Source organism: Hemitrygon akajei, chromosome 7, assembly GCF_048418815.1.
Source record: "Hemitrygon akajei chromosome 7, sHemAka1.3, whole genome shotgun sequence".
NCBI lineage: Eukaryota > Metazoa > Chordata > Chondrichthyes > Myliobatiformes > Dasyatidae > Hemitrygon > Hemitrygon akajei.
The window spans coordinates 67,256,148-67,400,326 of NC_133130.1; the positions used below are offsets into that span (position 1 = coordinate 67,256,148).

A 144,179-nucleotide genomic window follows, 5' to 3' on the forward strand; every position below is an offset into this window, starting at 1 on the left:
GAAACGATAATGTTGGTAAAATATCCCCGGGGATAGGTGTTGAGTGGAAACTGAAAAAATGAAAAAAACTGTCTAATAATAGACTGTACCCACAGGCCAAAAGAAACGTGCCAAATATTTCCTGTGTCTTTATGTCTGATTCCAGAATCAACATTTCTTCACTCTTATATTTGACATTTGACATTTCATTTCAAATTCTGAAGTTTAAAAAATTTTTTTAATGAGCTTTTTAATAAATTTATATAAAAGAAAATGACTTCAACTATTAAAAATCCGATAAGAAAACAGGAAATGCTTGAAATTCTCAGAAGGTCAGAAGGATGTGTTCTCTGGGAGTTTTCAACAACGATATCTATGAAAAAATGCTACTGATCTACTGAGTACTCCAGCATTTTTGGTTTCTATTTCACCACCAGAAACATTATTGTGGTACTGTGTGAGTTGGGCACCCTACTCCCTTGCTTTGTTCATCCAAGCCTCCATCACTTGGAGCTTCTCTGCATCAAGCTAAAGTTATTTGTCAAAGTTCGATGTTGAAAGTAAATTTTATTATCAAAGGATATCATCACAAATGACCCTGCGATACATTTTCCTGCAGACAGACTCAGCAAATCTAGAGAATAGTAACCATATCAGGGTCAATGAAAGATCAAGTAGAGTGCAGATGACAACAAACTGTGCAAATGGAAATATAAATAAATAGCAATATATAACGAGACCATGAGATACCAAGATAAAGAGTTGTTAAAGTGAGATCATTGGTTATGGGAACGTCTCAATGGATGGGATACAGAGTGTAGTTATCCCCTTTTGTTCCAGAGCCTGATTGTTGAGGGGTAGTAATTGTTCTTGAACCTGGTGGTGTGAGCCCAGAGGCTCTTGTACCTTCTACCTGATGGCAACGGTAAGAAGAGAAGATAGTCGGTGTGGTGAGGATCTCTGATGATGGATGCTGCTTTCCTACGACAGTGTTTCATGTAGATGTGTTCCATGGTGGGGGGGGGGGGGCATTACACTTGATGTACTGGACTGAATCCACTACATTTTGTAGGATTTTCCATTCATAGGCATTGGTGTTTCCATACCAGGCCTTGATGCAGCCAGTCAATACACTCTCCACTACACATCAATAGAAGTTTGTCAAAGTTTTAGATGTCATGCTGAATCTCTGCCGACTCCTAAGGAAGTAGAGGCTGTGTTCCCTGTGTTTGCTGATCTTCATGGCTCATGCTTCCTCAGTGTTTCCATTTGATTGCATAGATCCCTGTGGCTACACATCTTTTTGGTTTTGCTGCTCTCTATATCTTATCTTTCTCCAGAATCTCCATCTCACTACGTATAGCCTCATGATCCCATCTATCCCTCCCTTTGCCTCATCTTTATATCCTGTGCTTTTACTGTCTCATTCATCGCATGGCTGTGGGATTTCCAGTTTAGAAACATAGAAATGTAGAAAACCTACAGCACAATACAGGCCCTCTGGCCCACAAAGCTGTGCCGAACCTGTCCTTACCTGAGAAATTACCCAGGGTTACCCCTCTACTTTTCTGAGCTCCATGTACCTCTCCAGGAGTCTCTTAAAAGACCCTATCATTACCGCCTCCACCGCCGTCGCCGGCAGCCCATTCCACGCACTCACCACTCTCTGACTAAAAAACTTATCCCTGACATCTCCTCTGTACCTACTTCCAAGCACCTTAAAACTGTGCCCTCTTGTGCTAGCCATTTCAGCCCTGGGAAAAAGCCTCTGACTATCTACACGATCAATGCTTCTCATCATCTTATATACTCCATCAGGTCACTTCTCATCTTCTGTCGCTCCAAGGAAAAAAAGGCCGAGTCATCTCAACCTATTCTCATATGGTATGCTCCCCAATCCAGGCAACATCTTTGTAAATCTCCTCTGCACCCTTTCTATGGTTTCCACATCCTTCCTATAGTGAGGCGACCAGAACTGAGCACAGTACTCCAAGTGGGGTCTGACCAGGGTCCTATATAGCTGCAACATTACCTCTCAGCTACTAAACTCAATCCCACGATTGATGAAGGCCAATGCATTGTATGCTTTCTTAACCACAGAGTCAACCTGCGCAGCAGCTTTGAGTGTCCGATGGACTCGGACCCCAAAATCCCTCTGATTCTCCACACTGCCCAGAGTCTTACCATTAATACCATATTCTGTCATCATATTTGATCTACCAAAATGAACCACCTCACATATATCTGGGTTGAACTCCATCTGCCACTTCTCAGCCCAGTTTTGCATTCTATCGATGTCCTGCTATAACCTCTGACAGACCTCCAACCTTTGTGTCATCAGCAAATTTACTAATCCATCCCTCCACTTCTTCATCCAGGTCATTTATAAAAATCTTGAAGAGCAAGGGTCCCAGAACAGATCCCTGAGGCACACCACTGGTCACCGACCTCCATGCAGAATATGACCTGCCTACAACCACTCTTTGCCTTCTGTGGGCAAGCCAGTTCTAGATCCACAAAGCAATGCCCCCTTAGATCTCATGCCTCCTTACTCTCTCAATATGCCTTGCATGGGGTACCTTAACAAATGCCTTGCTAAAATCTATATATTACTACATCTACAGCTCTACCTTCATCAATGTGTTTAGTCACATCCTCAAAAAATTCAATCAGGCTCATAAGGCATGACCTGGCCTTGACAAAGCCAAGATGACTATTCCTAATCATATTATGCCTCTCCAAATGTTCATAAATCCTGCCTCTCAGGATCTTCTCCATCAACTTACCAACCACTGAAGTAAGTCTCACTGGTCTATAATTGCCTGGGCTATCTCTACCCCCTTTCTTGGATAATGGAACAACATCTTCAACCCTTCAATCCTCCAGACCCTCTCCCATCCTCAAAAATGAAGTTAAGATCATCGCCAGAGGCTCAGCAATCTATTGATGGTGCAAAGATCATCGCCAGAGGCTCAGCATCTTTACCGCTTTTCCTTCCCAGGAAGGTAATTTGGCTAATAGGTCATTATTATCCAAATCATTGACATAAAACATGAAAAGAAGCATTCCCAAAATTACCCCCTACGGAATGCCACTAGTCACCAGCAGCCAACCAGAAAAGGCCTCCTTTATTTCCATTCTTTGTCTTCACCAGTCAGCCAATATTCTATCCATGCTAATATCTTTCCTGTAATACCATTGGTTCTTTTCTTGGTTAGCAGGCTTATATATATGAGATCAATCTTACCCTTGGCCATTAGGCTCTATAATGATCAATCTATAGTCGGAGAAGTGGTGACCCCCTCCTGTTAGACTGTTTGAGGTGACTTATCTTTTATTCTTTCTTACTTCTCTTCTAACCTTTGTATATCAGTACACTTGTAATGCTGCTGTGAAGCTGTAATTTCCTTTAGGATCAATAAACTATCTATCTATCCATCCGATCTATCTAACCTATCTCTCTACCTATCGTGCCTTGTTGAAGGCCTTCTGAAAATCCATGTAAACAACATTTGCTGTCTCTTCTTTGCTTATCCTGCCTGTTATTTCCTCAAAGAATTCCATCAGATTTGTCAGGAGAGATTTCCCCTGAAGGAAACTATACTGACTTCAGATTATTATATCATGTGCCTCCAAGCCCCTGAAAACTCATCCTTAATAATAGTCTGCAACATCAATGAAGTCAGGTTAACTGGATTATAATTTCCTTTCATCTCCCTCTGTTCCTTCTCAAAGAGAGGAGTGACTTCTGCAATTTTCCAGTCCTCAGAACCATTCCATAATCTAGTGAATCCTGAAAGATCATTTCTAATGCCTCCACAATATCTTCAATTATCTCTTTCAGAACTCTGAGGTGTTTTCTAACTGGACTTATCTACCTTCAGATCTTTCAGCTTACTAAGCACCTTCTCCTTGGTATTAACAACTACACTCATTTCTGTTCCCTGACTCTCTAAAGTTTCTGGCATACTGCTGGTGTCTTCCACGATGATGACCAATGCAAAATACTTACTAAGTTCATCCGCCATTTCATTTCTTCCACTATTACCTCTCTAGCATAATTTTCCAGTCATCTGATATCCACTCTCACCTCTCCTTTACTCTATATATACTGTATGTGTGTGTATATATATATATAATTACTTTTTAGTTGTCTTTGTTAGTTTTTAAAAGCTTCCCAATCCTCCAGTTATATTATAAGCCTTCTCTTTTGCTTTTATGCTGTTTTTAACTTCCCTTGTCAGTCATCGTTGTCCATTCTTCCCTTTAGAATATTTCTTCTTTGCGATGTATCTATCCTGCACCTTCCAAATTACTCCCAGAAACTCCAACCATTGTTCTTTTACCATCATCTCTGCTAGTAAACCCTTCCAACCAACTTTGGCCAGCTTCTCTCTCATGCCTCTGTAGTTCCCTTTACTCCACTATAATACTGATACATCTGATCTTAGCTTCTCCCTCTCAAACATTAGGGTTCTTTTTCTTTACGCTTCCAAATCAAAGAACTACTACACAGCTTTCCCAGTCGGTTGAAAGAATTTACTAGGAAAGAAATTAATGGGTGGCATTCTTGCTCCATTGCGAAAATTTCTGTGCAGATTCCCAATTGCTGATTTGCTTTGAATCACAGCAGTGAGACTGACCTCTGATTTACACTCCTGTTGGGGATACCATCAATGACATATCAATGCATCAGATGATAAATGAAGGGCTGAACAATATTAAAAAAACATGGGTCTGGCCACATAGAGAGCATTCAACAAATATTCTGAAGGAATTAACCAGTCTGATGCATGTGTCTGCAAATTTTGCCATTGCAAATGTAACTAACTTTTTTACTCAAAAGGAGGCAGATAAAACAGAAACTGCATGTGTAAAGAAATTTCCCCTCAAATCCCACTTAAAGCTCTTTCCTCTCACCTCTTTCCTTTCTTGTTTTTAATAGAAAAAAGATTCTCTCCACCTTATCTGTGCTTCTCACAATCTTATATTCCTCTGTCGGGTCACCCCTCAGCTTTAATTGCCAAGGGAAAAACAATGGCACCCTATCCAATCTCTTGGCTTAGCCAAAGCACTCCAGTCTAGGAGTGTATGGTCTGTACAGTACAACTGGAGCAACCACTTCCTTTCTATAGTGTGGTGACTAAAACTGCAATACCTCTAGTATGGCTAAATTACACTTTGTAAAGTCGGAACATAACATCCCAACACTTATATTCTGTGCTCTGACTTATGAAGGCAAGTGTGCCAGAATTCATAATTCAGAATCAGGTTTAATATCACTGGCATATGTTGTGAAATCCTGACGAAGGGTCTCGGCCCGAAACGTCGACAGCGCTTCTCCCTATAGATGCTGCCTGGCCTGCTGTGTTCCACCAGCATTTTGTGTGTGTTGTTGTTTGAATTTCCAGCATCTGCAGATTTCCTCGTGTTTGTTGTGAAATTTGTTGTCTTTGCAGCAGCAATACAATGCAATACATAATAGAGAGAAACAAGGTGAATTACAGTAAGCACATAAATATTAAATATTTTAATTAAATAAATAGAGCAAAAACAAAAATAAGACAAGTAGTGAGTTAGTGTTTAATATCCATTCAGAAATTAGATGGGAGAGGGGAAGAAGCTGTTCCTAAATCATTGAATGTGTGCCTTCAGGCTCCTGTACCTCCTTTCTGATGGTAGCAATGAGAAGAGGGCATGTCCTCGGTGATGGGGGTCCTTAACGATGAATGTCACCTTTTTTAAACATTGCTCCTTGACGATGTCCTGGATACTATGGGGACTAGTGTCCCTGATGGAACTAAATTTACAGCTCTCTGCAGCTTATTTGGATCTTGTGCAGTTGTGCCCCCACCCCGTACCAGACTGTGATGCAACCAGTTAGAATGCTCTGTACAGTACATCTGTAGAAACTTGTGAGTGTCCTTGGTGAAATATTGCTGCATCAATATGGTGGGTCCAGGTTACGTCCTCAGAATTTGACACACAGGAACTTGAAACAGCTCACTCTTTCCACTTCTGATCCCTCTATGAGGTCTGGTGAGTGTTTCTTTGCCTTACCCTTTCTGAAGTCCACAATCAGTTCTTGACAGTGAGTGCAAAGTTGTTGCTGCGACACCACTCAACTAGCTGATATATCTCACTCCTGTATGCCCTCTCGTCTCCATCTGAAACTCTGCCAACAATAATTGTTGACAGCTATGCCCTTTTCAGCACTTTCTAGCTTGATATCACTGACTTATGTCGTGAACCCAAGGTGTCTCTGTTCATCAACACTCCTTAAGGCTCTACTCGTTATTGTAAATGTGCTCACGTGCTTTGCTTCCCAAAATGCTTCACCTGAACTGCACTGCAGCAAACAGGAGGGCCCTATGATGGGTAGATAAAACTGCTCAACCCTACTGGAACTAATCTTCCTGCCATCCAGAACATATATACAGAAATATGCTGGATAAGGGCCAGCAATTTCATGAAGGGTCCCACCTGCCCTGCTTATGGACTGTTTGTCCCACTCCCATAAGGGAAGAGGTGACGCAGCATCCACGTTAGGACCATTAGATTCAAAAACAGTTCAGACTTCCAAGCTATCACGTTGATCAACACCTCCACCCATTAACCATCCCACTAATGCACCACAACTACATGCACATCACCTATTGTCACTTTACGTACATACAATCAGTCTATGTATTTAACTGTTACTTCCTTGGAGCTTTATAGGATTGCTTTTATATTTATATTTATTGTGTTTTTTTGTTTTTTATTTTGTCCTTTGTTCTTACTGTGTTTTTTTTATGCTGCATTAGAACTTTGTTAACAATCATTTCATTCTCCTTTACACTTATATAACCATATAACAATTACAGCACAGAAACAGGCCATCTCGGCCCTTCTAGTCTGTGCCAAACGCTTACTCTCACCTAGTCCCACTGACCTGCACTCAGCCCATAACCTGTCAGGTGTCAGTCCTTTCCTGTCAACACTTGTGTGCTGAAGAATGACAGTCTTTCATCTTGAATCTCACATTTGTAGGGATTAAACTCCATCTGCCAAAGCCTTTCCCAATTATTCATTTGAACCATCTCCTTTTGCTGTGTTAGACAGCTTTTTCTTGTTACCCAGTACATCACTGACCTAGCAGCATTACTTCCTACGTTCACATTCACCTCATCAAAGTGCTGCAAAGAGCCTTCGAGCAGGTATAAGGGTGCAAGTAGAAAGACAAACACTAGATGGAGGTCTTGTATTTTCTGATCTCTGCTCCATGTTCTGCTGCTTCAAGTTAATATTCATGTTCGCTTATCAAGCCCAATAATTAGAGTCACACAATAAAAACCATCTTTCTGATCACTTATAAAATTATTTTAACTTTCCCACTTGTTTTTAACACTGGTTCAAGCCTTTACTACTACTTTGATAATAAATTACCAAGTTTCAATTGTAAGTTACTGAACTGAAATGTTAATCGTTTTTCTCTCTCTAATCTGCTGAGGTTTTTAGTATTTTCTGTTCTTTTTTAATTAGATTTCACATATTCTCATCTTTTTCTGTTCCAGTTTATCTTCTGCCAGTTTGAACACAGGCCTCTGTTCCATATGAAAACTTCATTGAAAGAAACCCAGGGACAGAGGGTTATAGATACAGGTCATTCAGCTCGCCACCACTAATCCAGTATTGATCTAGAAGGAAATGCTTTAGCTTTATTCCTTCCACATCATCAACGATTTTAGATATTGCTAAGAGGACACCTCAGGTGATCGCAGGTGTTGGTCACATGATCTTAAAATCAGTGTTACTCCTCCACCATAGCTCAATGACACCTGACAGAAGTGAATGCTGAAAATGTAATCCAATCTCACTCAAGATATGTCGCTGCTTTGGAAAGTCTCATCTTGCTGCCAAGCCTTTTCACTCACAGCCATGGAAACTCTCTGGCTGTCACACAAGTCCTCTCTCACTGCCACATGAACATTCTCAGCACCAAGCAAGCTCCCTCTTTACCGTCATAACATGATCACTTCCATTAATTTATCTCATGGCTGTACAAACCAACCAATTCCACTGCCAACCAAGCACTCCCACTGACCAGTAAACTCTCCATCTAAATTCACTTGCTGCTGCCCAAATACTTCACTGCCATTCAATCTCTGACTCTGCCTTCCAAGCTCTCTCAACAACTTTCTCACAACTTTCTGAAATCTTACAATGCTACTCAAAATAATTCCCTCACTTTCACCACCATCCTAATTTTCTCATTGGCATCCACCTAACTCTCTTTCATTCAAACTCTCAACTCCATCCATACCCTCTCTCTGCCATCTCTGTGCCTCACAGATCCTCCCACTGCCAAGCAATCTCTCTCTCTCTTCTATACAAACAATTACACTGCAAACCAAACCCAGTCTCCACCATTCAAAGTCTACCCACAAACCCTCTTTACCATTCACCTCATTTAGACCATAAGACCATAAGACATAGGAGCAGAACTAGGCCATCTGGCCCATCGAGTCTGCTCCAGCATTCAATCATGGCTGATCCTTTTTCTCTATCTCCTCCTCAATCCCAGATCCCGGCCTTCTCTCTGTAACCTTTGATGCCATGTCCAATCAAGAATCTATCAATCTCTGCCTTAAATACACCCGGTGACCTGGCCTCCAAGGCTGCATGTGGCAACAAACTCCACAAATTCCACCACCCTCTGGCTAAGGAAATTTGTTCAGGTCTCTGCTTTGAAAGGACACCCCTCTATCCTGAGGGAGTGCCCTTTTGTCCTAGACTCTCCCACCATGGCACACCATTCTGCAAGTACTAAGCCTTTCAACATTCAAAATGTTTCAATGAGATCCCCTCATTCTTCTGAATTCCACTGAGTACAGACCCAGAACCATCAGATTTTCCTTGTATGATAACCCTTTCATTCCCGGAATCATTCTTGTGAACCTCCTCTGGACCCTCTGCAATGCCAGCACATCTTTTCTAAGATGAGGGGCCCAAAACTGTTCACAATACTCAAGGTGAGGCCCCACCAGTGCCTTATAAAGCCTCAGCATCACATCCTTGCTCTTGTATTCTAGACCTCCTGAAATTAATACTAACATGGCATTTGCCTTCCTCACCACCGACTCAACCTGCAAGTTAACCTTCAGGGTGTTCTGCACAAGGACTTCCAAGTCCCTCTGCATCTCAGATTCCTGGATTTTCTCTCCTTTTGGAAAATAGTCGGCACATGTATTTCTACTACCAAAGTGCATGACCATGCATTTTCCAACATTGTACTTCATCTGCCATTTTCTTACCCATTCTCCTAATCTGTCTAAGTCCTTCTGCAGCCTACCAATTTTCTCAACACTACCTGCCCTTCCACCAACCTTTGTATCATCTACAAACTTGGCAACAAAGTGTCACGTCATCCTTAACAATTAACTCTAACATCTTCCCAACCACTGAGGTCAGGCTAACTTTCTGCTGCCTTCCTCTTTTCTTAAAGAGTGGAATGACCTTTGCAATTTTCCAGTCCTCTGATATTTGAAGAGTCCAATGATTTTTGAAAGATCATTTCTAATGCCATTTTCTAATTTATTTTCATTAGATAGATAGATAGATACTTTATTCATCCCCATGGGGAAATTCAACTTTTTTCCAATGTCCCATACACTTGTTGTAGCAAAACTAATTACATACAATACTTAACTCAGTAAAAAAAATATGATATGCATCTAAATCACTATCTCAAAAAGCATTAATAATAGCTTTTAAAAAGTTCTTAAGTCCTGGCGGTAGAATTGTAAAGCCTAATGGCATTGGGGAGTATTGACCTCTTCATCCTGTCTGAGGAGCATTGCATCGATAGTAACCTGTCGCTGAAACTGCTTCTCTGTCTCAAGCTCTTTACTGCAGTAAGCTCTCTCACCACTGTCCAAACTATCTCTAATGCATGTAGAATATCTCATTATCATGCAATTTCCAACTTCACTCCACTCATCAACCTTTTCTACTGACTATCTCCCCTCTATCGAAAATATTAGCTCTCAATTTTCCTCCATAGATGTTGCCTGACTTGTGAGTTCTTCTTGTTTTATGATTCCAGATTCAAGCATCTGCAGTCTCTTGTGTCTCTAAACTACCCCATATTTGAAGTCTCTTGTATTACCATCTAAACTCTCTGTCTTTCAAAGTCTTCCGCTGCCAATCAAGCTTTCTCACTACTCTTTGATCTTGTCGCTTGAATTACTCCACTGGCACGCAGACTTTCTCATTATCGCCCAGCCTCTCAGTGTGCTCTCCAAGTTCTCTAGTTGCTTTTCAAATTCCTTCAAAACAATGGAAACATTTTTAACACCATGAGTAATCTCTCACTGCTACCTAAATTCAAATAATTTTCCTGCTACTCAAACTCTTTCAACACCTTTCGGGCATATTCATTGTGAATCAAACACGCACATTGTTCTCTAGAACAATGACATCTGCATGTTCTTACAGGCACCCAAATTCTCTCAATCCAGTGCAGATTCTCGCAGTGCTGTCCGGTCGCTCAGTCTGCCACCAGTACCATTTTACTCCCACCCAATCTCAAAGTCCACAGTAAATTCATTATCAAAGTAAATATATGTCACCATATACAACCCTGAGGTTCATTTTCTTGCAAGCTTACTCAATAAATCCACAATTGATTTTTATATATAAAAAAATCAATGAATACCCGCACCAACTTGGGCGTTCAACTAGTGTGCAAAAGACACAAACTGTAGAAATACAAAAAGAAATAATAATAATAATAATAATAATAATAATAATAATAATAATAATAATAATAATAATAATAGTAATAAAGCAACCGATATTCAGAATATGAGATGAAGAGTCCTTGAAGCTGAGTCCATTGGGTGTGGGAACATTTCAATGCTGGGGCAAGTGAAGTTGAGTGCAGTTATCCCCTTTGGTTCAAGAGCCTGATGGTTGCTGCTCCTGAACTTAGTGGTGTGAGTCCTGAGGCTCCTGTGTTTTCTTTCTGATGGCAGCAGCACGACAAGAGCATGTCCTGGGTGGTGGGGTCTGTGATGATAGATGTTGCTTTCCTGTGACAGCATTTTGTGCAATGTGCTAAATGGTTGGGTGGGCTTTAACCATGATGGACTGGGCTGTATCCAATAATTTTGTAGGGTTTCTGTTCAAGGGCATGGGTGTTTCCACATCAGGCTGTGATGTAGCCTATCAATACACTCTCCACTACATATTTATAGAAGTTTGTCAAAGTTTTAGATGTCACTTTGTTCATAATTTTGGAGATAGTGATCACAATTCTATCTCCTTTACCATAGTAATGGAGAGGGGTTGGAACAGACAAGTTAGGAAAGTGTTTAAGTGGAGTAAAGGGAAATATGAAGCTATCAGGCAGGAACTTGGAAGCATTAATTGGGAACAGATGTTCTCAGGGAAATGTACGGCAGAAATGTGTGTTCAGGGGATATTTGTGTGGCATTCTGCATAGGTATGTTCCACTGGGAAAGGATGGTAGGGGACAGGAACCGTGGTGTACAAAGGCTGTTGAAAATCTAGTCAATAAGAAAATAAAGCTTACGAAAGGTTCAAAAAACTAGGTAATGATGGAGATCTAGAAGATTATAAAGCTAGCAGGAAGGAATTTAGGAATGAAATTAGGAGAGCCAGAAGGGGCCATAAGAAGGCCTTGGCGAGCAGGATTAAGGAAAACCCCAAGGCATTCTACAAGTATGTGAAGAGCAAGAGGATCAGACGTGAGAGAATATGACCAATCAAGTGTGACAGTGGAAAAGTGTGTATGGAACCAGAGGAAATGGCAGAGGTACTTAATGAATACTTTGCTTCAGTATTAACTACAGAAAAGGATCTTGGCGATTGTAGGGATGACCTACAGTGGACTGAAAAGCTTGAACATGTAGATATTAAGAAAGAAGATGTGCTGAAGCTTTCGGAAAGCATCAAGTTGGATAAGTCGCCAGGACCAGATGAGATATACCCCAGGCTACTGTGGGAGGCGAGGGAGGAGATTGCTGAGCCTCTGGCAATGATCTTTGCATCATCAATGGGGACAGGAGAGGTTCTTGAGGATTAGAGGGTTGCAGATGTTGTTCCCTTATTCATGAAAGGGAGTAGAGATAGCCCAGGAAATTATAGGCCAGTTAGTCTTACTTTAGTGGTTGGTAAGTTGATGGAGAAGGTCCTGAGAGTCAGGATTTATGAACATTTGGAGAGGCTTGATATGATTAAGAATAGTCAGCATGGCTTTATCAAAGGCAAGTCGTGCCTTATGAGTCTGATGGAATTTTTTGAGGATATGGCTAAACACATTGATGAAAGTAGAGCAGTAGATGTAGTGTACTGTATATAGATTTCAGTGAGGATCATGATGTGAACTCCCCAGGTAAATAGTGTGGGTGGCATTTGAATGTTAGGTGTTTCAAGTCAGAGAAGCATGAATTTGACAAAACCACCACATTGGAGCACCACCAAGATTTTATCATGAAACACACACCTGCACCTTTTGCCTTTTCAAATCATCAGTTAGACCATTTGGTAAATCCAGAGCCTTGCAGTTTTACCACTGTATCTGGAGTGCTGAGAGAAAGCTACGTCTTGGTCACACATGGAATACAACAGGCTCTCATTTCCCTCCAATACAGCAATCTTGCCCTCAGGTCCACAATTTTATTCTCCAGTGACTGCATATTTGCCAACAAGATGGTGGTCAGAAGGGGCCTCATACCCCTGCATTTCAGCCTGGCTTGGACTCCACCACCCTCCTGCCCCGTTCCGACCATGGCATGAACCTTCATCCACTTAGAGGAGGTGTTCCACTAATTCCTCAGATGATCATGAAATCTGTAGGTCATTAAGTTGATTCAAAAGAACATTGTTTAAAGGGAAATTACATGCTGCAGATTGCAGAGAGAGTGATTCGAAAGAGGTATATTTGCAAGTATATTTAGAGCTATTGTCCGCAGCCCACAAAATGTTGCCAAGGATCACTGGCGGCATCTTGCTGGACATGCATCCTCACTGTTTTTTCAGAAGGTCTTTGACAAGGTGCTCCACATGAGGCTGCTTAACAAGCTATGAGCCCATGGTATTACAGGAAAGATTAACATGGATAAAGCAGTGGCTGATTGGCAGCAAATGAAGTGTGGGAATACAGTGAGCCTTTTCTGACTGCTGCCAGTGACTAGTGGTGTACCATAGGGGTCTATGTTGGGACAGATTCTTTTAATGTTATGTCTCAAAGACTTGGATGAAATTGATGGCTTTGTTGCAAAGTTTTCAAACGACATGAAGATAGGTGGAGGGACGGGTAGTTTTGATGAAGTCGAGAGGCTACAGAAGGACTTAGACAGATTAGGAGAATGAGCAAAGAAATAGCAGATGGAATACAGGGTTGGAAAGTGTACGGTCATGTACTTTGGTAGAAGAAGCGAAAACGTTGACTGTTTTCTAAATAGAAAGAAAATACTAAAAACTGAGATGCAAAGGGATTTGGGAGTCCTTGTACAGGATTCCCTAAAGATTAGTTTGCAGGTTGAGTCTGTGGTGAGGAAGGCAAATGCGATGTTAGCATTCATTCTAAGAGTACCAGAATATAAAGACAAGGATGTAATATTGAAACTTTGCAAAACGCTGGTGAGGCCTACATTGAAAAAAAAATTGAAAAGGCAAGCAATTTTTAGTATGTACTAATGTTACATTAAAATATTCCATTATAATTTATAGCAAGTTACACCAGTCTTTCAAGAAGGCGGTGCAATGCAGCTTGCAGTGGCCACTCCGGAGCTGATATGTTATTTGTTAAGTGGGGGTGCTGTGCGCAATCCTAATCTAATGAGAAATGGACGTGGGAACACGGAGCACAGAGGAACATCTGGAAATCTCCAGGAAGGCCCTCTTCGTTGCTGCTGCTGCTGTGAGGTCCCAGTTTCTGCTGAGAAGAACAGGCCCCCAGTCCCCGGGGTTGCGTTGCCGGTGGCCATTGTCAGGGGCACCTTAATACGCTCAGCAGAGGATGGTGCTCGGAGAAGCTGTTCCGGAGGGGATGGTCGGAGGCTCGGAGGTTCGACGGATTCGAAGTCTGCTGCGGTCAGGTCGCTTTCAGTGCGTGCTGTGTCTGCGAGGCTGGGTTCGACGGAGCTTTCATTGTGTGCTGCGTCTGCGAGACTGAGTCGGGCGGCGCCGTGGAAGTCCATAGTGGGGGTATTCCCTTCTGCCGCCGGCGTAAGATGACGAGTCAATCGGGACTCTGAGGACTTGTGGAAACTGTGTGGTGGTTTCTTTCAATATTATAGTCTTTTAACATCTTTGGAGTATTTTTACCGTACCCATGGTCTGTTTCTTTTTAATCAAATTATGGTATTGTTTGCACTGTTGTAACTATATGTTGTAACTATGTGGTTTTGTGCAGGTCTTGTAGCTTTAGTTTTTGATCTTGTTTGTCTGGTGGATTTGAAGCTCCTTTCCGGGGAACGCGCTAAGATGGTAGCACAATATTAATACGCAGCAGCCTCTCCGGACTCTGGATTGGGGATTGCCAAATGTTATGTGGATTTTCTGGTGTAGTCTATTTTGTCATCTGCTTTGTTGATATCATTCTGGAGGAATGTTGTTTCATTTTTTAACTGCATTGCATTTGTGGTTTTTAAATGACAATAAACTGAATCTGAATCTGAAGAAGAAAAGTTGCGTATTCCCGTTTTGTTATTTTGTCCATTATTTTTTCATTGGTGGCAATGTAGGTAAATAATTTCTATTTTCCCTACCTCCTTATCTCCAAAAAATAATAAATAGATCAGATGGATCTTTTGACGATAGGGCCTTTTAAGAGTCTTTTAGATAGGTACATGGAGCTTAGAAAAATAGAGGGCTGTGTGGTAGGGAAATTCTAGGCAGTTTCTAGAGTGGGTTACACGGTCGGCACAACATTGTGGGCCGAAGGGCCTGTAATGTGCTGTAGATTTCTTGTTCTATGTATTATGTTTTATATGGTGGATGGTTAGTACCATTGCTTCTCTGGCAAATGTATCCCCATTATTTCACTAATGATTCCTTCTTGGCCATATTTAGCAGATTTATTCAGTGAAACATGAAAAAAATGAATAACTCATCACTTACAAATACTAAGTGGCTCAGAAAAGTTGTCCATTCTGCTAATAGAGTCAACATAATGCTTAAAGTTTAGTTACCGTCATGAAGCTATCATCATTGTTTGTTTATGATACTGTTGCCACCCATGATTTCTTCATTTCTTCTTTGACATCAAAATGTGGATGAGCCAGATGTGGATTACCTAGAGCTAAGTCTAAGGAAACTGCAAGCAGATCTCTCTTAGCTCCTGCCAAAATTTCACAGTATAGACGTTCATCTTTTATTACATATGTGAAATTTAAAGTATAGTTCTTCATGTATTATAACTCTAATGTTAGGAAGATTGAATTTCAGGATGAGTTCATTGCATATACAGAGCAACACTGAGTGTAGGTGAACCAAGGACATATTTCTACTCCTATCTCTATTTTCCAAACACAATTTCTTTTTCAGAAACTTGCTGAAATTGAATACAGTGGTGCTTAACCCTGTTGTTTCTAACTCCATGCCTTATCCATTACAAGGGCAGTTGATTTCACATTTTCCATTTTAATCCATAGCTCCTTCCACGAGGGCTGAAAAATGGTTGTACTTACATTGATTTCAGGCTCATGATCTTTATTGTTATTCCCAGCAGCTCAGGTCAACAATATATCATCCAAAACACCACTGGCATTCTCTCCAGCATTATATTCTTCTATTATACCTGGATTTGCTTCCATTCATCCCCAGGTTTTGTATTGTATGAAATACAAAATTATTATCAATTACAAATCAGCCATTGGCCTATAAATCCAGTCAAAGTTTTTAGTGTTCTCTGTATTGAGCTTGCTATTTGTATTCTCTTTTGGTCTGAGGACACTGACTTCAGGTATCACAGCCTATTTCTCTGGAGTCCCAAATCCTTCTGATTGTTTTATCATTAAAAGCCCCCATAATAATTTTGCAAACTGCATTAGGGTATCTCTCAACTTCAGCACAGTTGCCTGCTACCCAATTTTCTTTATACAGGTGTTTAGGTGTTTTCTACTGTTAAATTTTAAAATGATTCGTGATGAAAGCTAAGCTGGTATGAAAAGCTTTTGAACTACTCTAAAATGTCAGTGTTGTTACACACACTTGATAAATGATCCAAGCTGGTTATGTGCCTAATAAATAGTTTTGGAACATAATACTGCCAGGACTCTATCTGCCCATTTCCTTTTTTAAAAATCTGGAATTGCTAGCAAGGCCATTTCAAACAACCCTTGAGAAATACTGGTAAACTATTTTCCTTGAATCTTTGCAGTCCTTCATGTGAAGGTACTTCCATAACTGTTATAGTAGGAGTTCCAAAAGGGAAGGAACAGCAGCACATCAGGATGGTGAGAGGAACTGCAGGGCGCTGATTTTTCCATCTGCATGAGTCCCTTCCCTCACAGTAGAGGTTGTAGGTTTTGGAGCTGCTAGTGGAGTGACTGCAAATAACTGCAGAACAGTTTATGGATCGCACACAGTGAAACCTTCATATGTTAGTGGAGGAGGACATTAATGTTCAGATGACAGATGCTGTACTTACCAAGTAGATTGCTGGGTGAGTAACATTTCTTCAATGTTGTTGGATATGTGGATATGTTGGCCCGAAACATCGTCACTACCTCCTCCCATAGATGCTGTCTGGCCTGCTGAGTTCTGCCAGCATTTTGTGTTTTTATTTTTGTCAGTGCTGTGGATTTGGTAATGTTGAGGGGAGATGATTAGTTAAACTTTCTCTTGTTGGAGTTGGTCATTGCCTGGCAATATTAGGGACATATGAATAAATTGTTAGAAAGGAGCCCACTTAGTCAGTGTCGGCCCCTAGTAAAGTAATCCTATTCCCCCAATTGTCCACTGCAACTTAATTGGTGCAATTCCCAATTGTTTCCATCACCATTTTAAAGACAGAAAGTTCACTGCCCAATGCATGAGTATTGTCATCTTGGTTACCACTGTCGAAGGTCTAGGGCTAGGTTTTGCTGCGTGCAAATATATGAACTGTTTTATTTGGTGAAGAGTGCGATCACAAGTCAGTTACATCATTTTAACCTTATTCTGGAAGGAAGGTCAGCTGAAGATGAACAGCACTACCCTAAAGAGGTCCTGAAGTGACGATTGACCTCCAACAATCAACCATCTGCCCTGTGTGATGTATGATTCCAATCATTGGAGTGTTTTTTCTTTGATGCCTATTGACTTCATTTTCAGCAAAGCCATACTTGGTTAAGTGCTGCCTCGCTATCGAGGCCTGTCACTCACACTTTGCCTCTTGAAAACATCCCTTTCATCAATAGCTCTGAAAAGATCTGGAGGCAATTAGTTGTGCTGAAATCCGTGCAGTTGAGAAAAGCCTAATTAGGTGATAATTATTGAAGTAGGTTTGTTCTATATTTTGTGACACCACTGCCGGCCCACCAACTGGAGAGTGTCGTGGTTATGGGTTGAAACACTCTGTGAAGGTTGGGAACCACCTGATGACACCTGCTCCTGGCAGAAGGCTATAGAAACCTCATAAGGTATCTGGAGAATGCACCCTAACATGTGTATGTAACAAATAATCTCTGGTTTTTACCAGTGGCTTACAGGAAAGACTGGATGGCAACCGAAGAAGGTCGGTGATGCTGGAGAGACAGCTGACCTTCAGGAAAGACTGGCATGGGCTCACAAGGCTAGCAAGCACATGGGCAGCACTCAAGCTACGATTGAACACGAAGAGCAATATCCCCAGAGTCTCCCAAGAGGCGGGGAGGGTGAGAGACTCAACTGGAAGAACATACCGGCAACGGCCAGGACATGAAACACGACTACGAGGAAGCTAAAGCAAACAACACTGACCGGAAAGGAATTCACGGTAAGGTGTCATTGCGGGAAAGTCTGCAAAAGCATCAGAGGGCTCAAGATGCACCAGAGCAGGTCTAGATGTGGATCAATGGTGACCCAAGTGCAGCGCATGGACTTGGTATCCAATGAGACAAAGGAGAATGTTGGCCAGGAAGCACCCCACAGAGCTGAAGATCTCTCCGCACTCGAGTCGCCTCAGCACCAAATAACAGACCAAGTGAGTTCCCCCTTTGGCTACCCCAATCCATTCGTCAAGGAAAGACAGGATCATATGGCCTAGATTGTCAGACAATGTCGCCTGGCTGCAGTTCGATAATGATCTAGACGGCATCCTGGAAATTGCCTTAGCAGGCCCAGTACACAGAAAGATCAACTCACTCACAACCATAACGTACAATCTAGCTAAAGAACGATTTGGCTCAATGGAGCGGAGAAGTCAGGCCGAATTACCGCGGCAACTGAATAGGAGGTAAAGGGAGGTTCGTCACTTGAGAGGTGAATTAAAGATGCTCAACAAGAGTTTTGAAACCAGCTGACTGGCCAAAAAAGAAGGTATCAAGGACCTAACCAGCATGCTGTGGGAACAGCTGTGTAAACTCTGGAGGGCGGAACATGTTCGACAGCAAAGAAGGAAGAAAGAGAAACGGCATACTATCCAGCTTGAAGCCAGAGGTAGAGGAGTTCCTGCGGGAGGCACACAGCGACCCACAGAACCAATCGGACTGTGCGTAGACCGGAAAAACCATCAATGGAGCTGAATGTGAAGGAGCCTACATGGCTGGAAATCCAGAACATCATCCGGAAAGCTAAAGCATCAGCTGCCCCAGGCCTTAGTGACATACCTTATAAGGTGTATAAGAAATGCCCAAAACTTCTTCAAAGGCTGTGGAAGGTCATGAGAAAGATCTGGGCCAAAAGTACTATTCCATCAAGTTGGAAATTGGCAGAGGGATGCTTTATTCCAAAGGAAGAGGATTCTTCCATAATCGCCCAGTTTAGGACGATTTCTCCCCTGGATGTGGAATGTAAGACTTTCTTTTCTGTGCTTTCAAGAAGGCTGACTTCTTACATGACGCAGAACCGCTAAATCAACACATCCATCCACAACAGGCAGCATTCCAGGCTTTTCGGAGTGACTGGAACACACCTCAATGATTAGCCATTTGATCTGTGAGGCCAAGCAGAAAAAAGATGACCTAATAGTTGTCCAGTTAGACCTCGCGAACGCCTATGGGTCTATTCCACATGACCTCATCCTAGAAGGACTTGACCACTACTACATCCCAGTGGCTATTCGAGAAATGATCACCAGCTTCCTAGGAGGATTTAAATTCAGATTTACATCAGTCCATTTCACAGCAAGTTTGCAGGACCTCCAGAAGGGGATTCCAACAGGGTGCACCATCTCCCCCACCCTATTTATTATGGGAATGAACCTCCTAATATCAGCAACAGAAGACGTGACCCGCTGCTCGACGCTGGAGTCGGGCATTGCCCAGCCGGCTCTACGAGGGTCATGGACGACATCACTATAACAACTGTGTCACATGTCCAATCAAGATGGGTATTGGAAACCCTGGACAATGTAGCCACTTGAGTGATGATGTCCTTCAAGGCCAAGAAGTCCAGGTGTATGGTGGTCAGAAAGGGCAAAGTAACTAGCAAGTTCATCCTCCATGTTCAGGGTGAGGTCATCCCTTCCATCAAAGATAACCCGATAAAATGCTTGGGGAAGTGGTTTAATGCGTCACTGACAGATGGGGCCAATGTCACCAATGCTGTGAAGCAGACAGACGAATGGCAGAAGAAGATCGACAAATCCGGACTTCCCGGTAAATTCAAGACCTGGCTGTACCAATACAGCCTTCTGCCCAGGCTTCTCTGGCTCTTCACACTTTATGAGTTCCCCATGACCGCCGTAGAGGGCATCGAGAGGAAAACCAACAAGCACCTGCGGAGATGGTTAGGAGTTCCCCCAAGCTTCTCTTCAGTGGGCCTCTATATTCGATCCGGGCAACTGCAGCTTCCCCTGTCATCTGTTGTGGAGGAATTCAAGGTGGCTAAATGCAGAGCCTTATTAAGCTTGAGATATTCCAATGACGACCTGGTAAAGCAAGCAGGCGTTACAACCGGATCTGGGCGCAAGTGGGCAGCCAAAGCAGCAGTAGAGCAGGTAGTGTGTTCTCTGAAGCTGCGAGATATCATCGGCAGCTCCAGCGTCGGGCAGCAAGGCCTCAGCTCAGCTCACTTCCAGCAGTGGGGAAACGCAAGCATAAGGCACAGGTGTGACATGGAGGAAGAGAAGCGGATGTCAAAGGCAGTGGAACAAGTGTCCCAGGGTGCCTGGACAAAATGGGATCTGCCCAAGCGCAAGATCTCATGGGCAGAGTTATGGAGACTGGAGCCCTTCCATATTTCCTTCCTCTTGTAATCCGTGTATGACACCCTTCCTTCACCATTACATCTGTACACATGGGGGATGAACGAGAACCCGAACTGTAAGCTCTGTGGTCAAAAGGGGACACTGGCTCGTATACTGTCCGGGTGTAAAACAGCTCTAATTCAAGGACGGTATAGGTGGCGCCATGATAAAGGTGCTGCTGGCTCTTGCTGACACACTAGAGCGAGAGAGATGCAAGAAGAGGACGGCTGGCTCAGATTTGAGGAAGGCCATCACCTTCATCAAAGAGGGAGCCAGGCCTTTCGTAACCAAACTACCAAAGCCAAATCTGCTGCTAATGGCCAGGTCCTGGGAGATGAGGGTCGATGTGGGAAGGAGGCTGCAGTTCCCCGAGGTGGTGCACACAACCCTCTGCCCGGACATTGTATTGTGGTCAACTGAAGACCGGAAAATAATTCTGGTTGAGCTGACGGTGCCGTGGGAGGAGGGATGGGAAGAGGCCCACGAGAGAAAGGCCTTGAAGTACCAGCCCTTAGTGCAGGAGTGCAAAGACAAGGGATGGTTGTTCCCTGTGGAGATCGGCTGCAGAGGTTTCCCAGCCAAATCAGCATGCTGATTGTTATCAGCTCTGGGCCTGGACAAAAGGAGCAAAAAACAAGCAGCTGATAGGACAGGGGAAGAGGCAGAACGAGCCTCTTGTTGGATTTGGAGTAGGAGAGAGGAGGGAAGCTGGAAGCCAGGAGCAGATGGGCAGTGATTTGGCCACCACTGCCAGCCCACCAACTGGAGAGTGTCGTGGTTAAGGGTCGAAACACTCTGTGAGGCTGGGAACCACCTGATGACATCTGCTCCTGGCTGAAGGCTATGGATGTCTGATAAGGTATCTGGAGAATGCACCCTAACATTTGTATATAACAAGACAACTTTATTATTGTCTGGCTTTTCGTGTACGGGCCAACTCTGGGATAAGAACACTCATCATGTAGACACTCCTACAGATGAACAAACTCCCTTAATGTGATTACATTCAAGAGTTCCATGTACGTTTATACTGTATATCTTTCCCTCACTCTCTCCACTTTCAATAATATTTATTATCTGTCTTGTATACGTTTGGCGCTATTCATTACAATACTAAAGGAGGTTATCATATCAAGCGATTTTTTTCTGTATTTTCTGACTTAAGGACAAACCAACTTATTGGTGGCTGTAAAAAATGTCTCGCTTGTTAACCTATTAATGTTCTCAGCCGTTTCTTAATATTATGTGGTGTGAATCAGACTGGCATCTGTGACAAAGTACATTCATGAGCGTCTGTTAGACCTTTCTTACTTTTGAGCTCCATCCATATGGCTTCAGTGGATAAGCCCTCCTGTATGTACCCTCTGAGTACAGCTGTGTCATTCTCTCTGATTAACATTGCAACTCCTGTACCTCTTTTACTTCCCTCCTGCCATTAACTGTATCGCAAACAGTTTTGGACCCCATATCTCAAAAAGGATGTGGTGGCATTGGAGAGGGTCCAGAGGAGATTTATGAGAATGATTCTGGGAGGGAAAGGGTTAATGTATGAGGAGCGTGTCATGCCTCTGAGCCTGTACTCACTGGAGTTTAGAAAAATTAGGAGGGTGGGGATCTCATTGAAACCCGCCAAATTTTGAAATGTCTAGATGGAGTAGACACGGAGAGGATGCTTCCATTTGTGGGAGAGTTTAGGACTGGAGGGCACAGCCTCAGAAAGGATGTCCCTTTACACAGAGATGAGGGGGAATTTCTTTATACAGAAGATGGTGTATCGATGGAATTTATTGCCACGGACAGCTGTGGAGACCAAGTCACTGGATATATTTAAAGGAATATATCCAATGACTTGATTATTAAGGGTGAAAAAAAGGTTACAGGGAGAAGGCAGGAAATTGAGTTAAGATGGAAGATAAGTCAGCCATAAGCAAAGGACAGAGAAGACTCAATGGGCTGAATGGCTTCATTCTGCTCCTATGTCCAATGGTTTTATGCCACTGATGTATCAGATTTCAGGCAGATGGTATGTGGTATTGAAGAATTGATTTCTTTGCTAGTGTTTGACCTAATGCCAAGAAATTTCATGAGACCTGGAGTAAATGCTGAGTGCTGACATAGCTACGTCCTTTCAATCATAGACCTCTGGTAGATCTGTCACGTTGATGGGATGGGACAAACCCAGTGATCATGACAGAGTCAACAGATATATATTTCAAATGTGTAGATTTGTAGCTTGAATAGTCAATAATTTAGCTTTCCCATCTGCATGACATGCCTATGACTTTAAACAAAGGCCCCAGCACCAATCCCTGCAGTGCACCATTCATTATAGATTTCCAGTCAAAAATAGACCTTACAACCACCAACCTCTATTGCCAAGTCAAGTTTGTAGGACCAGTTCACCAACATGTTTTGGATTTGTTGTGCCTTAACCTCTCAACAAACTAACCATGCAAGACCTTATAAAATCTTCACTAAAGTCTGTATAGATGCCATGTACCACCCTACCTTCATCAGGTCATTGGCTAACTCCTTAAGAACCTCAATGAGATTTATGTGATAGGATCGATCTTGCACAAATGTGCTCATTCCTACTCAGTTCCTACTTTGCAAGTAAACATAAATCCTGCCCTCAGAATGTTCTCCAACAATTTCTCTACCCCTGATATGAGGTTCACTGGCCTGTACATTTTCAGGCTTATCTCTGCCTCCATTTTTGGACACATGAGCAACATTAACCATTCTTCAGTCTTCCGGCTCCTTACCTGGCGTTAATGCAGATGCAAAAATCTCCATCAGAGCCACAGCAATTTCCTCCCTAACTTCTCCTAGCATACTGGGATAAATCTTCTCCTGACCTGGGGATTTATTCACCCTAATATGCTTCAGTATTTCTAGCACTCTTATTTCCTGAAATGCACCAGAAGACCAGTGCACGCTTCCCTTAATTCTCGAGCTTCCACATCCTTCACCATGATGAAGGCTGATGAGAAATTTGCATGTAAGATTTCACTCGTACACCCCCGGCTCTATACGTAGATGACCACTCTAGTCCCTGAGGTGACCTATTCCTTTCTTTGTATCAGAAAGGTGACATGCACCAGGATAGAATTATAAAGTTGTGGGCATTACAGAGACTTGGTTGTGAGACTGACATGACTGGCAGTTCGAAGTTCCTAGATTTTGATGTTTCAAACAAGATTGAGAGGAAAATAAAAGAGATGCAGGAGTTGCATTACTTATCATATAGAACGTCTAAGCTGCTCTCGGAGGGGGCATACAGGAGGGCTCATCTACTGATGGTCAGAGCTCAAAAATTAAAAAAAAAGGTTTGACGGGGTTATACTGTAAATCTCCCAGTGGCTGGTGGGAAAATAGAGGAACAGGTATGTAGACATATTATGGAAATATATCAAAACAACAATGGTCATAATAGTGACTTTAACTTCCCTAATACTGACTGGGATTTCCTATGTGCATGATCCTTAGATGAAATGGACTTTCCTGGTTTTGGAAATGAGCTTTTCGGTCAAATGGCATTTTAGGAATAGCGATCACAGCTTATTAAGATTTAAGACAGTTATGAGTATGGGTAAATCTGGGCCTCGTGGGAAAGTACTAAGTTGGGGGAGAGCAAATTGCAACATTATTAGACAGAAGCTACAGGGAGTTAACTGGGAGCAGCTGTTATCAGGTAAGTCCACATCTGACATAAGAGATGTTTAAAGACCGGAAGATCAGAGCTCAGGACTAGCATGTTCCAGAAAGAGGATGCTTTAAGCACTTCATGAATTCCTCTGTTTGTAAACCTGTTGCACTAAGGCAATCCCAGACTACATTAGGAAAGTTAGAATCCTCCATTTCTACATTCTTATTCATTTTGCACCCTGCTAAGAACTGCCTGCATAGCTATTCTTCTAATTCCCAGTGACTATTGGGAAGCCTATAGTCCAACATCATTAAGGTGACTGCTCCCTTTTTTCCGCTAAATTCTACTCATAAAGCCCTTATTGCTGAGGCTCTCTTGGACATCCTCCCTAAGTGCTGCTGTAGTGCAATCAATTAGCTTTGTATGCCAGGACATTAAACTGCCGGTCCTTCTGTTTCTCAAGCCACATTTCTGTGATTACAACAATATCTTAATCCCATTCGCTGATCCATGCTCTCAGTTTATCTGAGAAGCTGTTTGCATTAAAGTAAATGCAGGTAAGCCTCCCATCCCTTTCTGTCTCTGTCTCTTTGTCTCAGTGGACTTGCCTATTTTTGTTCTTGATATGAATTAGCCTCCCCACCGACTGCACAGTCGTTCTGGATCCCATCCATAGCCTCATTAGTTTAAACACAGTGACCAGGCCTCTGGCACTGAGTCTCGCTCTGTGCTCAGAAGGGGAGGGGGAGAAGAGGAGTGCAGTAGTAATAGGGCATTCCATAATTAGAGGAGCCAAAAGCAGTTTCTGCGGAGTTGAAGGAGACACATGGATGGTGCAAATGTATTTTGCCTCCCAGGTGCCAGGGTCAGGGATGTCTCAAATCATATCAACGACATTTTAAGGAGGGAGAGTGAACAGGCAGAAGTTGTGGTACATATTGGTACCAGTGACATAGGTAGGAAAAGGTAGAAGGTCTTGAAGAGAGAATATAGGGCGTTAGGCAGTAAGCTGAAGAGCAGGACCTCTAGTATAGTCATCTCTGGGTTGGGGCCTGTGCACATGCTAGTGAGGGTAAAAACAGGATAATTTTGCAAATGAACGTGTGGCTGAAGAATTGGTGCAGGGGGCAGGGTTTCAGATTTCTGGATCATTGGGATCTCTTCTGGGGAAGGTATGACCTGTACAAAAAGGACAGGATATACCTTATCCTGAGGGGGACCAATTTCCTTGTGGGCAGATTTGCTAGAGCTGTGGCGGAGGGGTTAAATTGATTTGGCAGGGGTGTTGGGAACCAGAGTGATAGGGTTAAGGATGGAGAAGTTGGTGTAGTGTGTAATGAGGCTGTGAGGAAGCACAGGTAGATGAGAGGGCAAAACTGCAGTTAGTGGGATGAGTTAAAACGTAGCTGGAGGCCAAAATCAAAAAAAGGTGATGAATACAGGGCTATGTTATATTTGAAATCACACAGTATACAGAATAAGTTAAGTGATCTTGTGGCTCATTTGGAGATCGGCAGGTATGACATTGTGGGCATCTTCGAGTCAAGGCTGAAAGAGGATCATAGTTGGGAGCTTAACATCCAAGGAAAGGATAGGCAGGTAGGCAGAGTATTGAACTGTATCAAAAGGACAGGTTGGTCGGCAGAGGGGTTGGGATGGCTGTATTGGTAAAAAATGGAATCAAATCCTTGGAAAGAAGTGACATAGGATCAGAAGGTGTAGAATCCTTGTGGTTAGAATTAAGAAACTGCAAGGGTAAAAAGACCCTGATGGGAGTGTTGACTGTTCGTCAATGGAACTAGATCAGGAAACTCACTTAATTAATTGAAGCTCGCACGTTATTGTCTCTGCACAAACAACATAAAATATGTTGACCCCAGGCCAACAACTTAAAAATTGAATTCTACTTTTCCCTCCATACCAATACTCACTCAGACCACTTTCCCAATTTATAACACTGAAATAGAGGTTCTCCGCTGGATAGACAATCGACCCTTTCTTCCCCCAGCTCAAGGCATGGGGGTTCTTCCTTGCAATGGTGGGTCTCTGAAGAGAGTTATTGCTGATAGCACAATCAAAGCATCCACTTTTATATTTATTCCTTACCAATTCAAATATTGCCTTTCAGTGTCATTGGATATTTGTCACCCGATTGACCTTTAACAACTTTTTATTGGCTCTGATACAGAAGTTACACATGTAATTTATGGCTCTTTGTTCTCTTCAATAACCAGCTTGAATCACACTAAGCAGGCATAGACACCAACATTCACAAACCTGTAGGTTATATTCTATCAAAGAAATCTCACAAATAACTTCTTATTTGGAAATGATCCTTGGTCTAACACATTACCTGAAGCACCATTGTGTCTACTTCAAAATATAGAAAACTAAACAACTACATCTTACAAAATGGAGGATGCAAATCAATTCAACAAAATGGTAGACCCCATCTACGAACACATGGCAAGAACAAAGACAATTGATCTATCTGCTTCCACTATCCTTGCACCATGTGAGTTCAACAATTTCTTCCATGCTTTAAATCTACCATGGCCAACAGGAGTTATATGCAGGCTCTTGAATAGTTGCCAGGATGTGGGTTATGGATTACTATGGGAGATGGAAAAGGCTTGTAAAAGGGGAAATGTTGCGATAATCATGGTGGATTTCAATATCCAGATATGTTGTGAAAATCCAGTTGGTACTGGATCCCAAGACAGGGAATTTTTAGAATGCTTACAAGATGGGATTTTTGAGCGGCTTGCAGTTGAGCTGACTAGGGGAATTGTAATTCTGCTTTGGGGCATTATCTAATGACCTAGATTTGATTAGGAAGCTTAAGGTAAAGGAACCCTTAGGAGGCAGTGATCATAATATGATAGAATTCACCCTGCAGTTTGAGAGGGAGAAGATAAAGTTAGATTAATTAGTATTACAGTGGAGTAAAGGGAATTACAGAGGCATGAAAGAACAACTGGTCAAAGTTGGTTGGAAGGAGACACTAGCACGGATGATGGCAGAAAAACAATGGCTGATGTTTATGGGGGGAAATTCAGAAAGTGCAGGAAAGATATGTCCCAAAAATGAAGAAGTCATCTAAAGGGAGGATGAGGCAACCGTGGCTGACAAGGGAAATCAAAAACAGCAGAATAGCAAAAGAGGGAGCATATAATACAGCAACAATTGATGGGATAGGGGATTTGGAATTTTTAAAAACCAACAACAAAACCATAAAGAGCGAAAAGATGAAATATGAAAGTAAGTGAGCCAATAGTATTAAAGAAGATACAAAAAGCTTTTTCCAGATATATAAAGAGTAAAAGAAAGACAGAAGTGGATATTGGACTGCTGGAAATTAACGCTGGAGAGGTAGTAATGGAGGAATAAAGAAACGGTATAGGAACTTCTTGATCACCAGTCTGGAATGCCTCTGATCTGGCCCTCAGCAGATTGTGGATTTCATGGTTCAGCCAGAGCTTCTGCTTGGAGAAGACTCTGAATGATTTTGGGAGAACACACTCGTCTACCACTGTTTTAGTAAAGTCCATGGGCACCACGGTGTACTCATTCAGATCCTCAGATGAGTACTTGAACTGACTTGAAGCTATCGGTAGCCATTGCCTTCTCTCCAATGACCACCTCTTTGTTGTCCTAATCTCTGGAGCTTTGTTTTTTAGTCTCTGCCTGTATGCAGGTAGGAGAAGGACAGCCAAGTGATCAGTTTTACTGATACGCTGTCTGGTAGGCATCCCTTATCTTAGTATAGCAGTGGTCTAGTGTGTTGGGACCTGTGATGCTATGCGTTATATGCTGATGGTAGTTGGGCAGAGTTTTTTTCAAACAAGCTTGGCTGAAGTCCCCAACTATGATTTGAAATGTGTCAGGATGGACTGTTTGTTGTTTGGAGATGGCATCATGCAGTATCTCGATTATAGTCAGCCGCTGATGGTATGTAAACTGCAGTCAGGATTATGGAGGAGAACTCCCTAGGTAAATAGAATGGATGGCATTTGACCATTGGGTGTTCAAGGTTGGGGGAACATGAATTCGACAATACCGCCACATCAGAGCACCACATAGAGTTTATCATGAAACACACACCTCCACCATTTGCCTTTTCTGAATCCACAGTTTGAGCTATTCTGTGAACTAAGAAGTCTTCTGGCCTGAGCACTGTATCATGCGTGCTGGGCAAAAGCCATGTTTTGCTCAGATATCAAACATACCCTCATTTCCCTCTGATACGGTGATCTTGCCCTCAGGTCCTCAGTTTTGTTTTCCAGTGACTGTACATTTGCTAATGAGATAGTGGGTGGAGGGGCCTCATTCCTTTGTGTTTTATTTGGAACTCTGCCCCCCCCCCCCCCACCCTGCCTCACTTCAGGGTGGCGTATCCACTTGGTTTGCTGATTCCTTCAGACAATCGTGAAATCTGTACATCATTGTTGATGTAAATGTACATTGCTTAGAGAAGAATTACATGCTGTAGATGGCAATGAGAGTAATTCGAATTCAGATTCAGATTCAGTTTATTGTCATTTAGAAACCACAAGTGCAATGCAGTTAAAAAATGAGACAACATTCCTCCAGAATGATATCACAAAAGCATATAACAAAACAGACTACACCAGAAATCCACATAATGTTTGGCAATCCCCAATCCAGAGTCCGGAGAGGCTGCTGCGTATTAATATCGCGCTACCATCTTAGCGCGTTCTCCAGAAAAGAGCTCCAAATCCACCAGACTAAACAAGACCAAAGACTAAAGCTACAAGACCTGCACAATACCACATAGTTACAACAGTGCAAACAATAGCATAATTGATAAAAAAAAAACAGACCATGGGCACAGTAAAAATAGTCCAAAGATGTTAAAAGACTATAAGTTCGAAAGAAACCACCACACAGATTCCACAAGTCCTCAAGGTCCCGATAGAATCGTCATCCCATGCCGGCAGCAGAAGGGAATAGGGTATATTTAAAAGAGTTGTACATAACCCTCAGGATGTCACCACGACTCACTGGCACCATTCGAAGCTGCCATCAACATTTTTCCACTGCCTCTCAAGCTATCACCTTCCCCTCTCCAAACCAGAGAAAATCTGCAGATACAGGAAATCCAAGCAACACACATAAAAATGCTGGAGGAACTCAGCAGGCCAGGCATCATCTATGGAAAAGATTGAACTGTCGGCCTTTTGGGGCAAAACCCTTCATCAGGACTGGAGAAAAAAGATGAGAAGTCAGAGTAAGAAGGTGGGGGAGGAAAGGAAAAAGTACAAGGTCGTAGGTGATGGGTGAAATCAGGAGAGAGGGAGGGGTGAAGTAAAGAGTTGGGAATTTGATTGGTGAAAGAGATAAAGGGCTGGAGAACGGGGAATCTGATAGGAGAGGACAGAAGGCCATGGAATCAGGGAAAAGGGAAGGAGCACCAGAGCGAGTGATGGGCAGGTAAGGAGATAAGATGAGAGAGGGGAATGAGAATGGGGAATGGTGAGGGCAAGGGGAAGGGGTCAATTACTGGAAGTTTGAGAAATTGATATTCTTGCCATCAGGTTGGAGGCTACCCAGACAGATTACAAAGTGATGCTCCTCCAGCTTGAATGTGGCCTCATCACAGCAGTAGAGGACTGACATGTTGGAATGGGAATGGGAAGTAGAGTTAAAATGGGTAGCCACCAGGAGACGTTGCTTTTCCCAGCGGATGAAGCACAGGATAGGTGATTGATGAAGTGGTCTCCCAATTTATGTCAGATCTCACCAATATACAGGAGGCCACACCGGGAGCAGCAGATACAGTATATGACCCCAACAAACTCACAGGTGCGGTGATGCCTCACCTGGAAGGACTGTTTGAAGCCCTGAATGATAGTGAGGGAGGAGGTGTAGGGGCAGGTGTGACACTTGTTCTCCTGAATGATAGTGAGGGAGGAACAAGTGCCACACCTGACCCTACTCCTCCTCCCTCACAACCATTCATTTGCATGTCACCCAGTAAATGAGATGGTGCAAACCAAAGCCATGCCCAGAGCAGCTCACCATTGTCCTTCACATCAAACACAGCCTTCTCCACTGCAAGGGAGCAATTGGCCAGGAGCTCAGCTGCAGAGGCTGGGAATCCATGAAAATCAAAGAGAATAGCAGGGCGGGTTCTCGGGGACGCGGGTTGGTGGGGGGGGGGGGGGGAGGTCGGTCACATTGTCATATCTAGTCAGCCTTTATCTCTATGTTGTTGATTTGCAGGTTAGCAGTACTTAAACCTGCAATTAAAGACATTCAGCTACATCATCCCATTGTGAAAGAGTGACTCAACAATAATTTTACACCTAGAAACGTAACCCCAACGAAGCATGTTACAGATGACCAATTTTCTGAATGTGTTGCTTTTAAAGTATGGGATGTCGTACGATGCCAAAGATCAAAATATCACCTGGCAACTAGAAGTAAGACGAAAGTATTTGTTTCACTGGTTAATCCAGACTAGTAAATTTTAATCAGTACCCAAGAAAATAGTATCTAATTTGTATACCTGGGCTCTGACAAACCTGTCAAAACCATGAATTTAAGAAGATTTGATATTAACAGTTCAGTCTCAGAGTCTCCTGGGTCTATATTTTACATATACATGAAATTCCGTTTTTTCTCAGTATTAAGTTTTTTCTCGGTACTTATGTAGATTTGGTATATTCACTGTGTGGGTTTCCTTCAGCTACTCCAGTTTCTTTTCAAAGACATGTTGCCTAATTGGTTAATTATCTACTATTTTGTTAATTTCCCATGATTATAATTTCCTACCAGTGTTTGTGTGAGGGATACAAACTGTGGGAGTTGATGTGAATGTGGAGAGAATAAAATATGGTTAATTGTAAATGGGCGGTTGGTGTTTGGGCTGGACTCAATGGTCTAAAGGGCCTGTTTCCATACTTCATGTTTCTCTGACTGTGTCACATTAGCACAAATTTCCATATTATATTTATCATGCCTATTACATTCAGATCCAAATCATTAAAGTGCATGACAAAAAAGTAAGAGCCCTATCACCGATCACCGTGGTACACCCCAAGTATCAGGCTTCCAGTCACAAAATTGACTCTATACCACTGTAACCCATCACCAAGACTATTTTGTGTCCCATGAGCTTTAACCTCATAGAATAATAGTGAAATTTTGCATGGCTGCCAAAGTCCTTATGAGATATTATCTTTTAATCTGCAGTGCGCTCAAGAACACATTATGTTAACTCTTCTAAAAATTAAATCAAATTAATTAGGCATACCTCTCCTTACAAGCCATGCCAACTAACTTTGATTAATCCTTGAATTTCCAAGTGTAAATTAATCCAGTCCCTCTTCCAATAACTTCCCCATCAGTGTCAGTAGACTCGGGACCTATAGTAACAGGCTGCATCCCTTTTTCAATAAAGGTACAACTTTTGCTGGCCTTCAGTCATCTAGCTCCTCACTTGTAGTCAGTGAAGGTTTAAAAATTTTTGTCGCGATCCCAGCGTTCTCCTCCCTAGTCTCCCATATCAGCCCAGGATACATCTCATCAAACTATTTGTGCCCACTAGGATACCTAATGTTTTCTCCAGATGAGAAGCGTTCATTTAAGAACTCACCTAAGACTCCACATACAGATTCCCATTTTTATTCTTGATTTTGTACTATTTTTTCCCCAGTTACCCTCTTGGTCTTTATATACAGTACACATAAATAGCTTTAGGATTTGCCAATGATGACTTCTCAATCTCTCCTGTCCAGCTTGTATTGATTCAATCTTCACCAGAAGCCACCTCAGTGGTCAAGAAATGTAGCGTTCTCCCATCCACAACTTATCAAAAGGAGGCCGGTCATACACCCTCCATAAAGTAATCACCTCCTTTTTCGTTCCTGAGCTCTGCCCAAGTGACCTCATTTGAGGAGCCTTTTGGGATATCCTCTCTCATTACTGTAGTGATGGACTCCTGAATCAATATTTCTGTGCCCCCTCCTCTTTTACATTTCCCTGGACACGTCCTGCTCCTGGAATGTTGAGCTGCCCTTCTTTCAACTATATCTTTAGTCATGGTAGCAACATCATATTCACGTACTGATTAATACTCTTTTCATATACCTCCCCAAGTGAATTACTTGCATCAAAAGAACACAATTCAGCCTTGCATTCTTCTTCTTTGTCCTTTCACGCCCCTGATTTTTTAAATGCCTACAATGACTTCAATATTTGACTGCACTGTCATCTCAATTTTAAATCCACTCAGTATTCCCATTCCTGTAGGCAAATTAATTTAACCTTTACTTTGGACTGTGGGAGGAAAATGGTTCACCTGGTGAAAACCCATGCATTCTGTACGGAGGATGTACAGTCCTTCCAGGGGACACCTGGATTGAACTCCAAGCTCTGATGCCCGGAGCTTTGCACTGAGCGTACGCCACTGTGGCGCTACAGTAACCTGCAAATTAATGGAAATTATAGCCTGCACACCTGTCATTCGTATAATTTTACTCCCTCCAGCATCGCCTACTAGTGAGATTTTGTAGATTCTACAAATAAATTTAGTAATTATACAAATACTGCATTTAAGTATTGAATCAGGATGTAGATTTAAGTCCTATTTGGTGAAACAAAATAACTTCAATATTGTTGGAAAGGAGAGGAGAGAGAGATACCGCTTCTACCTCTTCCAACAATTCTGAGTGAGGCACAGAGAGATCGGTATTTACTGACAATTACCTTTATTGTTCAAACTAACAAATATGTGAATTTATACACTAAATACCTTGTGCGCACAACTGCTAAGTACCCCTGACTCTCCTGGATAGTCAAAAAATAGCAAAGGTATTATCCGGGCGGAGGAATTTACGCTGGCTAGGCGCTCCTTGTTCCTCGTGGTCCCGACTCACTCTTCACGTGCTTCACGCAGGGTTTTTCTCGCTTGTGTCTGCGATGGTTATTCTTCGAAGTTACCGCCCCCGGTGCACACAAAGCATCCACTTTTATATCCATTGCTTATCAATTCAAATGTCGCATTCCCGTGTCTGGCCTTTAACACCTGGTCATTGGCTCTGGTCCAAGCAGCCTCCATCTATTGTCCTCTTCCCATCAAGGGACAGTTGCTGACTCATGGCTCTTTGTTCTCAGTCAGCAATGAGCTTGAATCACCTCAGGCATTCACAAGTCGGCATGTTATAGCCAATCAAAGAACACCTCACAAACAACTCCTTATTTGGAAATAACCTCCAGTCCAGCAGATTACCTGGTCTTGGTGTCTTCTTTAAAACACTAATCAAGTCCAGCATGTCAAGCTCACAAAATGGAGAATCGAGTGTCTTCACAAAATGGCAGCCTCCATCCCCCAAGCACACAGCAAGAACAAAGACTGTTTCCACTGTCCTTGATTCATTTGAATTCACTGATTTGAAGATTGTCATTCTTTCTGGCCAACAATATGATAACACATTAATACTCTAAGAAATCCCTTCGCAATTCATAGGAGTATAGAGAAGATGATATTGACCAACTGAAAAAGCATGTAGAGAATACAGGGGTTTAGTGAGGGAATCACATGGGTAAAGTTAAGAAGAGTAAACGCCTAAAAGGTTTATGTAAAGTGATTGATGGATCTACAAAAATGCAAAATTTGAGAAATTTGACACTAAAAGAATTTACAGTCTTACAGTGAAGGAAGCTACAGAAGATTTAATTATGAAAATGGAACTAAAATATGACTCCAAGCACAGAATGAGGGGTAATCATAGTATGATAGGTCTTAGACTATGCAGTAAAACTTTTGACAAACTAATGTTTAATATATGTATAAACACAAGGCCACTGTCCTGCAGACCAAAGTTCAAAGTTCAATTTCAACACTGTACCCAACCTTAGCCTCCCTACCCTGCCCAAGATCCACAAACAAGAAGGTTATGGTGGGCTCATTGTTCATGCCTGCTCTTGCCCAACTAAATTTATTTCCTCATACCTCAACTCTCTCCTCTCTCCCCTTGTTTAGACCCTTTCTACCAACATTTGGGATAATTTACAAGGCTTCCACCATTTAGACAGATTTCAACTCCATGGTTGCAACTAACTCATCTTCACCATGAACATCCAGTTTCTCTACACCTCCATTCCCCATTTGGAAGCTTTTACAGGTCTCCATTTCTTTCTGGAACAAATATCTCTGATCTCTGTCAAGATCTCTGAGGATCTAACCTGGTCCCAACATATTGATGCAGTTATAAAGAAGGCAAGGCAGTCGGTATACTTTATTAGGAGTTTGAAGAGATTGGGTATGTCAACAAATACACTCAAAAACTTCTATAGATGTACTGTTGAGAGTATTCTGACAGGCTGCATTACTGTCTCATATGGAGGGGGGTGCTGCTGCATAGGACCAAAAGAAGCTACAGAAGGTTGTAAATCTAGTCAGCTCCATCTTGGGTACTAGCCTACAAAGTACCCAGGACATCTTTAGGGAGTGGTGTTGCAGAAAGGAAGCATCCATTATTAAGGACCGCCAGCACCCAGGCATGCTCTTTTCTCACTGTTACCATCATGTAGGAGGTACAGAAGCCTGAAGGCACACACTCAGTAATTCAGGAACAGCTTCTTCCCCTCTGCCATCCAATTCCTAAATGGACATTGAGCCCTTGGACACTACTTCACTTTTTAAAACTATATATATTATTTCTGTTTTTTGCATGATTTTTAACCTATTCAATATATGTATAAAGTATACCGAATAAGATTTATTTATTTATTCTTCTTCTATATTATGTATTGCATTGAACTGTTGCTATTAAGTTAACAAATTTCACATCACATGCTGGTGATAATAAACCTGATTCTGATTCTGGCTAACACTCTCCTCTGCCTGACAGTGCCCATTTGTACCCTGAACAACCTTCCCTTTCCCACTTTCAACAAGTCAAAGATGTAGCCATGCACTGGCATAGACCCCGATTTTGCATGGCTTTTCCTAGGCTACATGGATTAATGGACATTCCAAACCTAACTCTGCCATCCCTCCCCAAATCTTTCTCCATTACTGCATTGAGATTGCTTCCTCATTTCATGTGTAACTCATTTATTTTAATTCCTTTGCAATCAATTTCCACCCTGCCCTCAAATTTGCCTGGATTATTCCAGCATTTCTCTACCTTTTCTGGATTTCTCTGTCTCTATCTCAAGAACTATTCACTGATATCAATTAAACCTGAGGAATCTGATAGTTACCTTGCCTACTGCACCTCCCTATGAGTCTCTTGTGAGGATGCCACCCCCTTCCCTCAATTTCTCTGTTTCTGCCACACCTGCACTCAAGGTAGAGTTTCAATGTAGAATTTCTAAAACATTCTCCATCATCAGAAAATGTGACCCACCCCCCCACCTGCTGTGATTGATGGAGCCTTCAACAATATTTCATCCATTCCAATCTTGTCTGCTCTCACTCCCCTTTCCTTTGCCCAGATGGAGTTGCCATGGTCCTCACCTTCAGTCCAACAACCTCTGTCACCAGCCTAACAATCTTCACCATTTCCACCATTTCCAGTGGGATCCCACCATCAGTCACATCATGGAGAGAAAAGGGGTACTGGTGATATTAGAAATGAAAGAAGAACCAAATAAGTGAGAGACTTAGGAAAAGCAGGGAAGTAGAGTAGTAATAATTGTGTTTATGATGATTTCTTTTATGTTAATTTTAAACTTTGCCTGATGCAGAAACTGCCAAATGCTCATTGACCTCCATTCGTCAATCAGAATTGGTTGAGAGGCCACTAAGTACATTAATGCCTAAGGTAAAAAGGCTTTGGGTTGTGGGAGGATTAAGAATCATGGGGATGAAGCAGAAGAGTAGAAGTGAGGCTGAAGATCAAGTCATTGACAACCCTATTGAATACTAGAGCAAGCTTAAGGGGTTCATTTCTCCTCGTCCTCTTATTTATTACATTTATACAGTTAATAGTGTCATAGTGTCATCCATTCTATCAGTCATAACTGATGACAAATTAATCTGAGACAATTGTACCTATCTAATTTATTTTCCTTCAAGGCAGGTTTCCATGGTGCCCCACTTGCAAATATTGCCACAGTGGGATGGAGATAGAACTTTGATGCAAAACCCAGTGTTGCCTGAAATGTAACTGTAAATGCAGCTTATCATGGCATTGCATGAGCATGCCCTACTTGTGGGCACTTTGTAAAAAAAAAACTGATTGCAGACTTCAGGAAGGGGAAGTCAGGAGAACACACATCAGTCCATGAGATATAAGAGCAGACTTAGGCCATTTGGCTAATCGAGTCTGCTCCACCATTTCATCATGGCTGATCCACTTTCCCAATCGGCCCCAATCTCCTGCCTTCTCCCCATATCCCTTCATGCCCTGACTAATCAAGAAAATATCAACCTCTGTCCTAAATATACTCAACAACTTGCCCTCCACGGCCATCGGCGACAATAATGTCCACTCTCTGGCTAAAGTCCTCATCAAGAGGTCACTATTGGAAAGGGTGATCATCTTCATATTCCTGGGCGTCAACATCTTTGAAGGTCAATCCTGGGCCCAACATGTTGATACAATCAAAAGGATGTCAGGCCAATGGCTATATTTCATTAGGAGTATGCGGAGATTTGGTGTATCACGAAGTACTCGAACTTCTACAGAAGTACCATGGATAACATTCTGACTGGTTGCATCACAGGTACCGAAGCTCGGGATTGGAGAAAGATGCAGAGGTTTGTAAACTCAGCCAGCAACGTTATGGGCTGTAGCCTCCTCACCATTAAGGACATCTTCAATAGGTGGTGTCTCTAGAAACTGGCATCTATCATTAAGGAGCCCCACAATCCAGGAAATGTCCTCTTCTCATTAGTACCATCAGGGCAGAGATACAGCAGCCTGAAGACACTTACTCAATGTTTCAGGGATAGCTTCTTTCCCTCTGCCATCAGATTTCTGAATGGACCCATGCACATAGCCCCGCTTTTTGTTCTCTTTTGGCATTACTTTTTTAATATATTTCTTATTGTAACTTACAGTAATTTATTTTTTATAATATACTGTAATGCTGCCGCAAAATAACTAATTTCAGAGCATACTGTGTATCAGTAACAATAAAACTGATTCTGATTCAGCTTCCTTATCTAAATGCAAGAATGTAATGAATTTGTGAGGGCGTGCCAAAGCCCTAGGAGGATAAAAGCTGTTGCAGCTGAGAAAGGGAACATACCTCAACGATTTCTTGTAAACAACAGAGCTTCTCTAAATCTGGACAGGGAAAGCATGGAGAACAGAAATAATGAAGAAACAACGTGAGTACTGAATAATTTTAATTGATTAATAAGGCTTTTAACGTTGACAGACTGATCACAATCTTGTCTCTGCAGCAGGAGTCAGTGAGTTTGAGTTCTTTTTCGAAGTTGTCCATGAATATAGACTGACCATTAAGTGCGCCACTGACAGAGCGGGTCATCGTCAAACCAGCACAGACACAGTACTGGAGGAACTCAGCAGGTCAGGCAGCATCTATGGGAATGAATAAGTATTTGACGTTTGGGCTGAGACACTTCTTCAGGACTGGAAAGGAATGGGGAAGACACCAGACTAAAAAGATGGGGAGGGGGAAGGAGGTTAGCTAGAAGGCGCTAGATGAAGCCACATGGGTTGCAAAGATAAAGGACTGGAGAATAAGGAATCTGATAGGAGAGGAGAATGGACCATAGGAGAATGGGAAGGAGGAGGAGACCCAGGTGAAAGTGATAGGCTCAGTTGGGGAATAGAAGAGGGGAGGAGGAGGTGGCCTCATCTGGGCACAAGTGGGGGCCATGGACCGACATGTTGAAATGGGAATGGGAATGGAAATTAAAATGTTTGGCCACTGGGAAGTTCTGATTTTGGCAGACACCTTATATTCCGATGTTTGTCTATTTCCCCAGAGATGAGGCCTTACCTGCTGAGTTCCTACGGCATTATGTGTGTTTTGTTCAAGATTTACAGAATCTCTTATGTCCAAGAAAGGACGATGTATAGCCTGGAGGGTTTTCCATGCATCTAAAATATTGCCCTTTGTGATGGTAGATTGTGGTGTTGGAAGGAGTTGTTGAATAGCTGAGGCAAATAACAGCGGTATATTTTGTATATCAGGTGCTATACAATTGGTATTGGAGGGAATGAATGGCTATGCAGTGGATCAAATGCCGATTAATTAGGCTGCCTTACCTGAATGGCTTCTAGTTTCTAAAATGCTGTTGGAGTTGAATTCATCCAGGCAACTGGAGAATATTCCATACCACTGCCAATTTGAATCTCGTATCTGGTGGGAAGTCTCTGAGTATCAGGAGGTGTACCAGTCACCACAGGATATTTAGTCTCTCGTTTGCTCATTTAGCTGCCATGTTTATGTAGCTGCTCCAGTTCGGTTTCTGGTTGAGAGTGACCTTCTGCATAGCTAAAATACTCCAGTCCTGGTAACATCCTTGTGAATCTTCACTGCATCCTCTTCAGTGCAACTTATCCCTCTCTTAGTGTGGTGACGAGCGCTTTCCACAGTCCACCAGCTGTAGCCTGACTATGATTTATTACAGTTGAACCATCAGCTGCCACAACTGCAGAGGGGGAGGGTCTCATGGAGGAATTACCTTCTGAGTCAGTGTGGGAGGAAGTCAGAAATAGGAAGGGTGCAATCATTCTTTTTGGTCAATGCTGTAGATCCCCCCCCCCCCACCCCCCCCAGATCCCCATAGCAGCAGAGACACTGAGGAACAGTGAGGAGATAGATCTCAGAATAATACAAAAATAACACCGTTGTTGTCATGGGTGACTTCAAGTTCTCTAATATTGATTGATACCTCCATAATGCAAAAAGCTTAGGTGGGGCAAAAGGACTCCTGACACAATATGTAGATAGGTCAACCAGAGGAGAGGCCATACTGGATCTGGTGCAAGGCAATGCATTCAGAGATAGTGCCCACAACTCCCTGACCTTTACCTTGGCCTGGAGAGGGATAGGAGCAGACAGTATGGGAAATTATTTAACTGTGAGTAGGGATGCAATAGGTAGGAACTTGGAAGCATAAATTGGGAATGGATGGATCAGCTAAGTGCACAGTGGAACTGTGGAGCACTTCCATGGGTTCTAGAAAGGTTTGTCCCACTGAGGCAGGGAAAGGATGGTAAGGTGAAGGAACCTAAGCCAGAGTCTTTTTCCCAGTGCAGAAATGGCTAATGCCAGAAGACCATAAGACCATAAGATATAGGAGCAGAATTAGGCCATTTGGCCCATTGCTTCTGCAATGCCATTTCATCATGGCTGATCCAATTTTCTTGTCAGCCCCAGTCTCCTGCCTTCTCCTGTATCCCTTCATCTCCTGACCAATCAAGAATCTATTAATTTTTGCATTTAAATATACATAAAGACTTAGACTCCACAGCTGTCTGTAGCAAAGAATTCCACAGATTCACCACTCCCTGGCTAAAGAAATTTCTTCCAATCTTCCCTCTATTCTGAGGCTGTGCCTTCTGGCCCTAGACTCTCCCACCATAGGAAACATCCTCTCCAATTCCACTCTATCGAAGCCTTTTGCCATTCGATAGGTTTCAATTAGGTCACCCCTCGTTCTTCTGAGTTCCAATGAATAAAGGCCCAGAGCCATGAAACACTCTTCATATGACAAGCTGTTCAATCCTGGAATCATTTTTGTGAACTTCCTTTGACTGTCTCCAGTTTCATCACATTCTTTCTAAGATAAGGGGCCCAAACCTGCTCACAGTACTCTGAGTAAGACTTCACCTGTGCTTTATAAAGTCTCAACATTATATCCTTGCTTTTATATTCTAGTCCTCTTCAATGAATGATAACACTGCATTTGCCTTCCTCACCACAGACTCAACCTGCAAATTAACCTTCAGGGAATCCTGCACAGGGACGTCTAAGTCCCTTTGCACCTCAGTTTTTGTATTTTTTTTCCATTTAGAAAATAGTCAACCCTTTAATTTCATCTACCAAAGTGCATGACCGTACACTTCCCAATACTGTAATCCATCTGCCACCTCTTTGCCCATTCTCCTAATCTAAGTCATTCTGTCATCTCTCTATTTTCTTAAAACTACCTGCCCCTCCATTTATCTTCATATCCTTTGCAGGGGCATAATTTGAAGGTGATTAGAGAAAAGTTAAAGGAGTTATGTCAGAGGTAAGTTTTTACACAGAGAGCGGTGAGCGTATAGAATGCCCAGCCAGAGGTGGAGGTCACTGCAGATAAATTACGGCCATTCAGGAAGCTTTTAGATGGACACACGTATAATTTAAAAAATGAAGGGTTATGTAGGAGGAACAGGTTAGACTGATATTAGACTAGTATCATAGAGTATATCTTAGATGGAGTTTAACCCAGATAAATGTGAGGTTTTGCCCTTTGGTGGGGCAAATGCAAGGAGACAGTACATTGATAAGGGCAAGACCATAAACAGTCTTGCTGAGCAGAGAGAACCCAGCATCCAAGTTCGTAGCTCCTTGAAAGTGGCTACACGGGGCCAATAAGGTGGTTAAGGCACCTTACAGAATGCTTGCTTTTGTTATTTGAGGCATTGAGCTCAAAAGTCAAGAGGTTATGCTGCAACTTTATAAAACTCTGGTTGGGCCACATCAGGAGCATTGCATACTTTGCTGGTCACCCCACTATAGAAGGATGTTGAGGCTTTGGAGAGGGTGCAAGAGAGGCTAACCAGGATGCTGCTTGGTTTAGAGGGAGTATGCTATCACGAGAGGCTGGATAAACTTGGGATGTTTTCTCTGGAGTGCCAGAGATGAAGGAGAGAACTGATAGAGGTTTACAAGATTATAAGAGGCATAGACAGAGTGGACAGAGAGTATCTGTTTCCCACAGCTGAAATGTCTAATACCAGAGGACATGCATTGCAGGTAAGATGGGGTAGGCTCAAGGAGGATGTGAGGGGTAAGTTTTTTACTCAGAAGGTCATGGATGCCTGGAATATGTTGAAGGCTGTTAAGAGATCTTTGGGTAGGCACAGAGGTATAAGGAAGATAGAGGAATGTTGTAGGTAGGAAGGATTAGTGTTTGGGTGTTTTTGATTTACTTTTTAGCTTGCTAAGCACCACATTGTGGGCCGAATGGCCTGTTCCAGTGCTGTACAGTTCAATGTTCTACGTTCTAAAAGGTCTGCATAACTTTGTTGGCTGAGAAACATGTACTGTTCTGTAATATTCTATTTTCTCTAACTAATGAAGGCAAGTATCCTGTACGCCTTTTGAAACATTTTCTACTAGTGCTGCTGCTTTCAGAATCCTTGAAGTCTCTCATTGAATACATTGAAGTCTCTCGGTTTCTATAGGCGTTGTAAGCATCTGTTACGAACCCCGTAACTGGGTCACTTACCAGCAAAGATAGAGAGGTCCTTTGAAGTCTGATGGTACTATTTTTAACAGTATTTATTAGTAAAAATACACAAAAATAATATCAGTGCAAACATACAGATAATATACGTCGTCAATGCTAAATCTAAAAGTGCGGGTATAATAATAATCAATAAGAAATAAGCTCTATCGTTGTCTAGGGGATAATGCATTGTCCGATGGAAATATAAAAGTCACTCAGTTCATGCAGGCTGCAGCCGTTGGTTGGAGAGAGAGAGAGATTTGGAGAAACTTGCCAATTCCTTTTATGATTTCGATCCATCAGAGTCTCGTTAGTGTGGCCGTTCACTTGTGGCCTCTCCTTTAGCTAAGCCGTTCTTCCGTGGTAAGGCCGCCAATCCCAGGCAAGGGAAAGGACGCACGCGAGCCCCACCGGCTGTCGCTATTAAATGCTGTCACGGGATTTCTAGTGTTTCTCCTGGTGCGTCTGAAGGGGTTGTTCTCCAGACCCTCTTTTATCCTTACTCACGGGGTCTCAGATGTCAATCAGGTTGGGATGATGCAATCCCTCAACCAGCCCACTCTGGTCGACCCCTGAGGGCTTCAATGAATAGTACAGTACTCAATACACAATTCCGTCTCCAAGAGACAATAGCCGTTATCCATGGTTCCGTTTCGCTGAGGCCAGGACACATTCCAAACCCTGAGGATTCTGCGTGTCTCTCTCTCATTTCCTGGGTCCCAGACCCGAATTAATAGCGATCTTGCGATTCTCAAAAAGGAGGGGGCGACTTTGTACCCTTCGGCCCCTCAGAGTTGTGGCACGTTCGTAACACATCTCAATGTTACTAGTCCTCTGAAACTGCTTCACTTTCTAATTTTCAGATTTAATTTCCATCTGCCCCTCTTACTAACCGATCAATATTGATCTCTAGCTGAAGGATAACTTCCTCACTATCAAGCACACCACCAATCTTTATGTCATACACAAGGTTACTAATCAGATTTCTTACTGTGATGTCCAAGAAACATCTCCCGGTTCAGTAATCATGATAGAATGTGGTAGCTGCCAGATTCTGCAGCTGCTGATGGATTGCTTCAGCTGTTTTGATCTGCCATATATGTTCTAACTCTAAAGAAAACAAGTTTACAAAAGAAGACAAATCATGCAAATAATAAATAAATAAATGATACTGAGAACATGAGCTGTAGAGTCCTTGAAAGTGAGTCTATAGGTTGTGGAGGCAGTTCAGCACTGAAGTGAGTGAAGTTATCCATGTTAGTTCAGCTACCTGATGGTTGGAGGGTAATATCTGTTCCTAAACCTGGTGGTGTGGGACATAAGGCTTCTGTACCTCCTTCCTAATGGTAGCAATGAGGAGAGATCATGGGTTGGATGATGGGGGTCTTTGATGATGGATGGTGATTTCCTGAGGCAGTGCTCCTTGTAAATATTTACAGTAAAGGAAAGGGTTTTATTTGTGATGGACTGGGCTATATTAACCACATTTTGTAGACTTTTCTGCACCTGGCATTTGTGTTTCTACACCAGGTCATGATGCAACCAGTCAGAATACTCTCCAGTGTGCATCTATAGAAGGCTGTCAATGTTTTAGATGACATGCAGAATCTATGCAAACCTTGAAGGAAGTAGAGACATGGTTGTGCCTTCTTTATGTTGGCATTAAGTGCTGGTCTCAGGACAGATCCTCTGATATGGTAACACCAAGGAATTTAAAGTCACTGATCCTCTCCACCTCTGATCCCCTGATGAGGACTGGCTCATGAACCCCCGCCTCTTCCTCGTAGTCAATAATCAGCTCGTTCATTTTGTTGCCAATGATTGCAAAGAGAATGATTGCTATAATGGCATCATTCAATCAAATTTCCAACCTCCCTCCTACATGCTGATTCATCACCACAATTTGATTCAGCCAACAACAGTGGTTCAATCACCCAACTTAACTATGGCATTGGAGCTGTACTGAACCACTCGGTCATAGATATAAAATGAGTAGACCAGCCTTGTGGTGCACTTGTGCTGATGGTAATTGTGGAGGTGATGTTGTTGCCAATCTGCACAATAGCAATTGGCAGATTGCTAGCCCGCTCGTTAAAGCAGCCAGTCATTTGGTTGGGCAGCATCTGTGGAGGGAGAAATACAAAGTGGATTTCAAGTTGATAGCCAACAATCATAATCAGGGCAGCTGGAAAATAAAGCTGCCTTAAGAGGAAAGAAAAACAAGGAATGAAAACCAAAGACTGCAGATACTGGAAATTTGGAACCAAAACCATAACTGCTGGAAGTGTTGCTTCTGACGGGCAGCATTGTGGAAAGGGGGAGAAATAACAGCTCTATTGTAATCCGGAAAGGCTGAAGTAGGGAGAGGTCCAGGAATGTAGTAAAGGTGTCAGGCTGGGGTGATGTAAGAGGAATCAATAGGGGTTCCTATTGAAGGAGTTAGGACAGCATTTTTTTGGTGGTGATTGTTAAGATGATACTGGGGAATGCACACTCAATGGCCATTTTATTAGGTACACCTGTACACCTGCTCGTTAAAGCAGCCGGTCATGTAGCAGCAACACATGACTGTATGCAGGCATGGCCAAGAGAATCACATGGATGTCATGGTGGGGTAGTGGTTGGTGTGGCATCATTACAGCTCGGGCCATTGGAGTTCAGAGTTCGGAGTTCAATCTCTGCATCCTCTGTAAGGAGTCTCTGCACGTCTGCCCCGTGGAATGCATGGGCATTTTTTCTGGGTCCACTGGGTTCCTTCCACTGTCTAAAGACTTACTGGTAGGTAAATTGTCACTGATTAGGTTAGAATTAAATCAGGGTTGGTGGAGGTTGCTGGCTGGTGCAGCTTGAAGGGCCGTTAAGGCCTATTCTGCGTTACAACTAAATAAAATAAAGAGGTTGTTATTCAGAACAAATATCAGCTCACAAGAGGGCCCACTCAAGCTACGATTGAACACGAAGAGCAATATCCCCAGAGTCTCCCGAGAGGCGGGGAGGGTGAGAGACTCAACTGGAAGAACATACCGGCAACGGCCAGGACATGAAACACGACTACGAGGAAGCTAAAGCAAACAACACTGACCGGAAAGGAATTCACGGTAAGGTGTCATTGCGGGAAAGTCTGCAAAAGCATCAGAGGGCTCAAGATGCACCAGAGCAGGTCTAGATGTGGATCAATGGTGACCCAAGTGCAGCGCACGGACTTGGTATCCAATGAGACAAAGGAGAATGTCGGCCAGGAAGCACCCCACAGAGCTGAAGATCTCTCCGCACTCGAGTCACCTCAGCACCAAACAACAGACCAAGTGAGTTCCCCCTTGGCTACCCCAATCCATTCGTCAAGGAAAGACAGGATCATATGGCCTAGATCGTCAGACAATGTCGCCTGGCTGCAGTTCAATAATGATCTAGACGGCATCCTGGAAATTGCCTTAGCAGGCCCAGTACACAGAAAGATCAACTCACTCACAACCATAACGTACAATCTAGCTAAAGAACGATTTGGCCTGATGGAGCAGAGAAGTCAGGCCGAGTTACCGCGGCAACTGAATAGGAGGTAAAGGGAGGTTCGTCACTTGAGAGGTGAATTAAAGACGCTCAACAAGAGTTTTGAAACCAGCTGACTGGCCAAAAAAGAAGGTATCAAGGACCTAACCAGCATGCTGTGGGAACAGCTGTGTAAACTCTGGAGGGCGGAACATGTTCGACAGCAAAGAAGGAAGAAAGAGAAACGGTATACTATCCAGCTTGAAGCCAGAGGTAGAGGAGTTCCTGTGGGAGGCACACAGCGACCCACAGAACCAATCGGACTGTGCGTAGACCAGAAAAACCATCAATGGAGCTGAATGTGAAGGAGCCTACATGGCTGGAAATCCAGAACATCATCCGGAAAGCTAAAGCATCAGCTGCCCTAGGCCTTAGTGACATACCTTATAAGGTGTATAAGAAATGCCCAAAACTTCTTCAGAGGCTGTGGAAGGTCATCAGAAAGATCTGGGCCAAAGGTACTATTCCATCAAGTTGGAAATTGACAGAGGGATGCTTTATTCCAAAGGAAGAGGATTCTTCCATAATCGCCCAGTTTAGGACAATTTCTCCCCTGGATGTGGAATGTAAGACTTTCTTTTCTGTGCTTGCAAGAAGGCTGACTTCTTACATGACGCAGAACTGCTATATCAACACATCCATCCACAACAGGCAGCATTCCAGGCTTTTCGGAGTGACTGGAATACACCTCAATGATTACCCATTTGATCTGTGAGGCCAAGCAGAAAAAAGGCGACCTAATAGTTGTCCAGTTAGACCTCGCGAACGCCTATGGGTCTATTCCACATGACCTCATCCTAGAAGGACTTGACCACTACTACATCCCAGTGGCTATTCGAGACATGATCACCAGCTTCCTAGGAGGATTTAAATTCAGATTTACATCAGTCCATTTCACAGCAAGTTTGCAGGACCTCCAGAAGGGGATTCCAACAGGGTGCACCATCTCCCCCACCCTATTTAATATGGGAGTGAACCTCCTATTATCAGCAACAGAAGATGTGACCCGCTGCTCGACGCTGGATTTGGGAATTGCCCAGCCGGCTCTATGAGGGTTCATGTACGACATCACTATAACAACTGTGTCACATGTCCAAGCAAGATGGGTATTGGAAACCCTGGACAATGTAGCCACTTGAGTGATGATGTCCTTCAAGGCCAAGAAGTCCAGGTGTATGGTGGTCAGAAAGGGCAAAGTAACTAGCAAGTTCATCCTCCATGTTCAGGGTGAGGTCATCCCTTCCATCGAAGATAACCCAATAAAATGCTTGGGGAAGTGGTTTAATGCGTCACTGACAAATGGGGCCAATGTCACCAATGCTGTGAAGCAGACAGACGAATGGCAGAAGAAGATCGACAAATCTGGACTTCCCGGTAAATTCAAGACCTGGCTGTACCAATACGGCCTTCTGCCCAGGCTTCTCTGGCTCTTCACACTTTACGAGTTCCCCATGACCGCCGTAGAGGGCATCGAGAGGAAAAGCAACCTGCGGAGATGGTTAGGAGTTCCCCCAAGCTTCTCTTCAGTGGGCCTCTATATTCGATCTGGGCAGCTGCAGCTTCCCCTGTCATCTGTTGTGGAGGAATTCAAGGTGGCTAAATGCAGAGCCTTATTAAGCTTGAGATATTCCAATGACGACCTGGTAAAGCAAGCAGGCGTTACAACCAGATCTGGGCGCAAGTGGGCAGCCAAAGCAGCAGTAGAGCAGGTAGTGTGTTCTCTGAAGCTGCGAGGTATCATCGGCAACCCCTGCGTCGGGCGGCAAGCCCTCAGCTCAGCTCACTTCCAGCAGTGGGGAAACGCAAGCATAAGGCACAGGTGTGACATGGTACAGGCAGAAGTACGGATCCATGAGGAAGAGAAGCAGATGTCAAATGCAGTGGAACAAGTGTCCCAGGGTGCCTGGACAAAATGGGGTGCAAAGACCAGGGATGGTTGCTCCCTGTGGAGATCGACCACGGAGGTTTCCCAGCCAAATCAGCATGGTGGTTGTTGTCAGCTCTGGGCCTGGACGAAAGGGACAAACAACAAGCTGCTTGTAGATTGGGTTAAGAGGCAGAACAAGCCTCTTGTTAAATTTGGAGTAGGTGAGAGGAGGAAAGCTGGAAGCCAGGAGCAGATGGGCAGTGATTTGGCCATCAGGGCTGGCCCACCAACTGGAGAGTGTCATGGTTAAGGGTCGAAACACTCTGTGAAGGCTGGGCTTCACCTGAAGACATCTGCTCCTGGCCGAAGGCTATGGTTACCTCATAAAATATCTGGAGAATGCAACCTAACAGGTGTATGTAACAAGAAATTTGATCTAAGTAACTTTGACCATGGAACTTAGAGAGAGCGTTGTGAACAACAAACAAAAAAATCCTGTGAGTGTCAGTTCTGTGGGCAAACCCACCTTGTGAATAAGAGAGTTCAAAGGAGAATGGCCAGACTGGTCCAAGCTGACAGGAAGGTGACAGGAACTCAAATAATCACAAGTTGCAGCAGTGGTGTGCAGAAGAGCATCTCTGCCCACAGAACTTGAACATTGAAGTGGATGGGCTACAGCAGCAGAAGACCATGAACACACACACAGTGGCAACTTTATTAGGTACAGGAAGTGCTCAATAAAATGTCCACTGAGTGTATAAGGTCAACAAGATTTGATCAGTAATCATGGCGTAAGGGTTGTCAGGTTGGGAAATTGGTGTTACAGGGTTTCGGTGTTGATGATGAGCCATGGGCACTGATAGGTGTCACTCCTGTAATAAGAGAACGATTAATTAAAATGGGCATTCCTGTAATGAGTTTCCAGTTCTAGATTCTTCTTTCATATGACCTAAGGACTAGGAACAGTTGCAATTTTAATTTCAAGCCCTTAATGATAACCTTGCAGTGATACTTGTATTTCCCACAACTGTCTGGATAAAACTGGTACTCCTTAAAGCAGAATTATCCAAAAAATACAGATGTGCTTTAGTTGTCACATGCACATTGAAACATACAGTGAAATGTGTTGTTTTGCATCAACGACCTCCATAACTCTGAGGGTTGTGCAGAAGGCAACTTGCGAGAATTACCATGCTTCTGGAGCCAACATAGGATGCCAGAGCTCACTAACCCTAACCAAAGGTTTTTGGAATGTGGGAAGAAACTGGAACACTTGGAGGAAACCTGTGCAGTCATAAGGGGAACATACAAACTCCTGACAGACAGCAGCTGGAATTGAACCCTGATCGGTAATCACTTGCACCGTACTGTGATTATGCTAACCACTACACTGCTGTGCTGTTCTCTGTAGTTCCCTTCATTGACCTTTCCTCAAACAAATCTCTGCCTTTGGAACTTAATCCCAGACTGAAGTCCATGCTTGTTCCCGGAAAATGTGATTATGCTAAATTAGATTTACACCACACATACCACTAAAAAGAAGGCATATCCTTGCCTGTAAAGACTTCGTAAAGTGTCATTTAGAGGATACTGTAAAGATGTTGAAGAAGGTCCTGTGGTCATATTGGACTAAAGTGGAACTGTCTGGTCTCAACACCACACAGTATGTGTGGTGTACGTCCAATACTGTGTATCAGCTGGATAACACCACACCTGCTGTAAAGTATGGTGGAGGTAGCAGCATGCTATGCGGATACAGGGACTGGAAATATAGTCAAGATTGATGGGAAGATGAATGCTGCCAAATACTGAGAAATCCTAGATAAAAATCTGCTAGCATCTGCCAGAAACCTTAAACTGGGGAGGAAGTTTAGTTTCAGCAAGACAATAACCTAATGCATGCTGCCTGAGCAACCATGGAGTGGCTTCAAATGAAAACTGATCTCCTTGAGTGGCCCAGTCAGAGTCCTGGCCCTAACCCGATTGAACATCTCTGGCAAGACCTCAAGAGAGCTGTCCACCTTCGCTCCCAAACTAATCTGGCACAGCTTGAGCAATTTTGCAAAGAGAAATGGATAAATCATGTTGTGCAAAGCTAGTAGAGACTTACCCCAAATGATGACTGGCTGTAATGGATGTGAGAGGTAATTCAACCAAGTACTGAGCACACGATAATGAATACTTTTGAACTACTGTTGGCATTTCTGTTTTTGAATTTTTTATTTTCCATGCTTTAAAATTTCCCCCCTTTTTTAGCTCCAGGGTGAAAAATTAGCATGTAATTCACAAATAAAAATTCTCTGTTGAATTGATCAAAATCCATTTGTAACACTCATTTATATGAACAAACGGTTTCGGGCAGAATAAGTTTTCAAGGCACTATAAGTCAAGTCACCTGCGGAACATTACAAAGGTCTGTGATAATTACACATTGAGCAAGAAAAGTCATTCTCATTTCTCCGGAATTCAGAATACTTCCTGTGACCTATGGGCAATGAGAGCTAGTCTGTAGCTTCCCTTCACTGACTGTGCCAGTGACTGGTGGTTACATCTACAGTCTCATCTGTGGTTTGCCTTGTTTAAAAAGGGATAGAATAACTCACAGGTAGGTAGGAGATAGGACACTTTGAAGGTTGGAAAATTTATGTAGTTTGGATTTAAGCAGGATATATAGGCTTACCTCCCTAGTTTTTGATACCTCTGCACGTACTGTACAGTGAAGTGGTTATCTAAGAAGTGCAACAGAACCAGTTTAAAGGTGAAATGTCAACCTCTTGTATTACTAATGTGAAAATCTTAAGTCACTATTTTTGACTAAGATCTAGAAAAGCTAGTTCCTATAATTGGCTCCAACGAAAATAATTGGAAGGTTGATTATGGTCCTTTGTTGCAGTGTAAAATCAGTCATCACCTGCAATTAAAAGTTGTGAAACTAGCTAGAAAGAAAATTGCGTTCTTTATTGCAACAGAAATTTATGAGATGGTGGAAACATGTTACATCAAGACTTTCACTGCCACCACAGTGCCCAGGAATTACTAGGCTTGTCATTCTATCTCCAGGTGTAGATCTAAACTCATTGTTCCTAGTGCAATTAATTGCTCCAGGGGAGTATCTCAAATTTATAAGTACATTTATTATCTAAGTGTGTACGACCTTGAGATTCATTTTCTTGCAGGCATTCACAGTAGAATAAGAGCTGGTATTTATGAATGCAAAGCCATGCATGATAATATGTTAATTGGAAAATCAGAATTAGGACAATTGAAGTCATTACTTTGTCCCTAACACTGTACAAGCTTACGTCTGTTTTACTATTTGTGTTGCATTTTAACTCAAAGATAACACCGAAGAAGTGACTGTTCTGAATATTACTGTTGTTAGCTGAATTATATAAAGTTGATCTGTGACTGTTTCAAATTTTGTGTTACTGTTATTGAATAGAAAATCCTGGGATCAGTTTAAAACTAGTACAGTTAAGACTGAAGACGAAACCAACTCAACATGCTTGACTGTAGCCCAGTTGTTCTGCTGTACTCTTCTTGCTGCCTTCGTGCTTGGTTTTGCTCTACTAAGCAAGGTAAGTTAATGTGAATTAGCAACTGCCGCAAGTAAAGATATTTCTATTTTATTGTTGTATCAATTGTGAACAGTGCCTAATTTTTCATATTTCATAACTGCTCTGATGGAATTCTCCACTTATGAGATAAAGCCACCTCTTCTGGTAATCTGTGTTTTGCAGTTGTACATTTCCAGGCATTTATCTTCTTCACGATTCAAGATTGTTTAATGTAACTTCCAGTACACATGTGTAAAGAAGAACAAAATAATTGTTACTGCGGGTCCAATACAGCACAAAAAAGTACAATAAGATAAAGAACACAATAATAAAAATACTTAAGATAGCTTATTTAAGATAGATTGATTGTATCACACATTGATTGATTCTATAATTCTCCATAAAGTGACACTGAGCAGAGGAGTGTCTGTACATAAGGTGACTCTGACAGTAAATGATAAAATAGTAGTGGCGGGGTGAGTTAGTGGGTGGAGGTGTTGATCAACCTCAATGCTTGGGGAAAGTAACTATTTTTGAGTGTGGAGGTACTGGTGTGGATGCTACGTTACCTGAGAGGAGTAGAATGCACAGTTCATGGGCAAAGTGGGTAGGATCCTTCATGATATTATTGGCCCTTTTCCATCACCTTTCTGCTGCCATAGTGCAGCTCCCATACCATGCAGTGGTGCAGCATGTTAGAATCCTCTCTACACCATATCTGTAGAATGACATGAGTATCGATGTACGTAGTCCAGCCCTCTTCAGCCTCCTCAGAAAGCAGAGGCCTTGGTGACCTTCCTTGATTGTGTTGGATGTGCTCTGGGACCATGACAGGTTGTGCAAGAAGCTGTTTCATCACTATTTGTGATGAGCCCGGGTTATCAGAATTTGTTTTTCATCTATTCACTTCTCTGCCTCATTTGAAGGCCTGGTTTAGACCTGGTATTTTCTCTTCTTTTACTTGTAATTTTTGCCAGAAATTTGATTTTGTTTGTAATACGAATGTGGTCTAGGAGTTTTAAGCCTTTGTCATCTTTTCTCCAGCTCCCTGTGCCTTTCCAGTTGTCCAATGAGCCAGTCAAACTCATCCATGTAGACCTTGAAAAACTAGCTTTACTCAAATACAACAATATTCCATCAGGACCCATGAGGTTGGTGGGGCAGAGGGCATGGCAGAATGCCAGAGTCTGGATTCATGACAGTGTCACTGGAACTCACCCTGTCAATGTCTTTTAGAATTTTTGCATATATTAATTGAATCATGTTTTTCTTCTAAACTCCTGGTACTTTGGGGCAGTTATTTGACAAGTTTGTAAACAATATGTCAAGGAGCATGCAATTTGACCTTCTGAGACAGCTCTGCATTCATCATGATCATGGTAATCTGCTGTCATAATACTCCTTTTCTTCAAATGCTCCATATTCCTTAATATCCAGAAAGCTAGAGACCCCTGTCTTCAAAGCACTTAGAGATTGAGACTCCACAATTCTTCAGGTCTAGAACTACAAAGATAGGATATCCCCTCATCTCAGAAATCTATTCAGTCTTTCTATTGGATTGACTACAAAACAAATATGAATGTAAATACTGCACCCAGTCTCAATAAAACCTACTGCAATCTCAACAATATTGTATTACATTTGTACTCCCATTGGCTTTCCACTAAAGTCAAATATTTCATTTATCATCCTTGAAAATGACTAGTGATCTAGGGATGGGAAGTATTACAAATGCAGAATTATTCAAGAAGGGAGAAAAATAGAGTGAACATTTATAAGAAATTCATCAATATTCCTAAGTCATTCAGGTGAAAATAATGTCATGAATGTGAAATTCATAATTATGAGGCGCAGATGAGGTAAAGAAATATGGTGTTCTTTCTGTTTGAAATTTCATTTTAGTTTTGGTAATAGGCATTATTATTCTTTGTTTTTATTCATATTTACAGTTTTGGGGGTTTGAATGCTCCGATTAATTTTTTTTACATCTTGTAATGGTTGGCCTGGAGTTTTCTTTTCCATGGGAGGGTGGGGAGGATTCTAACTTTATATGATTTTATTCTGGGTGCTTTTTCCTTACTGTTCTGAACTACATAATTGACATGTTTATTTTGCACAGTATTAATCTTCATTTTGCTGTTGGGTTCTTGCTTGTTGTGGTTGTAGAAATGCATAAAAAAATCAATAAAAAAACAAATACAGATGCTTTCAGTGGTAAACTAGATAAACACGTAATGGTTTGATGACAAGGGGTGGGGGGGGGGGGGGTGCAAAAGCAGGTTTCCAAAAGCCCTAACTCCAGCATAGATCTGATGAATCAGGTAGCTTATCTTGTGCTAAGTAATTCCAGATGGATGTAGGGTGTGTAATTTTGTTAACATTAATTACATAGTTTCTAAAACTTGTCTTCTCTGCAGGTTTCTCTTCTTCTGATAATTTCAGCCACAAGTGATGCTTCTGTCTACTTTACCAATAAACCCTTCAGTCATCTGATTCTTGGCTGCGTACTGGTAGTTCCCAGTACCCTGACGGCTGCAAAGTGTCTGTGGAATCTCACATTTCGTTCCGAATCATTGCTTCCTGCAAGCAGCCTGATAACTGTAAGCAAATTTGGAATTAATGAAAGATTTTTATTAAACTATTCTGTCTTCATTAGTGGGAAGTTTCAGCCTCTTTTATTAACATAACTAAGCTCTTGTATGGAAACACAGGACTAAACAAAAAATGGTGCATTTCTGGACATGACAAGAGTGCAGAGTACAAATTAGCAGCTGAATATTGAGGAAGCAGGTAGATGGTTCCTGTGGATATTGTGAGTAAATATCTGATGTTAGTTCTTTGGTCTCATTGCTAATGAGCTATGGACAGTTAAATGGCAGGAAAGTAGGCCTGAAGGTGCTGCTCACTGTTGGCTTTTGAGAAACTATGAGCAATTCACCTTGGAAAAAGAGAAGGAGTGGTTAGAAGGAAGGGTGAATAGTGATGACATTTAATGTCAGGTGCAGCCAGGGCAGAATATCCTCTGGAGAGGTAGGACCAAACTTTGTTAGCTGCTGCAAAAACAATCTTGTGTTGCTGTCATATCCAATCATGAATGGTAGTGAGTAATTAAACAGTTGACAGAAGGAGTGGATGCCAATCCTCATAAATGAATGAAACCAAGATGTGGAATCCATAGGCAAGAGATGGTTCATCTCAGCTTCGTCTAAGGTTGCCATCATCATAAAGCTGCCCTTCGACAACTTCCATTTGTGATCTGAAGTCACATAAGGAGACAAAGTTGTGCTGATTAGTGGTGAATTATGTGACCTTGCAGAAGTTCCTCAAGGTCATAGACAAGGCTCATTCATCTTCAGCTGCTTTATCAATGACTTTTCCTTCCTAAGGTCAGAACTGATTATACTTGTTAGTCAACAACATACACAAAATGCTGGTGTAACACAGCAGGCCAGGCAGCATCTATAGGGAGAAGCGCTGACGATGTTTCGGGCCAAGATGAAAGGGTCTCGGCCCAAAACGTCGTCAGCGCTTCTCCCTATAGATGCTGCCTGGCCTGCTGTGTTCTACCAGCATTTTGTGTGTGTTGTTGTTTGAATTTCCAGCATCTGCAGATTTCCTCGTGTATACTTGTTAGTCATCGCACAATGTTCAATCCCATTCGCACCTCCTTAGAAGCACCTAGTATTTTACTTTGTAATCACAAGAAATTCTGCAGATGCTAGAGGTCCAGAATAATACATACAAAATGCTAGAGGAACTCAGCAGATCTGGCAGCATCTAAAGAAAGGAATAAATAATGTTTTGAGCTTAGACCCTTCATCAGGATTGGCGAGGAAGAGTGAAGAAACCAGAATAGTGGGGGGGGGGGGGGGGTGCGAAGGGAAGGAGTACGTTAGAAGGTGAAGCCTGGTGCGGGGGAGGGTGGTGAAGTGAGAAGCTGGGAGGAGATAGGTGGAAAAGGGAAAGAGAAAGGAGAGGAGAGTGGAAGGGAAGAAGGAGGAACATCAGCAGGAGGCGAGAGGTGGGTAAGCAGAAGAGAAGAGGTAAGATGAAAGCCAGAGTGGGAATGGAAGAAGGGTGAAGAGGGAGGGGCGAAAATTACTGTAAGATAGAGAAATCGATGTTCATGTCTCAGCTTGGAGGCTACCCAGGCACAATATATGTTGGTTCTTCAACTGAGAATGTCCTCATTGCTACAGTAGAGGAGACCATGGATCAACATGTAGGAATGGGAATAGAGATGATAATTAAAGTGGTTGGCCACTGGGAAATCCCGCCTGTTGTGGTTAAAAAGAAGGTACTTGACGAAGTGGTCCCTCCAATCTTCAGGAGTCTTATCAATCTAGAGGAGGCAGTATTGGGAATACAGGATATACTATAGTAGATGCCCCCAACCATTTTGGAGCTGAATGGACAGGTGCAGCACCTCTTCTGCTGGCGGTGATAAGTGCCTCTGAGGAGATCGATGGGGAGGGACGAATAGATAACAGAATCATGGGAGAGAGTGATCCCTATGTAAAGAAGAAAGTGGTGGGGCAGAGGAAAAGATGTGTTTGGTGACAGAATCCTGTTGAAGATGACAAAAAACTGTAGCTGCTAGAGGGGTTTTGGAAAGTGTTCCAGCCTGCAACTTCCAGGTTACAGGTCAGGCACCATTTCTGGGAAGAAAGACAGAGTTAACTTTTCAACATTTCTTCAGACCAAGAAAGAAACAAAGGTAATTACAGTTATACGTCTTGCAGTTATAAGACCATAAGTTATAGGAGCAGAATGAGGCCATTTGACCATTTGAGTCTGCTCCACCATTTCATAATGGCTGATCCAATTTTCCTCTCAGCCTCAATGTGTTGCCTTCTCCTCATATCCCTTCATGACCAATCAAGTATCTATCGATCTCTGCCTTAAATATACATAAAGACTTGGCCTTCATAGCTGCCTGTGGCAAAGAATTCCACAGATTCACCACCCACATGCTAAAGAAATTCCTCCTCATCTCCATTCTAAAAGGACACCCCTCTATTCTGAGGCTATGTCTTCTGGTCTTAGACTCTCCCACCATAGGAAACATCCTCTCTACATTAATGCTATCGAGGCTTTCACCATTCAATAGGTTTCAATGAGGTCACCCATCATTCTTCTGAATTCTAGTGAAAACAGGCCCAGAGCCATCAAATGGTCTTCATATGATAGGCCATTCAATCCTGGAATCATTTTTGTGAACCTCCATTGAATTCTCTCAGTTTCTAAGATAAGGGGCCCAAAACTGCACACAATACTCCAAGTGAGTCCTCACTAGTGCTTTATAAAATTTTAGCATTACATCCTTGCTTTTATATTGTAGTCCTCTTGAAATGAATGCTAACATGCATTTGTCTTCCTCACCAATGACTCAACCTGCATTTAACCTTCAGGTAATCCTGCACAAGGACACCCAAGCCCATTTGCACCTCAGTTTTTTTTTGTATTTTCTCTCTATTTAGAAAATAGCCAACCCCTTCATTTCTCTACAAAAAATGCTTGACTATACACCTCTCTATACTGGGTATTTCATCTGCCATCTTTTGCCCATTCTCCTAATCTGTATAAGTCCTTCTGCAGCCTCTCTGCTTCCTCAAAGCTATCTGCCCCTCCACCTATCTTCATACCATCTGCAAACTTTGCAAAAAAGCCATCAATTCCATCATCTAAATCATTGACATATAATGCAAAAAGAATCGATGCCAGCACAGACCTTTGTGGAACACCACCTGTCACTGGAAGCCAACCAGAAAGGTTCCCTTTATTTCCACTCTTTGCCAATCAGTCACTGTTTAATCTATGCTAAAATCCATAGTCTTGTAGCATTTTAAGTAGCCTAATGTGTGGCACCTTGTTAAAGGCCTTCTGAAAATCTAAGTACACAACATCAACCAATTCTCCTTTGTCCATCCTGCTAGTTATTTCTTCAAATAATTCCAACATATTTGTCAGGCAAGATTGTCCCTTGAGGGAACAATGCTGACTACGGCTTATATTATCATGTGCCTCTAAGTACCCTGATATCTTATCCTAAATAATTGATTCTGGCACCTTCCTAAGCACTGATGTCAGACTAACTGGCCTATAGTTTCCTTTCTTCTGCCTTTTTCCCTTCTTGAAGAGTGGAGTGACATTTGCAATTGTCCAGTCTTCTGGAACTATTGCAGAATCTACTGATTCTTGAATGATTATTACTCTTCAGCCACCTCCTTCAGAACTCTGGCGTGTACACTATCTGATCGAGGTGACTTATCTATCTTCAGATCCTTCAGCTTCCCAAGAACCTGCTCTCTAGTAATGGTATCTTAACACACTTCATGACCCCTGACACCTGGAACTTCCACCATACTGCCAGTGCCTTCCAGCATGAAGAATGATGCAAGGTACTTATTCAGTTCATTGGCCATTTCGTTGTCCCTCATTAATACCTCTCCAGCATCGTTTTCCAGCAGTCTGATATCCACTCTCACCTCCCTTTTACAGTTTATGTATCTGAAAACCTTTTGTATCCTTTTTAATATTATTGGCTAGCTTACTTTCCTACTCCATGTTTATTTTCTTAATGACTTCTAGTTGCCTTCTGTTGTTTCTTAAAAGCTTCCCAATTCTCTAACTTCCCACTAATTTTTGTTCTATTTTATACCCTCTTTTTGACTTTTATGTTGGCTTTGACTCTCTTATTAGCCATGTTCGTGTCATCTTTTCTTTAGCATACTTCTTCCTCTGTGGGATGTATATATCCTGTGCCTTCCAAATTGCTTCCAGAAATTGCAGCCATCGATGCTCTGCTAGTGTTCTTTTCCAATCAGTTCTGGCCAACTCCTCTCTCCTGCCTTTACAATTCCCTTCACTCCACTGTAATACTGATACATCTGACTTTAGCTTCTCCTTCTCAAACTTTAGGGTGAATTCAATCATATTATGATCACTTTCCCCTAAGAGTTCTTTTGCCTTAAGCTCTCTAATCAATTTTGATTCACTGCACAACACACAGTCCAGAATAGCCAATACCCTAGTGGGCTCAAACACAAGCTGCTCTAAAAAGCAGTCATGTAGGCACTCCAGAAATTTGCCCTCTGGGAATTCAGCACCAACCTGACTTTCCCAATCTACCTGCATATTGAATTCCCCTTTGACAATTGTGACATCGTTATAAACAAAACCATAAATTTGATTCAAAAACTGGAACAATACTAGAAGCATAACAACTAGTAGTAAATTAATGCAACAAAAGGTTGACATGAGAATGTGGTTTGGAAGAATAATTGGCTTCAGTACCACGAGATCATTCAAAATTTATTTGAAGTATATTGTAAGAGTAATGCCTCTTGCTTTCCTTTCAGGTGTGCCTCCTGGAAGCAGTTGCATCCTTTGGTACAACAATGCTGGTTGTCGTCTGCCTTCCTCAATTTGACATCCTGACCAACGTGTTCATTTCCAACAGTATTTACCTGATCCCATTGGTTCTACAAGTGATCTCTCTGAAATTCATCCATCAGCTAAGAATTACAATACCGCTGGCTGGGCTTCTGTTTTTAATCTGTGGTTATATTCTCTTTATAACTGGCCAGATTTTGTACCTGAAAGAACATGACAAGATATATTTGGGTCTGATTGTATTATTCTCAGTTTTAACTTCCCTAACCTGGTGGGAGAACTTTATCTCAAATTGGAAGCATCCAATATTTAGACATCTGAGATATGACTTGGATAAATCCAGGAATGTGTTGAGCCTGTGTATCAGTGTAGTGAGAATTGTTGTCACTGCTTGTGTTGTAGGAGCTTTGATACCCATTCGAGAGTTGGAATGGGCAACTATCAGTGATGTTGCGTCTCATGAAATCAGAATAATCCTGGGCCTTTTTGGAGTGCAGGCTGTGGCATCAATGCTTTGTTCCTGGTTTGGGGGTGTTGCGTGTAAGGTCCACGCTGTGAAGCGAAGTTTTGGTCTTCCTTTGATCCTAAATACTCCTGTCATGCTCACCTTTCTCTTGGTAGTTTTCAGAATTCATCATAATGAGTTCCTGCAGACAAACAACAACTTTAATATCTCAGATTTCTGTGCCAATTCCAGAACTGCGGTAAATGAAACAGTTAGTGTAGATATCCTCTTTTCAGAAATCATTCGCAGTATCTGCGAGCAGGGAGATTTAGTAAACATGGTCAGTGTTGGGTTAGTGGGAGCTGCTGGGGCACTCTGGTGGGTTGGACTCATTTTCACAACAATCTACGTGTGGACCCAGAATGTCAACAGAATACAACGGACATCAGAGACCTTTGTTCGGAGAGTCTACGAAGCTGCCTTTCTAGAACAATCCATGCTTCTGAACAAAAGATACCACATCAATCAACGGCACACAGAGGAAAGTGACCCAAGGTACAGATATCATAGTGCGTTTTAGATTTAATAGACAATCAATGCTGAGTTTTAATACAGGTTTTGTTGGATTTACATACTATTATTTTATAACACAGGTTTATTTAAAAAGCATACAAAAGCATATCTGGTTAGAAATTTGTCCTCTGTTTTAAGCATCAAATCTGAATATGGTTGTATCTGCTCATTGAACTCTGAGCTTGATTGACTTTTAGATTAAAGTTCAAAACTGTATTCATTGCCTATAATTATTTATGGCCACTTTATTTATTATCAGGTATTTGATTACTAATAAAACATAAGACTTTATTTCATACTTAATTCAATATATAGCAGGTTGCAGTGTTTAATGCTGTTTTATACATTATGTCAAAATGGTTTTATTCAAATTCACAGGAAGAAAGAAAAAATGATGATTTATATTTGTGCAACAATGTGGCATGAAACAGCAGAGGAAATGATACGGGTAGTATCATCATTGTTCAGGTAAATACAAGATACTTACAAGTTCAATAATAATCCTCAGCAATTATTGGCCTGTGAGTTTTGTTTTTGTTTAGACAAGGATAACTAAGTACTACTTGCCTTTCTAATTTCTATAGCTTTAGTTTCTTTTTCCTTGTCATGTGATTATCTGTGCCAGGATTTAATTTTCTTTCTCAAGAAGGTATGGAGGTACAAAACAGAAGCCAGAAGGGAGTGAAATCTTCTGTTACTCCTACTCTGACCAGTCAGACTATGGCTTCTTGCATTGAATCTACATTGCCCAAAAACATCTCATCTGGATTTGTGGCACATTTTCAGGCTCAATATTGATTTCTCCATTCATACATAGATAACATTGTTTCTTTGTCTGTCTGAAAACTGGATATTTCTGCTGGATGTCAGTCAGCCGTGTCATTAGCTCAGTTTTTCTTGCTCCATTAGTCCAGCTTGAATCTGTTGGGCATTTCCCACAGAACTGCTATTAACAACACAACACAGACAAAGAAAGCTCTTTTGATGCTCTTAATAAGCTATCTAATACAATCTTACACTCTCTTTGTCCTATCCATTTCCTTGGCATCCTTTATTTTCCCATTAAAATTACTTTCCTTTATTTATCTCTCTTTCCTAATTCTTCCACATGAAATGTTAACTGTTTCTCCCTCCAGATCTCTGAAAGAGGTAGGTCCATTTTCCATTACTTTGGAAAATTGGAAGTTGTGAAGGCTTTAGTGGTGAACTTTCAAGCATCACTAGATTCTAGACATCAGAAGACTGGAAAATCTCAAATGTCATTCCACTCTTTAAGAAAGGAGGGAGGCAAAAGACAGAAAAATATAGGCCAGTTGACTTCAGTGGTTGGTAAGATGTTAGAATCCATTATTAAGGATGAGGTTTCAGGGTACTGGGAGGAATACGATAACATAGGCTGAAATCCAGATACATGGGAAAATCTTGCCTAACAAATCTGTTGGAAATCATTGAGGAAATAACAGGCAAGATAGACAACTGAGAGCCAGTAGATTTTGTTTTCATGGGTTTGTAGAAAGCCTTGACAAGGTGCTCCACATGAGGCTGATGAACAAGGTATGAGCCTATGGTATTACTGCAAAGGTACTAGCATGGGTAGAAGAATGGCTGACTGTCAGCAGGCAATGAGTGGTAATAAAGTGGATCTTTTCTGGTTGGCTGCTGATCACAGGTGGTGTTGTGATCTCATGTCAGCTTTGTGGCTGAGTTGCAGATGATACACAAATAGGCAGAGGGCAGGTGATTTTGAGCAATCAGGGATTCTGCAGCAGGACTTGTGCAGGTTATAAGAATGAGCAAAGATGTGAGAAATGGAATACAATCTAGGGAAGGGTGTAGTTACCTACTTTGGTAGAGGTATAAAGGTATAGAATATTTTCAAAATGGGAGAGAATCTAAGGAAGGATGTGGAAAGCATCCAAAAGAGGTTTATGAGAATATCCAAAGAATGAAAGATTCATGTATGATGAGCATTTGATGGCTCTGGGCCTGTACTCATTGGAGTTCAGAAGAATAAGTGGGTATCTCAGTGAAGCATGGAAAGAAATATAGAGTGGATATGGAGAGAATGTTTTCAGTAATGGGATAGACTAGGACTAAAGAGTACAACCTCAGAATCAAAGGATGTCCCTTTAGAACTGAGATGAAGAGGATTAGACAGAGGGTGGTGAATCAATGGAATTCAGACAGCTGTGAAGTCCAAGTGACTGGGTAAATTTAAAGTGGAAGTTGATAGGTTCTTCATTAGTAAGGGTGTCAAAGGCTGATGGGAGAAGGTAGGAGAAGGCAGGAGAATGGGGTTGAGAGGGGTAAATAAATCAGCTATGATCAAATCGTAAAGCACACTTGATGGGCCAAATGGTGCAATTCTGCTCCCATATATTAAAGTCTTATAACCTTCACCAGACATATTAAAGTCCAATGAGGCATTTGAGAATGTCATGTCTGCTTGTATAATTTCTCTTGGACTTTTGGAAAATTAAGAGCTCCCATTGTATTAATCCAATCCTATTGCCCCACTCCCAACTACATCTTCAAATCCTTATTTTCTACAAAAAAAATGCCCTCTTTATGGTCCACTCAACCTACTGCAGCATTTCTATCCTCCTCGGAAATAAATCCACATCCCTATGATTTCTGTAGGATATCTAAATAGTTACTTCTTTTCTTGCACTGTCTAAATTGAGATAATAAATTAACACTCATTCTTTGCAGAGAGCAGAATGCGTGGTGAACTGTTGTGTTCATACTGGAAGGGGGTAGAGAGTGGTCACTGTTTTATTTGCTTATTGATTAAGCTTGGCATAGACCCTCCTGGTGCTTCAAGCCTAGCGCTCCCCAATTTAAATCCACCCTAATCATGGGACAAGTTACAATGACCAATTAACCTACCAACTGGTATGTCTTTGCACTGTGGGAGGAAACCGGAGCACCTGGAGGAAAACCATGCAGTCATGGGGAGAACGTTCAAACTCCTCACCTACAGTGGCAGGATTTGAACCCAGGTCACTGGTACTGTCAAGCACTGTGCTAACCAATGTGCTACTGTGCCTCCCTAGTGTATATTATCGACCCAGACGCAGGCTTATAGGATATATTTTTTAACATGCAGGTGACACAAAATCCTGGAAGTGTGATCAACCATTAGGTTTTGAGAAGAAACACAGTAGATATACTGACTAAATGGATAGCTGAAATTTTATTTCAGGAAATGGCAGAAGTAGCAGTGATGGAGAAGGTTGACTAAATAGCACATATATATCTAAAGCATGTATAGGAGTAGGAGAACCTGGGTATGTAGTCTCTCAAAGTGGCAGGAAATATGGAAGTAATTAAGTCACGTACTATCCTGGGATTCATAAAGTGAGGTAACTATACTTTATATATTAATGATCTCAATGAAGGAATTGATGGCATTGTGGCCATGTTTTCGGATGATACAAAGATAGGTGGAGGGGCAAGTAGCATTGAGGAAGAAGGAATTCTGCAGAAGGACTTGGACGGATTGGGAGAATGGACAAAGAAGTGGCAGATGGAATACAGTGTAGGGAGTTGTGTGGTCATACACTTCGGTAGAAGGAATAAAAGCGTAGACTATTTTCCAAATGTGGAGCAAATTGCAAAATCAGAGGTGAGAAGGGACTTAGGAGTCCTAGTGCAGGACTTCCATAAAGGTTAACTTGCAAGTTGCGTCAGTAGTAAGGAAAACAAATGCAACGTTAGCAATCATTTCAAGAGGACAAAAATATAAATAGAGGGTGTAATGTTGTAACTTTCTAAGACGTTGGTCAGACCATATCTGAAGTATTGTGAGCAGTTTTGGGCCCCATATCTAAGAAAGGATATGCTGGCAAGGGAGGCACAGCCTCATCTGATTACTATTTTCATCGCGTGCTGTTCTTTATATCGCATCTCCATCATCCAAAATATTTTGCTTTTGTGGTTAGTTATTCACTGGCTTATCATTGGCAACAAAAAACACACTTTGCATGAGACTGCAAGGTTCAGATATAAATTAAATGTTATCTGATCTATTCAGCTGCTGTGAGAAGAGTGACTAATAATGAGGTCCACACCTATCCCGATGCCAAGCTCTTCTTCCATTGTCTCCATCTCTGAACCTACTTCCCCACCCCTACTGAGCCTCCTCTTCTAAGCTGCCCTGCTCTTGACTTTTGTCCATTCTGGATCGTTACATCTCTTGCTGTCGCTGAGACATCAACTCTTATTCTCTTCTATTCTATTCTCATCCCCTCTTATCTCACTGCCCTCTGCTCTCTCCACACCAATCTCAACCTCACGATCTAACCCACTGATGGGCAGTAGTGGGGGGGAGGGAGCGTGGTTACTGTTGTAGCCTTGCAGACTGACCTCTACCTTGCTGAGGCCAGATGTCAGCTCTCAGCTGCCTCCTCTCACACACCCCTTGCCAAGTACTTCACTATGCAGCACCGGGCCATTGTCTCCAGCACCATCACCAACCTTATTGATTCTGGAGATCTCCCATCCATTGCCTCCAACCTCATTGTTCCTGTATCCCACACTGCTCATTCCACCTCCTATCCAATGTCCACAATCCTGAATGAGCTGGCAGGTCTATTGTTTCTGCCAGCTCTTGTCCCTTTGAACTCATGTCCACGTACAGTATCTAGACTCCTTGGTTCAATCCCTTCCTACCTATATCCATAACACTTCATATGCTCTCAAGCACTTCAATCGGTTTTGGTTGCCTGGCCCAGATCACCTTATCTTCAAATGGATTCCCAGTCCCTATAATGCTTCCAGTTCTGTTTGGAAGGCCATAAATCTCTCTCTCTGGATAACAGACCTAGCCAGTTCTCCTTAAGCACCACCCCTCTCCATCTGGAAGAGCTGGTTCTTACCCGCAACAATTTCTCTTTTGTCTCCTCCCACTTTCTCCAAACCAAAGGTGTCACCATGGGCACTAGCATGGGTCCCTGTTATGCCTGCCTGTTTGTCAGCTATGTGTTCAAAACATACACTGGCAATACCCCTTAACTCTTTTCACACTACATTCAACTCCCATGCTGTGCTCATCAAATTTGCCTCCCACTTGCACTCTGCCCTCAAATTTACAAGGCTCATCTCTGACACTGATCTTCCTTTCCTCAATCTTGTTGTTGCAATCATTGACATCTTTTACAAACCCACTGACTCTCACAGTTGTGTTGAGTTTCCCTCTTCCCACCAGTCACTTGTAAATATGCTATTCCTTTCTCTCAGTTCCTCCGCTGAGTTCTCAGGATGTTTTCTATTTTAGAACATTTTTTGCATGACCTATTTAATTTAACTATTTTATATATACCGGGGGTATATGCATATACTTACTCTAATTCATAGTTTTCTTTTTTCTCTCTATTATATATCGCATTGTACTACTGCTGCAAAGTTAAGAAATTTCATGATACAACTGTTCATTCGCCTCCTGACTTGCTGAATGTCTCCAGAATTTTGTGATTGTTACACAAATTATTTCTTAACAGATTGGACAGATTCAAGGAAAAGCATTGGGCAACATCAGATAAAAGTGATGACAGCTTTGACTTTGAAGTCCACATCATGTTTGATGACGCCTTCACGAATGTTACAGATAGAGAGGCGGGCACAAGAAAAAGGGTTATTAACGAATTCTTGGAATCGCTTATCCAGGCAATAAATAAAACTTACAGGTGTGGTTTTAATTATTCTGAAATTTATTCTTTCTGTTTTGTACACAAATACTTGATTGTTTGTTATGACAAGTTACTTTCATAAGTTACACTGAGCATAAAGAAACTGCCTGAGGGAAATTTGTCAGGAATTGTAAATACAAGTCAGTGATGTGATTGCAAGTAGCTAGGTTGTCATAGTAATGCTGATCCTATCTTCTTGCTACGCCAAATTCATGTATCAAACACAATCAAAAATTAGATTTTAGTTCTGATGACCATTAAAGTATTAATGGCCACACAGCTTTTTAATCGTATTTACTGAATTCAAATGGAGAATATGGTGCATGCCGAAAATCTGAAGTAAAACAGACGACTTTGGAAATATCTTAGCAGGTTATGCAGTAGCAGTGGGGAGCAAAATGGAATTAGAGTGACGGTAAAAAAGAGTGTTCATGAAACAAGACAGGCAAAACAGTATTTGTCTCAAGGAGGAACAAGAAGGAAAATCATTATCTGAAATGACATAAAGGAAAATTAACCAACTTAGAAATCTGAAATAAAAATGGGGAATGAAAAAAAAATTACCTGAAATTGTTTAATTTAATTTGGAACCTGTGAAGCTGTAATGGAAAATTCGATTTTACATCTTGTGGGTTCATTGCTCAGAAGAATGCAACGTTTGTCAGAACTGAAAAGATGGGACAGAGTATTCACTTAATTAACCCTGGCCAGAAATACCTTTTTATTTAGTGTTGCTTCCTACATGGTCTCTTTTGGAAGACAACTGTGACTGACTCGTTCTCCAGGTCAGAGCCCTAATGACTCTGTGTCCACTTGGGGCTGAAGGCAACAGTAGGCTCTGTTTGTTTCGTAACTTATCTCCATGCAATTCTTGGCAGCTTCTAGGCAGATGCTACATTCCCAATGTGCTCTTTTGATAGAGGATAGAAGCTTTATTATGTGCAGTAACATGGTGGTGTGCTTGGACACAGCAACTTCTACAGGGTCAACCAAAGGTGTTATTGTCTTTCTTAAACATATTTTTTATGATTGCAAGACCCAGCTAGACACTAAAAACTTAAGATACTGCAGGACTACCCCATCAGTGAGTTGCTTGTTGGTGGAGAAACAGAAGGACATGGACTCACTGCGGACTGTGATGCTGCCTGTGTCAGAGAGGCGTCTGTGCACGAAGGCAATGTGCAGTCTAACACCAAGTGATCGCTTTGTCGCTTTTCTTGAGACCGCATGACCCAGTTAGACATTGATGGTGTGGAATGCTTCATTGGTTTATTGTCAAATAGCGGGGTTGGATGATGAAGGAGCTGGGCAGCTTTGGTCATAGTGAGGACTTGGCTGCAAGCAGTGCTGTCATCTGTCTGCAGCCGTTCTGACACTGGGTATTCCATCTATCATTTCTTTGGCCATTCTTCTAATCTGTATAATTTTTTTTGTAGCATCTCTACTTTCTCAAAACTACCTGCCCCTCCACCTATCTTCATAACGTCTGCAAACTTTGCAACAAAGCCATTAATTCCATCTGCAAAAAAGGAAGAAGTCATGGAGGGATTATCTACTGAGTCTTTGTGCGTGGAAGTTAGAAACAGGAAGGGGTCTATAACTCTACTAGGTGTTTTTATAGACTACCCAATAGTAAGGGGGACATCGAGGAGCAGATAGGGAGACAGATTCTGGAAATTGTAATAATACAGGGCTGTTGTGGTGGGAGATTTTAATTTCCCAAATATTGATTAACATCTCTGATGCACCATCAATAACTCACGCTGAGACTTAGGAAGTGAGATATCGGCTTTTATTGACTGAAGAACAACACTACATCCTGGGAAAATGAGGGAGAGCAGCAGACCACAGTCGCCTTTACACAGGGGTCTGTGGGAGGAGCCACAGGAGCAGTCAGCAGGGTCTGTGGGAGGAGCCACAGGAGCAGTCAGACAGGTATATCTAGTTCACCACAATCTCCCTAGAGCAAGGGGTTTAGATGGGGTGGAGATTGTTAGGTGTATTCAGGAAGGTTTCCTGACACAATATGTAGATAAGCCTACAAGAGGAGAGGCTGTACTTGATCTGGTAGTGGGAAATGAACCTGGTCAGGTGTCAGGTCTCTCAGTGGGAGAACATTTTGAAGATAGTGATCACAATTCTATCTTCTTTACATTGGAGATGTAAAGCATCTCACAGCATTGGAGAGGGATAGAAACAGACAAGTTAGGAAAGTGCTTAATTGGAGTAAAGGGAAATATGAAGCTATCAGACAGGAACTTGGAAGCATTAATTGGGAACAGATGTTCTCAGGGAAATGTATGGCAGAAATGTGGCAAAAGTTCAGGGGATATTTGTGTGGTGTTCTGCATAGGTACATTCCAATGAGACAGGAAAAGGACAGTAGGGTACAGGAACCGTGGTGTACAAAGGCTGTTGAAAATCTAGTCAAGAAGAAAAGAAAGTTTACAGAAGGTTCTAAAAACTAGATAATGATAGAGATCTAGAAGATTATAAAGCCAGCAGGAAGGATCTTAAGAATGAAATTAGGAGAGCCAGAAGGGGCCATGAGAAGGCCTTGGCGGGCAGGATTAAGGAAAACCCCAAGGCATTCTACGAGTATGTGAACAACAAGAGGATAAGACATGAGAGAATAGGATTAATCAAGAGTGACAGTGGAAAAATGTGTATGGAACCAGAGGAGATGGCAGAGATACTTAATGAATACTTTGCTTCAGTATTCACTATGGAAAAGGATCTTGGTGATTGTAGGGATGACTTACAATGGATTGAAAAACTTGAGCATACAGACATTAAGAAAGAGAATGTGCTGAAGCTTGTGGAAAGCATCAAGTTGGATAAGTCTTCAGGACTGGATGAAATGTACCCCAGGCTACTGTGGGAGGTGAAGGAGGAGATTGCTGAGCCTCTGGCGATGATCTTTGCATCATCTATGGGGACAGGAGAGGTTCTGGAGGATTTGAGGGTTGCAGATGTTGTTCCCTTATTCAAGAAAGGGAGTAGAGATAGCCCAGGAAATTATAGACCAGTGAATCTTACTTTACTGGTTGGTATGTTGATGGAGAAGATCCTGAGAGTCAGCATTTATGAACATTTGGAAAAGCATATGATTAGGAATAGTCAGCATGGCTTTGTCAAAGGCAAGTCACTCCTTACGAGTCTGAATTTTTTGAGGATGTGACTAAGCACATTGATAAAGGTAGAGCAGTAGATGTAGTGTGCATGAATTTCAGCAAGGTATTTGATAAGGTACCCATGCAAGGCTTGTTGAGAAAGTAAGGAGGCATGGGATCCAAGGGGTCCTTGCTTTGGGATCCAGAACTGGCTTGCTCACAGAAGGCAAAGAGTGGTTGTAGATGGGTCATTATTCTGCATGGAGGTCGGTGACCAGTGGTGTGCCTCAGGGATCTGTTCTGGGAACCCTCTTCTTCGTGATTTTAATAAATGACCCAGATGAGGAAATGGAGGGATGGGTTAGTAAATTTGCTGATGACACAAAGGTTGGGGGTGTTGTGGATAGTGTGGAGGGCTGTCAGAGATTACAGCAGGACATTGATAGAATACAAAACTGGGCTGAGAAGTGGCAAATGGAGTTCAACCCAGATAAGTGTGAGGTGGTTCATTTCAGTAGGTCAAATATGATGGCAGAAGAGAGTATTAATGGTAAGACTCTTGACAGTGTGGAGCATCAGAGGGATCTTGGGGTCCGAGTTCATAGGACACTCAAAACTGCAGCGCAGGTTGACTCTGTGGTTAAGAAGGCATATGGTGCATTGGCCTTCATTAATCGTGGGATTGAGTTTAAGAGCTGAGAGGTAATGCCACAACTATATATGAGTCTGGTCAGATCCCACTTGGAGTACTGTGCTCAGTTCTGGTCACCTCATTACAGGAAAGATGTGGAAACTATAGAAAGAGTGCAGAGGAGATTTACAGGGATTGGGGAGCATGCCTTGTGAGAATAGGTTGAGTGCACTTGGCCTTTTCTCCTTGGAGCGGTGGAGGATGAGAGGTGACCTGATAGAGGTGTATAAGATGATGAGAGGCATTGATCTTGTGGATAGTCAGAGGCTTTTTCCTCAGGGCTGAAATGGCTAACACAAGAGGGTACAATTTTAAGGTGGTTGGAAGTAGGTACAGAGGAGATGTCAAGGATAAGTTTTTTACGCAGAGAGTGGTGAGTGTGTGGAATGGGCTACTGGTGACGGTGGTGGAGGTGGATATTGTAGGGTCTTTTAAGAGACTCCTGGATAAGTACATGGAACTTAGAAAAATAGAAAGCTATGGGTAACCCTAGGTAATTTCTAAAGTAAGTATATGTTCTGCACAGCATTGTGGGCCAAGGGCTTGTATTGTGCTGTAGGATTTATATGTTTCTATCATCTGCATCACTGACATATAACATAAAAATAATTAGTCCCAGCACAGACCTCAGTGGAACACTGCTAATCACTAGCAGCCAACCAGAAAAGGTTCCCTTTGTTATCACACTTTGCCAACTACCAATCAGCCACTTCTTTATCCATGCTAAAAATATTTTCCGAACACCATGGGTTCGTAGCTTGTTAAGCAGTCTCATATCTGGCACCTTGTGAAGGCCTTTTGAAAGTTCAGGTACACAACATCAACCGATTCTATTCGTCTATCTTGCTTGTTATTTCCTCAAAGAATTCAAACAGGTTTGTCAGGCAAGACTTTTCCTTGAGGAAACCATGCTGACCTTGACCTGTTTTATCATGTGCCTCTGTCATGTACATCTTATCCTAAATAATTGGCTCCAGCACCTTCCCAACCACTGAAGTCAGAATAACTGGCCTATAGATTTCTTTCTCCTGCCTTTCTCTCTTCTTGAAGAGTGAAGTGACATTTACAATTTTCCGGTCTTCTGAATCTACTGATTATTGAATAATCATTACTAATGCCTCACAATCTCTTCAGACACCTCCTTCAGAACCCTGGGGTGTACACCTGGTTCAAGTGACTTATCTATCTTCAGACCTTTCACACTTCATGACCCCTGAAACTTACACCCTACTGCTAGTGTCTTCCACTGTGAAGACAGATGCAAATACTTATTCAGTTCATCCGTCATTTTGTTGTACCTCATCATTACCTCTCCAGCATCGTTTTCCAACTGTCTGTTGTCCACTCTCACCTCCATTTTACATTTTACGTATCTGAAGAAACTTCTGGTATCCTTTTTAATATTATTGGCTAACTTACTTTCATATTCCACCCTAAATCATCTTGGGCTTCCAGCTGGGTACAGGTACGGTTATAACTGATGTTTCAATAACCAACTCTGCCATCTTCATCAGGGATGGTAGGTCATCCCCCTGACAGTACCCAAAGTGATAGACCTGTTATTGAGGGGGTTAGCCACAGACTCCTTAACCCCTTTCCCCTTCCTGATTGTTACTCAGATTCCCATGTCCTGCACCTTGGGTGTAACTACCTCTCGATATGTCCTATCCATCACCGCTTCATTTCAAATGATCAGGAGTTCATCCCATTCCAGATCAAACTCCTTGACGTGGTTTGTTAGAAGCTGCAGCTGGATGCACTTCTCACATTTGTAGTCACCTGGGATATTGGTGGTTTCCCTGCCTTCCCACATCCCGCAAGAGGAGCATTTCACTATCCTGCCTGTCATCCCTATTGTCCTAGCTGAGCAGATATAAAGAAGAGAATGGAAAAAAAGAGCTTTTCTTTCCTTTACTTTCTCTGAGTGAAGCCTCTCTTCATTGAAGTCTCAAAGAGCTAAAGCCTTACAACCAGCACTTTAACCATATCCATTCAGACGACAGCCATTGTGACACTGGCCACTGCTGCTGCTTTCCTTTAATTTGCTCTTACTAATCAATCCCATATGCTGATTGGTCACTGGTCAAAGCTTTTTGACACAACCATGACCTGCTCCTATCTTTTATCCTTGGACTGTGGACCTGATTAATGTCGACCTGATATATGTGCTTGACTTCTGCAGAGTATTGTATAAATCTGCAGACTGCTTCAACATTCATGGACTCAGGGACAGACTATTTTTGTGTGTGACTGTTTTTTGCCACTATTGTATATGTGCTATGCATGCCTTGCGCTGTGTATGATTATTAGTACTGTATTTTTCACACTGCATTCATGAGTATTCCAATATGGTTAAATGGCAATTAAACTTGAGCTTTCTAGAAGATCTAGGCTGGAACAAATCCCAACAGCAAAACAAAATGTGTGTTTCCCTTTAAAGGGATCATGTTGGAAGGAGGATGTTCTGTACTGATACGCGTGCTCTTTTCAAGAAAGAGAGTAAGAGGGATTTGCTTTTTAAGTTCTGTTGTCTCTTTTTGAAGATGAGTCTTGATATCCTGCTAGGAAATTAGTTTCTGTTTGGTCTTTGACAAATTAAGGTATTTCTTGCAGTGGTAACACATTTTTTTTCCATTTAATAGGGCTTTTCAAGGTAATAATGGAACGTCTTCTTCTAAAGAAGGTGACAGGATGACTCCAGCAAAGGTGATCTCCACTCCCTATGGTGGAAGACTGTCTTACATTTTACCTTGTGGAAGTGGCCTGCATGTCCACATGAAAGACAAGCAACTTATCCGAAATCGTAAAAGATGGTCACAGGTGAAGCACATAGCTACTTTATGTGACTGTGGAAGTGAATCCTGCTTCATCCCTTCTAAGGGCAGCAGGCTGGTACATGGCAGTGAGGGAGGATGGGGTAGAAGGGATGTCCATTTCTGGATCTCATGCAAATCATACTGGCTTCAGGGCATTGTGGGCTGGAGAGATACAGGGTGAGGTTGTCATAAGGGGACAGGAGGCTGGACCCAAGTGCAGGATGCAGGTACTGAAGTACTAGGCACAGGACAGGAACAACTAAACAATAGACAAGATGTGGTGACCATGGTGTGCATGAGGGACATGACATTCAAGGTGATTCTGGGGTTCCAGGAGAGTCTTAGAGTTCAGGCAAGGTCTAGGAATTCACTGGGCAGGCCACATAACTCCTGGGCAGGGCCCAGACCACCCAGGCAGGAACACGGGGGCCTGAGCAGGTCACAGGGCACCTGGGTAGGTTGCAGGGCACAACCCATCAGCAGCAAGGGATGGAAAGGGGCAGAGTCCCCCACCAGTCAACAGCAGTCCAGCCAGGCTTGCCCAACAGAGGCAAGGGATAGGAAGGGAACTAGATCCAGGGTGACTGCCAGACTTACTCAAAGAACTCATTCTTTTACTGATGGGAACTCCACACCAAGGCACCTACACCACCACCCCAACTCCACTCAGTCCCAGAGCCCCCTATACACACCGCCAGCCGATGGGCATCAGGTGCGCCTCCTTGAGCCCCAACAAGCCACGATGATCCACAGGTGTGACTATTTGGGCTCAAGGGTGAAAGGAGGGATGGCTACAAGACCCGGAGTCTGGAGTCCGCGGACCGGATCAAGACCCGGAATGCGGTCTCCGGACCGGACCATAACAGAGGTATGGTTAACAGGTGCTGAGCATGGAGAGGTGGTACATTCAGGACCTTCAGTGATGGTATTGGTGGTGATGGTTGTCAAAATTTAGATCTTTAGTTCTCTTGCATGCCATACCTTTGAGTGGTGAGAGATAAAACAACAACAAAATTGCAAGGTTGCTTGAAATTTAATGGTTTTATTTTAAGTATTAAAATAGAAAAAAATTAAACAATGTGGGAAAACACAAAAGCACATCTGTGAAAGTTTGGTCATTAAGTGAGATGCTGCCATGAAGACATAAACATTATAGATGTATGCAGATGTACATGTACAGTATGTGAAAACTCTATTGCATCCATGCCCCTAATTTAACTGAGACTCATGCACTGTTTTTTATTTAGGTGATGTACATGTATTATCTTCTGGGTTGGAAGCTATACAGGAAGCATTATATATCTAAGCAACTGCATCCAGAAATCAAAGCCAAACTTTGTTCCTACTTAGAGGTAAGAGATATGTAGCGAATTGGTTTTAACTTTACACGAAACTTGGAAAGATCATCCATTTGTAGAATGTCTATGAGATAGCTTTTCAGAGCAACTTGTGATCAAGCCCACCAGGGAAAAGGCAATTCTGGATTTGGTGTTGTGCGATGAACCAGATTTGATTAGGGAGCTTAAGGTAAAGGTGCCTTTAGGAGCAGTATTCAAAATAGGATTGAACTCATGCTTCAGTTTGACAGGGAGAAGCTAAAATGGGATGTATTGGCATTATTAACTACAGAGGAACTAGTCAAAGTTGATTGGAAGGAGACCCAAACAGGGATGATGATGGAGCACCAATGGCTGGAGTTTCTGGGAGTAATTTTGAAGACAGTCATTTCATCCCAAAGAAGAAGCATTGTGAAGGAGGGTGAGGCAACTGTGGCTGACAAAGAAGTCAACAGTAGCATAAAAGCAAAAGAGTGCATACAACCTAGACAAACTTAGTGGGAAGATAGAGGATTGGAAAGCTTTTAAAAATCAATGGAAAGTAACTAAAAAACCACTGAGTGAAGAAAAAGACGGAGGTAGGATTTTTACACAGTTGTGGGTGCTTGGAACTTACTGCTGGTGGTAGAGGCAAATACATAAAGGACAGATAAGAGACTCTTAGATAGACATGCAGACAAAAGGAAAATGTATGTTTATGAACTATGTCGTAGGGAAGGGTTAGATTGATCTTAGAGTAGGTTAAGAGGTCAGCATAACATCAAGGGCCCTTACTGTGCTATAATGTTCTGTGCTCTATATAATGAAAGATGAATTATGAGGGTATGTTAGCCAATAATATAAAAGAGGATTCGAAATTTTTATCGAAAAGAGTAAAAGGCAGTCAAGAGTGGACATCGGACTTCTAGGAAATAACACTGGAGAAGTAGCAATGTGGAACAAACAAATGGCAGACAAACTGAATAAGTATTTTGTGTCAATTTTCACTGTGAAAGATACCAGCAGTATGCCAGAAGTTTGAGTGTCAGGGAAGCAGATGTGAGTGAAATCCCTAATACTAAGGAGAAGATGTTGGGAAGTTGAAACATGTGAAGGTAGATAAGTCAACTGGACCAGATAGACTACACCCCAGAGTTCTGAAAGAGGTAACTGAAATGATTATGGAGGTGTTATTAGTGATCTTTCAAGTATCACTTGATCTTGTGATCATTACAGAGGACAAGAAAATTGCAAATGTCATTCCACTCTTGGGGGGGGGGGGGTGCGGAAGGACAGGGTATTTTAGGCTAGTTAACTTGACTTCAGTAGTTGACAAAATGCTGGAATCTATTATTAAGGATTATTGTTACTTGGAAGCACATGATAAAATAGACCAAAGTCAGTGTGGTTTCCTTAAGTGGAGATCTTGCCTGGAAATTTTGTTAGAATTCTTTAAGGAAGCAACAGGCAGGATAGACAAGGGATAGTCAGAGGGTGTTGTTTACTTGACTTTCAGAAGGCCTTTGACAAGGTGCCACACATGAGGCTGCTTGACAAGATAGGAGCCCATGGTATTACAGGAAAAGTACTAGCATAGATGGAAGATTGGCTGACTGGTGTAAAGAAAAGAGTAAGATTAAAGGAGGCCTTTTCTGGTTAGCTCCCGGTGATTAACGGTGTTCCCCAGGGGCTGATGTTGGGTCTTCTACTTTTCACATGATATGGTAATGATCTGGATGACAGCATTGATGATTTATTGCCAAGTTTATGGATGATACAAAGCTTTGGGTGGAAGGACAGGTAGTGTTGAGGAAGCAGGGAATCTGCAGAAGGACTTGGACAGTTTTGGAGAATGGAGAACAAAGTGGTGAACATAGAAACATAGAAAACCTACTGCACAATACAGGCTCTTCGGCCCACAAAGCTGTGCTGAACATGTACTTACTTTAGAAATTACCTAGGGTTACCCATAGCCCTCTATTTTTCTAAGCTCCATGTACCAAATGGCAAATGGAATACAATGTAGGGAAGTGTATAGTTATGCACTTTGGCAGAAAGAATAATGGTGTAGACTATTTTCCAAATGGAGGAAAATTCAGAAATAGAATGTTCAATGTGACATGAGACTCCTAGTGCACAATTCCCTGAAGCTTAAATCACATGATGAGTTGGTAGTAAGAAAGGCAAATGAAATGTTAGCATTCATTTCAAGTGGATTAAAATATAAAAGAAGGAATGGAGTGCTGGGGCTTTATGGAACATTGGTCAGACCATATTTTGACTATTGTGAGCGGTTTTGGGCTGCATATCTATGGAAAGATGTGGAGAGACACCAGAAGAGTTTTTTTTAACATTAATCCAGAGAATGAAAAGGTTAATATATGAGGAGTAGCATATACAAAATGCTGGAAGAACTCGACAGGTCAGGGAGCATTTATGGAGAGGAACAAAGAGTTGACTTTCCAGGCCGAGACCCTTCATCCGGACTAGAAAGGAAGGAGAAAGAAACCGGAATAAGAGGGTGGGGGGAGGGAAAGGAGAACAAGCAGGAAGTTGATTGATGAAGCCTGAGGGGGGAGGTAGGGAATGAAGTAAAAGAAAAATAAAAGGCTAAAGAAGGCAAAATCTGATAGGAGAGGAGAGTGGGCCAGAGAAGGAGCAAGGCCACCAGAGGAAGGTGATAGGCAGGTGAGCAGAAGAGAATGGGTAAGAGGGGAGCCAGAATGGGAAAGGGAAGAATGGAGAGGGGGGAGAAATTAGAGGAAGTTGGAGAAATTATGTTGATGCCATCAAGTTGGAGGCTACCCAAATGGAACGTGTAGTGTTGCTCCTCCAGCCCTGAGAGCAGCCCCATTGTGGCAGTAGAGGAGGTCTTGGACTAAAATGTCGGAATGGGAATGGGAAGTGGAATTAAAATGACTGGCTACCGAGAAGTCCCCCCTTTTACAGTTAGAGTGAAGGTGCTCCACTAAAGGGGTTGCCCCAATCTAATTCGGGTCTCACTGATATTGAGGAGTCTGAACTTGGAACACCAGATGCAGTAGATGACCCAGACAGACTGGCATATGATGTACTGTCTCATTGAGATGGAGCGTTTTGGGCCCTGAATGGTGGTGAGAGAGGACAGTCTGTCTCGAGAGATGGAACCTGATCTATTGAGTTCCTCCAGCATTTTCTGGATTCCCAGCATCTGCAGTATCCCTTGTGTTTATAATGTATGAGTGTATGAGCAGCACATGATACAGTAGCTCTGGGCTTGTACTCATTGGAGTTTAGAAGGATGAGGAGTTATCTCATTGAAACAGAGAGCAAAATGCAGAGTGGACATGGGGAGGATGTTTCCAGTAGTGGGGGAGTCTAGGACCAGAGAGCACAGTCTCAGATAAAAGGATGAAGAATTGAGATGAGAGGAATTTCTTTATCCAGAGGGTGGAATTCATTGCCACAGATGGCCTTGGAATCCAAGTGTTTGGGGTATTTAAAGCAAGAGTTTGATAGGTTCTTGATTAGTAGGGGTGTAAAAGAAGACCCAAAAATGGATTGAAAGGGAAAAATAAATCATCCACGATTGAATAGTGGAGAAGTCTCAATGGCCAAATGGCATAATTTTGCTCCCGTATTTTATAATCCTATGTCCTTCTTCAGACAAGTTAGAGCCATAGTGAGGCACTATACTGCACGTATTATGAGAACATCATGACCACTGGTATAATTTCTCTCTGACTATTGGGAAATAAATCAACATCCCAGTATATTAACCCACTCCCAACTACACCTCCAGGTTCTTATTACCACATGGAGAATGCCCTCACTACACAAGATCTATTGCAACATTGGCTCCCATGAAATAAATCCACATGTACTTGACTTCATTGAGATATCTAAGTAGTAACTTGTTTTCATGCATTGTCTAAATTGAGATTATAAATTAACACTCATTCTTTACAGAGTAGAATGTGTGATGAGCTGTTGTTTTTTAGACTGGAGGATGGCAGACAGTGGGCACTGTTTTATTTAGATGTACTGTATATTATTGACTCAAACAAAGGTTTACAGGATATTTGCTTTAAAATGTGTAGTTGTCACAACATTCTGGAAGTGTGATAAAACATTAGGAGGGCAGTAACAGGTCTTGAGAAGAAATACAGTAGATATACTGACTAAGCAGGCAGCTGAACTTTAATTTCGGGAAATGGGGGGAATAAGAGTGAGGAAACTCATTGACTAACTAGCACACATCTGAAGGATGTACAGGAATGGAAGGTATCTCATCTCTGGAGGTGACAGGAAGTGTGAAATTAGTTAATAAATCACACACTATCCTGAGATTCGTAAGGCGAGGTAACTGTGCAAAGCCTCCACAGCCTTCTGAAGAAAGGCCATGGACCTTTAAGCATTAACTGTACTTCTCTCTCCACAAAAGCTGTTTGGCCTTTTCTGTGTATCCCATAACACCTTTAATTTTGTATTCATTTATTTTTTTAATCTATACTCAAGAAGGTCAGTTATTCAGGTGGAACAAAGCTGTCAGAGAAATTGAAAACAGGAATGGCTGTCTGGCCTTCATCCATGTAGTAAGAATTCAATGAAGGAAATAAGGTAGCTTCCTTCTACAATGTCCATGATTCCTAAACCTGAATATAAAAGAATGATCAGCATTTAAGATTTGATCTTTAGTCAGGGCCATGTCTGACAATCATCATTAGGATAAATGTTGCTTCAAATCTGAACATCTGCTGTCCAGGGAGTGACAGTTGTTCCTGCTGTCAAGAGTGGTTTAATTAACTTAGTTATAAATCTGCATTATTCAAGGCCTAAGAATAGGATTAACTTCAATGATATGACTACATGTAGAATCAAATGAAACAATACACAATCATACAATACTTATATGGCCTCAGACTTTGCTAATTTTTTTTGAGATAGGGTGTGATCACAGTTGTAATCCCAATACCAGGTAATCTGATGGTTTCTGCACTTCTTTTGAGTAAATTCCTCTTTTCTCTTTCAGAAAATATTTTGAGTTTTTTTTTGTAAAGGTCCAAAAGGGCAAATTGGGCCAAGGGTTAATTTTCATATCTGGCAATGCTACGTTCCTCCAGTAATACACCAAAGTGTTTTAAGTGTACACTGAAAGTGACAGAGCAAGGAAATGTCAGTATTTCCAGTATTTCCTGGCACGTTTAGCAAATGCTGGTCCTGGACCCATCATATGAAAATAATTGCCAAGCAAGCACGACGGTGCATCTACTTCCTCAGGAGTCTGTGGAGATTCAATATATCATCAGAAACCTTGGCAAACTTCTATCGATGTGTGGTGTTAAGTGTGCTGACTGGCTGCATTATGGCCTGGCAGGGGAACACCAAAGCGTTTGAACATAAAATCCTACAAAAGGTAGTGGATTCAGCCCAGTATATCATGGGTAAAACCCTCCCAGCCATTGAGCACATCTACATGAAACGTTACTGTAGAAAAGCAGCATCCAGCATCAAAGATACTCATCACCCAGGCCATGCTCTTTTCTCGCTTCTGCCATCTGGTAAAAGGTACAAATGCCTCAGGACATGTACCACCAGGTTCAAGAGCAATTGTTACCCCTCAACCATCAGGCTCTTGAACAAAAGGGGATAACTACACTCATTTAAGGACTCTTAGATCTTGTTGTTTCATGCTTGTTTTTTATTGCTATTTATTTATATTTGCTTTTGCACAGTTTGTTGTCCATTCATTCTGTTTACAGTTCCTGCTCTATAAATTTGCTAAGTATGCCCGCAGAAAAAGAACCTCAGGAATGCATGTGGTGACATTTACTCTGATAATAAATTTTATTTTGAACTGTCTTGAACTTTGAATCGCAGGAGTATAAGAAAAGAAATGTGGATTCTTTATGGTGATCTATTTTGTGTTAACAGAGGGAGAAAATGAACACATACATTTTGGCACTGGACGGGGACACTGAATTCCAACCATCTGCTGTAACTCAACTGATTGACAGACTTAGAAGATACCCTAAAGTCGGAGCTGCCTGTGGCCGAATACACCCAACAGGGTTTGGTAAGTCAGATAAATCAGCACCTGCCCTGCATTCCGCCTGAGATTTCTACCAACTATAAATTCAGTCGTTCATTTGAAAAACCCTATGTGCAATCAAGGATTATATTATTTCTTTGTAGTACACAGTCCACGAGCTAATATTAAAAAAGGCGGTGTCTATTATTAAGGACCTCCAGCACCCAGGACAAGCCCTTTTCTCACTGTTACCATCAGGTAGGAGGTACAGAAGCCTGAAGGCACACACTCAGCAGTTCAGGAGCAGCTTCATCCGCTCTGCCATCCAATTCCTAAATGGACATTGAACCTATGAACACTACATTTTTAAAATATATATTATTTCTGTTTTGCACTATTTTGGTCTATTCAATATACATATATATATACACTACCCGTAAATGCTACTTCACTTTTTAAATATATATTATTTTTGTTTTTTGCACAATTTTTATTCTATTCAATATACATATACTGAAATTTATTTATTATCATTACAATATTTTCTTCTTCTTCTATATTATGTATCACATTGAACTGCTGCTGCTAAGTTAACACGTTTCATGACACATGCCGGTGATAATAAACCTGATTCTGATTCTGAAATTGTGCTTGCTTTTCTCAGTTATGTGCTTTTGGAGAAGAAAAGCTATCATGTTGGACAAAGAGTAATGTAAAACATCTTGCAAACTTTGCCGAGCTTCTTTGTTCAGGAGAAATGAAAGCTGCTTCATTAGGATTCCTGCAAATATTTGCTTTACTGTGAATGAAATAATTTAAAACCATGGAGCTAGGTAGCCCACTCACAGAAAAGTGTTTGATTTTGCTCTTCTTTAACAGAAAGTGGGTGCCAGATCTGAATCCATCAACTTCCACTACGTCCACTCTTCAGCACTAAGCACGTAGTGATGTCCAAGTGAGCGAGAGGGCATCAAATAGAGCTGTGAGCTCTGTTCACTTGGGTGTGGGTGGTGGACAGCAGAGAATGTATGATGTGCCGGCAACTGGGCACAGCACACGAGCTGAGAGAATGGATTAAGTTCTCAAGCATGTGCTTTCATAATGAGATTTATCCCTCCTTTTAAACTTCTCTCTAGTCATTAATGAGTACCACAAAGTGATCTGGAATGAAAGGTTATCAGCATCTATAAGGAATCAGTGTGTTCCACAAATCTGCACCCCACCTTCACTCTCATGAGAAAGTCAGCAAATGCTGGAAATTCAAGGCAGCACACAGAAAATGCTGGAGGAACTCAGCAGGTCATGCAGTATCTATGGAGAAGAGTCAACAGTCAACATTTTGGGCTGAGACCTTTCTTCAGGACTGAGAAAGAAGGGAGAAGGTGCCTGAATAAAAACAGGTGGTGGGGGGGGGGGGGGAGAGAGAGGCCAGCTGGAAGGTGATAGGTGAAACCAGGTGGGTGGGAAAGGTTAAGGGCTGGAGAAGAAAGAATATCATAGGAGAGGAGAGTGGACAATATAAGATAAAGAAGGAAGAGGGGACCCATGGGGAAATAATAGGTAGTGAGAAGAAGTGAAATGTCAGAATGAAGAATAGGTTGGGGGGGCTGAAATTTGTTTACCAGACGGATGAAGTTGATATTCATGCCATCAGGTTGGAGGGCCCCCAGATGGAATATAAGGTGTTGCTCCTCCACCTTGAGGGTAGGTTCTTCTTGGCACAAGACTTGGCCATGGACTGACATGTCAGAACGGGAATGAGAATCAGAAGTCAAGTGTTTGACCAGTGGGAAGTCCTGCTTGAGGCAGATGGTGTGGAGGTGCACAACGAAGCCGTCCCCCAAATTACAACAGGTCTCACCAACGTAGTGGAGGCCACTTCAGGAGCACTGGACACTGACTCCAGCAGGTTCACAGGTGAAGTGTTGCCTCTCCTGGAAGGACTGCCTGGGGCCCTGAATGGGAGTGAGGGAGGAGGCGTATGGGCAGGTGTAGCACTTAGACCACTTGCAGGGAAAAATGCTGGGACAGAGATTATGGAGAGGGACAAATGGACAAGGGTATCACGGAGGGAGTGATGCCTGCTGACCATGGTTGGGAGGTAAAGATACGTTTAATACTAGGATCCCTTTAGAGATGGTTGAAGTTGCAAAGGATAATGTGTTGGATGCAGAGATTGATGGGGTGATAGGGACAATGGATTCTATCACTGTTACATCAGCGAGAATATGAGGTGAGTACAGATGTATGGGAAATAGAGGAGAAGAGGGTGAGGGCAGCATTAATAGAAGAGGGATGGAAATCCCATTTTTTAAAGAAGGAGGACATCCTGGAATGGAAAGCCGTATCCTGAGAACAGATGCTGCAGAGGCGAAGAAAGTGAGTAAAGAGAATAGCATTTTTACAGGAAGTACTGTGGGAAGAAGGATTGCTGAGATAACCATGGGAATCAGTACATTTATAAAAGTTGTTGGCTGTCAGCTTGTCTCCAGGGATGGAGACAAAGAGATCAAGAAAGTGGAGGGAGGTGTCAGAGGTGGACCAAGTGAATTTAAGGGCAGGGTAGAAATTAAAGGCAAAATTTATAAAATTGACGAGCTAGAATGGATGCATAGACCAATGCCAATGTAGGTCTCAGTGTAGCAGAGGAAGAATTAAGGAGTATAACCGGGAAGGCTTTGAATATAGTCTGATGAAGAGGCAGGTTATAGTGTAGCTTGAGCCCCTGTGAATGCCCATAGCTACCCCTCAGGTTTGGAGAAAGTGCGAGGAGGCCACCTTTATTCTTACTGGCCTACTTCTAAGCAAACATAATATAAAAGTCAGCCTTGACAAAGAGGTGTTCAATAACTTGCTCATGTGAGATGTTGACCAAGTCTCTGGATCCAGTGGTATCATTTCTGACAATGGACGTGAATTCAACAGGATTGATGAAACACAGCTGTCAGGTCCAGTTGATGGAGGTCTTGTTTATCAGGCCTATTATTGCCTGATATTCAGGAAGCAGATTCACAGGGTCCCAGGAAAAAAAGTCTGGAGCACCCCGGATAACATAAAGCATAAGCTTACATCAACCAAATCTGCAGAAAGCCAAGAAGAGTGTAGAAAGTGTAGGGATGTGATTAGAAATGCTATGAGATGACATGAGAATATGCTGGCAATTAAAATACAAGATATATTATATCATCTAGCTGAGTGGTGTTGAAGCAACAGCCTTGCACTCAACGTCCATAAGACCAAAGAAATGGTTGCAGACTTAAGAAAACGCAAGATGAAGGAAAATACACCAGTCCTCATAGAGGGATCAGTAGTGGAAACGGTGAACAGTTTCAAGTTCCTGGGTGTCAACATCTCTGAGGGGTCTATCCTCAGAGGGCCCAACATATCAATGCAGTTACAAAGAAGGCACATTAGTGGCTATATTTCATTAGGAGTTTGAAGAGATTTGGTATGTCATCAACAACACTCACAAATCTCTACCGAAATAGCATTGAGAACGTTCTAACTGGCTGCATCCCAATCAGGATGGGGTGGGGTGTGGGGGGAGCACTGCACAGGATCAAAATAAGCTGCAGAAAGTTATTAACTCGGTCAGCTCTATCATGGGCACTAGCTTCCCCAGCATCCAGGACATCTCCAAGGAGCAATGGTGGCATCCATCATTAAGCACATCCACCACCCAGGACATGCCTTCTTCTCATTGCTACCATCAGGGAGGAGGTACAGGAGCCTGAAGGCACACACTCTGATTCTGAGTCTGATTCTGATTACATAAGGAACAAGCAAGATAAGTGATCAATATTGTCACAACCACTGACTCTGCTGTGGAGTCTATGTGCCCGTTTAAGCTGCAGAACAGGTATACTATATAGCAGGGTATACTATAACTGGCTATGTGTTTGACAGGGAGGAGGAAAGATTTGGACTTTTGAAGAATATCAAGTACCTAGGTTGTGATCTTGGGTTTGCTACCCATTTTATTTGCTACTGAGGCCTGAAGTACAGTGCCTTGAAAAAATAGCACCCAATCCTTTGTCGACATAAATAAGTATAACAACCAGGGATTCTGAATAATTTATATGAGAATATTTATTTGTGAGTTTTTATTATTTACAAGCTCCTTTTTCACAAAGTCCAAAAAACAGGGAAAATTTTAAACCATGATAAACTAAGAATACAAAAACTGAACTATCAGCAGTTCAAAAGTATTCATCCCTTTTTGCTCAGGAGAACCTCCTCTCACAGCTATTACAGTCTTTTTGAATAAATCTCTATTCGCTTTCCATAACATGATGGAGCAAGATTTTTCCATTCCTCCTTGCAGACTGTTCAAGCTGTGTCAGGTTAGTTGGGGAGCAGCAGTGCACAGCAAGTTTGAGGTCTTGCCAAAGATGTCCAGTTGGGTTAAAGTCAGCACTCTGACTTGGCCACTCAAGGACATTAATTTTCTTCACCTGAAGCCGCTCCATGGTTGCTCTGGCAGTATGCTTTGGTTCATTGTCCTGCTTAAAGACCAACTTGCTCCCTAGTTTAAGCTTTCTTGTAGATGCTGGCAGGTTTTTATCCAGATTTTCTCTCTATGTAGCAACATTCATCTTCCCATCAATCCTGACCATATTTCCAGTCTCTGCTGCTGAAACGCATCCCCATAGCATGAAGCTACCTCCACCATACTTTACTATATTTCTATACTATTCTTGGTTGGTGCGACTGTAACAAAACCCAATTTCCCTCGGGATCAATAAAGTATGCTTGTCTGTCTGTCTGTAAAGACTTTGTAAAGAGTCACTTAGAAGATACTGTAAAGATGTGAAAAAAGTCAGATGAGATTAAAGTGGAACTTTTTGGCCTCAACATTAAGTGTTATCTAGTGTTGAAGTTCCAATGTGTCATCAACATTGGATGAGACTCAGGAATTTAAGTTATCTCCAATACAGTAAACTGCAATTCCATGTTTCTGGCAACTTCATATTTCAAGTTCTCTGTACAACAGTCATTTATACTGAGCCAGATAAATCCATTGCCTTGTGCTATCAGGATTTCTTAGTGCTCCTTTGCTTTCCATACATTTTTCCAGATTTTAAATCTGGACTAGTTTTGTACGTTTATAACACAGCAGTAATCCTTTCTGCAATGAAGAAATCTAATAACAAAGTTAGTCCAGGAAAGTACACTGGGATCAAATAAAAGAAGTCCAGAAGTAGATCATTTACTACTGTTACAAACCCCGTAACTGGGTGACTTACCAGCAAAGATAGAGACGTCTGTTGAAGTCTGATGATACTATTTTTAACAGTATTTATTAGTAAAAATACACAAAAATAATATCAATGCAAATATACAGATAATATACGTCGTCAATACTAAACCTAAAAGTGCGGGTATAATAATAATCAATAAGAAATAAGCTCTATCGTTGTCTAGGGGATAATGAATTGTCCGATGGAAATATAAAGTTCACTGCAGTTCCACAAGCTGCCGTCTTTTGGTTGTCGCTGTGTTGCACTTTGTTGGAGAGAGAGTGAGAGAGAGAGAGAGAAAAACTTGCTGGCTTTCCTTTATGATTTCGATCCGTCAGGTGTCTCGTTGTCGTGGCCGTTTAAGTGTGACCTCTCCTTTAACTAAACTGTTCTTCCATGGTGAGCTCGCCACCCAGGCAAGGGAGGACGCACACAAGCCCCAGCAGCTTTTGCTATAAAACGCTGTCACGGGATTTCTAGCGTTTCTCCTGGTGTGTCTAAAGGGGTGTTCCCCAGACCCCTCTTTTATCCTTACTCACGGGGTCTCAGATTGGGATGATGCAATCCCTCAACCAGACCACTCTGGTTGTCCCCTGACGGGTTTCAATGAATAGTACAGTACTCAATACACAATTCCTTCTCCAAGAGACAATACCAGTAGTCAGTGGTTCCGTTCCGCTTATGTCAGGAGGCATTCCAAACCTTGTGTATTCTGCATGTCTCTCTCTCATTTCCTGGGTCTCAGACCCGAAATAATAGCGATCTTGCGATTCTCAAAAAGGAGGGGGCAACTTTGTACCCTTCGGCCCCTCAGAGTTGCTTCACCTTCGTAACACTACTATGCAGGTTTATTAATTCAAATTATAAGTTGCTAGCAGGAGGTGAATTATTATGTAATAGGCCATAACTCTCAAAAGATATGTATCTTAAATCAATCCACATGCTTAGGTCTGCACACCACAAAAGATAGGAAGCCTTGTGTTACTTTCAAATTGTACATACTTTAGATGTGCCTTGCTGCAGTTTTACTGCTTTTGTTTGTTCAAAGTTCCTGGCCTACATTGATATCATCAAGGACATTTTAATTAAGTAATGAGGTTTAACACTGTTTTATTACAGCAAATCTTCTGGTAATTGTGCTTTATTAGCGTTAGCTCTGCTCTCTCAAATAAGGGCAGCAACATAAATCTAGAAGCATACCTTATTTATAGCACTAGTTAACTGTTTTTTTTTTGCAACTCAGGCCCTATGGTGTGGTACCAGAAGTTTGAATATGCCATTGGTCACTGGCTCCAGAAGACAGCCGAACACGCGCTGGGCTGCGTGCTGTGCAGTCCAGGCTGCTTCAGCTTGTTCAGGGCAGCTGCTCTAATGGATGACAACGTACTGAAAAAATACACAATGAAGCCGGTCACAGCAATGGATCACTTACAATATGATCAAGGTTAGCTGAATATTTACATCAATATACTTGATAGGCAGTTCAAAGCAAGAGTGTTTCTATCACATTATATCTGATGCCCCATCAGGCTTGCAGAGTCTCCATTAAACTCTTAAAGAGCAGTTAGTTAAGAAGGGTGATGGGAACATGCCCTTCCTCCCATGAGAGTATTTTATTAGACTATAAGATATTGGAGCAGTTGTAGACCATTCAGCCCCTCAAGTCTGCTTTTATTACTTCTATGAAGTCTTTTAAAATGTAATTTGATTGCTAAATCATGTGCATGAAACCTTGACTTCCTTGTTTGCTTCTTTGTTGGTGATCTTGAATACATTGTATAACTTGGGATAAACTACTTGCCAGTAGCCTTCCACACGTGAATGTAATTTACAGTCTTCTATTTGTCATCTTTCACAGCAAGTAACGTGCTCCTCACCAGCACCCATTCATTTTCTCACAAGAACAAGAATGCGGAGCGCACAAGCGTAGGGCACTCTGATTCACAAGTCTGCCCCACCATACAGTATGATGTCAGCATAGCTATGCTGGCCTCAGCACCTCTTCTATGCCAGTTCATCATTTTCCTTACTTCCTTGATTTTCAGATATTTATCTGTCTCCACCATCATCTGGGGCAGGGAATTCTAGAGTCTCACTGGCCTCTGAATGAAAAATTTTCTGCACATTTAAATTTGGCCCCTTATTTTGCATCTATGTCAGCTTATTCATGACTGTCCCAAGCTGTGAGAGCATTTCAACATCTAACCTGTCAAGCTCCTTAGCATCACTTATTCTTTTAAATATTGATAAAAAAAACAAACTCAAATTAACTAACACACATCCTCCAATACTTTGACTCGTAGTTTATACACCAGCCTCTTGGCACCTTGTCAAATGCCTTTCAGAAATCCAGATGTTCCCTCTTACAGGTCCCCATCTACCACCTCTTGCTGCGATAGCCTCAAAGAATTCAAGCAAGTTTGTCAAATATGATTTTCCTTTTATAAAATCATGTTGATGATGTTTGATTATGATTTAGCTTTCCTAAATTATTAGTTTTCTTTTTAATTATAGTTCCTGTGACCCATGCTCTATGTAACCTCTTTGTGATCTGTTCATCTTTGCCCTATGATAACGAGCTCAGTATCTTTGTTCTTCTCTACTGGAGACGACTCTATGATCTACCTACCTCCATGCCAATATTAGCTGGCCTAATGACCTGCTCCTACCCCCACATCTCATGCTGGTCCTTACTTGGCTTTTCGAGATCTCCTAATTTTATGAAATGCACTGTACTCAGCCTTTATAATTATCACCTTGTGATGTGAATGTGCCTCACAGGTGAAGACCGGTGGCTTTGCCTCCTGATGCTGCAGCAGGGCTGGCGAATCGAGTACTGTGCTGGTTCCGACTCGTACACCAACGCCCCTCAGGAATTCAAGGAGTTCTTCAACCAACGGCGACGCTGGGACCCGTCAAAAATCGCAAATACCATTGACATGTTGGGTAGAGGAGTTGAAACTGCAAAGAAAAACCCATCTCTTTCAAAACTATTCCTCCTTTATCAGGTCATTTTTATGGTAGCTTCTCTTATCGCTCCGGCTACAGTCTGCTTAATGGTAGGAGGTGAGTACACTCCCTTTCATTTCCAACAGAGTCAGAGCTGCTTTCTCTCTATAAGTGCTTGGAGCAATAAATGCAGAATAAGAAAACTGGAGTGCACTTTATGTACATGAAGGGCCAAGAGAAGGCACCACCCTCAAATTACTCAGCATGTTCCAAACATGCATGCCTTCATACAAGCGTACACCGTGTTTGATTTTAACATGCTGCCTGAAGAAATAACATGTAAATTCCAGCTCAGACTGAATTAAAGTTAAAATGCAATCTATTTTATGGGCCATGACACAGGCTGACAATCCACAACGCATTTGACTTCTGCTATCTGACCACTTGCCCCTGACCCTACCTTGCTCAGCAATTTGTAGTCTGCCTTGGAACCTGCCCATCTCTGCTGCATAAGGTATGCTGGGACCTGCCCATTCCTCCACCCACCCTCTCCCACACCACCACCCTGAGATTTGCTCTGTAGCCTTCCTGTGATCTGTCATCTGCCTCATATCCACAAACTAAGCTGTACCAGGATCACAGTGATTGGTATTGTTAGTATTCCAGATGGACGGGGAAAGAAGATGACATTTTTGACGGTGTAATCTTATGATTAAATATTAAACATGCCATGGTATTCACTGAGGAAGAGCTGAATGTGCTTTCTCAATGTTTCCCTTTCAGAGAGTATCAAGTGACTTCTTTGCTGTTGGTGTGATCCTGCTATGATAGCTGCTATATTTATTCTCAGAGAGTACATGAAACTTTTACTTCTTCAATTATTAAATACTGCAGAACTACCCTTGCCTTTAATGATCAACTCCTCACTGGAATTTCACTTCCCTCTAAAAGATCTTTGTGGACACATTCCAGGTCTTTCAGGACAAGATCACTGTTTTCACTGAAATCTGAGCAATGGCATTCACTTGGTCTTACCTTATGTTTTAAACTGAGGAAAGATTTTAATTTTAGGTAACTTTGTACTTTTAAGGTGATTAAACTGAGGTGAACAATTAATTTTCCTGTAGCAAATATCCAAAGGGCTGCTTGTGGCACTATGAGAATCATAGGGTTGAACAGATCCCCTTTCAAATTCCTCCCTCTCACCTTAAACCTATAGATTCTAGTTTCAGATACACCTGCCACAGGATCGATATCTACCCTATCTTTGCCTCTCTTAATTTTATACAATATATCTCTATTATGTTATGAGTCAGTCTCCTTTAATCTAAGGAATACAGACACAGCCTATCCAATCTTTCCTGATCACTCAGACTCTTCACTCCTAGTAAAATGATTGTGAATCTCTCAGGGTGAGAGAACTCTGTATGATATCATGATATTTTCTGAAACAAAAATCTCTTGTCTTTCTCAAAATGTATATATTGATAAATGACAGAACCCTCCACTGTATGATGGTAATATTCTGATAGAACATGAACCTGTAAGTGAATATTCAGGATGCTCTAGGCCACTCATAGATTTTGAAAGCTGCTTACTACTCAATATGATCATGACTGATCTATGCTGGCCTCAGTCTTCCTATTGTGCCATTTCCACATAACCCTTAATTCCTCAGGGAAATGTCGGATTAAACTGACTTCTATCTTGTAATTGGTGAATAGACGTAGTGGAATGGGAAGGCGGATATATTGATCCACTGTCCCACCTGTGGCTATGACATTTACTTGTTTGCTCTAACGAACTTCTCCTTGACAATGGTAACCCTTGGGGGACATACAGCTGGATGTGAGTGGTTAAAAGACTTAGAAAGACACCAACACCTAAGGCTTTAATTCACTCCTTAATAAAGTTCTCAGAATAGAAGTCACAAGGTAGAGATGACAAACTTAGCAGTTTATATGATTTCTTTTGAAATGTTGGAGACTCGGCAATTTCCTCCATTACATAAAATTATTTATAGATGGTTTTACAATTGACTATGCACTCAGGTCAAATACAAAAGTGTCCGGTTCTTCTGGGATTTATTGAAATTACAATTTATATGAAGGGACAGATTCTTATTTTGTTTTATACACTCACATAGGTGATCAAGTTGTAAACCACAAGGCTCATTTCATGGATCAAGTGGACCACATGCCTGTACAGTGGATGAGTGGATTGAGGATGAGATTGTCCGTACACAATGGCTGTGAATTGTATTACTTGGATTCTAATACTTAGGAGTAGTTACTTTGAGATACTTCCCCAACAATAAGTAATTTATTCTCTTTATCTCTGCAGTTGTCATGACATATGTATTTAACTGGGATCCCATTGGTGCTCTGATATTTTCAATAATCGTCCCAACATTCTACTTGATTATCTGCTTAACGACAAAGCCAGACACCCAGATTGCAGTGGGTGCAGTTCTAAGCTTGTTGTATGCCTTCCTAATGATTGCAGCACTTTTCAGTATAATTGGTAAGTGTACAGTTTCAATGTAATTTTTCTCTTAATTTCCCTCTAATTTCTTACAAAGAATTTAATCTTACAACTTTAAGTCAGTCAGGGGAGTTCTGTACATATCTAATGTCAACTGGCCCCTTACTCAGTCAGCCTATTGGCCTTTGCTTTCCAGCGCTCCAAGGAGCATGACAAAATCAGACGTTGAGAACATCTGGCTCCAACAAACTAACCCTCTGCACAAAATTAGCTAATAAGGAAATCTAAACTTTGGCTTATATCTGCAATCACAAAACAGTCTAAATTTTTATGATCCTTTAAAGTTCTTTCTAAAAAATGTCAGGTCAAATGAAAAATGCCAAGGGAGACTGAAGGTGGTGGGAAGCAGAAGAAAATGTTCATACAAGGACAAATAGATCATGAAATACAAGTGTCCTAATGTGTGTTTCACTATTGAATTAAGAATGAATTAGATAAATATTTAAAGACAATAACAGTGTAAGTTCTTGTGTACGTGAGGTTTCTATGATTTCTATATTTCTATGATGTGTTGATTTTATAAATATTTCTTGGCAATGGATGTTGAATGAATTGCATTTTGTAATCAGGAAGGAGGAGGGTTTTGTTTCTAGGCAGTTTTAAAGGACAGCATATGACATTGAACTCCAGCAATATGTTCAGAGATGAAGCTGTTGGATAGCCTGGCTTCCTGGCAGTCAGGGAATGCCCCAAAGTAAGCAGCAACCCCAGGGCTTGGTGGAGAATGAGTAGCTGTATTAGCAGGAACTTCAGGAGGGGTACAGGGCACCTGGACCTTGTGATGATCACCCCTCCTGAACTTACTGGTAGCAAAGTATTCCAGTATTGTAGTTTAAAACCAGGGCAGGGGAAGAACAGATGGGCATCTAGTCTTTGATGGCAGTGAAATATATTAACTTTAAGAGCATGGGTGAAGCAGGCCTTCTCTTTCTCATCTCAAAAAGTGCACTAAACACACCTATCTCATAATTCCCACCCATAATTTCTCATCTCCCATTATTCCAAGGCATTGGAGTTGAACATGGAGGACAGACTCAACATTGTTATGAAACTCTACCTCCTGGCAGCACATAAGCTGTTCATCCTCCAATCCACCTGCATTAAAATCAAAAGTGGGCAGATTAGTTCAGCTGAGGCAGGGTTTAGGACACTTTAAATGTTTATATCTCATACAGCCATAGTTTTGTTTCAAACTACACCTCATAGTCCACACTTAGTGTTTTTCAATTTATTCATCATTTACAGGGGCATTATCTTCTGTAACATTTTTTTTTGATTTTTTTTTGTAGGGTTAATATTGTTGGAAGGAACAATTCTAACGCCAACTGGTATCTTTATTACATCAATGACTGTTCTGTATTTTGTCAGTGCAGTACTACATCCGATGGAATTTCCACTGATAGCCTATGGCCCACTGTACTTCATATGTATCCCGAGTGGTGCACTTATCCTGGCTATTTATACATTTACAAATTTAAATATTACTTCTTGGGGCACAAGGGAGTCTGCAACAAACGTCCAAAACAAAGATGGAAATAACGATGTGTCAAAGGTTAAGTTCTTCAAACAGTGGAAATACTACTCCTGGTATATTGATTGTGTTGTTCGAGCCCGCCAGAAACCTAAGGAATCCATGCTTCTGGAAACTCCAGCAAGGTATTGGTTATCAATTGAATTTCAATTATCAATTCTATTTCATGAGATTTATAGAAATCGATTTGTTCATCAGTCAGTTTAGTAATCCTCATTTCCTTGCAGTCAAACCTTTATAATGCTATTGTTAGTAAACAAAGAAGTTGACTTGAAGAAAAATACATTTGTTCTGTAGAGTAATGCTAGTTGAGGTATAGTACCACTTCCCACTCACGTGGTCTTGTAATCCCCTGGAGACCAAAAGATATGTGATGAAATCGATATGATATCATGGAGACGTACCCTCCTTTTTCACCCACTTTGTCTACCTCCATTTACTATTTCTTTTCCAACAAATGACCTCTCTCCCTTGTACTTTAAGACCCAGGCATCTGCTTTAGAGATGGGTTATATGTCACAAAATCTCACTTCTGACTGGCGGGATTGCTGCTTTGGTGGTCTTCCTTTGTCCTTTGCTCATGGTTTGAGATGTGTAGCCCAGGTAGTGACACAGTACAGGTAGATTTTAGCTTTATTTTCACGTACAGTCTTTGCCCTAAAGTTTATTTAATTCTACCATTATCTACCAATCAGCATCAGCGTCAACAAAATACAATTGTCGCTGGTTCGATCATCATTAAACACCAATACTGCTATTTCTAAATTGTTAACAGTGGAATAAAGACTACTGAACTGAACAAATATGAGTCTCCTCAGGTCTTCCTGAACTCTTTAGGAAATTCCTATTGTTCTCAAACTCACTAACCTTGGTGTTTTGTGATTCACTGGACTGAGGTGCAGAGAACCTTCTCCTTTGATCCTTCATACCTGACCTCAAAGCCCACAAAACTAGTAATCTTCCATTCGATATTTCCTTTCAGCATAGAAGAAAGACATTTGGCCTACTGAGCCTCTGTCTGCTTTCAGAGCAATCCCATCATCCACAGTTCTCCATTTAACTTGTTCTATCCCACATGCTCATGAACTCTCCTCATTCTCCTGCTACCCATCTACACGTGGGGCAGATTATGAGTCAATAAATCCACCAACTGGCATGTCTTCGGGGTGTTGATGTGGGCGTGGGGTGGACGTACCAGACCACCCACGAGATCACAGGAGATCGCACGCTTCCATGCAGGTAGCATCTGGAAATCAGGACTGAGTCGTGGATATGAAGTTGTCAGACAGCTGTTCCAATCACTCGGTAATCGTTGATATTTATAACTAAAAGAAGTTATTTAAGAAATCATCAATTTAATTTAAAACATCCTAAACTTAAAAATTAATTTTAAAGGTAAAGACAAGCCAAATTAAAGAAAAATAAGCGAACCACTGACTTGCACAAAATACGCAGGTTGCTAGTGAAGTGGGCTGTGCTACATCCAGCAAGCAACAGTGTAATGTTGAGGTAAATGTGACGAGAGGTGCTTCAGGCGCTCCGGTCAGTACTTCAATAATTAATTGCTTGTATGACTCATAAGCTGTGGTGGAGTATTAATTTCAAGCGTGACATCATCTAACTTCCAGCGTGTCTCTGACATTGACACTTCTGCATCTTCACACATGTGCAAATCAAAAGGAGATCTGAACTCTGAGGAGGCGATAGGTCTCCAGTCCCTTCAGAAAACATGGCAAGATATGAGTATGCTAGAGCCTTTCCCCCTAATAAAGTTATCAGATCAAAACATTTCAATACTCTGCACTGCATTTTCAACAGGAGAATTACTGGGTTGAAAAAAAGCATAATTCCAAAATGATTAGAAGTAATGATAAACATTATTATTATTATCAACATAATAACGAAATGAGGGCAATAAGTAGCAAGGTCTTGGAAAATATGCATATTACGAGCATGGAGGTATTTCCAACCTTGAAGTCCTCATGGGGGTGGAGAGAGTCAGCACCTTTAAATTCTGTGGTGTTAACATATCAGAGGATCTGCCTTTAAGCCAGCTCATGAGGGCCATCACAAAGAAGGCACAGCAGCACCTCTACTTCCTTAGAAGTCTGCATAGATTAAGCACGTCACCAAAAACTTTGACAAACTTCTAGAGATGCACAGTGGAGAGTGTTCTAACTGGCTGCGTCATAGCCTGGTTTGGAAGCACAAATATTCAGGAAAAAGAAAGGTTAGAGAAAGTCTTGGTACAGCCCAGTCCATCATAGGCAAAACCCTCCCCACTACTGAGCACATTTACGTGAAACACTGCCTCAAGAAAGCAGCATCCATCATTAAAGACCCTCACCATCCAGGTCATGTCATCCTCTCATTCCTACTATTGGGCAGGAGGTACCAAAGCCTTGGGGCCCACACCACCTGGCTCAGGAATAGTCATTACCGGAGCTGTCAGGCACCTGAATCAGCATAGATGACGTCATTCACCACTACACCGAGCTAATTCCATGATATATAACTCACTTTCCATTCATCTTCTCAATGTGGCTAATGTTGTTCCATTGTTCAAGAAGGGTAGCAAGGACTGTCCAGGGAACTACAGGCTAGTGAGCCTGACTTCAGCTGCAGGAAAGTTACTGGAGAGAGTTCTGAGGAACGAGATCTACCATCATTTGGATAGTCAAGGCCTGATCTGGAATTGACAGCATGGTTTAGTGCATGAGAGGTCATGCCAGACTAATCTTCTAGAGTTTTTCAAAGAGCTTACTAAGGGGATAGGTGAAGGAAGGGCTGTGAATGACACCTATATGGGCTTTAGTAAGACCATTGACAAGGTCCCACATGGCAGGCTGATCTGGAGCATTACATCCATGAGATTTGGGAGTACTAGTGAGATCAATTCAGAACTGGCTTCATGATAGGAAGTAGAGGGGTGTTGATTGAAGATCAATTCTCTGGCTGGAGGCCTGTGACTAGTGGAGTGACCCTGGGACCTCTGTCATTTATGTAAATGATTTGGACGTGAATGGACATGGCAGAATTGACAAGTTTACTGATGCTATTAAATTAGGGGGGCTTGTTAATAGTGAAATAGGTTACAATGAATTGCAAAGAGATATTGATCAGTTAGGGTAATGTTCTAAGGATTGGCAAATAGTTTTCAACTCAGGTAAGTGTAAGATCATGGTCATTGGACAGTCAAACCAGGGTAGAACCAATACAGTGAATGGCAGGGCACTTAAGAGTGTTGTGATACAGAGAGACCTTTGAGTATACATACTCAGTTTGCTGAAAGCGGCTACACAAGTAGACAAGGTGGGGAAAGAAGACATTTAGTTTACTGGCCTTCACCAGCCTGAGTTTAGGAGTAGAGATATTATGTTCCAGTTATATAAGTCACTGGTGAGTAACTGCACTTGCGATTCTGTAGAGTTGTGGTCTTTCTGTACCAGGAAAGACATTGGCAGCATAGCAGTTAGTGAAAAGCGATTACAATGCTAGTGACCTGGGTTCAGGTCGGCTGTCGCCTATAAGGAGTTTGTACTGTCTCTCTTTGACTGTATGGCTTTCCTTCAGGTGCTCCAGTTCCCTCTCACATTCCAAAGACGTGTGTTCTCATAGGTTGATTGGTCACGTGGGTGTAATTGGGTGGCATGGGGTCGTTGGACTATAAAGGCCTGTTACCATGCTGTATTTCAACATAAGATAAATAAATAAGTTGTCAAGATGGAGAGGGTGCAGAAGAGAGTTATGAAGATGCTGCCTGGACCAGAGAAACTGAATTATATGGAGAGTTTGGCCACACTGGATCTTTTTTGCTTGGAGCACAGGTGAATTAGAGGTGAGATAATGGAAGTTTATAAAATGAGGGATATGGATAAGTTGGATGGTTATAAATTTTCCTCCTGGATTGGGAATCCAAAAGTAGAGAGCACAGATACAAAATAAAAGGGGAGAGATTTAGAAGAAACCTAGGGGGAACTTCTTTGCACATAGGGTAGGGAGTACTTGGAACGAGCTGCCAGAGGAAGCTGTCGAAGCAAGTACAATTGTAACGTTTAACAGGCATTTGGATAGGTAAATAAAAGGAAGGGCTTGGAGGGTAACGGGCCGAACACAGATAATTGTGACTAGCAGGGAAGATATTGTGATCAGCATGGACTATTCGGGCCAAAGGGCCTGTTTCTGTACTATGTCACTTATGACTCTATGACCCTATATTAACGTAGTAAATTGGTTTATTATTGTTGCATATACCAAGCTACAGTGAAACATTTGTCTTGCATACTATTCACACAATCAATTCATTCCCAAAGTGCATTCACAGTGTAAACTAAAGTGTTACAATTACAGAGCAAGTGCAGTGCAGACAGATTATAAGGTGCATGTTAAACTATCCAACATTAATTCAACTGTTCAATCACAAACAAGAGAAAATCTGCAGATGCTGGAAATCCAAGCAACACACACAAAAAGCTGAAGGAACTCAGCAGATCAGGCAGCATCTATAGAAAAGAGTAAACAGTCAACATTTCAGACAGAGATCAAGGCCCAAAACGTCAACTGTACTCCTTTCTATAGGTGCTGCCTGACCTGCTGAGTCTCTCCACCATTTTGTGTGTGTTGATTAACTGTTTAAGGTGATTTATTTTGACATATTTACAGAGTATTTACTGTCATTGGCAGTTATAATTCTACGTCTAGCACATTAGTATCTTCCCTTAAGGCAAATACAGTAGATCTCTTTTTAGTAACCTAATAATGAATCAAAATGGCATGCCAATCTTAATTTAAATTAATTTTTGTCATGACTCATTATTAATCTTTCAGTCTGCACTTTCCCTCATTTCCACTATAATTACTTTGATAGATTTCCAACAATAAGTTTTTTAGTAAAATTAAATGACTCAGACTAATCACTACTTGGACTATTTCGGGACACAAAGCTCCTTTGGCTGGTGAAGGGTTTTCAAACTGAAATATTAACTCTGTTTTCTTCCCACAGATACTGATTGATATGCTGAGTATTTCCAGAATTTTCTGATATTGTTTTAGATTTCCAGTGGCTAATTTTTCTTTATTTTTCATTCAGTTGGATGAACGATACCTGTACTTTGTACTTACCTCATAATCTGGTTGTAGCATTGGGAAACTGCATAGTTTCAGAGTTCAATTAAATAAACAATTAACATAAAGAAAATACCACATATGTTCAGAACAGCATTGGATATCAGAGTATTTGATATGACAACTTTAATACCTAATTTGTGGATTTATAAAGGGAAAGTATTTGTATTCAGAGAATAAATTGGTGCACTCATTTCCAGAACTCTCATGATATGGTTTTCCAATTAAATCTGATGTACATAAATTACATTTTTTTAGTAATTGCTGCTCATCAATAGAAGGTCTGTCTTAAGAAAGGAATGCATTTGTACTGTGATAGTGCCTCTGATTACTGTTGTGCTGGCTATTCTCAAATATAATCATTCTACATAAGAGAGGAGCAGTTCTTATGTTAATTGCCATTTTTAGTGCTTCTCTGAATGAATCTGAACATGATTGATTTTTATGCACATCCTACCAGCACACAGAACAAATTTTAAATTAGACCATTCATCAAGATTAGTCATCTACTATGCTGCAAAACCAAGATTAGCTTTACTTGTCACATGTACATTGAAATTTACAGAGAAATGCATTATTTTGTGTCAGATTAAATCATTGAGGGTTATGCTGGGGGCAGTCTGAAAATGTTGCCGCGTTTTCAGCACCAACATAGTATGCCCACAATTTACTAATGCTAATCATACATCTTTGGAATTTTGGGGGTAACTGGGGCACCTGGAGGAAACACACACAATCGCAGGGAGAATGTACAAATTCCTTTTGGATGATGGTGGGAATTGAACCTCAATCACTGATCGCTGGAGTTGTAAGGTGATTGGACTAAAGATAAGCTACCACTTTCACTCAAAACCAGGTTATGTGTAAAAAATTTGGATCATTGGTAATTCAGTGGTGGTGAACCTCATATTACTAAAGCTAATATTCAAAAGAAAATTCTGATATTTCTCATGCTTTTGGAAGGGCATTTTGGACAGCTTAGGTACATGAGAAATAACAGACCTAAGTTAATTTCTATTAGTTCCAATACTTGTATTTCTCTTTCACATTATGTCTCATTACTCCTAAACCCCCTTACCACTTAACCTTACTAAATGAGTCAGCTCACCTATATTTACATTTTCTTTATATCTCAATATGTATTTATGACTCTTGCTTTCACTTCCTGTCCCCCTCCCCACTATCCAAACACTTAACTGAAACGTCACGAAATTTAAATTTGGGTTTTCAGAGAAAATGTTTTCCCATCATAATTGGCATTATTACCCATCAGGAAAGGGGCTGGGGACTTACAATTTTCTCTATCCCCTCACAATATCAAGGATTTGGTAATACCATGACATTTTGTTCCCATCGTGAGGTTGGAGAAGCAACTTCTCATATTCCATCAGGGTAGCCTCCAACCTGATGGCACGAACATCGATTTCTCCTTTCGGAAATTGTTTCCTCTCCCACTTCCCTCTTCTTCCATTCCCTACTCTGGCCTCTTACCTCTTCACCTCACCTAGCTTCACCTATCACCTTTTAGTTGGTCTTCCACCTCCTCTCCACACCTTTTTATTCCGGCGTTTTCTTCCTTCTTTTCCAGTCTTGAAGAAGGGTCTTTTATACATCTCCATAGATTTTGCCTGAGCTACTAAGTTCCTCCAGCGTTCTGTGTGTGTTGCTGACTGATCTATTTTACACGGTGCATTCCATGCACTAACCACTCTCTGAGTAAAAAACCTTCCTCTAATATCCCCCTTGAACTTCCCACCCCTTACCTTAAAGTCATGTCCTCTTGTACTGAGCAGTGGTGCCCTGGGGAAGGGGCACTGGCTGTCCATTCTATCTATTCCTCTTAATATCTTGTATACCTCTATCATGTCTCCTCTCATCCTCCTTCTCTCCAAAGAGTAAAGCCCTAGCTCCCTTAATCTCTGATCATAATGCATACCCTCTAAACCAGGCAGCATCCTGGTAAATCTCCTCTGTACCCTTTCCAATGCTTCCACATCCTTCCTATAGTGAGGCAACCAGAACTAGACACAGTACTCCGAGTGTGACCTAACCAGAGTTATAATTATGGTTTTATATTGAACGCAGTAATTAGTCAAATACCGCGATGCCAGCATTTAGCTGTTTTGTTACAAATATATTCTTCTGATTTCTCAGCATAAATACAACCAAAGAAGTAAAAGAAGAAGATCTACCTCTGCAATACTGTGAGTGAACCATTCGTTATACATTGCTTGTTAGCTAACCGGCCCAGCTGTAATCTCATAGGCTGGGTAAATATCAATCCTGCATTCCTTTTGGATTGCCCTTTTATTAAATTAAATTGGACATTTACTAATGGCATGGTTTTGTAATTAAAACCACTTTTTAAAGAGCACAGTCATTAATTTCCTTCTAGTTCTTAATTGTCCCACACCGTTTCCAAGATTCGTGACACCAATGACACAGTATTAAGTTCTATTGCACAGTTAATTACTGACTCACATTTGAGGTCAAGTAAGGATAAAACTGTTCTACAAAAGTGACGCAATATTAATAAGCTTGCATAAAATCAACCCCCAGAACTTTTTGGTGTTGTGTTACTAAATTAATAATGTGGGTAAAAAGATCACATGATCCTTGTGAGCCTATGTGTAGCAATTGATGTTATATATCTAGAAATAGGCTTAAACATTAATAGTCCTAGAAATATAGGATGTTCAGAATTCATGGATAATTCTTTTTTTTAATGTTTCATAGGTTGGATCTCTGAATTAACAAATGCAACGCCCAATACTTGTTTCATTGAGGATGAGATGGAAGAGGTAGTATTATGTTTCCATTAGCAATTTAATGTGATTTACCACCAGTGTAATCAACTGCAAGTCTCTTAAACATCAGCTGCTAGATCTGAAGTCACCCTTTCCTAATAGCTATTCCACGTTTACCAATCCTCTTGTATAAACACCTTTATAAGCCTTTCAGCCTGTTCAGTTTTTCTTCAACTACATAGATCAACGACATAGTGTTAAAAGAATTCCAGTAGGAAATCAGACTACTCTTACCACATAAAACAGATGTTCCATTTGTGGCTGTTAAAAATTATCTTTGAATAAGGCATTAACAAATGTTAAAGAAGTGAGGGACTAAAACTGACCGACTTTTAAAAAATGCTTTTTGTATCTATTATATTCAGGTGATGTTTCCAGTACTTAATCCATTTCTTTTTGTAAATGTCATCATAAAATAAATCAATTAACCATGGCCCTGTAAGCTGATTATCCATTGTATACAAGACATTGAATAATTTTGAAAAGCCTACAAAAAGTGATGGTGAAAGCCCAGTCCATCACAGGAAATGCTATCCCCACTATAGTGCACATCTGTAAAGAGCACTGCCATAAGGAAGCAGCAAGCATCATTAAGGACCACTTACATCCAAATCATGCCCTCTTCTTGCTGTTGCCATCGGGAAGCAAATACAGGAGCCATAGGTCCCACACAACCAGGTACAGAAACAGATGTTACCTTTCAACCATCGTGGATAACCATCCTGAACCCGCGTGGATAACATCACTCACCTCAACACAGAACTGATTCCGTAACCTATGGACACGCCTTCATTTTCTGTATCTTGAGTTCTGTATTCTTATGGATCTTCATTTTCCTCTTTCTGGAATCCCGTATGTCCTGCAATATGCTGATCTGAACTGTACAACACTCTTAGGAACAGTTCTAGCAAAACTTCTCTGTTATCATGCTCTGCCCCTCAGCTAATAGAGGAAAACATCCTGTGTTCTGCAATCTCCAAACGTCTTTGGACATAAACTCCAAGCTTGTTCTGTGTATTGTTTTGTTGCATCATCTCTGATAGCCACCACCAACGCCATCCTCAAATCCCACCGTTTCCTAAATCCGCATCACTACCCAACCTTACCAGATGAATCAGCTGACTTTTCTCTGTATTAAATTCTATCTGCCATATTTCTGCCCAATTTATGTCTCTCCCCTGGGTCCTTGATGATACAATTTTTGACCAGCCACCATAAGGGACCTTGTCTAAGGTCTTGTTAAATTCTATTCATGAGATATCAAATCACAGTCCTGATCAACCCTCCTTGTTACCTGACTCAATTTTAAAAAAAACTGATCAAATTTGCAATTGATGAATTTGTTAAAGAAGATAGAGCTGGCATATGAGAACATTCTTTAAGGAGTTGACAGACCTGGTGGAGGAAGAGCAGTACAGACTGCCACAATGCTCCAGCAATCTGGGTTTGACCCTGACTACAGATGTTCCCTTTGTTCAATTTACATATTCCTTCTGTTACTGTGAGGTATTCTTCAGTGTTCTGGTTTACACTCAAACCTCAAAGGTAGGTTAATTGTCTTCTATGAGTTATCCTTAGTGTAGGTAAGTGACAAGAAAATCAGAATAATGATAAATAGGGATGTTCTGAGAACCAGCAGAGACTCAAAGGGCCGAATGGACTCCTATGTCTTAAAAATATGAAAAATACGTGGTGTATATAGAGTGCAAACTGCCTTTTGACAAGTAAATGCCACGTTTTCTGACTAATGAGCATAGAAGTTGTTGACAATTTGGATTGATCATTGGTGGAAGATGACCTCATATACTTGCTCGTGAAATATCAATGCAATCGCGTGACTCTCCCCCTATGGAATAATTTCTCTAGTAGAGATAGGGTGACATGCTAGAAAGGAGGATGGAGATGCATTTGTGCAAAAAGCATAAGAGGGTGTGTTTGAAAGGAGGGGCAGTCATTCATGCAGCTGGGACAGTGAATTATGAAGTAGAAATGGAATAAGCAAACCCATGTTTTCTTTTCATAAATGTCAACAGGAGATGTCTCACTCTTTACTCTTTGATGATATTTCACAATTGCAATAGCAGGTGGCACCTCACCAAATCAAATTTATCAGTTATTTGTTATGTAAAATCTGATTGATGATTATCCAGTGAAGTCATTTGAAAATAATGGAAACATGAATCGAGGAGAACATAGTTTATTTTTCTCTCACTGTAGGATGAATCCTTATTTTGGAGTGAGATGATTAAGGGGTATCTGGAACCTCTTAAAAATGATAAAAACCAAATAGAACAGGCCAAAAAAGATCTCTTGTCTCTGAGGAATAAGGTAAGTGCACCAAAGTTTTTGCCTTCTGAATGAATAATGAATGCAACTGCCTGCTGTCATCAGGTATTTAGTGAAATCCTTAGGCTAGTTCCATCATTAAATGAAGACATTTAGCACTGCACCCTATGCTAACAAATCTGTTTACTCAGCTTATGGGTCCCAACTCAGTTTGATGCACTGTTGTCCATCCTGTAACGACTGGCTAATGCAAAAGTACTGATCAACGGCATTACTTCCATTTGACCACCTGCTCAAATAGACCTATTCAGCACACTAGAAAAGATAGTAAGCACTGGCAAGCTCTGCAGCTGCTCCTAGCTGGGGTCACCGCAAAATGAGAACAGTAATGTTCCACGCTCGCTCACCTCGCACAAGACAAATGCACAGCCTGCACTGAAATCTGCAGACCCATTGACCTCATTGCAGAACTGACCTAATGTACATTTTCAGTGGTTGTAATATTGAGAGAAAGTAATTTAACATTTTTAATGTTCATATGAACTTCAAACTATCAACTTAGTCTTGAAAGGATTCTCCAACATCTCACGGCCACAACTGATAATCCTTGTGTTTGCCTGCAGACGACTGTTTCTAGTATTTATGACAGGTTTAGAATAGTGACCGTCCTACTGTAGATGCGTTAACAGAGTAAAAAAAAACTAGAGATCTCAGGTCCTTTTCACATCTCTAGTCAACAGCTTATGCTACTTCTTTATTCATTCTAAAGCTGGCCAGTGGTGTAGTGGCATCTGCACTGTACTTCGAGCTGAGTGGTCCAGAGTTTGAATCCAGCTGTCTCCTTGCACGCATTCCATCTGCCCTTGGTTGGGTGTTGAGCTAGTAATTTGGCCTCATAAAAAAAACAGACAAAATTGCTAAAGAAACATCGATTGTCACCTGATCTGCCACAGGCATGGAAAGAAACATCTTGTTCATTATAGATTAGCAATGATAACAAAAATAGGGTGGAACTCCCCAGCTTGTGATGGCTCGCAACCTGTTCCTTTTTGGTAACAAATGGCACTATGACTGAGCAATGAAAAAAAGAGCCACACCTAAAAAGATAAACAAAATCAAAACAGTAGTGCTTCTGATTTTCATGCTGACAGAAGTAAATGCCAAAACAAATTTGAAACCTCGAATAGGGAGTTTCTACATGACAACATAAAATTGCTGCATAATTGTAGAAGTCTTAAATTAGAAACAAGACTTTTGAATTTAACACATGTATGTATATGTGTATGTATATATATGTGTGTTTTGGCAAAACTCTTAAGATTTTACCTTTTCTCATCAGGCTGTTTTCATTTACGTCATAATCAATTTGCTATGGCTTGTGGGAACTTTTATTCTACAACTGATGAGCTCCACACTTCGAATCTATGTTCCCAAATTTTACAACGGAGAAATTATACCTAATGAATACATTGAGATTGAACCCCTTGGAATCATCTTCCTACTTTCTTTTGCACTTATTCTTATTCTTCAATTTCTGGCAATGCTGTACCACAGGTATGCAATTTTTGACTTCATTTTACGAATCTTCTTCTGTGACTTCCTTTGAGAACAGTGAAAACATAAAGAGAAATTTGAAATAAGAGACTGGAGATGTTAAAATCTGGAGCAAAAAGCACAGTGCAGCAGGTAGTCGGTAGATCAAGCAGCTTCTGTGTGGAGAAAAGGAAATGCCAGTGTTTTGCGTTGAAAAACCTTTCTACCCACAGATACTGCCTGACACGTGGAATTCCCCCAACAGCCTTTGCATAAATACAAATGTAATAGTTTAAATAATACTTAATGTAAGGAAGAAATATTTTTTAAAAATCCCCTTTTATGAAAGCAATCTTCTGGCTCTTATTTAACTTGTTTCTTAGAATAGAAGGATGTTTGTACCTAATGTATGTAAACACCTCCCATGAACTCAAAATAGTTCAATCTAACTATTTCTGAAATATTAAACACGAGGAAATCTGCAGATGCTGGAAATTCAAACAACAACACACACAAAATGCTGGTAGAACACAGCAGGCCAGGCAGCATCTATAGGGAGAAGCGCTGTCGACATTTCGGGCCGAGACCCTTCGTCAGGACTAACCAAAAGGAAAGATAGTAAGAGATTTGAAAGTCAGAAATTATATTTCTGAAATATAATCATTTAAGGACTGACACAGCATGTAACAAAGACCATAAATCTGATTAATTTTTAGTTGAGGGATGACTATTGACCAAGGTTGGAGTCTTGCTGGGGAGGAACGTGTTGGTGAAGGGAATCAGCAATGTTAAGGTTATTGCTTCAGTAATGGGATCTCTGCATGAAAGGAACAAGTACTTAGCTGTGTGATGCTGTGTTGCACTTCAAAGGGATTGTGATTTAATTCTGAAACACCAACTGCCATTCTTCACTCTAATTCTAGAACATTGGGGAAAACAAAGGGAACCTCCCTGAGTTTACCACTTTCCCCAAAAGGGCAGACCTAGTCTGAAGCTTTAATATCATTGAAGCCTGTAGCAACAGATGCAAATAAACTTGAATATTGTCTTTCTTGGATGCTCTCAGGCTACCTCAAGGGATTTTAAAATCAGTTTAAGATTAAAAAAAATTAATCCGGTTATCAAAGTTCTACCAATATCTGTGAGATAATCATCTGATAATCCACTTCAGTCAGTAAATAATTCCTAGGGAGAAGTCTCTGTTTAATATATTGCTGTGGTTTATTCTAAGATCACCTCAGGAAGCAGAAAGAGCCTCAGTAAAGCATCAGAAATCTGGCACTTCCAGCAGTGTAAAACTCCTTCAATATGATGCTAACTACTAACTACAATACTATAAGGAAATATTGACTTCAATTTTGTTTAATATTTCAAAGATTCAAAAAAAACCCTCAAACATTTTGCAATTACACATTTCCTCTGATAGTATGTGTGGAAGCTGAGCAACATTGGGTATATTGATTCAACCTACTAAATCCATGCATTACTATTTTTAATGTTAATTTATACTTCAACTAGTGGAAAGACTATCATTCTTAGCTATACTGTTATGTCAGTCTGATATCTGAGAAACAGTGATGACTTAGGTTTCAATTTTAATGGATCTTTTGTATCATATTTACTGTAATTATATTTTTATTTAATTCACAGAGTTTATGCTGTTATCCATTTGATGTCAATTGCTCTGACTGAATCAAAACCATCAAAACATGGACATCATTCAAACGCCTTTAAGAAAGGTAAGACCCTTGTTTCTAACCCTTATTGGGGATATCAATCACAAACAAGAGGAAATCAGCAGCTGCTGGAAATCCGAGCAACACACACAAACTGCTGTAGGGACTGCCAAAGGGTTTAGTCCCGGAATGTCGACTGTACTCTTGTCCATAGACGCTGCCTGGTCTGCTGAGTTCCTCCAGCGTTTTGTGTGTGTTGCTCGGAATATCAGGTCTGCTCTTCTTGTCATTGAGGCAGATTAGGAGCTAACTGCCTTTGAAAATGTCAGGTGTCTCTCTCAATATGGAATGTGCCCATCTAATTTAGCTTGTTGAACCTTCACAAAGCCTGTATCTTCCTCTTCCATTTCCTCCTCTTCTCTTTTGGAGTGGCAATTCTGTGTGGAGGGGATGAAGTGATGCTAGGAGGCTGGCTATCTTGTGTGAAACTCTGCAGTGATAAGGGTAAATTGTATGTGACCTGATAGACAACGACGCACAACGCATGGGTTCATCTCATGTTCTTGATTTTTTTTGTTATTTATTTATGATTATTTTGTTTGTTTTTTTTGTTTTGTATTTGCTCAGATTGTTGCCTTTTGCACATTGGTTGTTTTCGCTGTCTTGTGTGCAGCTTTTCATTGATTCTATTATGTTTCTTTGTATTGACTGAACGCTCGCAAGGAAATGAATCTCAGGATTGTATACGGTGACATATATTTACTTTGATAATAGATTTAGTTTGAACTTTTGAACTTTGAATGTATGAGGTGCAATGCATGGTACACATGTAGATAGATATCTACAGATTGCTTGTTACTTTAAGGGAGGAGAGCACAGGATAAGTCCATAGACGCTTTCATACCACAGATACTTCTATTTTCTAATGATACAGGAAACTCCTCCAGTGCCCATATCTACAGAATGTTTGTTAGTTTAAGGGAGGAGAGCACAGGATAAGTTCATACATACTAGATACTTCACTAGATACACTATACTACAATACAACACAATACACTAGATACTTCAATTTTCTAACTATTCGGGGAACTCCGCCAGTGATCATAAGGAGGAGGATCAACTCCTCCTGTCTGCTGAACCCTGGAGCTAGGTAAGACCCCCACCCTCTAGATTTATTCTGATAGATGTGCATTATGGTCAACTTTATCATGGAAGGTAATTTCAAAGTCTTGCAATGAAATGATTGTCAGAGTTCGATGAGAGCTTCATTTATGATGTGTGCATGCATTTGCGTGTAATTATGCCATCATGCATTTATATCTACTCCATCTGTGTCCATGTGTATCAGTATTTGTGAGGGAGCGTAAGAGATATGCATGCGATTCTGCGAGATGTTAAAATGTCAATATCTAAACGAGGATTATGAACTCCAGACCCTTGTGCTAAAAGTGTGAATAGCAATTCAGATGAACTGAAAAAGTCAGACATTTGCAGGAACATCTACTCTGGGTGCTTTTAACTTTGGTGTGTTGAAAATTTCTTCAATAAACAATGTGTCTTGGGGGAAATTGTCAAGGTTTTGATATTGGAGCAAAAAAAGCCGCTGATGCTGAAAATATGAAACAAAAGCTCTCAACTGCTCCAGCAGCTTCTCTGGGAAGACAAACAGAGCTGAGACTTCAGGTCAGAAGCCTGTCAAAGGTAAAGAGATGGAAATGTTTTAAGCTGCAGAGCAAGAGGGGTGTGGAGAACACCAAGGGACAACCTATTATTGTGTGGGAACAAAAGATAAGAAGGAAACAATTTAAGCCACTGATAGTTGGAGACAGAAAAGAAAGAAAAATAAACAAATTGAATTAAAAAGGTACTGCCATTACTCTGGAAAGTAATGAACCAGAGTGCTTGCCTGAAATTTTTACAGGAAATTGGGTGGGAAGAGACATAGTCAAGCTACCTCTGGGAGTTGGTGAGCTTGTAATAGATATTGGTCACCAATCTATCCCCTGAGATGGAGATAGAAATGGGAAGGAAGGGGTCAGATATGGACCATGTAGAAGTGAGAGCAAAGTGAAGAATGGTATATTACTAATCAAACTTCAGAGTTCTGCACAATTGCTTTAAGCAATACAGTTATCCATGCAAAGAGGGAAAGTGTTTGAAGCAGGAATATGAAGAGCATTCTATCTATCCAAAGCAAAAGTAAGTGCAGCCTGGGCTGTAGAATATGAGAGTAGTTGGAAAAATTGTTGAAAGTGAGAATAAGTTCAACCAGGGTGAAGGAAAGTGGTGGAGAATGGGGCAAGAAAAAAAGGAAGGGGCATTGGAAAATTTAGGTGTGGCATAGAGGTAGAGAGGGATTGGATGAGGATGAGGATGAGGATGAGCCTGCTGCTAACAAAAAAACTGGGACTGACATTTACATGTTGAAATTTAACAGGATTCCATTCAGTATTTGTGGGATTTGCATTATTGATAGCTGAGACTTCCTTTATAAGGTTACTGAAAGCAGTTACTATAGAAGAGAAATATATAAACTAAAGTCATGGAGGTGGGCAATTAATATTTAAGCTCCATTATTCTTGTTATTGTGTGGTGTGACTGAAAATTTAGCTGGTGTTTTGGTGAATTACAAATGTAACAAAAATCCAGTCAAACAAACAATACTTATTTTCTTTTAGAAGGCGATGTTGAAGCCAGTGAGAAGAAAAAAACGTCCATTGCAACGATCACAAGCATCAGGAGGTACTCAGAACTGACGGATGCTGGCCTGATAACTGAGTGAAAATAACAACAGGCCAATGGGAGGGAAAGGACTGGATGAAGGAGGCTCAATACCAGCAGAGAGCAGTTGGGCAGAATGGCCTATCAAAATTAAATTAGATTTTGTAAGAATAAACAATTCCTTTTATTTGAACAAAAGCAAACATTGATGATGCTGGAAATCTATAACCAAAACAAAGAAATCTTGCAGGTACATGCTAATCTGTCTACATTCAGGGAGATAAGTTATTTAGATTTGTATATTACTTCCAAAAATCTATCATAAAACTGTGCACTTTCTTCAAAGCAATCTACTTCATTAATGATTGTTCCATCATTGTTTATTTTTTTCCTAGAAAAAAATCCCAATTCTGCATCTTTGTTACAATTACATCAATAATTTAATATTAATTACTTTATTATTTTTATGAATTGAGTGATGTTTAAAAATATTGTTTTATTTGGTGGTGAAAATCTGGATGAGTGCTGTTGATTCCTGATAAAAATTCTAATCAATATATTGAATTTCAAAAATTTAGTTGGGAATTGCTCATCAGTGGCAGACTAGAGTTTAGAATTCTCAATAAAAACTTATTTTATTGGAGAGTAAAGGGTGTGTGAGTAATTTGATGCCACTATCAAAAGAACTCTTAAAACTGTGAAAATAAGCTGGATGAACAGAAGTTTGGGAGAATATCAGATACAGGATGAGAGAATATAACGAAGAAATCGATAATGAAAGTACACATGAAAAATCTAAAAAACAGAAACTAAGAGCTTGTACAAGTACATGCAAAGGAATAGATGGGATAAAACTTTATCCTTGGGGGGATGTGAATGAGGAATTAATATTGAAAAAGGTTACTAATGAAACGCTGCCAGTGGATAATGAGTAAATATGCATATAAATACCTCAGCTGCTAAAATGTTAATAAAGACTCTCGCTTGCAGTTAAGCCCACTTTGTGGGAAGCCTGTAAAAAACTTATTCTTATTACAAAACTTTATTCAAATCATTACAGTATCATGGAAATACAACATTATACAATATTACATTACATCTTAATATGCACTATTTTGCAGTTTCGAATTATAGTACGGTCATCACTGCCCAAAACACACGTGAGTCCTGAGGTGCACACCATCCAGGAAAATCCCCATTGTACCTCTGGACTGAGGTCATATGCTCCTTCTCAGGGACACCCAGGCACGGACATAAAGCCGGGAGAGGGACAGGCATTTGGTTGGGGCAAAGCCCTCAACTGCTAGCAGCCTGGACTCATGAATGGCCAGCATGGCCAAGCCTAGGATCAAATTTCTTGGTGTTCACCTGGCGGAGAATCTCACCTGGTCCCTCAACACCAGCTCCATAGCAAAGAAAGCCCAGCAGTGTCTCTACTTTCTACAAAGGCTGAGTAAAGTCCATCTCCCACCCCCCATCCTCATCACATTCTACAGGGGTTGTATCGAGAGCATCCTGAGCAGCTGCATCACTGCCTGGTTCGGGAATTGCACCATCTCGGATTGCAAGACCCTGCAGCGGATAGTGAGGTCAGCTGAGAAGATCATCAGGGTCTCTCTTCCCACCATCACGGACATTTACACCACACGCTGGACACGCCCCTGTGCTGACTGCTCCTGTGGCTCCTCCCACAGACCCCTGGATAAAGGTGATTGTGTCACTGCTCCTCCCACTGTCATCCAGCATGGACGTGCTCCGGTTTACTGCTAATAAAAGCCTTTCAGTATTTACTCTACTTCCAGTCTTTTGGAGTTATTGATAGTGCATCACACATTGTATCCACAAAGCAAAGGGCATTATGAAGAACCCCACGCACCCCTCATACAAACTCTTCTCCCTCCTGCCATCTGGGAAAAGGCTCCGAAGCATTCAGGCTCTCACGACCAGACTATGTAACAGTTTCTTCCCTCAAGCCATCAGACTCCTCAATACCCAGAGACTGGACTGACACCAACTTACTGCCCTCTACTGTGCCTATTGTCTTGCTTATTATTTATTGTAATGCCTGCACTGTTTGGTGCACTTCATGCAGTCCTGGGTGGGTCTGTAGTCTAGTGTAGTTTTTTGTGTTGTTTTTATGTAGTTCAGTGTCATTTTTGTACTGTTTCATGTAGCACCATGGTCCTGAAAAACATTGTCTCGTTTTTACTGTGTACTGTACCAGCAGTTATGGTCGAAATGACAATAAAAAGTGACTTGACTTGACTTGAAACAGACTACAGAAGATCCCCCGAGTGGTCTGCACTGGGTGGCTGGAAATCAGAGGTGTGAGTCTGAAGCATATTCACCACAAGGAGATTTCCCTTCAGGAATTCAAATAGAGGCTGCAACCTCTCACATACACATACAGTGTCACCTCGTGGTTGCAGAAATGCAAAACTCTGTATTAATCAGAGTTAATTATTAACTTAATCAGAGTTAATATACGCAAAATGCTGGAGGAACTCAGCAGGCCGGACAACGTCTAAGGAAAAAATAAACAGTCGACTTCTCAGGCCAAGCCCCTTTATCAGGATTTAGGTTGGGTCTTGTGATGTCCACTGAATGAGATCCAAATGCAACAAAATCACAGGATGCATCGTTATTGCACTGTGACTGTTTTACTGGAGGTTATTGATTGTTAAGGCCAGAAACTTCCAAACTGCAATATGGGTTTATTGAGGATAGAGGAACGAGAAACAGAATTTTCATACTACGAATGCTTTCAGAAAGGTCAATTGAATATAAAAATGATGTCTTTTTATCTTTTATTGATTTCGCTGAAGCATTTAACAAAGTGCATCATGAAAAATTATTTCAATTTCTCGCTAAACTAAACATTGACGGAAGGGACGAACAACTGCTTCAAAATTTATATTGGAATCAAATGGCAGCCGTAAAAATTGATGAAATATGAGCAGTTGGACTAAAATTCAAAGAGGAGTTAGATAGGAATGCGTTGCTTCACCAGAACTATTTAATATCTGTAGTGAAATGGTTCTCAGAGAAGACCTAGATGGGATAGAAACTGGAGGTGTTAACATCAACAATATAAGAAATGCAGATGATACCACCCTAACAGCAAGTGCTGCAGAAGACCTACAAATAGAACATAGAACACAGAACATAGAATAGTACAGCATAGTACAGGCCCTTCGGCCCACAATGTTGTGCCGACCCTTAAACCCTGCCTCCCATATAACCCCCCACCTTAAATTCCTCCATATACCTGTCTAGTAAATTCTCCTAGACAAAGTAGTACAAACAAGTGCAGATTTTGGTCTAAGCATCAACTGTAAAAACACTAAACGTAGGGTAATATCAAAACAGCAGGATACTCCCAACTTCCAAATGTACATTGGTAACCAAAAGATTGAACAAAAGACCAGCTTTAATTACCTTGGTAGCTTTATATCACAAGATGCCAGAAGTAGAAATAAAAAGAAGAATTGCCATTGCCAAAACCAACTTCCAAAAATTGAAACCCATTTTTACCAACAGACACATTTCTATGACAACAAGGTTTAGGCTAGTAAAATGTTATGTCTGGTCAATCTTGCCGTATGCTTCCAAAACATGGACTATAACACCAGAACACCAAAGAAACTTAGAAGCAACAGAATTGTGGTTTCTTAGAAGAATGCTGAAGATATCATATAGAGATAGGGTAACTAATGAGACAGTACTCCAACGTGCCCATACAAAAAGATCTTTAATGAGAACATTAAATGAGAGGAAACTTAATTTCCTGGGCCATGTCATTAGAAAGGGAGAAATAGAATGCCTTACATAACAAGACCGTATGCCTGGGATACGCAGAAGAGGAAAGCAAAGAAGAAAATATATGGACACTGTGAAAGAACTAACAAATCTAAATGTGTGAGATATCATTGACACTGCAAGGGATCACTTGATGTGGAGAAACATAATCGCCTAAGCGTGTAACGCGCAAGGCACATGAAAAAGAAGATTGATTGTACCCAGAAGCTGCAATTCACATCATTCAGAAAGAAAATGTCAAGGGGCACCCTACACCAGCACCTACTGGGTGAACCCTGATACCTGAAGGCTCCATTGAACTGTATACCGAGGTGCCTGATGCAGTTTCATAATGGGCTTGCTTTCACCTTTAAGCTGGAAACATTACTAGTGCAATCTTTCCTGATAAAATAAATTTTTATGCCTCATTTATTCATAAAAATGACAATGTTGGTTGCATTTCCTAGATGTTGCAGTTCAGAGATTTAATAAAGAATTGTTTTATAAAATGAAATGATTATGTTCAAATTAATGTTGCTAAAATGCCATAATGGTTTTCTTTGAAACAAATTAATAATAATTTGGAACAAGATTTAAATTAATAACAAAGTTTACAACACACCACCATAGTCCAAACCATCAGTAAACATGATGAGGCATTTCTTAAATTTAACTGAGCAAATATGTCTTCAAAGACATTATCTGACAAGCTTGCCAAAAATTCAGGGAGCATCAAAGCGCTGGAGGCTTAATTAGAGCTGCCAAGAATTAGGATGTTAATTTTGAAAGAGTATCTAATAACAGCTTGAAGTACACAAGCATTTTGCAGGTTCAGTTTAAATTATTTTTTATCACGTTATTCAGCCCAATGCATCCATGCCAGACCAGGCCCATCAATTCTCCTTCCTCTCCTATTCCCTTCTGCCTGCCTATACGACAGAAGACCATTAACTTCCAGCATTTTTTTGGGCTGTTTCTAATTTGTTCATATTCTTCACATATACTATAGATGTATTTCTTTTCTCTTATCCTGCATACTTGGATGAAATTTATTTAATTAGAGTTAAGTCAAAAACAAAAAGAACTTAGACAGTCACCTGCCATAGTCCACTCAAGATGTTAAAATTGTACAAGGCATTGGTAAAGCCGAATTTGGAGTATTGTGTACAGTTCTGGTCACCGAATTATAGGAAAGATGTCAACAAAATAAAGAGAGTATAGAGAAGATTTACTAGAATGTTACCTGGGTTTCAGCACCTAAGTTACAGAGAAAGGTTAAACAAGTTAGGTCTTTATTCTTTGGAGCATAGAAGGTTGAGGGGGTACTTGATAGAGGTATTTAAAATTATGAGGGGGATAAATAGAGTTGATGTGGATAGGCTTTTTCCATTGAGACAATTCAAACAAGAGGACATGAGTTGAAAGTTAGGGGGCAAAAGTTTAGGGGTAACATGAGGGGGAACTTCTTTACTCAGAGAGTGGTAGCTGTGTGGAACAAGCTTCTAGTAGAAGTGGTAGAGGCAGGTTCAATATTGTCATTTAAAGTAAAATTGGATAGGTATATGGACGGGAAAGGAATGGAGGGTTATGGGCTGAGTGCAGGTCAGTGGGAGTAGGTGAGAGTAAGCGTTCGGCACGGACTAGAAGGGCCGAGATGGCCTGTTTCCGAGCTGTAATTGTTATATGGATATATATCCCAAAGAACTTCACAGCCAATCAAGGACTAGCCACTGCTGTAACGTTGGCAGGCAATAGTCAATTTAAACTTGCCTATTCCTATGGTCAGCAATGGGCTAACAAACGGACGGTTTCCTTTTTAGTAAAGGTGAGTGATGTATAAATATTGGTCAGGCTACTACAGTTAGTTTCTCTCTTCTCAAAATGTTTTTATTGAACTGTTCATGTGTACTAGAGGGACCGGACAATGTCAGCAGAGGGAATTGACCTTTGATACTGCAGAACAAAATATTGCAATAGACTGCCAACTTACATTTTAGATTCTGTGATTGAAATTTGAAGACATAATATATGAGACACAGACACAAGAGATTCTGAAAACACAAAATATTGGAGGCAGCATCTTTGGATTTTGGGCTGAAACCCTTCTTCAGGAATGGAAAGGTTGGGGCAGAAGCCAGAATACAATAGTGGTGGAACGGGAAGCAGTACATGCTAGCAGAAGATACTGGATGAGGGGGAAGGTGGGTGCGTGGAGGAGAGGGAATGGTGTCAGAACCTTGGAGTTGTTAGGTGGAAGAAGTAAATTGCTGCTGAAGAAGAAATCCAACAGGAAAGGACAGTAGACCATGAAATAAAGGGAGTGGCATGGAAAACCAGAGAAAGATGAATGGGCAACACACACAAAATGCTGGAGGAACAACAGGCCGAGTAGCATCAGTGGAAAAGCGTATAGTCGATGTTTTGGGCCAAGACCTTTCAGCAGGACTGAGGAAAAAAGATGTGGAGTAGATGTAAAAGCTGGGGGGGGGGGGGGGGTTGGAGAGAAGCACAAGGTGATAGGTGAAACTGGGAGGAGGAGGGATGAAGTAAAGAGCTGGGAAGTTGTTCAGTGAAAGGAATATCAGGCTGGAGAATGGGGAACCTAAAAAGGGAAGACAGGAGGCCATGGAAGAATGAAAAGGGGAGAGAAGCACTAGAGTGAGGCAATGGCAGGCAAGGAGGTAAGGTGAGAGAGGGAAAGGGGGATGGGGAATAGTGAAGGGAGGCATTACTGGAAGTTCGAGAAATCGATGTTCATGGCATTAAGTTGGAGGCTACCCAGATGGAATATAAAGTGTTAATCCTCCAACCTGGGTGTGGCCCCATCGCAACAGTAGAGGAAGCCACAGACTGGCATATTGGAATGGGAATGGGAAGTTGAATTAAAATAGGTGGCCACTGGGAGATCTCGCTTTTTCTGGCAGATGGAGCGTAGGTGCTCAGCAAAGCAGTCTCCCAATCTACACGGGTCTCACTGATATACAGAAGGCCACACCAGGAGCACCGGACACAATATATGACCCCAAAAGACTCACAGGTGAAGTGTTGCCTCACTTGGATGGACCCATGCTGGTGATAATAAACTTGATTCTGATTCTGTTTGGGGCCCTGAATGGTAGTGAGGGAGAAGGTGTAGGGGCCGGTGTAGCACTTGTTCCACTTGCAAGAAGAAGTGCCAGGAGGGAGATCAATGGGGAAGGACGAATGGCCAAGGGAGTCGAATAAGGAGTGATCCCCGTAGAAATCAGAAAGTGGTGGGAGGAGGGAAAAATGTGCTTGGTGGTGGAAGTTCCAGAGAATTACGCGCTCGCGTGCGTCCCAGCTACACCTGCCTTTTTGTCATTGAACAGCCACTGCTCATGAAACTCGACAGTTAAGCTCACGTTCAAGTTCATTGTCATTCAGTTGTGAACATGTATACAGCTAAATAAAATAATATTACCACAGTAATACAGTTTGAGCACCCCTTATCCAAAATTCAAAAATCCGAGAGCCACTGAAATAGGAATTTTTCTTTGAGTACTGACACGATGTCACAAATGGAAAGTTTCACAAGGCTGGGAAGCTTCCCGGACGATGAGAAGGTCTCTCTGCAGCACAGACAGTTCTGAAATGTGACTTCACATATCTAATGAACAGAAGTTAAAGAAAAATAGAAAATCTCTGCTGTTATCTCAGTGTCCTTGAATTTTTCTTCAGCCTGGTAATCGCTTCCTGTGATTGAGTTTGGAATAGTATGTGTTTCAGGAGAATATCCCCAACCATCATGTTCCTAGCAACATGGAAAAGGATCCATTCTTTTTATAATTTGAAACATCTGGTTGAATGAGTGAGTGGTCAGCTAATCAGACCAACATCTGATGCATTGTAAGTGAAGCAAATTTAATTCAGGTTAGAACTTGGTTCAGCCTTGGATCAACCGTGCTGGGACAGGCTCCAGCAAAGGCCCAGGTCAGATTGTGCTGAACTAAACTGCCAATCTGTGGTGTGCTGAAGTCAGCTTCTAAACAACCTAAGTCAGTCGCTTCTGAGAAAACAATCCCCAGGACAGTCATAAATAAAGCATTGCCTGAGAAACTGAAGTGACTTTATAAAAACTCAAGCCAGGTTCTCTGGATTGTAAGTGATCTGGACATCACCAGATAGAAAGTCTCGGATTCACCTTTCAATAATATGTTTTCATGGGATATATACACGCAATTGCTTGTGACGATTAAGATTTCATCTCTGCAAATCCATAAGGACCCCAAAAAGTGAAGTCGCAAATTCATACCTGGTTTTTTGCAATGTAGTAGCTTATATTTGATTTGTTTTGACTTTTATGTAATCTGTAGTGCCTCTCCCTGTCCCTGAAAGGACAATGTATATCCTACAGCTTCCCTTGTCATCCAATGGCCCAATTCAATTTCAGGCCTCAGCCTCATCACCCCACGTCCTTCTGACCCCGTACTCCCCCACTGAATCCTCATTACTGCAGCTTACTGTATATCAAAATGATTGAATTCCACTCATTAAAGGAAAAATATTTTAAAAAGGAATACTTGGAATTTATTTAACATCCATAAAACTGTGATGAAGAAGAAAATTAAATATTATTAAAGGGAGTAGTGAGGTTCTTTTGCTATGTGGGCCTTGGATTCTATGTGCTGGGACTTGCTTTCCTTAGCAAGGTGAGTTGAAACATTGCTTCAGTAATATTTTTCAAATGGAGGCTGTTTTACTAAGAAAAGTTAATATGTTACCATTCAAAAAAAGTTTACAAAATTTCAATCAAATCTATTCTGTCTAAAAGAATTCCAAGAGGATTGTCTTGAAGATCAGGATCAGTCTCTGTGCTCTTGAATAGATCCCCGTTATGTGAGTTAATTTCTGTGGGGATGTACTGTAAACTGCAGCAAGGGGCAATAGCTGATACTTCGTACTCATGGTTTTCCAGAAGATGATGAGCCTAAAGATCGAGGCTGACATCAGGTAGATGCAAATTTACTGAGCTACAGCAAGGAAGCCAACCTCAAAAACAAACTAAAATGATATTTGCTCTCACATGTTTATTTCTTTTTGTTGAAGATTGGAACTGGTACTAGATTGAGGGTTGCCACGTGGTGAATGACTGGTAATCTACTAGGGCTGTGGTCCTTCGTGGAGAAGGATCAATAAATTAATTCCAAAGCTGCTTTGTCTGCACATTTGAAATGTGGTAATTTGTACAATTTATCCCTTCACCATTTCCCTGTTTGTTTGCATTTCTTTATCTTCACTACACCCAGCAGAAAAGGACTCAAATGTGGAAACTGTCCTATCAAGAGCTGGCGTTGAAGAATGTGGGATGACCTTATTCAAATATTTGCTCAGGTGATTTGACAAGGTAGATGCTGAGATGTTTCCACTCATGCAACAGTGATAAACAAAAGGACAAAAATCCAAAATAAGGGGCCAGTTATTTAAGACTGACGTGTGTGACATTTCATCTCTCAATGTGCATTCCTGCGAACAAATGAACTGTTGTGTTCTCTCCTGGTTTCCCTTCTAATAATCTCAGCCACAGGTGATGTTTCTGTGCATTTTACCAAAAAGCCCTTCAGTCCCCTAGTTCATGGGTGCATGTTGGTAAATCCCCAGCATTCTGACAGCCATGAAGTGTCTGTGGAAACTCTCATTCCATCCCGAATCAATGCTCCGTTTATTAAGCACTTGTCCCCCTTCGTCATCAGACTGCTGAATGGTGCACGAGCCCATGACCACTATTTCATTTGCATTATTTGTATATTTCATAATTTACAGTACTGTGCAAAAGTCTTAGGCACATTTATCTAGCTAGGGTGCCTGAGACTTTTGCACAATACGTGGAGCTGAGAGTGTGCTTGTAAACCTGCAGGGAACAAAAGATGTTGGGAATAGTGAGGTTGTGCGCCATGGGACAGGTGGCAAAGAAGGGGTGCCAGGGGTAGGGTTGGCATGGATGCTGACACACCCAGCCATGAGACACCAGGGAAGGCCATTTGATTGCAAAATATTGGTTTATTTATCACTACAAACTGTCTCTTTGGTGCTTCCCGCTCCATCCCCTCTCACTTCCCCCTTTCCCAACCATGGGTTCCCTTCCCACTCCCAGTCCACGATCGAGACCCAGATCTGAATCGTGTTTATCATTACTCACATAAGTCACAATTTTTTTTTTGCAGCAGTACAGTACAATACATAAAATTACTACAGTGCAGTGCAAAAGTCTTAGGCACCCTTAGTCTATATATACCTGTGTAGCAATGTACTACATACAGAGCTAGAGATGACATGTAGTCAGTAAGTCGTTTCGAGACTAGTTTATTCAAACTTCGCGGCGCTGGCATTTGATCCCTAGCGCCCACCCTCTTCGGGCGGAAATGACGTCAGAGGTGCATTACCAAAGTCACTCCCCGCGCGCTGGCTATTTGTGAGCCGGTTCGCCTGCGCAGAAAGTGGGTCGCCACATAACCCGCCCCCAGAACTGGCGATACACCCCCCAATGTCCACAGTCTGGATCAGCCTCTGTTTGGGAGGTCTGCCTCTGCGCCACGGTGCCCGAACCTCGACCTGCTGTGCCAAGACCACATGGGCTGGTTTGAGTCGGTCCACTGTGAAAACCTCTTCTCTCCCCCCAATGTCCAGAACGTACGTGGACCCATTGTTGTTGATCACCTTGAACGGCCCCTCGTACGGCCGCTGTAGCGGTGCCCGGTGTCTGCCCCTTCGTACAAACACAAACTTACAGTCCTGCAGGTCTTTGGGTACAGGGGTCGGGGTCCGTCCGTGCTATGAAGTTGGCACGGGGGCCAGGTTGCCGAGCCTTTCGCATAGTCTGTCCAGGACTGCTGCGGGTACTTTCGCTTGCCCCTTTGGGGCTGGTATGAACTCTCCTGGGACGACCAGGGGTGCGCCGTACACCAACTCGGCCGACGAGGCGTGCAGATCCTCTTTGGGCGCTGTGCGAATTCCAAGCAGGACCCAGGGAAGCTCGTCCACTCAGTTAGGTCCTCTCAGGCGGGCCATGAGAGTCGACTTCAAGTGACGGTGGAAGCGTTCCACTAGTCTGTTCGACTGTGGGTGGTGGGCAGTAGTGTGGTGCAGCTGTGTTCCCAACAGGCTGGCCACAGCCGACCACAGGCTGGAGGTGAACTGGGCGCCTCTGTTGGAGGTAATGTGGGCCGGTACCCCGAAGCGTGCTACCCAGGTTGCAATCAGTGCTCGGGCGCAGGAATCAGCAGATGTGTCGGTGAGCGGGCCCACCTCTGACCACCTCGTGAACCGGTCTACTATAGTTAGGAGGTACCGCGCTCCTCGGGACATTGGTAGGGGGCCCACGACATCCACATGAATGTGGTCGAACCTCCGGTGGGTGGGTTTGAACTGCTGCGGTGGGGCTTTAGTGTGCCGCTGCACCTTGGCTGTTTGGCACTGCACGCACGTTCTGGCCCATTCACTGACCTGCTTGCGAAGTCCATGCCACGCGAACTTGCTGGAGACCAGCCGGACGGTTGTCCTGATAGATGGGTGCGCCAAACCGTGTATGGAGTTGAAAATTCACCGCCTCCAAGCTGCCGGGATGATGGGGCGAGGTTGGCCGGTAGCCACGTCGCACAGGAGGGTCCTCTCGCCTGGGCCTACGAGAAAGTCCTGCAGCTGCAAACCGGAGACTGCGGTCCCGTAGCTGGGCATCTCGTCGTCTGCCTGCTGCGCCTCTGCCAGTGCTGCATAGTCCACCCCCAGGGACAGGGCCTGGACAGCTGGTCTGGAGAGTGCGTCCACCATGACGTTGTTCTTTCCCGAAACATGCTGGATGTCCGTCGTGTACTCGGAGATGTAGGACAGATGTCGCTGCTGGCAAGACGATCAGGGATCGGACACCTTCGTGAACGCGAAGGTCAACGGTTTGTGGTCCGTGAATGCGGTGAACGGCCTGCCTTCTAAGAAGTACCTGAAATGCCGGATTGCCAGATACAGTGCCAACAGCTCCCAGTTGAAAGCACTGTACTTGAGTTCGGGTGGTCGTAGGTGCTTGCTGAAGAACGCCAGGGGTTGCCAGCGCCCCTCGATGAGCTGCTGCAGCACCCCACCGACTGCTGTGTTGGATGCATCCACCGTGAGGGCAGTCGGAACGTCCGTTCTGGGGTGCACCAGCATTGCGGCATCTGCCAAGGCTTCCTTGGCTTTAACGAAAGCGGCCGCGGCCTCCTCGTCCCAAGTAATGTCCTTGCCTTTACTCGACATCAGGGTGTACAAAGGGCACATGATACAGGCTGCTGAGGGGAGGAAGCGGTGGTAGAAGTTCACCATACCAACGAACTCCTGCAGGCCTTTGACCGTGTTGGGCTGGGCAAAGTGGCGGATCGCGTCTACCTTGGCAGGCAGAGGTGTTGCCCTGTCTTTGGTAATCCTGTGGCCCAGGAAGTCGATGGTATCGAGACCGAACTGGCATTTGGCTGGGGTGATCGTGAGGCCGAAATCACTCAGGCGGGAGTAGAGCTGGCGGAGGTGGGACAGATGCTCTTGACGACAACTGCTGGCTATAAGGATGTCATCCAAATAGATGAACGCAAAGTCCAGGTCGCGGCCCACCGCATCCATTAGCGGCTGGAACATCTGTGCGGCATTCTTCAGGCCGAATGACATTCGGAGGAACTCAAACAAGCCGAATGGGGCGATGAGTGCTGTTTTGGGGATGTCTTCAGGGTGCACCAGGATTTGATGGCATCCCCGGACGAGGTCTACTTTGGAAAAGATTCTTGCCCCGTGCAGGTTTGCTGCAAAGTCCTGTATGTATGGCAAGGGGTAGCGGTCTGGAGTGGTAGCCTCGTTCAGTCTGCGGTAGTCGCCGCATGGTCTCCAACCCCCAGCTGCTTTGGGCACCCTGTGCAGGGGGGAGGCCCATGGGCTGTTGGACCTCCGTACGATCCCCAATTCCTCCATCCTCTTGAACTCCTCCTTCACCAGGCGGAGCTTTTCTGGGGGGAGCCTTCGTGCGCAGGCGTGGAGGGGTGGTCCCTGGGTCGGGATGTGGTGCTGTACCCCGTGTCTGGGCATGGCTGCCATGAACTGCGGTGCCAGAATCGATGGAAAGTCTGCCAGGATTCTGGTGAATTTGTTGTCCGACAGCGTGATGGAGTCCAGATGTGGGGCCGGCAACTTGGCTTCACCCAGGGAGAATGTCTGGAAAGTCTCAGCATGTACCAGTCTTTTCCCTTGCAAGTCGACCAGCAGGCTGTGAGCTCGCAAGAAGTCCGCCCCCAGGAGTGGTTGGGCCACGGCGGCCAGTGTGAAGTCCCACGTGAACCGGCTGGTGCCGAACTGCAGCTGCACTGTGCGGGTGCCGTAGGTCCGTATCGTGCTGCCGTTTGCGGCCCTCAGGGTGGGTCCTGGCTTCCTGTTGCAGGTGTCATACCTCGTCGGGGGCAAAACGCTGATTTCCGCTCCAGTGTCGACCAAGAAGCAGCGTCCCGACTGTTTGTCCCAGACGTACAAGAGGCTGTCCTGGTGGCCAGCCACCATAGTCATTAGCGGCTGCTGGCCCTGGCCCTGGCCCTTGCAGGGCGGGCGACAACGGCGGGCTTTTGTGCCCCACCACTGGTGGTAGAAACACCACTGTTCACTGGCCTACTCACTCCTGCCTCTGTGTTGTGTGCGCCCCCCTGCCGGGCCTGGTCTGGTCCACTGTTGGGCGCGTGGCCTGGTAATCTGATGGACGGACGCCCCGCTCTCCCTCTTGGCTTTCCACAGCACATCTACCCGGGCTGCCACCTTCCGGGGGTCGCTGAAATCTGCGTCGGCCAGCAGCAGATGTATGTCCTCGGGCAGTTGCTCTAGGAACGCTTGCTCAAACATGAGGCAAGGCTTGCGTCTGTCAGCCAGGGCCAGCACCTTGTTCATCAATGCTGACGGCAGTCTGTCTCCCAAACCGTCCAGGTGAAGCAGGCGGGCACCCCGCTCACGCCGCGAGAGGCCAAAGGTCCCAATGAGCAGCGCTTTGAATGCTTCATATTTGCCTTCTTCCGGGGCGATTGTATGAAATCCACAACCTGGTCAAGGGCGCTCACCATGTGGTAGTAACACGTGGAATCAGAGGATATCTGCCAAATCTGGAACTGGGCTTCTGTTTGGCTAAACCACACGCGTGGTCGCAGAGTCCAGAAAGTCGGCAGTTTTAGCGAAACTGCGTGAACAGATGAAGAGTCGGTCATCTTTGGTCCAAATCCTGTTTGGACCGTCGGGGTCACCAATGTAGCGATGTGCTACACACAGAGCTAGAGATGACACGCAGTCGGTAAGTCGTTTCGAGACTAGTTTATTCAAACTTCGCGGTGCTGGCATTTAATCCCTAGCGCCCGCCCTCTCCGGGCAGAAATGGTGTCAGAGGTGCATTACCAAAGTCTCCCCCCGCGCGCTGGCTATTTGTGAGCCAGTTCGCCTGCGCAGAAAGTGGGTTGCCACATGTGATTCTAATTCTGAAGTTTAGAAAATAACTACATTGGAACAAATTTTCACCTCTCTCAAAGGAAAAGCAGTTGTTAGATTTCTGAAGAATAAACAGTAAATATTGGAAATACTTGATGAATTGCCAACCAGTGAGAGGGGGGTAGGAAGCCTGGGGGAGGAGTCTAGATAAACTGAGACACAAGAGATTCTGTATTTGCTGGAAATCTCTAGCAACACACGAAATGCAAGTGGTAATTGAGGTCAGGCAGCATCTATGGAGGAAAATAAACAGTCAACATTTCAGGCTGAGACTCTCCATCAGAACACATGAATCAACCTGGTCAAAGTGGCCAATAGAGAGAAGAAAACAGAAAGTTAACAGGGGTTTTGTGTTAAAATTGCTGATTATTGAGGACTTAGAAGGTGAAACTGCGGCCATAGCTGAGGATCAATGGTTTCAGAGAAGGCACAATGAAGAAACATACTGAAGCACAAGATTGGAAGGAACACTTTGGGTTAGAGTACAAGGAAGAAGACAAAAATGGAGGACAGCCTGGCCATCTTAGAGACAGAAGAATCCAAATCAGACTCAGGTTTATTATCATCAGCATCTGTCAAGAAATTTGTTAACTTAGCAGCAACAGTTCAATGCAATACATGATAATATAAAAAAAAGTAAATCAATTACAGTAGGTATATATATATAGAATGGATTTAAAATAAAAACAGAAATAATATGTATTAAAAAGTGAGGTTGTGTCATATGGTAGAGGGGAAGACGCTACTCCTGAATCGCTGAGTGGGTACCTTCAGGCTTCTGTACCTCCTTCCTGACGGTAACAGGACATGCCCTGGGTGGTGAGGGTTTAGAAAATAGATGTAGGAGTAGGCCATTCGGCCCTTCGAGCCTGCACTGCCATTCAGTATGATCATGGCTGATCATTCAACTCATTACAGTAATGGATGAGGTTTTCATTACAGTAAAGTAAAATATAAATAAGCACTTTAATGTTGTCGTCCATTGTGTTGACTGAGAACACCTGGATGTGCTTTAAATAATACCGTAAGTTTTTTAAAATCCTTCTAGGAAGACATAGTTCAGTTATTCAACACAACCTAGATATATAAGTTAGAAACACACAGACAACTCCCTAGAAAGGAATTTGAAACTAACGAGAAAGAGAATCAACAGCAGCACCTGTGGGTTTTTATCTGTAAATACCAGTTAATTTATTCAGAACTTCCTTTGATTATCAGGTTTCTATTCATCAGAAGTCTAAAGCCTCTTGCTTCTCTTTCAGGTGTGCCTCCTGGAAGCAGTTGCATCCTTTGGTACAACAATGCTGGTTGTCGTCTGCCTTCCTCAATTTGACATCCTGACCAACGTGTTCATTTCCAATAGTGTTTATCTGATCCCATCAGTCCTACAAGTGATCTCTTTGAACATCAGCCATCGGTTCAAAGTCACAGCTCCTCTGGCTGGGCTGCTCATTCTCTTGTGTGCCTATGGTCTCTTCCTATTTGTCCAGATGTTTTATCTGAAGAAACATGATGTGGTGTACTTGGGTTTGATTGTATTATTCTCAGTTATAACTTCCTTAACCTGGTGGGAGAACTTTATCTCAAATTGGAAGCATCCAATGTTTAGACATCTGAGATATGACTTGAATAAATCCAGGAATGTGTTGAGCCTGTGTATCAGTGTAGTGAGAATTGTTGTCACTGCTTGTGTTGTAGGAGCTTTGATACCTATTCGAGAGTTGGAGTGGGCAACTATCAGTGATGTTGCGTCTCATGAAATCAGAATAATCCTGGGCCTTTTTGGAGTGCAGGCTGCGGCATCGATGCTTTGTTCCTGGTTTGGGGGTGTTGCGTGTAAGGTCCACGCTGTGAAGCGAAGTTTTGGTCTTCCTTTGATCCTAAATACTCCTGTCATGCTCACCTTTCTCTTGGTAGTTTTCAGAATTCATCACAATGAGTTCCTGCAGACAAACAACAACTTTAATATCTCAGATTTCTGCGCCAATTCCAGAACTGCGGTAAATGAAACAGTTAGTGTAGATATCCTCTTTTCAGAAATCATTCGCAGTATCTGCGAGCAGGGAGATTTAGTAAACATGGTCAGCGTTGGATTAGTGGGAGCTGCTGGGGCACTCTGGTGGGTTGGACTCATTTTCACAACAATCTACGTGTGGACCCAGAATGTCAACAGAATACAACGGACATCAGAGACCTTTGTTCGGAGAGTCTACGAAGCTGCCTTTCTAGAACAATCCATGCTTCTGAACAAAAGATACCACATCAGTCGACAGATCACAGAGGAAAGCAACCCAAGGTACAGATATCACGGTGTGTTTGAAGTTTAATTTACCATTCTTTCCCTGTTGAAGTTTCTACAGTAGTTTTTACTCATTTGATCACAAATTTTAATCATCTCTTCTTCTGTTCCTTTCATGGTCCTAATGTCTACTTTCTCTTTATTCCTCTTTGAAACACCATAAGCCATTTGTCAAGGAAGTGAACCCGATAGAATCAGATTGTTATAGAGTTATGTAGCATGAAGGCAGGGCATTCAGCCCACACATACACGCTGACCAGTGGCACATGTCCACAGTAACCACATCTTTCAGCATTCAACCTGGTGTCTTCTGTGTCAAGGTGATTCAAATGCTGTCAACACCTCTTCTTCCACCACACTCATAGTAAATGTATTTCGGGTACAAACCACTCAAATCCCTTCTCAATATCTTAACCATTACTCTAAGATAATATTCTTTGTTTTTATCTGCTTAGTCCATGGCCATAAGCTCCCAGATAAGCTCGACATCTTTTATATTTGCTTTGAAATGGAGAATAAAACTGCACTTGTGTAAATTCCTGCAGCATCTGGTGACCCTGTGAGTTCTGTCTTGGAAGCTAATATCAAGAACATCCTTCAAGAGGGTGAACCCTCACAGGGCATCTGTCCCTGATGGTGTTCGTAGTAGGGCACTGAAAATCTGTGCCAACCAACTGGTGGAAGTGTGCAAGGACATCTTCAATCTCTCACTGCTGCAGTCAGAGGTTCCCACCTTCTTCAAAAGAGTGAAGATCACACCAGTGCCCAAGAAGAGCAAGATGAGCTCCCTCAACAAATATCGGCAGGTTGTACTCACATCTACTGTGGTGAAGCGCTTTGAGCAGTTAGCCAGAATCAGCTCCTGCCTAAGCAACGACCTGGACCTGTTGCAATTTGCCTCTCGCTACAATAGGTCTATAGCGGAAGCAATCTCTCTGGCTCTCCTTGGATCACCTGGACAATAGTAATACCAGGCTGCTGTTTATTAATTACAGCTTAGAGTTCATCTCCACAATACCCTCATTACAAATCAATAAGTTTGCAGAATCTGGGCCTCTGGCCTCTGCATCTCCTCTGTAAGTGGATCCCTGACTTCTTCACCAGGAGACGGCAGTAAGTGCAGTTCGTAAATAAAACAACTCCTTCTCACTAACAATCTACATCAGTGCACCTCAAGGATGCATGCATAGCCCATTGCTCTACTCACTCTACACCTGTGGCTAGGCACAGCTCAAATGACATCTATAAATTTGCTAATGACACTACTATTGCTGGCAGAATTTCAGACGATGAGGAGGAGGAGTACAGGGGTGAGATAGATTAGCTGTTTGAGTGGTGTCACAATAACAACCTTGCACTCGATCTCAATAAGACCAAGCAATTACTTGTGAACTTCAGGAAAGGTAAGTAGAGGGAACGCATACCAGTCCTCATTAAGGTAGCAGAAGTGGAAAGGGTGAGCAATTTCGAGTTCCTGGGTGTCAACATCTCTGAAGATCTATCCTGGGTCCAACATATTGTTGTAATTACAAAGATAATACAACAGTAGCTATCTTTCATTAGGTCTTCTTAATCATATTTTCAACATGCCCCATCGCCTTTAAACTTTAGACTTGCTCACAGATTCATATTGTTAGTAGATATTCCATATAAGCACACCTTGAATTAAATGATTTTACAGAGAATGTCACCACATCACAAAAACACCAATCAATTTTCAATTGTGGTTGCGATTTCCAAGTTTTTGACATTACCTGAGGGAGATTTTCGTGTCAGTCTTCTTGGAACAATATTCTAAGAACTTCAGTGAGCTGCTCACCAAGCTTATAGATCTGTACTTACTTCAGGAACATGCAGCCTCGTTAGCCTAATAGATATTCTCCGTAACCTGATCCGAAAAATTATTATGGAGCCAAAATTGTGATCAATTTTTACAAGTGTAAACAGTGTATTGTTTGGTTCATTTAAATAACCAATTGAAGTTCAGATTTTGTTCTGACTGTTGTATTTAAAAATTATTTTATTTGCCAGAAAATCTGATGTATGTTGCTCTGTGGTATGAAACAGCAGAAGAAATGCTATGCTTAATATCTTCACTGTTCAGGTACTTGGGAAAAGTTATCCTGTTTAATTATATTTCATAATTAAATAAACATTGATCAAGATGTTCTTGAATATAACAGTCCTTCTTTGATGAAGCATTGAGATGTATGTATCTCATTCCCCTTTTAATGTTCTGTGGAATCTATACTCATCTAAATAAGCAGGACATATGATTATACTTCAAATGTGAGCCAAGATGGTAGAGTTGTGATACTTACATTACACAAAAAGGCAGCAACTTTCATGTACGCTTCAACAGCAGTCATTGAGTGATGACCTGAAATGTATTTCCCCTGGGATTAATTACTCCACACAGTCCACTGCACAGGCTCTTCCCAATGACATCTTTGGTCACCTATGTCAACAAACTTTTAGCTTCAATTGAAAAAATGGGGTATCGTTGAATAGGCTGTCTGTTGATACTTTTATCTTGGTGTTCCCTCAATTTAGTAGCTTACTCGGTTATTTCATTGGTGTAGGAAGAACCGAGTACATTGCTGTAAATCTGCAGTCACATATAGGCCAGACAATGTGAATGTGATCTCCTTGCCTATAGGACATTAATAAACCAGGCAGGTTACAGCACAATTTGATGCTCCATGATCACCATCACAGATAATGTAACCAGGCAGGTTACAGCACAATTTGATGCTCCATGATCACCATCACAGATAACCTCTTAATATTAATTTATCTAATTAACTAATTAGGCAAGTCTTCTACTTTACTATGTAACATAATATAACACAACTATACCCTGCGCACAGGCTGATCTTCTCGCAGATTTTGTCAAACGGATCACAGAGATTCGGAAGGTCCAACCTTGGAGCTGAATGAATTGACTTCTGCCAGGAAGCGAGCTCAGTCTCATACAATGATATTAAGGTCTGCTGAAGTTAATGTTTTTCTCACCCCCTCAGGGCAGAATTAAAGTACAGCTGGTGGAAAAACGCAAATAGTAGCAGAGTGACAGCAAGTGTTGTCTTGTTGCATTCAGCTGGGTGTCACCGATAACAACGTTCATGCCTGGAGCAACGATATCTTGTCATAGTTCCTCTTAGTCCGGCTGAGAGCCACACTGCAGTTTAATTTCATTTCATTTCATGTGCTGTGATTGTTAGGAGTTGAGCTCTGGGTAGACTCTTAGTTCTATAGACATGTCCGTTGTGTGATTTATCACTCTGTGAGTATGATAGTCCCCAAAAAAGCTAAAGAATGAATAGCAAACTGTGTTAATCATGTGCTTCCCTGGGTAGGATACAGTGTGCTGCATCCAAATGTTGTAGATTTAGTCAGTACGACACCTTTAATGATCAGGCTTTGGACACATGCTCTTTCCACATTACCCTTTTCAGTGGGCCTGATGTTGGCGACATTTTGTGACACCATTTGTGTACTTACCAACAGGTTGGGCAGATTCAGGGAAAAGTGATAGAAGGCTTTGGACAGCTTTGACTTTGAAGTCCACATTATGTTCAATGATGCTTTCAAGAATATGATTGATAAAAGGATGGGCACCAGCAGATATCAATGAGCATCAGAGCACTAGATGAAAACTATAGGTATGGAAATGATTCTCCTCTCCTGAGTTTGACTTGCAGAAAACTTGTCTTTAGAAAAAGAAAAAAATTCCATATTAGTTAGTTTACTTATTTCTGGGGTCTGGACATTGCTATTTCCCATCCCAAAATGACATGGAGGAGATGGTGGGCCACCTGGCTGACCTGGTGGAGGGACTCCCACAGAGATGATAGGCAGGGATTTAGACCCAGCACTGATGAGAGACCAGTGATGTTTTGTCAGAATGATGTTTGCGTCTAATACAAGAAGTAAACATGAGGCTGTCAGTCCTTGTTACTCATCACCTCCCATTCAAGACAAGCAGCAAGTCTGTTACTTCTTGCACACTCAGCTTGTGACTCTACCCTTGCACAGCTAGCTGAATACTCCAGCAGGATCCCTTGCCTGGTGAGTGAACTGCCCTATACAAAGATATGTGGATTTGAACTAGGAACATACAAACTGTGGTGAACTACATATACCTGAGTGGTCCCGCCCCCCTCCCCCGCTGACTGCTCCTGTGGCCCCTCCCACAGACCCCTGTATAAAGGCGATTGGAGGCACTGCTCCTCCCTCAGTCTCCAGGATGTCGTATGGTGATCTCTTGCTGCTGACTGCTCTCTTCCAGCGAATAAAAGCCGATATCTCGCCTCACGTCTCCGAGAGTTATTGATGGTGCATCAATTTTATTCGCTGGAAGTTTTAAAACATGGAGAGTATTTTACGTCGGGAAAAATTGGACTTGGACCCTCAAGCTCCAGAAGCAGCTCTTGCCTTTGAACTCTGGCTTGCATACTTCCAATCATATCTGGAAGAGATTCCTGTGACTGAGTCTGCCACAATGCACAAAATCCTCCTTTCCAGAGTCAGTCCAAGGGTATTCTCCCTAAATCAGGGATCTGCCAACCTACCAAGGGGCACTGGATGCCCTCAAAAGACAGTACCTGTGGCCGGTGAACACCGTCTACGCAAGACATTGCTTAGCGATGCGGCGGCAGTGAACCAGCGAGTTGAGCAGGGAGTTTCTCCGGGCCCTACAGACACTCATGTGGGCCTGCGACTGCAGGGGACTGACGGCGGAACAGCATGCAGAGCTCCTGGTACGAGACGCCTTCGTTACGGGGATCAGGTCAGTGTACGTGCGTCAGCGGCTGCTGGAAAACGCCGATCTTACCTTACGCTCGGCGATCAAGCTGGCCGACACGCTGGAGGCTGCTCTGCACAATGCTGATGCTGTCCAGCCGCGCGATCTCCCGCCAGTGCCATGGACACTGCAGACCCCGCCACCCGCCAGCGAATCGACCTCAGCTGCTGCCACTCGCGAGTCCGTGAACTCCCCGCAACCCTCCGGTGAATCGACCGCGGCTGCTGCCAGTCGCAAGTCCGTGCAGTGTTACTTCTGCGGACTCGAAAAACACCCCCGAAAACGCTGCCCGGCCCGAGAAGCTACCTGCTCCAGCTGCGGAAAGAAGGGCCATTTCGCCAAGGCCTGTAAGTCTAAACCACGAGTGGGGTCGAGCAGCACCGCGTGTGAGGCGTGGGAGCCGCCATCTTGGTCGCCGCCATCTTGCCTGCCTGCCTCGTGCGAGGCATGGGGGCGGCCATCTTTGTCGGCGCCACCTCGCCCCGCCTCCGACCCACGGGTGCATACCGGACAATAAGACGGCGATTCAACTCTGGCCTCCGTAACCCTCTACCAAGGCGCTCCACACCAGCTTGCAAGGTCAATGATGGACATCCTGGTGGAGGGGCACAGGACTAGCTGCCTGTTTGACATGGGCAGTACTGAGAGTTTTATTCACCCGGACACGGTGCAACGCTGCGGACTCGTGACACAGCCGGTAAGCCAGAGGGTCACCATGGCTTCTGGGTCGCATTCCACAGACATCCGGGGGGGTTGTGTAGCGACATTGGTGGTGCAGGGCACAGAATATCGGGACTTTGCGTTACTGGTTATGCCTCAACTGTGTGCGCCTGTGCTATTGGGGCTGGACTTCCAGAGCCACCTAAAAAGTGTGACAATGGTGAATGACGGGCCCCTCCCACCACTCACCGTCAGGAATCCTCAGTTTTGTGGGACTTCGTCATATACCCCGCTACTGACCACACATACACACCGACCCGCACATCCCATCCAGCACCATGCCGACAGCTGCGCTACTGACACCACTTGCAGCCTCTCCACCCTCAAGATCCCTCCCCCACCGCTGTTCACCAACCTGACCCCCGACTGTAAACCTGTGGCAACTAAAAGCAGGAGGTACAGCGCGGGGGACAGGGCCTTCATTCAGTCGGAGGTGCAGCGGCTGCTCAGGGAGGGGATCATTGTGCCAAGCACAAGTCCTTCGAGGGTCCAGGTGGTCATTGTTTGGACTGGGCAGAAAAATAAGATGGTCGTGGACTATAGCCAGACCATCAATAGGTTCACGCAGCTTGACGTGTACCCCCTACCCCGCATCGCGGATATGGTCAATCAGGTAGCTCAGTACAAGGTGTACTTGACCATAGACCTGAAATCTGCTTACCACCAGCTCCCCATCCGCCCGGAGGACCACCCCTACACTGCCTTCGAGGCGGGCGGCAGGCTCTATCACTTCCTGTGCATCCCCTTCGGTGTCACAAATGGTGTCTCTGTCTTCCAGAGGGAAATGGACCGGATGGTGGACCAGTGCCAACTGAAGGCCACATTTCCCTATCTGGATAATATCACCATCTGTGGTCACGACTGGCAGGATCACAACACCAACCTCCAACGATTTTTCCAAGTGGCCAAAGCTCTGAACCTTACTTATAACAGGGACAAGTGTGTGTTCGGAACCACCCGACTCGCTATCCTTGGGTATGTCGTGGAGAATGGGGTCATTGGCCCTGATCCCGACCGTATGCGCCCCCTGTTAGAACTCCCTCTTCCCACCACCCTCCGAGCCCTCAGATGGTGCCTGGGCTTCTTTTCCTATTACGCCCAATGGGTCCCCCATTATGCAGACAAGGCCCACCCCCTGGTCAAGTCCACCACATTTCCCCTCTCTGCCGAGGCCTGTGCGGCCTTCAGCTGCATTAAAGGGGACATTGCCAAAGCAACGATGCATGCGGTAGACGAGACCATTCCCTTCCAAGTAGAGAGTGACGCCTCCGACTTCGCGCTGGCTGCTACTCTCAATCAGGCAGGCAAGCCAGTCGCATTCTTTTCTTGTACCCTCCAAGGCCCTGAAATTCGGCACTCCGTGGTGGAGAAAGAAGCCCAGGCCATAGTGGAAGCTATTAGGCACTGGAGGCACTATCTCGCCGGCAAAAGGTTCACCTTGCTGACCGACCAGCGCTCAGTTGCGTTCATGTTCAGCAACCGACAGCGGGGCAAAATCAAAAATGATAAAATTTTGAGGTGGAGAATAGAACTCTCCACCTACAGCTATGATATCCTGTACCAGCCTGGAAGGCTCAATGTGCCCCCTGATGCCCTATCCTGGGGAGCGTGTGCCAGCGCGCAGCTCGACCGGCTATACACCCTCCATGCAGATCTTTGCCACCCGGGGGTCACCCGATTTTACCATTTTGTGAAAGCCCGGAACCTGCCTTACTCCCTTGAGGACATCAGGACGATGACCAGGGACTGCCAAGTCTGTGCTGAGTGCAAACCACACTTCTACCATCCTGACAAGGTGCAACTTATCAAGGCCACCCGCCCCTTTGAGCGACTGAGTGTTGACTTTAAGGGCCCCCTTCCCTCCACCGACCACAATGTCTGCTTTCTCAACATTATCGACGAGTACTCGCGGTTCCCCTTTGCCATCCCCTGCCCCGACACCACTGCCACGTCCGTCATAAAAGCCCTGCGCCAGCTCTTCACTCTGTCGGATATCCCTGCTATATCCACAGTGATAGAGGGTCCTTGTTTATGAGTGACGAGCTGTGCCAGTACCTGCTGGCTAGGGGCATTGCTACTAGTAGGACCACGAGCTATAATCCCCGGGGAAATGGACAGGTGGAGAGGGACAATGCCACAGTGTGGAAGGCCACACTTTTAGCCCTTAAGTCATATATGTCAAACTCAAGGCCCGCGGGCCAAATCCGGCCCGCGGTGGAATTATCTTTGGCCCGCGAGATAATATCTAATTACTATTAAAGCTGGCCCCAGTAATCGAAGCGTCTATGGCGTATGATATGGCTAATGCTGAGTTTATTCAGGTACCAGGTTTTCAGGGTTTTTAGTGTTTATTGGGCAGTCTTCTTCATAAGAAACGGAATTTGTAAAGTGAAACACTTTGTAGTTATAGCAGAGACTGAGACACATGAGAGCAGGCTGAAAAAACGGAGGCAATGAAAGCTGCGTTCGCACGCGCCTGACTGATCCGGCCCGCATGAAGCTGCATTTTGCTCAATCCGGCCCGTGACCTAAAATGAGTTTGACACCCCTGCAAGGAAGCACTTTATATACCAACATCTACATCCAGAGGATGGAACTAAACTTCTTGAAAGGTTGGAGGTGAGTAGGAAGTGAATGATTGGTAGACCTGTTGAGCAGACTGGAGAAATAATTCTGGATGTAACTAAACTGTCTACTTTACAGACAGAGAAAAAAAAAACAAGTATATTTTGACTCTGGATGGGACATGGAATTCGAACCGTCTGCTGTAACTCCACTGAGTGACAGACTCAGCAGGTACCCCGAAGTTATGCTTACACCCAACTGGGTTTGATAAGTGCTCCACATGCTGATAAACAAAGATTAATTCATAAAAGTTACCTTGCCTACCAAATGATTTTGTCTAAAACACCGGAAATAATTGCAAGAAATTTCTTGAGGAAGGTTTCCAGTGACGTCATCGTCGAGAATGGCAGCTTAAGTCACTAGCTCCTCCTGAAAAATGCGTATTAAGCCCCATTAACACATCAAATATAATATTTTTCAAAAAATATTTGAACTGAAAAGAGGGGCAAGAATGGGGAAAAGGAATGGAAATAAAAAAAGCGACACTGTGGAGCCAGCGGCCGAGAGGAGTGCAGCGAGTGGCTCTCCTACCCGACCGCGTGCTAGTGAGGAGGACGCTGGGCCTCGTTCAGGCGAAGCGGCGAATATCTTCGAAATCCTGAAATAAATAATGGAGGTCCAGAAAGATATAAAGCAGCAGCTCCGTGATATTAAGTCAGAGCTCGCCAGCATCAATCAAAAAATAGCGGTGGCAGAGACTCGAATTGAGAAGGTTGATCACGTTCAAAACATGGAACGGATACTGAGTAAGACAATAAAAATATTAAATCACCAAGAAGGTAAACTGCTACAATCTACAATGTTCCCAAAGGACCGGAGGGCTCGTCTATGAAGGAGTTTGTCGGAAAGTTACTAAGGGACGCGCTGGATCTTCGCCCGGCTATGAAGCTGGGAATCGAAAGAGCCCACCGCGCGTTAGTCTTGAAACCTACCCAGGATAGAAAGCCACGCTCAATAATAATTAAATTCCTTCGGTACAGCACCAAGGCAGAGATTCAACGAAGGGCCTGGGGTAAGAAAAGAGTGTTTTTAGAGGATAAATTCATATATTTCAACCAAGATTACCCCCCCCCCCCGCGGTCCTCCAGAAACGCAAAGAATACGCTGAAGTAAAGCGAGTACTAAAGCAAAATAAGATTAGATTTCAAACTCCGTACCCTGCTAAACTTACAGTGTTTTATGACAACAGGACGCGGTTGTACCAGACAGTTGAAGAGGCGACTACAGACATGAAGGCCAGAGGGTTGCCCATCAGCATGACCAAAACAAGGGAAAACCTGGCTGAGGAATTATCCCGCTCCGCTTGGGAAATAGTGTGAGAATCAAGAAGGCAGAAGATGGGAGGAGGCTTAGAGAAATATATCAGGAAGAGACCGGGAGTTTCCCAAAGACAGAAATCACCTCCTTCAGAAGAGCCATAAGCTTTGGCTAACTTTAAAAATGTTGAGAAGCTGAACAGAAGTAAAAGTACACGGTGATATACCTATCTCGAGAAATACTTATTATATTAATGTGAACAAAACAAAAGAGATGGTTGTTGACTTCAGGAGGGCACGGAGCGACCACTCCCCGCTGAACATCGATGGCTCCTTGGTAGAGATTGTAAAGAGCACCAAATTTCTTGGTGTTCACCTGACAGAGAATCTCACCTGGTCCCTCAACACCAGCTCCATAGCAAAGAAAGCCCAGCAGCGTCTCTACTTTTTGCGAAGGCTGAAGAAAGTCCATCTCCCACCGTCCATCCTCATCACATTCTACAAGGGTTGTACTGTGAGTATCCTGAGCAACTGCATCACTGCCTGGTTCGGAAATTGCACCATCTCGGATCGCAAGACCCTGCAGCGGATAGTGAGGTCAGCTGAGAAGATCATCGGGGTCTCTCTTCCCGCCATCACGGATATTTACACTACACGCTGCATCTGCAAAGGAAACAGCATTATGAAGGACCGCATGCACCCCTCATACAAACTCTTCTCCCTCCTGCCGTCTGGGAAAAGGTTCCGAAGCATTCGGGCTCTCACGACCAGACTATGTAACAGTTTCTTCCCCCAAGCTATCAGACTCCTCAATACCCGAAGCCTGGACTGACACCTTGCCCTACTGTCCTGTTTATTATTTATTGTAATGCCTGCACTGTTTTTGTGCACTTTATACAGTCCAGTGTAGGTCTGTAGTCTAGTGTAGCTTTCTCTGTGTTTTTTTTATTACGTAGTTCAGTCTAGTTTTTGTACTGTGTGATGTAACACCACGGTCCTGAAAAACGTTGTCTTATTTTTAATATGCACTGTACCAGCAGCTATGGTCGAAATGACAATAAAAGTTGACTTGACTTGACTTGACTTGATAATGTGGATTTTATATTACTTAGTAGTTATTCTTTATTTGCTCACTTACTCCTTTTTCCCCACCAAAATGAGAATATATATATGTGTGCATATGTATGTATGTATGTATGTATGTGTATATATATATAGGAGGAGTACACAGGGAAATATTTTCTGTGTAATGGATTTGTTCACTGGCTTTTATGAATACTGCAATGGGGGCCCTCAACTCATAAATAGGAGAGGTTATCCCCCACAGCTAGACATTTCCTCTAGCTCAATGCAGGGTCATCTACTAGAGACCTCAGCCTTGGAATCACACGTTCGTTGACATTTTAGTTATTATTTGCATTTCTTGGTTCTTATTTTTTCAGGGAGTAGATCGATTAAGTTTTGTTCTAATTTTAATGATACATTGACAGATACATACAGATGGCTAAGGACAAGGTAAAATTCATTTCTTTTAATGTCAATGGGCTATTAAATCCAATCAAACGTAAGAGAATTTTATCCAAAATGAAAAAAGAACAAGCCCATGTAGTATGTTTACAGGAAACTCATTTAAGTGATAATGAGCATAAAAAACTAAAGAGAATGGGTTTCACTAATCTGTTTTTCTCCTCATATAAATCAGGACATGGGAGAGGAGTTGCTATTCTTATCTCAAGTAAGCTAAATTTTGAAAAGGTATTTGAAATGGAAGATAAAGAGGCAGATATATTCTGGTAAGGGGGAAGATAGACGGCAATTCAGTTACTCTAATAATATATATACGCACCTCCGGGAAGTGATATTGGTTTCTTGCAGAAAATTACTGATATTATGGTAATGGAAACAAAAGTTCTCCTGATATGTGGGGGAGACTTAAATTTACAATTACAACCAAACTTAGACTCTTCCAATAGAAAAACCTATGAAACAAAATCTTTACATAAGAAAGTTAATACACTTTTTGAGGATGTTGGTTTAATTGATATATGGAGGGACCTTTCCCCTGACAGAAGGGATTACACTCATTATTCTGCTCCCCATTCTGTATATACAAGAATAGACTATTTCATAACATTTGGAAAAGACAAAGACAAAATAAACTCCTGTGGAATTGGGACAATAGATGTAAGTGACCATGCACCTATATATTTATCTGTTGATTTTGACCTACAACCAAAGAATACTATTTGGAAACTAAATTCAAGTCGACTCAATGATCCGTACTTTAAGGAACAAATTAAAAAAGAAATTGGTCTCTACTTAGAATTTAATGATAATGGAGAGGTTTCACCTCCCATTTTATGGGATACTCTGAAGGTGGTTTTAAGATGGAAAATTATAGCAATATTTTCATATAAGAAAAAAATAAGGAATAAAACAGAGGAATTACAAAATAGGCTGAAGGAACTAGAGAAAAAACACAAATTGAATTTGGCACAGGATAGATTGGGGAAATTAAAAGAATTAGAAATGAAATAAATAATTTGGCTACGCAAGAGATCAGGAAAAACTTAATGTTTCTGAAATAGAGACATTATGAAAGTGGATCGAAATCTATGAAAATACTGGTGTGGAAACTGAAAAAAAAAGATAGCAGAAAATACAATTCATAGAATTAGGGACCCAAGAACGAAAATGATAAAAAATAAGCTAAGTGAAATTCAAGAAGCTTTTGAAGTGTTTTACAAAACTCTATATTCCAAAGTTCCAGGGGGAAGCATAACACAAATTGACACCTTCTTGAATTCCCTAGAGTTACCCACATTAAGCGAAGAACAAAATAGAACAATGACTGGTGACATAAGTGAAGTTGAATTAAGAGCTGCAATTAGTAGGATTAAATTAAGCAAGTCACCAGGATCAGATGGGTATACGGTAGAGTGGTACAAAGAATTTAAAAATGAGTTAATTCCTGTTTAACTCCCCACACTGAACCAGACTCTAAAAAAGGCACAAATGCCACCCAGTTGGAAGGAAGCGATAATCTCAGCTATACCGAAAGAAGGCAAGGATAAAATGGAATGCAGGTCATTTAGACCAATATCCGTTCTTAATGTAGATTATAGGTTATTTACCTCCATCATGGCCAAACGATTAGAAGAGTTTCCACCCATACTGATACGTAACGATCAGACAGGTTTTATACGACAACGCCAGACACAAGACAATATACGGACTCTTCACGTTATGGATCATATACAAAAAAATAAAATCGAAGCAATAGTGATAAACATGGACACTGAAAAAGCATTTGATTCGGTTAATTGGAATTTTCTTTACAGAGTTTTACATAGATTTGGTTTCCAAGACACAATTATTAAAACTATACAGACACTATATGACAACCCTACTGCTAGGATTAAAATCAATGGATATTTACCAAATAGTCTTACCCTAGAAAGGGGCATGAGACAGGGTTGTGCATGGTCACCACTACTCTTCGTGTTATATCTGGAACCATTAGCTCAATACATCGGACAAAATGAAGATATCAGGGGAATTACTATTAAAGGGACAGAGCATAAATTGGCTTGTTATGCGGATGACATTTTGATCTATCTAGGGCAACCAACATACTCTTTGCCTAAATTGATGCAATCCTTTGAACAATATGGTCAATTATCAGGATACAAGATCAACATAGATAAAACCCAATTACTTTCATATTACTATAGCCCACGAAGAGAAATTGAAAGTTGATACCCCTGGGCATGGCACACAGAGTCTTTCAAATATTTGGGCAAAATTATGCCAAAAGATTTGGCAAAATTATCAGAATGTAATTATCAGCCTTTATACAAAAAAATTAAGGAAGATGTGGCAAGATGGAACCTGATTCCTTTTTTCAGTCTCAGTTCAAGGATTGAGTCTATTAAAATGAATATACTGCCCAAACTGTTATATCTCGTTCAGACCCTACCAATAGAGATTAATCAAAATCAATTCAATGAATTGAACAAGATGCTATCAAGGTATATTTGGCAGGGTAAAAGGCCTAGAGTTCGTCTCAAAACTTTGCAATTAGCCAAGGAAAGGGGGGATGGGGCCTACCTTCTCTTAGAGATTATTATTTTGCAGCACAGTTGAGAGCTGTGATATGTTGGTGCAACCCATCATATGACGCTCAATAGAAAAACATTGAGGAGCGGGTACTTCCCGTCCCTATACAAGCAATTTTGGCTGATAACAACCTGCAAAGGTACATGAATACTATTGATAACCCATGGGTGAAATTGACTCTTAAAATATGGAAAAATACTATAAAAGAATATCATCTAAAGGGAGATATTGCAATTCTTAAATGGTGTGCATATGACTCTGATTTTACACCAAATAAATTGGATGCTAGTTTTAAGGACTGGACAGCTAAAGGAATAACAGTGCTTTGCAACATAATGAAAGAAGGAACACTGTTCAGTTTTGAAATGCTTAAAGAGAAACACTTATTAGAAAAACAAGATTTTTATTGATATTTACAGATGCGACAATATGTTAATAAGACACTTAAAAATGTAACCAAGGCAAATATATGCTTGATAGAGCTCTTTAGAAAAGCATATAATTCAGATAATGGTAGTAGAATCATTTCAAGCATGTATAAGGGGTTGTCAAATCTTAAAACACATTTGACTTCATGCATTAAAACAAAATGGGAGAAGGAAGGAGGGATAATTATATCTGCGGAAGAATGGACAACAATATGGAGATATCAATGGAAGTGTACCAGTTCACAGAAATGGAGGGAGTCTGGATGGAAAAACTTGATAAGATATTTTATTACACCCTCTCAGAAATCCCATTATGATAGTAGCCTCCCTATTTGCTGGAGAAATTGTGGAAATCAAAATGCAAATCATTATCATATTTTTTGGGACTGTCCTGTTATCAAAAACTATTGGAGGGGGATACACAATGCCCTACAAGACATCTTTAAATGTGAAATACCCTTAGAGAGTAAGACCATATATTTTGGATATATACCTCAAGAATGGTTGAAAAGAGATAAATATTTAATGAATATACTGTTGGTGGATGGTAAAAAGACTCTTACTAGGAAATGGTTATCACAGGAGAGCCCAACTTTAAATACATGGATGGAAATTACAATGGACATTTACAAAATGGAGAAGATAACAGCATCTGTTAATCATTTTCAGAAGGCATTTGATAAGGTCCCACATAGGAGATTGGTGGATAAAATCAAAGCTCATGGCATTGGGGGGAAGACATTGACATGGATAGAAAACTGGTTGGCAGATAGAAAGCAAAGGGTAGCGGTGAATGGGTGTTTCTCGGAATGGCAGGTGGTGACTAGTGCGATGCCACAGGGCTCGGTATTGGGGCCACAGCTGTTCACGATTTACGTCAACGATTTAGATGAAGGCATTGAGAAGAACATCAGCAAATTTGCTGATGATACTAAGCTGGGTGGCAGTGTGACATGTGATGAGGATGTTAGGAGAATTCAGGGTGACTTGGATAGGCTGGGTGAGTGGGCAGATACTTGGCAGATGACGTTTAATGTAAATAAGTGTGAGGTTATCCACTTTGGGAGTAAGAACAGGAAGGCAGATTATTATCTGAACGGTGTAGATTTAGGTAAGGGAGAAATACAAAGAGATCTAGGAGTCCTTGTTCATCAGTCACTGAAGGTGAATGAGCAAGTGCAGCAGGCTGTGAAGAAGGCTAATGGAATGTTGGCCTTTATTACAAAGGGAATTGAGTACAAGAGCAAGGAAATCCTCTTGCATTTGTACAGAGCCCTGGTGAGACCACATCTGGAGTATTGTGTACAGTTTTGGTCTCCAGGGTTAAGGAAGGACATCCTGGCTGTAGAGGAAGTGCAGCGTAGATTCACGAGGTTAATTCCTGGGATGTCTGGACTGTCTTACGCAGAGAGGTTACAGAGACTGGGCTTGTACACGCTGGAATTAAGGAGAATGAGAGGGGATCTGATTGAAACATATAAGATTATTAAGGGATTGGACAAGATAGAGGCAGGAAATATATTCCAGATGCTGGGAGAGTCCAGTACCAGAGGGCATGGTATGAGAATAAGGGATAGGTCATTTAGGACAGAGTTAAGGAAAAACTTCTCCTCCCATAGAGTTGTGGGGGTCTGGAATGCACTGCCTCGGAAGGTAGTGGAGGCCAATTCTCTGGATGCTTTCAAGAAGGAGCTAGATAGGTATCTTATGGATAGGGGAATCAAGGGATATGGGGACAAGGCAGGAACCGGGTATTGATAGTAGATGATCAGCCTTGATCTCAAAATGGCGGTGCAGACTCGAAGGGCTGAATGGTCTACTTCTGCACCTATTGTCTATTGTCTATAAGCTGGAACAACTTGATTCATACTGGGAAAAATGGTTAACTACATAATGCCTCATAGGCCTGATTTTATTCTCACAAATCAATGAATCTGTTGTAAAAAAGAGATCACTCGCTACTTGTACATAGTTCTTTCCTTTTGCTTGTTTCTTCTTTCCACTCTTTTCTATAAGTGTATACCTCAGATAAATACATTTTGGAGATTTGTGATATATATGATTATATGATATATATGTACTATGTCTGAAATACATCTTATGGAAATACTTGTTTGATGATGAACTTCAATAAAAAATAAATTACAAAAAAAAGAAATTTCTTGAGCTTTCAAGAATTTTCTTGACCCACTATCACTTCCATATGAACGATAATTGAATGCCAGACAAATTAAAGCAAAGATCAAATAAGATGCAATTGAATGGCAGAAGGATCTTGGAGGGGTTTGGCCACCTCCTTTCTCCCTCTTGCTCATACCAAATTTTACCCGTGGCATCAATAGGTAGAGTACACTTCAGCATCTGGTGAGAACCATTCTGTTCTTGGTATAGTTTAGAAGATACATGGTTCAGAGGGATATGTGTCAACAGCAGGCAGATGGGTCAAGCTTAGATGGGTTTCTTGGTTGGCATGTAACAGTTATGTCTGCTTTGTGGCTGTGTGGTTGTCTGAAGTGATAAATCAGCTTATAGACAATAGACAATAGGTGCAGAAGTAGACCATTCGGCCCTTAGAGCTTGCACCACCATTTTGAGATCATGGCTGATCAATTACTATCAATACCCGGTTCCTGCCTTGTCCCCATATCCCTTGATTCCCCTATCCATAAGATACCTATCTAGCTCCTTCTTGAAAACATCCAGAGAATTGGCTTCCACTGCCTTCCGAGGCAGTGCATTCCAGACCCCCACAACTCTCTGGGAGAAGAAGTTTTTCCTTAACTCTGTCCTAAATGACCTACCCCTTATTCTCAAACCATGCCCTCTGGTACTGGACTCTCCCAGCATCTGGAACATATTTCCTGCCTCTATCTTGTCCAATCCCTTAATAATCTTATATGTTTCAATCAGATCCCCTCTCAATCTCCTTAATTCCAGCGTGTACAGGCCCAGTCTCTCTAATCTTTCTGCGTAAGACAGTCCAGACATCCCAGGAATTAACCTCGTGAATCTACGCTGCACTTCCTCTACAGCCAGGATGTCCTTCCTTAACCCTGGAGACCAAAACTGTACACAATACTCCAGGTGTGGTCTCACCAGGGCTCTGTACAAATGCAAGAGGATTTCCTTGCTCTTGTACTCAATTCCCTTTGTAATAAAGGCCAACATTCCATTCGCCTTCTTCACTGCCTGCTGCACTTGCTCATTCACCTTCAGTGACTGATGAACAAGGACTCCTAGATCTCTTTGTATTTCTCCCTTACCTAAATCTACACCGTTCAGATAATAATCTGCCTTCCTGTTCTTACTCCCAAAGTGGATAACCTCACACTTATTTACATTAAACGTCATCTGCCAAGTATCTGCCCACTCACCCAGCCTATCCAAGTCACCCTGAATTCTCCTAACATCCTCATCACATGTCACACTGCCACCCAGCTTAGTATCATCAGTAAATTTGCTGATGTTATTTTTTATGCCTTCATCCAAATCATTAACGTAAATGGTAAACAGCTGTGGTCCCAATACCGAGCCCTGTGGCACCCCACTAGTCACCACCTGCCATTCCGAGAAACACCCATTCACTGCTACCCTTTGCTTTCTATCTGCCAACCAGTTTTCTATCCATGTCAATGTCTTCCCCCGATGCCCTGAGCTTTGATTTTACCCACCAATCTTCTATGTGGGACCTTATCAAATGCCTTCTGAAAATCAAGGTACACTACATCCACTGGATCTCCCCCGTCTAACTTCCAGGTTACATCCTCGAAAAACTCCAACAGATTAGTCAAGCATGATTTACCCTTGGTAAATCCATGCTGGCTTGGCCCAATCCTATCACTGCTATCTAGATATGCCACTATTTCATCTTTAATAATGGACACTAGCATCTTTCCCACCACCGATGTCAGGCTGACAGGTCGATAGTTCTCTGTTTTCTCCTTCCCTCCTTTTTTTAAAAGTGGGATAACATTAGCCATTCTCCAATCCTCAGGAACTGATCCTGAATCTAAGGAACATTGGAAAATGATTACCAATGCATCCGCAATTTCCAGGGCCACCTCCTTTAGTACCCTGGGGTGCAGACCATCTGGACCTGGGGATTTGTCAGCCTTCAGTCCCATCAGTCTTCTCATCACCGTTTCCTTCCGAATATCAATCTGTTTCATTTCCTCTGTTACCCTATGTCCTTGGCCCATCCATACATCTGGGAGATTGCTTGTGTCTTCCTTAGTGAAAACAGATCTAAAGTACTCATTAAATTCTTCTGCCATTTCTCTGTTTCCCATAATAATTTCACCCAATTCATTCTTCAAGGGCCCAACATTGTTCTTCTTTCTTCTTTCTCTTCACATACCTAAAAAAGCTTTTGCTATCTTCCTTTATATTCCTGGCTAGCTTGCGTTCGTACCTCATTTTTTCTCCCCGTATTGTCTTTTTAGTTAAGTTCTGTTGTTCCTTAAAAACTTCCCAATCATCTGTCCTCCCATTCACCTTAGCTCTATCATATTTCCTTTTTTTTTAATGCTATGCAATCTCTGACTTCCTTTGTCAACCACTGTGGCCCCTCTCCCCCCTTTGAATCCTTCCTTCTCTGGGGGATGAACGGATTTTGCACCTTGTGCATTATTCCCAAGAATACCTGCCATTGCTGTTCCACTGTCTTTTCTGCTAGGCTATCCGTCCAGTCAACTTTGGCCAGCTCCTCCCTCATGGCTCCATAGTTTCCCCTGTTCATCTGCAACACTGACACCTCCGAGCTGCCCTTATCCTTCTCAAATTGCAGATAAAAGCTTATCATATTGTGATCACTACCTCCTAATGGCTCCTTTACTGCGAGATTGCTTATCAAATCCTGTTCATTACATAGCACTAAATCCAGAATAGTCTTGTCCCTGGTCGGCTCTCGCACAAGCTGTTCCAAGAATGCATCCCTTAGGCCCTCTACAAACTCCCTATCCTGTAGTCCAGCACCAACCTGATTCTCCCAGTTCACCTGCATGTTGAAATCCCCCATAACTACTGCGACATTACCTTTGCCACATGCCAATGTTAACTCCCTATTCAACTTGCACCCAATATCCATGCTACTGTTTGGTGGCCTGTAGACAACACCCATTTGGGTCCTTTTGCCCTTACTGTTCCTCAGTTCTATCTATACAGACTCTACTTCTCCTGACCCTATGTCCCCCCTTGCAAAGGACTGAATCTCATTTCTCACCAACAGGGCCACTTCACCCCCTCTGCCCACATTTCTGTCCCTACGATAGCACATATACCCTTGTACATTCATTTCCCAGGTCTGATCTCCCTGCAGCCATGTCTCCGTTATCCCAACAACATCATAGTTACCCATTCACACCTGGGCTTCAAGTTCATCCACCTTATTTCTGACACTTCGTGCATTCAGATATAGAATTTTTAACCCATTTTTCCTCTCTCTGTTTGAATCGCTGCCTATTGTGCTTAACCCAGCTCCCCGAACTCCCATCGGGCTATACGCCCCTAGAATTTTGTTGTCATTCCTAAATTTACTTATTCTTTCAACACATTTAACTCCATGTTCCGTCAGACCATCCCTCTGTACATGAGTCCTCCTTATCACTTGTTCCGCCCCACCTTCCTCTACTACACACTTAATATTCCGGAACCGTGTAGTCCCCACCTGTCCTTTATTCTTCCTCTTGCTATCTTCCCTCACATTCTGGATCCCCGCCCCCTGCAAATTTAGTTTAAACCCCCCCAAGAAGCACTAGCAAACATCCCTGCAAGAATGTTAGTACCGCTCCAGTTCAGGTGTAAACCGTCCCTTCGGAACAGATCCCACCTTCCCTGGAACAAAGCCCAATTATCTACAAACCTGAAGTCCTCCCTCCTGCACCATCCTCTCAGCCATGTATTAATCTTTATAATCCTTCTGTTCCTTGCCTCACTCGCACGTGGCACAGGTAGCAATCCTGAGATTGTTACCCTGGAGGTCCTGCTCTTCAGCTTCGCACCTAACTCCCTGAACTCCCTACGCAGGACCCCCTCACTCATCCTACCCACGTCATTGGTCCCTACATGGACCACAACATCTGGATTCTTGCTCTCCCTCTCGAGAATAACCTGCACCCGATCTGAGATGTCTCGGACCCCGGCACCAGGGAAGCAACATACCATCCGAGACTCCCTATCTTCCCCACAAAATCTCCTATCCACTCCCCTGACTATAGAATCCCCTATCACTACCGCTCTCTTCTCTTCCCTCCTCCCCTTCCTAGTCGCGGGTCCAACCTCAGTGCCAGAGACAGGACCACTGCAGCTTGTTCCTGGTAGGTCATCCCCACCAACAGTATCCAAAACGGTATACTTATTTTTGATGGGAACGGCCACAGGGGTGCTCTTCTCTCTCTGTCTGCTCCCCCTGCCTCTCTTGACTGTCACCCATTTGCCTACCTCTTGTCTTTTCGGTGTGACTGCCTCCCGATAACTCTTATCTATCTCTGCCTCTGCCTCCCAAATGATCCGTAGTTCATCCAGCTCCTGCTCCAATTCCCTAACTCGGTCTGATAGGAGCTGCAGCTGGATGCACCTATTGCAGGTGTGGTCATCAGGGACAGCTGTGTTGACCCTGACCTCCCACATACTGCATACGGAGCACACCACTGCTCTAACTGTCTCCCCCATTGCCTGATCCCAGATTAGTCAGAATAAATGAAAAGCAGGCTTCTTGTCGAAGTCCTCTTGCACCGAAGCCCACTGAGCCAAAGCCCAGCACTCTGCTCCTGCGCACTCCGCTGCCCGCTCCTGAAAGTGGGCCGCTT

At 42.3% G+C, this 144,179-nt stretch overlaps 1 protein-coding gene across 1 annotated transcript; it reads left to right on the top strand.

Moving 5' to 3' along the window:
* The first annotated feature begins 37,214 nt into the window (after window positions 1-37,214).
* Window positions 37,215-107,806, top strand: LOC140730528 (chitin synthase chs-2-like). Its single transcript, XM_073051100.1, has 19 exons — window positions 37,215-37,323; window positions 50,262-50,397; window positions 52,794-52,976; window positions 57,738-58,771; window positions 59,168-59,257; window positions 64,291-64,476; window positions 70,926-71,103; window positions 72,347-72,451; window positions 78,329-78,470; window positions 84,909-85,109; window positions 86,447-86,731; window positions 88,958-89,137; window positions 90,448-90,814; window positions 97,968-98,017; window positions 98,550-98,614; window positions 100,838-100,948; window positions 102,246-102,460; window positions 104,090-104,178; window positions 106,794-107,806. The coding sequence occupies exons 1-19, from the start codon at window positions 37,295-37,297 to the stop codon at window positions 106,895-106,897; spliced, it is 3,750 nt and encodes a 1,249-aa protein (XP_072907201.1). The 5' UTR covers window positions 37,215-37,294; the 3' UTR covers window positions 106,898-107,806.
* The last annotated feature ends 36,373 nt before the right edge of the window (window positions 107,807-144,179 follow it).

What these genes read in the sequence shown, in the direction of transcription:
- LOC140730528 (XM_073051100.1), top strand. Translation starts at nt 37,295, where the DNA reads ATGGAGAACAGAAATAATGAAGAAACAAC. An exon ending in AGAAATAATGAAGAAACAAC is followed by an intron (nt 37,324 to 50,261) that starts GTGAGTACTGAA and finishes GTTATTGAATAG; the next exon opens with AAAATCCTGGGATCAGTTTA. An exon ending in AGCACTTTTCAGTATAATTG is followed by an intron (nt 89,138 to 90,447) that starts GTAAGTGTACAG and finishes TTTTTTTTGTAG; the next exon opens with GGTTAATATTGTTGGAAGGA.